The sequence below is a fragment of the Pagrus pagrus genome, assembly GCF_965226575.1.
Source record: "Pagrus pagrus genome assembly, chromosome: 1".
NCBI classification, from domain to species: Eukaryota; Metazoa; Chordata; class Actinopteri; order Spariformes; family Sparidae; genus Pagrus; species Pagrus pagrus.
In genome coordinates this window covers 25,705,700-25,849,878 of record NC_140185.1, presented here as the reverse complement: position 1 = coordinate 25,849,878, position 144,179 = coordinate 25,705,700, and the positions used below count along the sequence as shown (strand labels likewise).

Genomic DNA, 144,179 nt, shown 5'->3' with positions numbered 1-144,179 from the left:
CTCCAACATTGTTTATATCACACAGATGAATACATTTTTTACAAAATAAAACATTACAAAAAAACCCAGAGGTACTACTACATATATTGAATGGCATCAACTTAAAAGTCACTATTGTTTAGGCCATAACCTGCAAATTAAATCAATCACAAGAGAAAAGTTCTTACATCCTGCTGTAAGCCACACAGGAAGTCCTGTATCTGACTGTTAGATGAGTGGAAACCTGGTAAAAAAAAAAACATGTTGAGGTTACGTTCACGTAGAGCACTGGGGTTGTTATGTACTCTATACTGTTTTCGGATGGTCCTTTATCACTCTCTTGTTATCGTTTATATTTCATCTATTTTTTGTGGTTTGGGCGTTTTCTTTGTTTTTTGTTTCCTGCCCGTGGTTATAGGAGCTAATTGTGGCTTACTATGATTTATGTACTGGTCTCTGCATGGATTTGGAAGCTGGGGAAGTTAATAAAGGATTTTTTTTTTCAACTCTCTTTCTCTCTCTCATTAAAAGAGAGAGACAACAAACCTTAATCAAGGTTTGGTCTTAATTGGCTTAAGTGCGGGTTTATGGAAAAGTCAATGAATCTCTAGATACCAGTTTGATGTAATCATTTTGCAGCTGCAGGGTGGGTGAACTCTGACCCTAAGTCCCTACAAGATAATAGTGAGAGCAGACCCTTGGCCTCTTTCAATATCAAACCGCTGATATTGGTCACAATGGCCATGTACAATGTCCACCGTGACCAATAATTGATGGTGTATTTTAAGCCTCTCTTATTTCTTGAAATGCATCATTTTAATGAGGATGTGTGTGTCTGAGAGAGAGAGAGAGAGAGAGCGAGAGGGACAGAGAGAGAGAGAGAGAGAGAGAGAGAGAGAGAGAGAGAGAGAGAGAGAGAGAGAGAGAGAGAGAGAGAGAGAGAGAGATGCATTTTTTCTAAAAAATAAGAATGTATGAAGTATGAACAACATGTAAGCAACATGTTCAGTTGAGAACATGGGCTGGCAGTGCGCTTGTACCTGTTCCCCCTTAACCAGGAAAACAAAGAACAATCAAACTCCCTCTGCTTAGATACACCCTTAAAAACATTTTTTTTTTTCTTGCAATAGCTGTTTAATTGTAACCCTTCACTAAAGACAGAGAAATTGGACAGATTCTCTTAACAATATCCAACTACATCGAAGTTGCTCTGTAGATCTTAGGGGCGGTTCTGAAAGTCCTCGTTATGTCATATTGGAGCACAAAAGCAGCTAATGCAGCAATCTGTCTAAAAAAGCTCAGCACATTACATTCTTCTCCTATGGAGCTTCACACCCACTGCTGCCATGGGAAGGAGGGTGAGAATCTGAAGTATCTACTCTATACAATATAATGCAGGAACATTTTAATTGTGCACTATTTTTGGCAGACAGTATGGAAAGGAATGAACATTCTACTTTCTAACATTAGAAAATGAAGCCAAATAAGTAATTGGTTGTCATATTAATTTATTAATTTGTATCACTTGAAGGTAAAGAATATAGCGTGATGGAAGTGGGTGGTGAGATTAATTATCCAGTTATGGTTTGAATTTTTTTGAAAAAGGAGGAAGACTGAGTCTAACTATGAAGACGTTTTGGGACTCTGAATAAGAATCTGTGGAGTGGTGCTTGCAATCGTGAGAGTGGGTCTTGGAGAGTTATGGCTTTAGCTAGCCTGTAGTTTATGTGCACTCTGGGTAAAATGCAGAGCACTTTGAGAACATTTATCATAAAACACAGGAAGGGACCGGGATGTAAAATGGCTGCTCTGCTCAGCCTCAGTATCTGCGATCTGATATAAACTCTCCAGATAAATAATGCATGACTGCACTGTTGAAAAAATGTCAGAGTGCCTCTTATTTCTTGCTCTGACAATTATAATGCTTTGTAAGGTTTTTGTTTTCCTCTTTTTTCATTTGGGAAAACTGTACTTCTCTTTTATTGTACTTAGAGCCAGGCATTGTTTTGCCTGTCCTAACGTTAACTTTACTATACCTCAGAACCTTTTTTATTCACATTGGTGTGATGTGTTTAAGGAAATTTAAGGCGGGGGACTGAGGAGATGGACGGACTAACACTGCTCGGATAAAGCTCAGATGGGGGATAGATAAATGTTTATATCATGATAAAGTTTATTTAATATTTCATGCACTTTGTAGAGCATAAGGGTATCTGACTAAATCTATAATTAATTTTATGAAAAAATACAGACTGTAAGAAAACAACTTACAGGTGATGATAAATCAGTCAGGAAATCCCTACATACAGATGAAATGAACGCTGTAATTAATTTCCATTATCATTTAATCTGCCAATTGTCTTTAATGAACTGATTATTCATTTAAAATGTTAAATGTTACTCTTCCCCATTGCACCTCACCTTTTCTTGTGTATTTTCACAAAAGACATAAATACAAACTACATCCTCCCTCCCTCTCTCTCTCTCTCTCTCTCTACGGAACGCAGGCAGCGGGAACTCCATGCACATTGGCAGCATTTAGCAGGTGACAAATGGAGTTTCCCAGGCTGAACCAGCCCAGAAGGCTCACTCACATGGGTTGATGAATGTAGACTCGAGCCCCGACAGGCAGGTTTATTTTTATTACGTCTGTCATCGTACCTTTGCAGTGTCTCCACAGCAAACACACATACACATTATGCTATTGCAGGAGGAGGAAGTAGTCTTGAATCACACTGAAGGCTGTATAGAGTTGCCATTACAACATTTGCTTTCACAAAATGTTCCACAACATGCCTTGCACCTGAAAATGTTGCATGTGACATAGAATCATGAGCAAAGTGGTTTAATTATTAGAAATAGCCAATTTCCTTTTTGTTCCCTCAAAGACAACATTGAGGGATGAGATGGTAGGAGGCAGAGAACAATGAGAAGGAAAAATGTAAGGTTGATGTACAAATAGATGGTAAGCACTAATCAAATATATATTACAATGACAAAAAAAATCTTCTGTGTACCCAACAACTGACAGAATACCAAAACAAGACGACAAACGGACAGCATACAAGCAGTGGCAAAAGAACATCCACCATCATTTCATTCCTTTTCTCTCCCAACGAGAGAAACACATGATGGCAGGGAAAAAACACAGTTTCTTTATTTGGCTGCACACAGAGTACTTTATCTATTTGACAGAGGATGTGGAATCACAGAAAAGGAGAGTGGAGAAAGGAGGGAAATATTCTTTTTAAGAAAATGATGCATGGCCTCGAGGCTGTGCAACTCATGAGTCAACAATGTACTGTCGGTGTCTTTGGGGGTGTGTTCAGTGAGGGTGTGTATCAATAGGTAATAAATCTAAGAGCATTCCCAGGATGTGGACAGCCTCACAGGTGTCTCACTCTTAACACAGCAGCTTCAGCAGTACACACAGGTCATGGAAACACTGTGACTCAGTGAAGACCACAAGTCAGTTTGGAATATGGTGTGTGTGGTGACACCAACGTGAAACCACTAAAGATTCACTGGAAAGTTCAACCAATCAAAAGAGGAAAGAGAGAGGTACAACTATCAAAGATAATGATTCAAACACACACTTGCTTTCACCTCGTCTCACGTCAAGCTTCACCATAGAACTCAATCAAATTAAGAGCAGCTAAGCTGAGACCCACTCTTTTCCACTCGTGAGCAAGGAGAGGCACTATGACCTGCTTAATGGTGATAAAATGGTCTTTAATGGGACCGGTGTGAGAGTTTTAATGTAGTGACTTAATGCTGAGGTCTCTCACCTCTCCCCAGGGCTCCAGGGACAGCTACCATTATGTGATCAAAAACCCCTGCCACCTGATGGGCTAGCTGGAGACCTTGTATAATCAAGGTCAGCATGGGCCTCTGGATGGTGCAGTGTAGGGCTGCGACTAACAATTATTTATATTGTTTAGCCTACAGACTGTCAAAAACAGCAACACATCCCCATCAGAAGTTACCAGAGTCTATAGCGATTTCTTTTCAAATTAAAGGTTTTGTTTCGGCAGAACTCAAGAAGTGCAAATACTGTACATGCATTTACAATTACATGAAACAGACAGAACAAGGTATTTTTCAGATTTACTTTAAGTTCACATCCAGTCAAAATTGTGTTTTTCTTACTTGTACTTAATTTGGATGTTTGACCTTAATTTGGATCTGCAATTTGGATCTGTTTGACAGATGTCTGATTAGTTTGAAGAATGATGTATGTGATCATCGTAAAGGGAAAGTCACCGCAAGAGAAGTGAGCGAGAGGCTAGCTGATTAAGCTAACTGAGCAAGTAGACGTTATAGCTCAGCAGAGTCAGATGCCGTTAAGGTTTACATTCACAAGTGTAGAAGCGTAGAGTAGAAGCATGCTTCCTTCTTTGGATGATGTGATTTAGTTCAGTAGAAAAAAAGTAGTTTTTTTATGAAACTGTTTTACAACAAGGTCTGTGAATTATCCTGAGTACTCAAGTTATGATTTTTGGAAAGAGACAGGGCTGTTGAGTGCTCAGAGTGCCAAAAAAAAATTTCTGGCGCTCTGAGAGCCACAAGCAGAGTGCCATCTAGTTCCATTATATTTGAGAGAAGGCAGACATCCCTACAGCTGATACCTCCAAAGCTTGGCAACTTACACCAAAACAATCTAGATGGATAAATAGCACTACAGGTAAGAGGAAAATATGCATTTTTGATTTTGGATGAACTGTGATTAAGTCGATAGATACAAACAGGATTTTTCTTTATTTTTTCTTGTTTCATTTTTTTTTTTTTTACATCAAAACTAGTTTGGAAGCTCATCATGGACCAATATGCAACTTACATAAGTGTGATGTTGAAACTTGAAGGCTCCAGTGCACACACACGGAAAATGTACTTTCAGTGATGTGGGACTTTGGAAAATGAAAAATATTTGCATATTCACGGTGTTTGCGTTCTCTAATAAGGGAAAATGTGTAAATGCAATTTCAATATTTGTTTGGGTGGACAAACATATGAGACACAAATTATTAATCAACCATTAAAATTATTATATATCTTAAAACATGTCTATGCAAATCCAAGACACTCGGTTAAATTTGTGGCAGCAGTGTTTCTTTTGGCCGCTGTTTCTCTCAGTCATACCGTTTTTATACACAGTTTTCTAAGCTTAGCATTCTTGGCTAGTCAGCCAACGTTATTTTATGCATATGAGGCTGAACAAAGCTAAGTTACGGACATGTGGTGCGGAGACGAGGACGCTTTTAAACCTGGCACAGGCATGTATGTCAGTGGTAACGGGAGATAGTTTCATCTGCATGGTGAGACAGTTGCCGATTCATGTCAGAGCCACAGTAGGAAACAGCGGCTACAGTGGTGAGCTAATATGCAACTGCTGCCTTACAACAACACTGAGGGGACATGCTGCCTCAAATTCATAAACAACGATGTCATCGTCCATCACAATGTTTCACTGTAGACATCGTCATACGCAAGTTCGGCAGACATCGCCCAACCCTAGTATGTACATAACGTTACTTTTATGACAACCATTTTTTATTCAGTAAATAGCAAGTGTTATAATTACTGTCTCAGACATCATTCCCTTTTCGCTTTCATGTGGTGTTGTTATGGAGGCGTGGCAAAGCTGCCAACTGACAACTGACTGACGTCGCACAGGCGACACTGGATCTCCAGGAAGCAGTGAGGTCCAAAAATACACCTGCAATTGCCGCTTCCGGAAATCTTCGAGATTGGGACTTTAACAACTAATCAACTAGCCTAGAGTAATTTTCTTGGCACACCCCAGCCATTTAAACAACCAGGCCAACCTGATCAATCAGTTTTTATTCTAACAATTACCAGTATTAGCTCCAAGCAGAATACTTACTATAAAAGCACAACCATTTAGCACTGTGACTTCAGGTCAGATGTCTAACTATCTGGAGAACTAAAGACAATACGCCTGCAAAATATTGACAAGCTTTATTTCTTCCGTTTTACTCACAACAACATACAGAGTGGGTTCAGTGAGCCAATTTCTCCCAGTTCCATGTTGAAGAAGCACAGTTGTGTATCAGCTCTCTTTACCCTGAGATCAAATTATTACAAACTTGAATTTCTCTGCCTGTGACATCTCTAAACTAATCGTTCTGTTGTGTCATTTCTGTTTTGTTCAGCCAGCGGAGGTTTTAGCCTTCAGTTCATCCAGAGTTCAAATGGAGCGTCAGGGATTGTTCACCCTGTCGGTGTCTGTGAGGTGTCTTATAAGGAGCAGCCAGGGAGGAATCCTTTCAATTAGAGTGATTTATGAGAGATCTTATTGAGCTTATTACGCATGGGCTAAGACTGCGAGTGTTCGGCTCTCTACAGAGGGTCATTTACGTGTTGATTACAGGAAAAAGAATTGAAAGCTTCATAAATATTCCTTATAGTATCAAATCTGATCTTGACTGTCATCAATCTACAATAGCTTGCACTCCATTAGTCATAATGAAGCTCATCTACCAACAATTTCCTCTCCATTTTCAATTGTTTACCACTTACAATAAAACTGACAAAATAAAAATGTTTTCAAACAGATTCGTCTAAGGTTTTGTCACATAATAAAAGGGGGGAATTATTAAACTCTCTCTGCTTCTTTTAGATTTGCAAATAAAGCATATTTTTGCAGTTTCACAGACTACCTACCTTCTCCAAGGATAGTCTAATGGTGGCACTAATAATGTTATCTTAGAATGTATCTGTGCTGCAAAGTAAGCTTTTAAATCTCAAACAATTATGTCGGCCTCATTATGCAATTCAGCAAAGACGTTTAACTGTAATGCCCCAACTTTGTAAAGATAAAATAATGTATCTCCAGCACAGTTAAAAAGGTATAAACACATGTTATTTTTCCCTTGTCTTGCAAAAAATGGGACTGGGGAAAGGTTTAATGACAATTGTGTAATTTCAAAAGTCAGCAGAAAGGCATTATTAACATAAGGAGAATCGGCATGATGGTTTCACTGAAAATCAGCATGAGCCTCTTTTGGCCTAAAAGTTTGAGAAAACACAGTATCCTTAAGTATAGTTTAACTACATACCATTACTGACCGATATTGTACGAATGATTGTATAAAATACTCATACATTACCTTTACACATTTGCTATGTCAACATGATAGTGATTTGAACTTTTGATCCAGTTGTCCAATTCGTGAAAGGTTTCAATTATCTACAATAAAGCTGCTGTAAGCATTATTTCCTCATTAAAATGAGTGTCAAATAGCTCAATATACTAACATTAATCACTGTTATGGAGTGTTTGGTCAGTAACTCATTTCACTAAAAGAAGAAAGATATTTTCTGGTATCCCTGTCCACTTTATCCAATCAGGACAGAGAACTCTATAAAGAGGCGGTCCTGCCCGCTTGGTGAAAGCAAAGAGAAGGATCCTCTTGTTCTGGTACCTACAACGGCAATGGTGAATGAACCGGGTAAGCTGTCAATTCCAGCGCTCTCTGTGACGCCTTATACTACCAAACATGCCAGGTGAAGAAAAAACGCTTGAAGAAATGAAAGAGGCAAAGAGAGCTGACTCGGGGAAAAAAAGGAGTGTGCGAGTTTGGTGACGTAGAGAGGAGGGAGGGGATTGCTAACTGCCGAATGAACGGGAAGTTAGCTAAATCAACAACAGCACTTACAGCAGCTTTAACCAGCCTTATGAACTTCCAGTTACTGTTAGTTCATAAGGCTGGCTAATGTACATGTATTTTCTATGTGAGGGGTTGTCCTACACCTGCTGACCCTACTCACTGCAATCGGTGAACAATTAGATTTTCATTTTTAGTGACATGTTTTATTTTCTCAGTTCTATTTTTACTATTGCTCTTTAATAAGCAGAAGTATTTCTAACCCGATCACTCGATTCATTGTTGGAATAATTGGAAGAATACTCGATTATTAGAATAATTAATCAATGATAGCAATTTACTAAAATATTTTATGTCAGTAGTTTCTGACTGGAGAAGTAATATATCAAGTGAGAAGTGAATTCAACGCTTCACTTCAATACAAGTACAGGCTTCTCGAACAAACAGGCTCCTCAATACGATTGTTATGGGTAGACTGTGAGATGTAAAAAAAAATGTATATAAATTATCAAGGCAAGGGGGTTTATGTGTGTGTGGGCAAGGGCACATAATAGGCAACACTACTCTGATCCCTGGAGCTGTACGGAAGTCCCTCAGTCGATGCTGATGAGAAACACCAAGGGTTGAATCTCTTCTATATTTAATAGAACTTGTTAAGTAGGCATGCAATATCATTAGAGATAAAATAAATCCTATCTGACAGCTTTCATTGAGGTTGTCGTTTAGAGATATGGAATCTACGCTCTTGTTCTTTCACAATAGAAACATTGGTTCATTTCCTGTCTACACGGATGAGCTGCCCAATTTTACGCCAGCCTTTGAAGGTAATTTTACATTGCCTAGGCCTCTCTGATTTCAACTTTATATGCATTATTTACAGAGAAAAATGGGGGGCAGGGCAGGTCTATCGAAATACTCCTTGCCCCAGGTAATTATCCAGAAGTCTTAGTCCAGCCCCGTTGATGAAATGTGCTCATGTTTATGCACATGAAGGGGATTACACATTCAAACAGTCGGACCACTATTTCACTTCCTTCGCTGTGTAATTATAAACGGATTAGACTGCATTCAAAATGCAAAGACACCCCTTATTTTGAACTATATCCTGCTCCAAATAATATTGCCCGTATGAATGCATGTGCTTGTCTTATCACAGGTTATTTCTTTTGGTGGAAAAAAAAAAGCAAGGTGTTTTTGGAGTGTAGAAAGAGAAAAAAACCCAAAATGGTGAGACAATCATTTCTATTTCAAATCCATGGAGCTTCAGAGTGTTAAAGTCATAATGGGCTGCAGGCAATGAGAGGAAAGACATGGTGAATTAATTAGCCTGGCAAACAGAGAGCCGCCCTGTATTGACCCCTCAGTGGTTTTCTCCCTCCGCCTTTCTGCCAGCCACACAATCAGCAGTGTCACTAATTAAGAAATACCAGCTCAGATACTGTCCTTTGTAACTGGCATTAGACAAACTCCCCGAAAAAGAGGAAACAGCACACACTCATTAAGTGAATGAACACGAGCACAGGCTTTATAAAGACACTTCATTTAGCCTGTTTGTAGAACTAAGTTATCTTCTTTCTGTTATAATTTTGTATTTTGTGGTCTGTGTTGGGGTATAGTGCGACTATACAGGAAGCATTTTTTCAAGAAATAATACGCAACGTATAATATTATTTCATACACATGCGCACACACATCTATAATAACATCACCAGTGGAGCAGAGAGTGATAATAAAAGCTAGTAATCCATTTGGTGCTTACACATCCATATAGAGTTCAAAGGTGACATTACAGCTGGAGCTGGACCAGGCTCTGACAGTAAACAGTTTGATACTTTTGCAGACAAATGCAGAGTGTGCCTACATGCTGATTGTATTTCTATATCTATTGTAATGTTTAGGCTTAGATTTGGAAGAGAATATTAATCTTTTCAGATACCAAAATCTGATGTTTATAGCTTACAATGTATTCTGTGCCATACGATGTAATGATAGACAATGAAATTAATAGTTTTTATATTTTCATGGCTTTTCTACAGGTAATATCACATGTCTATCTGATCTAAATTGTCTAAACAACATCATGTGGTTATATCTTAGGAGGTTTATTGACTACACGTCTTGATTCCCTCATTCTACTGAACTCTTAGTGCAATGCTACCAGAACTTTAGTTGCTGTTGGTGTGCATTAGGCCAAAGCATCACTTCAACGTTGTTGTTTTTTTTTTTACTTTAATCAGGAAGAAGTCCCGCTGCACCATGCTGTAATGCTTGCAGACGGGCAATATTACAGCTAAGGGAGCACTCTGGCACATTAGAGAGGTGGAGGGTGAGAGAGCAGGCCCTAGTCATTCGTACAATAAGGAAGAGCCACACCAGAGACAGAAACAATAACTGCACTTCCTCTACAATGGTGCCCCCATGCACCCAAATGCAGAAAAATGACAGGAGGTGACGTTCCCTGCTGCATTACTTTTGAGTTACGGAGGTGATTTGCAATTCAAAGAGTCTGAGGAGTGCTGACCACAACACTAACGCCTCCACGGGCCCACTGAGGCAAATAAGACCTGGGGCAATTTGCAACCCCTTTTGCTCGGAAACACACTTTTAGGCCAAGTCATGTAAAATAAAAATATGATAAATACCAAAACTAATGAGGCCAAATTTTGTTTTCTGAACTAAAAATAGAGGCGGGTGTTAGGACTTAACGTTGTGTCAAGGCTACCTTTTCTTGCCGCAACTTTGATAGAGTTGGCCTTGACGATGTTGCAAAGTAGCTTACATGTTCCACTTGTAAATGAATGCTTTGCATATCTGCTTAAGTGGTGAAAATACTGGTAAAGTCTTACTTATGAAAATTGTATACAATGTTTTGATTTACATTTGTTTGAAGCAAGTAGGATTCAAAAAGGCGAACTTGTGATTAAGCATTTCTGTCGGAATAAAAAGCTGTTATTTGAGAAGTATTTCAATTATGACTGCCACAACCTGAAACATTCTTACCTGAACTATTAATCATAGTGTGTGACTTCTGTGCTGCCATATGGAGGAGCAGCATGTGAAGAGCATCAAACTTGCTGATCCTCTGTAACTGGGCCCAATTAATCCTGCCGGCTGCATCTTCCACATCAGGTCTGTAGTGTGCTGTGCTCCAGCCAGAGAGAAATACGAGTACTGTATTTCTCCCAGCAGCCTGTCCAGTCAGAAACAGGAGAACTCAAGCACCTGTGATTAATGATGGAGAGTTGAACTAGTATAGATGATTTAAGATGACATGGGAAAAGGAGGGGCAAGGGATTTAGACTGAGGTTTAGCACCATAGTTAGGACAGGTGAAACTGACATAAATTACTTAACGTTGATTGCTAAGGATGGGTGATAAAAAGGTAATATCAGTGTAACAAAATCTTAACTCCATTCTTAATACAATTGCATGTAAGGACATTGACATTAAAAGCAAATGACAAACCTGACAGGATGTGAACAACTTAAGTATCATTCTCATGCAAACTTCAGCAAGACATGCGACTAAAAAACTTAATTCAGCCTACATTTTAAGGAACGTTTGCCTGATTAGGAAGGTTCCTAATTTGTGCAGTGGTCAGAGGAATTCCTCTATCCTTTAGCCTATGAAATACCTGAGGATGTTTTATTATTATTAAAGGGACAAATAATAATAGTATAGCCTTTTACAAGCAGCTTGTAAAATGTACTATGCAGATAAAAAGGTTGTTGATCGTGTCTATCACTATACTCATCTTTAACAGCATGGAAACTCTTTCCATTTGTGTTTGTATTAAGGAATCACGCAGACATTATCGGGCAGCACTTATGAGGTGAAAGCAACATCAGGTGCCATTATTTGTATAATTAGTTTTTGGCTCCCTGAATTTATAGAGTACTGATTAGATTTATCCAGCAAGATGTGGATTCTTAAATATATTCATGGATAATTGTTTTTGAACTATGTTAGTAGAAAAAGTTGGTCTATTTCATGGACATTAGTACAAAGTCAATTTAACTGATGTACTGTTGTACTTGTCTACATTTTCTGATGTTGCTACCTGTACAACCAATTGATTGATAGATTGATTGACCTCTGCAATGTGAGAAGGCAAAAGCCACTTTCTCATGCAAAAGAATCAATCGGTACTACAAGGAGAATCTATGGCTTCTAATCAGTTACTGCTTGGCTCAAGGTGAAGAGCCCTGTTTTGTGAATCAAGATGCGAGCACAGGAGCTGCTGTAGGTCGACAACACCTGTGAGTTTACATATAAAACAAACATTTTGCATGATTGCACCAGAGGTGCTAGCACAGGGGTGTTTAAATAAGGTTGGATAAAAAATAAATGAACAGCAAGATTTGGTATATTAACTCCAGAGGTGCGTAACAAGTTTGGAGACACAAGCCTAGTGTAATTTTCTCCACAATGTCCCTACCATTATTATTTTTTATTTTTTGGGAAAAATCCAACACATCAAGCGAGCCTTAACGATGTAACATCCTCTTTTTGTTACTTCTGATGATGTGACTTCGGTACAGTTACAAAAGAGAACTGCACCAGTGTTTTTTAGTGTACTGGAGGACCTGGATTTTATTTGTATCAGATCTACAGAATCTATACAACACCTAAACTACATTAATAGGCAGATGGAGTTTATTTTACTCACTTTATACATTTTATAAGCTATTAAAACGTGTCCATATTATGTGTTTTCAGTCTTTTATCTTTTTTACCTCATTATCTGCATAAAATAATACAATTTTAGTTAAAGCCAAGCTTCTTTGCTTGCATAGCATTTAGTCATTGTAGTCTAAAGAGAACTATTGAGAAGTCTACAACACCAATATGGTTATGCTATCGGAGAATAGCAGCATGAGAAACTTGGAAGGTAGAAGCTGGCAATAACCAGACATATTCGAGTCATTTACAACTAATTCCCAACAAACCAGTTTGCCCTGTAACAACGTTTTTGAGATAGCACAACAGCAGCTGCATTAAAAAGAGATCCAATACTTAATCTATGTTGTTGTCCAACAGGTGCAGAATCACAAATCTACACCACCCAAACTATCCTGTCAAGGACATACTATATAATAATGTCCCGTTTCAGTCAAATTCATGTTTGTGGAGACACAGAATCATTGTACTTGTCAGCAAGATGTCAGAGGGATAGCTTGCTGTTTAATGACAGAGGGCAATTAACTGCAGATGCTGTCAAGCTGACTTTGGCAGTTGCTCTTACTTGTTTAACGTACAGTGAGTGACTTAGAGGGTTGTATTTGGTTATTCCTCGCTATGTTTATATGTACACAATAATGAATTCACTGTTAATACTGCAGATATTGTGAGGTCTCACAGAAGAACAATGTGATGGTGAGCCACAAAAGTTCGCACCACAAAGGTAATAAATGTGCTTGCACACAATGAAATCTCAACACAAGGTAAATATGTCCTACGATGGCATAAAACAGGCTGAAGTCAGAGGTCAATGTTTAGGACTTGATATCAGTGACATTTCCAAATGTAAATATTAACCCAAAACATTTTAGTGTAGATGAATGCCATCAAAATGCCTATTTTGCTTTATTTTGTATCAAGGGAGTGTGTCTGTGTGTGGTGTGAATAGTGAATGCATATATATTTTTCAAGCACATAAAGGAGTAAACAGGGTAAATGCACAGAACAGAAAAAGAAACATGTTATGAGGGTGGAAAAAGGCGCCTTGAAAGTGCCTAGAAGCTTAAACTAAGCAAGGGAACCACGTAACTGTAGATAATTATCACAACATGTATAGCATTCAGCAATTCAGCATCTCATTATAGTCCAGCACATATTTTGTTTAAAGTCACTTTGATTGTGTTTGACTTGAGCAATAACTGAGCCTGTTGGACCAGAGTCTATCTGTGTTTGCGTATAACTCAAACCAACACAGCACACGCTCAATGCAGCATCTGGCTTTCACATTACATTTGAGGCTGATTTTTGAAAAGGCTCTGAAATGTGTTGGAATTAAATTAAAACGTGCGTTCTGCCTGGGCAAACTGGACATTTTCCAAGAGTGCATTTCACACACCATAAACACTACAGATATCTTTAAACATATAACCTAAAAGGGCACTGCTGAGCCTGTAAGATTTGTCGGGCAGCATGCATTTAAAAATCTCCCAAAAATAACAAGCTGTTTTGCATTTGAAAGAAAGAAGGAGGCACTAAATTCCTCTGAATTTATGGTTCTTGAAATCAAAAGTTTTCCTTTTTTTCTCGCTTGTTTTTAACATCTATATATTTCACATTGACTCCAGAATATATCTGGTGTTGTGAGGGAGGTAACAGTGTAGGTGTATGGGAATATATTATTGTAAATAATAACTGCAAACATTACAATCAACAAGAATTAAACAAACTGTATATATTAACATGAAAGTAAGTGAGATGCAAATATAAAATGACTGCAAAAGGAATAATCTCAATCCCGTCCCTTCTATTTGAAAATTGTCATAATCTTCCCTTTTAATTAACACCACAGCTTATGTGATGTTGCACACATTTTATTACATCTTTGCGGCTTGTTTACGCTCTACAATTCATTCAAATGAATTTAAGCAAGGAGGAGAAAGAAAACAAGATCAGAATCACAGCTTCCACAATATCATTGTGGGTGTTCAAAGAGAATGCCTTCATAAAAGAAGTAAACAAGAAACAGCTTTGAACCACAAAGGAAAGGTGTTTTTCTAGCAGTGCTCTCGACACAGGACCCAGACTGCTTGGAAATCCTTTTAGCCCACCCCTAATGCAATATTTTACTAGTTATCGAATTGAGGTTCACATATGGTGTGGCCTCTGCAAAATCCTAAAAACAAACTGTTACTAAGACCCAAAATCTATGTCAAATAACCACCATCTGTACCAGGGCCGATTTACAGTAAAACCAATGTCTCGTTAGCAGCTTTAGCAAAACTACTGCACGATATGGAAAAAGATATGATTATATAACATAATACAATAACAAATCTGGTTAAAGCTAACAGGAGAGACAGAGACCCCATTCAGAATCTCAACCTCTTCTTATTATTCCTCTCCAAATCTAATCCTGTCAGACAATAAACGGCATAAATGCGTCTAATAGGATTACGGTCAGTGAAAATATGTTGGCGAGAAGAGGGTTAGAGAAACGGGGGAAGGAGAGGGAGGAGGAAAAGTGAGCGAGATAAGTGGGGTACCTTTACCACTTCCAAACACCTTCACACTGTGAAGGACTACAAGTTTCCCAAACTGTGGATCAGAGCTAATTCCCCTTTTGGCTCATGGCTGAGTGCTGGGTTGTGGCTTCAAACAGCAGTGCGTTTATTTAGTGGGTCTCTGGAACATTCCTCAAGTCTCAGCTGAAGCTGAACAATAAGATGTCTGGTGACCAAATGACCTCTGTTCACCATTTTCAATTTCAGTGTCAAAAAAATGTATAATAATTAACAATTGTGGGTGTTCCCATTGCATAACCTCTTTTCCAAATGGTTTTAAAACGTTCTTTTCCTCCATTTGTGCGTCAACTGTTGATTATGTTTCCATTTACCATTAGCACTGGTCCCACACTGGTCTGAGCATGTTTGCCTTGGCCCGAACCTGCTTCTCCCCACAAGGTTATAAGGCTCAGTGGAGGGATCTAGATCTGCTGACATCCACGAATACGGGCAGCAGTCATATTTACACAAACTGGCACAGAGGAGGAAAGAACCCTTCACAGCAGAGAGCTGAGCAGAAGAGTGAGTGAATAAAAAAAGATAGACAGGACAACCATAATTGTGTCTGACACTTTGCATTACAAAAAAATTACTTCAGTAAATGCACATATACAGACAACCGCACAGGCCTTCCCTCTAATGGACTATTGCACTGTGATAAACGGTCCTGTGTCTCCTAAGGACCACCTACCCAGCAGGAAAATCAGGTCATGCACCTGGAAATGGTCAGAGCCACAAACACTAACAAACGGTTTGTGATTAAGGTTGGCTATTACTCAAGACCTTGGCCCACACCAGAGCCAGACGGAGGTGGAGATAGGGAGCACTGTGAGCTAGGAGAGGGGGAATGGACTACATACAATATAAGGAGGGAGGAATTATTAATATAAGCAATGAACCAATCCAACACATGGACACATAGGGTACTAACATAAACACAGGTGTTAGGATACACACCCAGACTGGCACTACATATGATACATATCTGCTTATCTGAATCACTGGCTTGTAGGTGAACACAGGTAACCCCATATTTTTTTCACCAAGATATAATGTTGATATTATCATGAGACATCCATTACAGGAAAATATCTTTTTACTGTAGCTGTTGACATGTTCCAGTATGAGCTCAAGTCTCTGACACTATCAGATCCTCTGTTGATCAAGCCAGGATGTTGACTTTTACTCGCACAACGGATATTTCACACTGATCAGAATATTTTTTTATTATTATTGTTGTTGTACATGACATCACATAACAAATATCCAATGCTAAAATCAGCCAATAATTTTGAACTTAAAAAATACGAATAATTATGAAAATACAAATAAAACATGTAAATAACATTTGTTAAAATTGGATTGAATAAATAGAGATCAAATACACATAAGTAAATATCTGAGATAATACAATATTAGACATGCTTAAAAGAAGGTCTTACAATGTGCCTTCTTCAATACACAATGAAGAGAGGGACTTCAGTGGTCACTGAGGTTAATTCTATCTTCCCTACATTGCAGCAGGCCTCTGCCTGGCCTGGCTGAAATTGTTTGTGAGTGACCCCTGAATGTGTCTGCCAACAGCAGAAAAATACCAAATATGTGAAACAGCTGCTTGACTTAAGGCCATTTACACAGGACAAAGTTGATTCCTTGGACCTCCACCAGTAAAAACTGGAAAAAGAACAATTTAGGTAGCCATAATACTCCCATAATTCCTGCTACTTGCACAAAGAATCATATTATCGACATTCAAGATCCTCTGTAGTGTTTTCAGTGTGGGTTATGTTCTGCAGGACATTATTAAACTGGAAGACCTATCAGGATCTGGATTAAAAAGAAAGCACTGCCTCTCAGTATTTGGACAGCGGACAAACATCCTCCCAGTTGTTTGTACTGTAAATCAAATTATGCTCCACAACGCCCTCCAACAAACCTGCCGTCTACTAACACCTCCTACTGTGACACATTAATTATAACTTCCTGTATACAGCCTATCCCAAGCCATGAATACGTAATGCTCCAGAATGAGTCATATTCACATAGCAGACGCCCAGCAGTGAATAAATACAACCTATCCATCACACACTGCCCAGTGAAAAATTATTGAAAGCCCACAGAGGCAGGCAGGAGGCTGGGCCTAGCCAACGGAAAGAGTGGAAATTATTATACTTTATCTTCAAAAGAGTGAAATCCAACAATTTTTACTGTCTATGCCAAAGAAGACGAGGGCACCTGAGAACCGACAGACTCAGTGGAATTATGTCAGAATCAGAGCAGGTAATCAGCAGGTGCTCTTTCAAATACTGACTTCATATCATTTCAGTCCAAACAAGGTTCTTGCATGGGGTGTAACACTCCTGAAAGCCATCTCTGTCTTTGCTTAGGATTGTGAAAAATGCAGCAGAACCTGGCAGGTCATTCGTCTCTGTTGTCCCAGTGGGTGGTGTTTGCTACAGGTTGACTAATGGTCCTGTTGAAATGCTTCAGATGTCTGAGTAATGACAAGCTATAAAACCTAAGCTGACTATAAAGTCAACTAATCTGAAATCTACTGGCTGTTTTCCAGTGATGAGAGCTGCTAAGTTTTAGAATAAGCAAATGTCATAGCAATTTGGAGTAGGATTTGGCAATGTCTAGCGTATCGGCATATGGCGATGTTGACAGTGAAACATGGTGATGGACAATCACTGTTGTGTTGCTCATTGGCTCAACACTGTTGTCACCACTGTTTCCGACTGTCACTCTGACGGCAATCTCCAACTGTCTCACCCAACCAAACAAACTGTTTCCAGTCACCATCAACGTAATTTGGGTTTAAAAGGGTCCTCATCTCTGCTCCACATGTCCATAACTTAGCTGTGTTAACAACAGCACAACAGAATAATAAACAAGGAGACATAACATTAATGCAATGAGCAGCACAAGCTTCTTTTAATTTTCTCTCCCACATGCCACAAACATCGACTCTTGACTTTCAGCAACTCTGAGGGGACACACTTTTTTTGCTCTCTTGCAGAAGGCCTTTTAAATCAAGCTGTTACAATTGTACAGGGCTTACTAGTCGATGAACCTAAGTTGAGAGGGTTGGATCTTATCCATTGATAATGAGAGAATAGACCAGTGTTATCATTTACAGCCAAAAAGGCTAGCAAGCAGGGCATGAATGAACAGGGGAAAATACAGACTGAAATTAAGTTGAATGAATATGATTCATATGGGAAAAATAAACTAATTAGAGTTTGCTGATGCTATCATGCTGACCTTAATTCCACTAAAATTCACCTCGGATCCTTTCTTATTTGCTAAATTGCTTCCCCCATGATTGTTAATGACTGACAAAAAATGGTGGGGGTAGTGGACTCGAACCTTTTTCAGCTTCTGAAGGGGGGCAAAAATGTTTATAACCACTGCAATAAGGGATTTGAAAAAAGGACGATGATTTCAGAAGTGGATTTTAAACTGTATTTAGATTTGATAAAATGCTTCCAAACCACAAACCTCGTGACAGTAGCTGCCTTTCTCAAGTTCTTTTGATTACACTGGAGAAAATCTTAACATTACTGGTCCTTCCATCTGTTTCCTGACATCTTGGTACTTAAAGGAAAAGTAAAAAGGCAAAAAGAAGGAATACCAGGAGGCCAGAAATAAAGAAAGTAAAGAGAGGTAAACTGAAGATCTATCCTGAGTCCAAACATCCACTGCCCATCCCACTTTCCCTACCCACTTACCCCCCCAGCCCTGCCTCCCCTTCTGTTATTGCTCCTTCTGCTCCTCATGTCTGTTAAGTCAGCATGACATTTTATGATGCCTGAATATTAAAAAGCAGTTTCTATTATGTGTGAGAGGGAAGTGGAAACAGCCATGCTCATGCTAGGTAATTAGGGGAAGCAGGCAAGGGGATATTTATGAATGCAGGGGAAGGCTAGGGGGAGACCAGGGGAATTGGTGTGTAATGTCCTGCTGTCAGTAACAGTTTTCTGTTTAACTCTATACGGAGCACTGTTAAGGGTGGAAATCGTTTTGAATCTCATTTATGATCCATGATACCACTGAATCATTTGGTCCATTTGCCCTCGCAATGCGTCCAACTAAACAATGCCAATTGCAGGAACGATGAAAGTAGCACTGAGAATTTTTCGTAAATGAGGCCATGGCCGATAGGTAATACAGTTAAACAGACTGCTTAGGCTTATAAACATGGCCTTGACTTCTGTGCACTCCAGCTTTCCTGTTGAGGGCTCAAGGTTGCAAGATAATTCACTTCTGAAAAATACATTTTGATCAACAGGATCGTATCTTATAATTCTTAGAATTTCATTTAAACCATTGTGTTGGTCAGGATTCTGCCCTTAATTTTTCAATTTAGCTTTTACTTTATTTCATACAGATTGTTACTTTCCTGCTGATTGACTAGTTGTTGTATTCGTGTTTTCACTGCTCATACAGTAATTCTCTTTGTCCATTTGATTCTTTTTAACAGACCTTAGTTCTTTTTATGTCTTATGATCTTAGTCGTTATGCTGCTTTGTAAAGTACTTTGCAATACTGGTTTTAATAAATGCCATATAAATCTTATTATAACCAAAACAGATTGACATTTTAAAAAGAAAAAAAAATGTACTTGTAATATCCTCTCTATTAAAAGTCTCCTTTTGATTTTTCTAACAGAGATTGCATGGCGCCAGTAGCAACATTTTTCACAGATCGCCTCAGCAGATATACTATAAAACCGCTCTGTGTTCTTCCCCCCTGATGTGGTCAACATATCCGTTTCTGATACTCACTGGAGAACTTTGATCAGCTTACTGACCGCAAACCGTGAAAAGTCATTTTCATAGAAACCGGAGTTGAAATAATAAGTTCACTTAACCTGACTTGAAAGAAAATGTACTCTGTTTAACAGCTACATAGGAAAATGGTTCCTTTGAATAGAGAGTCTAAGGGAAATAATTGTTGATCGATGTTTAGTTTTTCAGTTTTGCTCAGTGGTCCATGTACGGATCAAACACACAAACACAGTGTGAATTGCATCCGTTACCTTGTACGATCAGGGTTGTGGCTTTTGGCCCTGTGCAGCTGTACTGTATCTTGCCTTTCTCTGTTCAAAAACATTAAACAATATTTCCAGCCGGCCCCTCCAGGCCCCCAGCTCAATAACAGTTTGAGGCTATGAGAGAAGTGAGTGGAGGTGGTTCAGACACCTCTGGGCCTTGGGGGCTGCTCTGGGCTCTCCCTGGAACCACAAACCAGCACAGGTCACACACAAGTTTGTTGCTTTTCGTTTTCTCCACAGCTCAGGGACAAAATGAAGCCTTAACCTCGTAATCTACCCAACGTGTCCCCCGGTAGCACTTCTGGATTTAGAGCTCGGAAATTACACTTCAGGCCTGAGAGGTGAGGTGGGAGATATGTGATTTTGAGAATAGCCGATGAGAGATGGCCATCTCGATCACTGAACCACAAGGCCAGGTTAAATTTTTCAGTTTTCATGACTTCCACACGATATTCCTCATAGCATCAATAATTGAAGCAAGCAGTTACATGTTCAAATAAAGTACATAACATCTGTGTTTATTTCTATATGATTTTATCTTTGGTGGTTTCTTTTGAGAGGTAGGGAGGGATATAATGTGACAGCGGTCTCACTGCCACCTGTCACGGTGCAGCTTCAAGGGAAACATTCTGTCCTACCTTCTCCCCAGAGCCGGCTCAGGCCATCCAGCCCACTCTGTCTGCTGCACAATCAGTCCTCTGTTCGTGACTCAGGGTGGGTCCCACTCCTTCCACCCGCATTACTGTGAAAACAACCCAATCTCAAACACACTCTCACTCTGGCATACCCATGTGTAAATAGACACACACACTCCTGGACCCACTTCTAAACCCATTGCCCACCACGGTGCTGCAGGACCTTTGGGAAACCTAACCCCATTCCTGCCACTTACCATTATACTCCTGCCTGTCTGCTTCATTGAAAACACATGTATGCGTGTGCGCTTGTGTGCTTCATGCATAGATGCATGTAAATGTGGGTCTGCCAAGGTAATCCTACTGTAACTTTGGGTGTGACTGTGCATACAGACTCGAGACCCCGACAACATTGGCAGGACACACTATTCCTGCTATTTCATGCCCTCACTCCCAGCCTTGATCTTTGCCCACCACTCAGGCTTATTTACATGTGCAACCGGTCTGAAAAATCTAACCATGCCACAGTCTGAATATTTACACCAGACTGTATTAATGTAGTGACTACACTTACAAGCTCCTTTCACACCTGTGTCTTGTTACGGGAATCTGTCAGGTCAGTCTCATGTCTGATTAAGCATCTGAGTCACTTTTAAATCAAAGCCATGATGGTTTTCTCACTAGGTCGGGTGTCTGTAATGCTTCAAACATGGGACATGCCTGAATTAATTACACTGGGTTAACCTAAAGGTTGCAGCAGCATAAGGTTGAATATGTACAAGAAATGTGTCACTCCATAAGAATCAAAATAATGATAAGGCCATATATTGTCTCACCGTCTCTTGCAATACTATTATCGATATACTGTTGCCAAATATGGCAATTAAAAAAAAACAAACAAGTGCGCTCAACAAATTCCCCTGACAATTTGACTTACCAGAGTCACCACTTCATGACTCCGTGTAATGGATCGTAAGATGATTGTCTTGCAGTGTATCGATTATTGCAGAATCGCTGTATCGTGATACTATCATTATCGTCGTCAACATATTGTAAATCATATCGGACTGTGAGTTTCTCCCTGATTCCCACCCCTACTTAAGTTTCAGTTCAATTCAGTTTGATAGCTCCCAAGACCCAGTGAATGCGCCAATTTTATGTCTTCTGTTCTTCCAATGTCAGCTCAATCTAGAAGAATAATTTCCCCCTTTTGGTGCAGGAAAGAGAGGTTAAAAAACAATTTAATAAGAACAATAATCCGACTAGTACTTCCTTTCTATAATACTTTCAAAATAGCTGGCAGAATTTCCTAATAATGTGCTAAGCTAAATGATGAAATTGCAGAGAAAATAGTCGAATGACTTTGAGAGGTGGGGGCAAGCATGCAATTCAAAATAAGTCTTAAAATCCATTACTAATGCAGCGTCAAAAAAAACAATCTTCTTCCTTAATATCATAACTTTTCATTGTAATGTTGTGACAATGTATCCTTGCACAGCTGGGGTTCAAATATTATGCAAGCACATAGCTCTTTTCATTAAAGTCCGGTAATTGTCAATGAAGCCATAAGAGACATTAACGTAATAGAGATCTATGTCTGAATTACAAAAACCAACTACTTTAACAAACAAATGAAGACAGCAATGTTATGTGTCCCCTGTCTAAAAAAGGGCAATACAACCAGAGAGCTTGTCTGCAGAATAGAAAAAAACTCTGCTGTCTCACGATCCTCTCAGGTAAGTCAAATGATTCATTGTCCTACTTGTGGACAACTTACCACCTCAGCCACGATATATGGCAACAGGGATGAATCACCTTGTGTGAAAATCGCCCTGTTCTCCCATTGTATGTAATGACACAGGGGTATCCCCTAAATGTATAATGATGAAAATGTCCTGCCACTGTGACGAGGCAAAGCCTTTGCTTCACTGTGAGAGACCCATGAGCCAACATATGGTTCAGTGTATTGCAGCCGACATTGACGTATTGCGACTCGCGTTGGAGTGGGGCTCACATCAAGAGGAGGCTCGTCCAAACCACTTACTCTATAGATCATCTGAGACAGAGAGCTCTCCCTCAGCCTGTATGCTCTCCTAAAATGGGCCCATTCAGTCAGAAATGAAAATAGAGAGAAAGCGTGCTACGTCTTTGGAGTACAAGTGCATTTACGTGTGTGGTATGAAACTCATACAGACACAGGAACATAAGGGTGGGCCAATATGTCTCACTTAGACCACACACATGCACACAAAAATAATCATGCACACATGCATATCTACATGCGCACTAACACACACACACGCTCACTCAGACACATTTGAACCCCCAAACAACACAAATGACAACCACAGGCCAAGAAACATAGGCCTACACTTTTGCCATATCCCCTTCCAGCGACACAGAGAGCAAACGAGCCTCAACACTTTCCACGGCTGGGTGCGCTAGTTAAACGCTCTCAGAAGTGATGTCTCTTTGATGAGCTGTGGTAAGTGATATAATAATCACACTGCTGCACGTTTGCCAGAACACTTGCCCATATTGCCCCGCCAGCTCAATGCCCTTAGGGGAGACTCAGCCAAATAAACAGATCCCATTTCTAAAAGCAGAGGCTGGTAATGAGGAGGCATGCTCGGCCAGATCAACCGCCACCCCATTACCACTACTACTCTCCCGCTGAAGTGTTCGTCCTGTTAGCATTCCTCACTCCCAACAGTGTTATCATTGATGCTGGAGGCAGGACTGAAGTTTATACTGCCACCGACCAAGGCCGTCCATCTCTGATGAGAACACATTGGAGGGCTTTGTGTCACTAGAGCATATCAGACAGATGGATGGATAGACAGTAGACAGACAGAGAAGTGAACATAGATTGGATAAGCTCTTAATGGCAAGCACATATGCAATACACTGATTGATCATTTCTGCCACCAATGCATCAGATGCCCCATAATTCACTATGAGACAACAACCACGAAAGGCAGTGATACACTGGCTTAATTTTGAGACAATAAAGTAGACTGGCAATTTTGTAAGAAGATAAAAGAGAAAAAAAAACTCCAACCCGTGTTTTTTTCATTACAGTTTTGTTACTTACAGGCCATTTTATCGACCCCAATTTTGTCCCAACTGACACCACCCATACCTGTTAGAAGCAATATCTACTGTCGTCTCCCAGACTGACAGATATCTCTTTTTGTCCTTACAGAGTATTAAGGACACATTCCCACAGTATGCCCTGCACATAAAAGGACCGCAATGATAGGTGATACAATGATTTCGCCAATCTTACACAAAACAGCTCAATTATCTCAACTGCATAAAGCCGGAGTAAAGAGGGTTTTATTTGTTTCTACTGCGGATGATATTGGTGGCCATGAAAACACAGAATAACTTGGTAATTTACGCTAATTAAAATCATCAAATTATTTTTGGAAAGAGGGGCCAAGAAACACCAAAGGGGAAAAAGACTTTTGCCTCTCGGACACATGAAATGTGAGATCAAACCCCTTAATATTAATGATTCTTTAGCAGGTTAATATCTATTGAAGTGTGTACCCCTGAAGCCTATTAAGCGCTCTGAACATGTTTTCTTCCTCATAGTGCATTGAGAGCAACTTGCACATTTACTTGCCTTTCGAGGCAGCTGGATTTGCGAGATCACAAGTTTGCGAGATCGATTAGGTGTTCACGTAAGAATGAATCTCGCCAGACTCAAGTTATGCAAGCAATGCTGGTTCAGACCAATCAGCTTCCTTTAAGGAACAACTGGCAGCAAGGAATGTGGTTTGCCTACCAGCATGAAGAGCAGCAGAAGAGCAAAAGGCGAATCGTAAAGAGGTTGATGTAGATTACATGGTGTAGATTTGTGCACATTTGTGAGATAAAAACATAATAGGGACCTCCTCATTAAAACATTGCCCCATGGTGCTAGTTGAGATCAAAACTCCACAGGATACCTTTACACAATACAGAGAAACCCAAAGTGTCTTTGATAAGACAGAAGACATCAATTGTGTTTTCACCAGTATCAAGGCCTCAGTAGTATGTCACAAATTGAGCTGAACAGAGTGGTACAAGGGACTAGTCCTGTCCTACTAGGGAATCGCCTTCTGCGAGGAATTAGTCAAGAATTAAATACCATAAATGACAAACAAGTGTGGGGGAAGATGATTAAGAAGAACTATGCTAAAATACTTCCATAGGCCACATTGTTACTGAAAAAAAGGAATAACTGGTCCATATTCTCTTCATCTTCCATGTTCAGACACCAAAGTGGTTGATGGAACTGTGTGCTTGTTCATAGACTCAGAGGTTAAAGTGTGTGCATATGAGATACCAAACAAATAAATATGATTTGGCCCATCAGTCTCAATATTGACATATCCACAGAATCCTCCACCCCTTAGCTTTTCTCTTTCTTTCTCACCATCCTTATTTCCTGCCTGGTAATAAGTACCTGAATACATAAAAGATGTTGCTCAAGTCCTTCCTGTTTATATTAATGTTTTATTTAGTGTTTTGTATTATCATAATCAAAGTTCCAATAAAAATAACAAAGTAGAATAAAATATACATATCAAGTGACAGCCTAGTTCCGTAACCTGTCCCGCGCGGAATCTTGATGTTATGTTAACAAACAAATTAGCATTTAAATGAGTCCTGCATTTTATCCTTCAAGGTTATGTTGTTATGGATATTAAATTAGAGTGTGTGGATTTGCCTGTGTGTGCACTTGTGTTTGTGTGAGTCTGTGAGTGTGCGCGTGTGTGTGTGCCTGTGTGTGGTCCATAAGCTGCCAACCGACAAGTCCCCCAGAGAGGTGTTAGAGCAGGTTTGTTTAGGGTTGGTTTGGGAGAGAGTGGGGTGGAAACGTGCATGTCCAGTGTGAATGTGGGTTTTAAGTCTGCACGAATTCGTAGGGAAGCAGTCCAGACTTCTGCAGAAGACTTGATAGCCATTTCTGACAGACAAAAGTTCCTCTAAACTAATGTGTCTAATTTTTCTTTTCTTTTCTTGAGGGCAAAGTCTGCAGAAAACACAGCAGAACGGTTTGTCCCTGTGCTGGCCTGCTTTGGATTGTTATAATTTTGGCTGGGCTCCTAAAGCAGCAGATGAAAGTGTGTGGACTGTTATTGCGGAGGTGCTGCACAGTGACTGTTTAAACAGCAAACAGTGCTTAGATACACAGTGCACCCGCCAGATGGTTCAACTGCCAGTTTATAAAGTAAATTCCAAAATAGAGACTTTAAACTGGGTCTACTGTGCTATCACTATAATGGAGAATCAAGACTTCACAAAATCTTGAATCTACAAGATGATCTACATTCTGCACTTGACGTGTCAGCACTTGTTGTGGATGCAGTAGCTACTTTTAAAGCCAGGTGTGACAGCTCCCTATCTGATTAAAATAATTTCTTATACTGCCAGAATAAGAAGTCCTGTAACGGTGACAATGAGCTCCATGCTACTGAACCAGCTAATCTGTCCACATACATGGTTTCTTCAGGTAGAGATATAACAATGTTTGATGAAGCAGAAACATTAGGTCGAAACTCTCCCTGCACACATTCAAATCTGCAGATGATATTGTGGTGAGTCCACACTTAATCTCTACAGCAAACTAATCTCCCCTTTAATATAGTTGATTCACGAACCTGCTCAAAAACATGTTGTTTTTAATCTACCCCTCGCCGGCTCAGCAGCCATAATAAAATGTGGATTAACTTGTAAGCTGGGTGATATGTGGAGTTTTTTTTATTTTTTCTTCTGATTCTTATGGCAGAGCGTCTCCTTCAGTCTGCAACAGTAAATATGTATGCTAATACAGTAGCTCATAAAGTCTTTAAAAACACCTCCCCATGATATTACAGGCAGAAGAGCTCAAATATTCAAACACACGCACACTCCATATGCTCATACACACAAACATACAGTACACAGTGATGACTTTGCCTAAGGCAGTTTACATCTATACGCATCAAATATATTAAGCCTATACCTATTTTTGTATTAACTCATTCATTCTTTCGGTTCTTTCACTCTTTAAGGTAAAGCCCAGTCAAGATTTATTTGGAAGTTGCTGCAGGTGTTAACGAGGAAAAAGACTTAACAACCTATTAAATAACACACTTTTTGAGAGCTGAACAGATTCATATTTTTCTGAATTTGTTTGCTCAGCATTGATTTCAATCTGACAGCTTTACTATACTATCGCTTATTTTTGATGCAGAAATATTGTATTGATGTTACAGTTTGGATGGAATTGAGCTGCTTTTGATTCATTTTTGCCTTGTTTTTGTTTCACTGTTTAATCTTTACCTGAGTCAAATTGAGATTTCAACGATGGACAGGAAGCGCTTCAAACTGGGTACACAAGAGGGAATACTGATAGGCAACAGCAAAAAGGAGACAAAGAAAGTAACCAAAGAAAATCGGGAAAGGGGAGAAAATGTATTCAAAGCACCTTATTTATTCAACATTACTATTTCTCAGATTCTGACAATCCTAAGATAACAACGCTCGGTTCACTTGTTGTTTAGTCATATGACCTCTTGGGGAGATGTGTCGTCTGCAAGGTTTCAAAGGAAGATTCCAAATAATATTAAAAGACTAATAACAGAATAATGTCATGTCCAGCATTGTGAATGTTTATACCATTTTAAAAGCATCTTTTCAAGTCTTTGGTTAAAAAGGAACACCCATTACCAAGTATGTTATCCAGCCACACCATTTAATCCATAGGTGGGGTCCAGTGATTTGATATATCATGCACAGAGCTCCAGTGATTAACGCCATGTGGGCTTGGTTACAGTTGGACCCACTCCTGCCTATTATTATTGCCGTATCTGAAACTAGAGCCACACTTCTGATCACCACTTGGACATTCCAAGACACACTGATCTATCACAGGGAACGTCAGCCTGGAAACACTCAGACCCCCAAGCAAACCATTTCCTGAAGCCCTACCTCCACCAATCGCCCAGGCCAGACATTTATTTATTTAGCAGTGCTATCCTGTGCAGTTTGGGTCATTGAAAAAACTAATTTAGGAATATATGGAGCCTAGTTTCAAACGCAGGGTCTGTAGTTGAGTGTCTGATATGTTCTTGTGGGTTTGTGACAGGAAATAAAGATTTACAAACGGAGTGGAATTTGCTTCAAGACATGCCAGTGTTAGGTGGGGTGTTGTTATTCCAAAGTCAGAAAATTCCGCCTCCACCCCAGAAACACATATCCTGTAAGTCCACATCCACAGCACATATCAGAGCGGGGGCTCTGCCTCAAAGGGTTTATAACATCATTCTATCTGAAAACATCTCAAGACTGATACAAAAACATCAATGCCAAACGCACAATAACACTTCCAATACATATGACAAACAAAAAATGAAAGCAAATTATCTGACGTATTTCATCTTGTAAAATATTTATAGGTGCACTTTTGGAAGTTCATGAAATGAGCCCATAATCAATGTCAAATGACCAATCTGTGAACAGTCAGTGTTCTTTGCGGCGAAAGTGGCTCGACTTTTGTCTGTGTTCAGTCGATGATGTATGTTATTTGTTCTACAGCACTTCTCAAACAAGAGGAGGCAATCATAGAGGGAAGAACAGATCTGAGGATGAATCACCACTTATTTTACACTACAGAAAGCTGTAGTTTATCGGCTGGTCAGCAGCTGCTCAGACCTTTCTTTCATTACTGAAATGCACAGGACCTTTGTCAATGCATTGGGAGGCAAGGAAAAAGGCAAACTAAGGGGACTTTAGCTCTTTCCCCCTCGCACTGTTTTATCTTTCACACCCCCTCTGTTTCCCACTCGCTGTCTTTCTCCCCCTCATCTCTCACACACACACACACAAAGTACAAGGGACTTGAAAGACCTGTTTCAGGTGTTTGAACTCATCATTACCAACTCAAGCCTGGGGATCTGCTCAACCTGACAGCCTTGTTGATAGATTGTAATTGTATGGTCCCAATTGATTGACTGCGCCACACTCAATGTAATATGCATTTGTTGGAGGTTACAGGTAAAGGGAAAGGCAGTAATGACTTCCCTCCTTGTCCTTTGGCAAATGACCCTGTACAAACTCTGATGGACACTTTACCATATTGAAGGGGGAAAGGATACTTTTGAATTTCTCTGTGGATATTCTGCTTACCAGGCAGAAGAAGATTCTAGTTTCCCTTTTAATCAAATTTCAATTATTCCAATGGAGGAGAGGAAACACACTCGTTTTGTGGCGGTCCCTCTCTGTGTTCTTGAAAACCAGTATTTTCCTCCAGCAGCTCCAGGTAATTAATCATCCATACATGTTTTAAAACATCAGCGACTCTCCTCGCTCAGTTCTCTCAGTCAGTACTTTGCCTCTGTTGTCCCAATGTGTGAGTGATTACCACCAAACTAAATATATTACATATTCCAAAGTGTGGAAAATACACATATGGCGTGGTCTTTGAAAGCAGAGTTTTATTTGAAGCATAAGCGGAAAAGAAAAAAGGAGGCTGAATGGAGTGTGACTTCCAATGTACAGGTGCAGCTAACGAAGTTGTAGAAAAGGAAAGGGGAAATGTACAGTAGCAGGTCAACATTTTTCACTTTTTTAACAAGCCAGGAGTGAGAGAAAAAATACTTTCTTGCCAAACTGTGTGAACCAGCCATCAAATTGCTGGCTGGGAAATATCTTGGCTGTATTCAACCACTGGTTTTTCATGGTATGGTATTTCTTGGTGGTTATTCTGACTAACTTCAAAATAAATCTTAAATCATCATTGTTTTGAACAGGAGCCATTCTATTTCTAATTTTGCACAGACTTGGCCCTCTCACAGACTCTGCATGCTCGCTTGCCCACCCACTTCTTTGGAGCAGGGCACTGAAATTTTCGCCAATCAGGATTGAACCAGCAATCCCCCACAGCTATATAAAGTCCACTGCACCCTAACCCAGATTATTAACTGTTAAAAAGTCAGGGTTGGCTCTCTCTCTCTACGAATGCTGCACTGATCCTTCCGCCCTGGCCTGACACTGCTGTTGGTCTTTTCAACACTGAATATATTAATTTGGCGGGGGACACCCAATGCTACTCCAACAAGCATTAATGCATGGTTTCTGGTGATGTTATTATAACCTTTAATTACACAAATGTAAGAGTTTTTGTATCAGAAATCTTTGAGGCTGTATCTTTTAGTAACTTGGTGAATGTCACTACAGGCAGGTTCAGTGTTTTGAAAGGGCCATCAGACTGTTACTGCAAATAAACTGATAGTTGCATACACACCATAAACATTCACCTTTTGTGTGCATTGCATGAAGGTGGACACAGAGGGCAGTAAATGTCATGGGATGAGAGGTTTACACCAGAGGTTACATTAAACCTCTTGAGGGCTCACCAGAGCTATGTTCCTTTCATAGGATAGAAACCGCTTCCACAGCAGATTGTATGACATGCACACACAGGTGCAGACACATGGCTCCCGCTCAGTGATACTCCCATACTTTGCACACAAGTTCCGGTGTCTAACAATACAGCCATAATTCTTTTGTTTCATTGAGAAAGGTTGTGAAGCAGAGTGGATCTAAATCAAGCTTCTAAAAGCTGCATATGAGTCTGAGATGTTTCCTGGGTTATCTGACAAAGACAGAGGACATAATGAGAGACAGATCGGTTTCACCTCCATCTACTCCTCCTCTTCCTCCCCTTGCTAAGTCTTCCCATCTCTCTGCTCTGCCATTCCGAGATACAGGACCTGCACCCAGGTCTATCTTAGTGCACAACCGGATCATACCAGGCCAATCTTCCCCCTAGAAATAGAGGAGGGCCGGAAAAAGACTCCCGTTTGCTGACGTCACCTTATCGAGAGCAGGGGACACAGGGGAGAGGTAGCGAGTAGATTACCGGTCTCTAAAAATAAAATTGAAATATGGCTTCTGTTCTGCAACCTCCCTTATTCTATCTCTCTCTTTCTCTGTATGTATTTTGTTGACTGCTTTTCTCCATGTGCCACATCTCTATAGTGTGAAACATACTGTTAAATGTGTGTTGGCTTTATGATAAGGTCTAGTAGTTGACCATGATACTTGCTTAATAATATACTTACATAAACATATTATATAGGTGTGGCCTGGTTGCACATTATTGTTTTAAGCCTCGGCCTCTTGCTCAGTTTAACTGGTCTCAGAGGACGGCGGGCATTGAGTACTAATTGGTTCCAGAGCGAACCATAACATGGACTCCACCAGCGACCGTCCGCCTTCATCACCACAGGACCGTAACGAGTGTTTTGCAAACAACACAGAGGGGCTGATAAGAGGCCAGGTGGATAATTGATGTGGTTACTAAGTGGCTAATTTGCATTCTTTACGCATATCAAACTAAGCAAAGGGAGAGATAGGGGTAATAAGACAGGGTTGGGGGGAATTACAGTCATAAATGACAAAATGAACTCAAAATTTTGTCTGAAGTGCCCAGAATTCTAAGAGAACACGCATTAATAAAGTGATTAAGGGCTTTAATAGAGTTGAGTGTACAGGCTGGGCAATATGGCAAATAATGTTTTCTCAATAATTTTTTCCTTGTCAGTGATAAATTAAGAGAATATCATATTTACATCCAGTTGAAATCCTGCAGTGTAAAATTTTTGCAGACAGGCAGCTAATATTGTGGGTCGATTCCTTCCATCAAAGCAAATCACCACTTTTTGACAATATATATCAGAACCATATCTTTTGCAATTAAAAAAAAAAAAAAGAATCAGGTGGATCAGTGAATCAGGGCTCACATTAGCCGAATTGGCTAGTATCCTGTGTAGTGTCCGGCAGATGAAAATATGAAGTGCCAATGGCCGGTGGCAAATACAGTATGCCAAATAAGCATATTGAATAACCTAATATTGTGAGACCTATAAGATGTTGCCAACACAACTTAAATATAAACTTAAATCATGCAAAAGTTTTGTTTTGCCTCCGCTGTTACGACATTGAGAGTTTGATTAAAGATGGTTCGAGTTGTAGGCTCTGCTGCTGCTCAGAATCTTGAAGTCTAATCCCTGAGCGGCCACAGCCCTGGCTCTGAGGTCCCAGTTGAAGTACATTTTCTCTCTCCTCACAGGCAGAGCTGAAGACTAGGGAATGACTGGAAGATGGTCTTTAATACTTCTAGTGGTGACTGTCAGTATTTAGTAAAGCCATTTTGATTCACCAATGCTCCCGCCGTCTTCCAGGAGTTAGTTTATAATGTTTTCTGTGATCTGGTCATCTGATATATGAAGGCTCTTGGAGAATCAGTTCTTTGTTAAAGCAGGAAAGTGTTAGTTCCACACCTCAGAGGTATCTTTTCTGGGTTACCAGATTGACACAGCCAAAACCAAGGCAGTTACCTTCTGGCCTACTCCTCCTCCAACACAATGCTTCAAGGCTTATTCTGCTTTACAAATTCTACAAGCAGTTCATCCACAAACCACACATCAGTGGCAGCTCCCTTCAAGGCCCTGAACTCCCAGAGTGTGCCTTTTTTCAGTGGTCCTCCATGGCTGAGGCAGCTTTTGATGAGTCACAGTCACATTTCACCTCTCTACCTATTCTCATCTTCCCAGATCCCACTCACCAGTTTATTGTGGAAGTGGATATCTGGGACACCAGTGTGGGGAAAGTTCTTTCAGTCGGCTAAGGATCGGAGGGTTCACCTGTGTGCCTTCTCTCTAGAGGACACGAATTACAATATGAAAGTAGGAGCCGGGGGTCGTTTTTCAGTGGAGCATGCACTGGGATAATAGAAACAGTGGTTGGAAGGGGCGGAACAGCCATTTATCGTCTGGACTGACCACAGAAATCTGGAATACATTCATTCAGCCAAGCAACTGAACTCTCGTCAAACAACTGGGCCTTCTTCTTTAACCATTTTAACTTCTCCCTTTCATACAGACCAGGCTCTAAGAAACGTCAAGCCTAATGCCCTTCATTGCCACTTACAGCCATAGAACTCTCCATCCCAACCTAGTTGGAAGTTATATTTATTGCATATGTCATCTGTGCTGTAACCTAAGAGGTAGAGAACAAGGTAAAGCACTCCCACACTGAATACCCTGCACAGAGCTTGTCCAGATAACCAGTTGTTTGTTCCTGCCAGTCACCATTCTCCATTGAGGCCCCTCTTTTCTACCGGCTTGCCACCCTGGGTGAGATGCACATTAGCAGTGTAACGACAACGCTTCTGGTGGTTGTCAATGGGGAGGGACACCAAAGAATTTGTCGCAGCTTGCAAAGGTCTGCCCTCAACATTAGAGAACTCACCAAGCTCCTTCTGGTTTTCATCATTCCTTGCCAGTATCTCACCACCCCTGATCCAACATCTTTACTGATGGCCGGCCTACCACCCTCTGACCATAATACGGTCATACACACTGTCATTGGTCATGTTTGTAAAGCTTCTTAACTAATTCCATGACCCACCGCCAAAGAAACACTTGAAGCTATGTTGCAACACATGTTCCGACTGCATGGTCTCCCCAGTGATGTGGATTCGCCCTCTTGCTTTTGGTTAGGTTTTACAGGCTGCTGTGGGCCACGGTCAATCCTCCATTGTTTGGTTTACACCCACAATCCAATGGCCAAGCAGAGAACATGAAACAAGGGATGAAGACGGCCTCGCCTCCCACAAGCCTTCCACCTGGTCGAAGCAGCTCTCGTGGATGAAGAATGCTCATAATTCCCCACTCAGTTCAGCTACTGATCTCTCACCTGTCCAATTTTATCAATTCTGATATAAACTGCAATTCTTACTTCTTCATTAAGAAGACAAATTAAACTATACTACAGGCAAAAACAAACTTTTAAAGCAGATTCAGACTGCTATTATTTTCACATAAACAACAAAATAACAAGGTTATTTAGGATTCTTCCTTGCTTGATGCGGAATGCATTTCTACAAGTTGTTAAGCAAATCCTTGCTAAAGCACACATATTTAAAGAGGTAAATAAACAATCTATTAAAAAAACATCTGGAGTAATTATTTTCCATGTAAGGACACACAGCAGCTGCACTACTATTGCATGATGTCTGACTGTCTGCTGGTGGCAATGATGAGCTGTTGTACAGTGACAACAGTGGGAGGAGGGATGATAACTGGTGACATTTGGAAAAGTAATGGGGAAGCAGATATGATGAAAGCATCACTAAGACTTATTCTTGTACCGCTGTTGTTGCACATTGTTTTTGTGCTAATTGGCCAAAAATATAGGGTATCTGGTGCTGTGGGAGTATCCTATAAACCTAATTTACAGATGCTATTACTATTATCTCACACAGCTCAGTGTAAACTGTGAGCAAGAACAACTCTCTCAGGAATCCTGAAGCCTCTTTCCTGACATGCGATAGGGGACCAAATTAATGGACTCTGCAAAACACTGTGGGTGATTCAACAGGCATTTAGACACATGACTGAATGGTATATGAGCGTGTGTGTGTGTGTGTGTGTGTGTGTGTGTGTGTGTGTTTGTGTGTGTGTGTGTGTGTGTGTGTGTGTGTGTGTGTGTGTGTGTGAACATGAACATGTCTATCATCTTGTTTGGGTTCTCCTGTTTCACCAAAGACAGCTAAACATGTTGTGGCATCCTATTCTATCCTACTCTCATCTTCCCTGCAGAAATAAAGTTAATTAAGTGAGAAGTTACTATTTGTAGACTGAACCATAATAATACGGTATTGATACCCAAGCTGCGCCCACCTCTTTTTATATGTGCATTCTTCTCAACCTGTTTGCTGGCATGGCTCCGAGCTGCCTTGCTCTCCCCTTAGGAGCACATCTGCCGCTTTAATGCTCCACCAGAGTTTATGGAGGTCTCAGCACAGGCCAACGCTGCACCTGCACAGCCATCCAAACAAGAAGAACAGCACTTCCATTGTAAAAGGAACTCATGGTGTATCAATCTCTTCTATCTTAACTCTTAAATCACATAATGTGGCTGGCAAACTCAATCAGTGTAATAAATTGGTAAATGGAAATGCAGAGGAGGAAGGCACTGAGATTGGGGGTAAGGGAAATGAGAAGAAAATGATGCACGAAAAAGTGACAGTAAAAAAGGAGTAAAAGAAAAGGAGAGAGAGAAAGTAGTGTCTTGCTGTCAATTCCTCTTCCAGTATAAAGAATCGCTGAGGCCACCTGCACCAGATGCTGGCTAGGATCATTAGGCGGGTGGCTAAAGGAGAGGTGCTTACCCAAAGAGGAGAATTGTGTACCAAGCCCACCTGCCCAGGGGTAAGAATCTCCCTGGGACTCTTATACTGAAAGAAAGAGAGTGCTGAGCCTCTCTTAAACAGATGAAGCTGAATAAAACCAAGGCTATTTATCAGTGTAGCACTCGACTTGTCACTCCTCACCCTTCCTCCTCTCCGTTCAACCATTCATTCACAGCGGTGCTATCACCTCACACAAAGCAAATCAGATGCATGAATCAGGACGAGCAGTATGGCTGAAGTAAGTCAAAATTACTTCTCCAGCTGGCCGAGAGGACAAATTAATACATAGAGTTGGGCACCACTTGAGAGTCATTGTCATTTGACTTTCATTGCACTTTGGATTATGTGGAACCACACAAACTTAAAAGCTATGTCTGGTTGTTGTTTTTGTTCGTAGAGGGCATTCCCATTGTGGCAAACATTTGTGTCATTGAAGTTCTGACCAAACACTTTAGAATGACCTAGCAACCGCACCATTATCCAACTACTAGTGCTTCCTGGGAAAGTCCCTTGGTTTAGCTGTAGATCAAATGGACCATCAAAAATCATGAATACTGTCTAAAAACACGCAATCGTTTGGTCAACGGAAAGCACTGGTGGTTCCCTTTCCCCTCCATGTCTATCTCCAATTCTCATCCTTGCAACAGTGAGGTGATTTCTACGCTCCATTCATCATGTGAGGAGCCAACAGCTAAATCCTTGTCAGAGCTGAAAGAGTGATTCCTGCTGCTACTGTGTATCACTGACGCTGCTCCCCTGTGGCAGATTTTCCAACACACTCACAAAGTGGGAGACAGATTATTTTCAGCAGACCTACCCTCTCCAGGGGGCAATCTGTCTGTGTTACACTGGTGTTAGTCACAGGGATAAAGGTACCATGCTCTACTAACAGTCTACAGAATTTCTCTCCTGTTCCTAAGTGCTATTAAAGCAAAAGTAATTATGCATGATATGTTAAAGTAAATGAATGATCGTGGTGTGTACAAGTAATTGCCTCCCTTCTTTACCATTACCACTGTATCGTACTGAAAAGAGAATATGGGGAAAAGTTAGAAAGCAGCATAATGGGACATTCTGAAACAGACAAAATTGTCTCATTATGATGCATTATACAGACTACTCAGAGCTGCAGCCTCAGAGGTTTGGTAATTTTGGACCCACACGTGTATTGTTTAATCAGCATTGTTATCATTACCACTCTTCCTCCTCCACGCCTCTACACTAAAGTGCTGAAGCAGGTGAATTACACCATGGAACTTCATGATACTCAGGTGTCCATTGTGCTAGTAGGCTGAATCCAAACCACTAACCCCTCAATAACCTTTAATGATCAGCTAGTGCCCTTAAAAATAGATGTACCTTGCAAAACCAGCTCTACTGTACGTGTTTGTTTTTTGAGGCATCATATAATGAGCTGTAATCCTTGATATTGATACGTCTCCTTGCTTTTGTACAGCCGTAATAAGAAACAGCGTCAGTGGTAGGCAAACCATTCAGTGCGATAGCCATGTCTAATGGGGCTATAATGCAGGGTTGAATGGCTCTATCTGCTGGGGAGAGGCAGCCCTCTCAGCAGCCCCTCAGGCCATCGCCTCAGGTCCATTTCAGAGGAAATGCTCAAGTGTTTCATAATTTCCATTTATAAATGGCTTGTTTTGATCACTGAGCTATAGCATTATGTCTTTTTAGCAGTTTGCTGGCTGTTCGACAAATCAGATCATCAGCTTTGTTCATCCTTAAAATGATTCCTGCTCATAATGGAAAAATAGACAGTTAGTTTGTAATTTATTTAATCTTGTCACTACTACAGTACAAAACAGCTTAGGAGAGACAGCCAACAAGATCAGGGTAAAGGACAGAAAACTCCCTACAGTAAAGCAATGTTGCATCCACAGTGCACTTCAAACCCAAACAGTCGAGATAAACGTGGGAAATGGCTGCTTTATTTCATTTTATTTTATTCCTTTATTCCTGTGCGCTGGTCTCTGAGGAGTGTTGGCATCGATTGCTGATTTAATGAAAGCGTCTGTTCCTCTCCCCCATTCCTCACTCCTCCACCGGGTCACTCCGCTTAAAATGCCTCCGTTAATCAGATTTCTGTTAAAAGCCGTAAATAGAATCAGAGGTCTGGTGCCAAGACACACTCTGCTTTACTCTAGTCTTCACTCTGTCTCTCCCATTTCTACGATTTTCTGATCTAGTATACTGAACTTGGTGGGCCTCTCTTCTAAGGTAACGTTACGTACAATGGGCAGGGCCTCAGATTCAAAGTGTCAAACATAGTTTTGCACAACAAAATTTAGGAATAACCAAACACAGAGAATACATTTGTCGCCTCTTCTGTTACGCAACACAACGGTGGTAATAGAAAGAATACTCGATTAACCGATTAGTTAATGATTAGAAAATTAACTGGCAACTCTTGACAAACAGATTAGTGTCTGAAGTGGTGGTGCCTGCCTATATATTCAGTCTACGTTAACACAATCTCTACATAGGGATGAGTGTCATTAAAGTTAAAGTAGCTAAATGTAAAATATTAAAACCAACAGTCAAGAAGGATTTGTCCTGAAAACACCCAAGGGGGGATTTTTAAAGTTGTTATGTGGTGCAAATTCATTTTGCCCAGTTCTTTTGTTCATTATAGTTTACATATGGAAGTAATCACCAAAGAAAACCCCCCCAGTCCCCCCTTCCCCCAAAAAAGAATGGCCTGTCAACAGCTCCATGTGGAAGAAATGAAGGTCTCAATCTTGTTGTTATCACATGATTTGTGTTGGACCTTTCCAGAGTAGAGGACCTACTGTGAAATGAAAACACAAACTGAGAAAGTAAAAAAAAACAATCTGCTTTAGTGTCCCTAGTAATGTCCCAGTGTGACAGAGCATCATTGTTGATTCTTTAAATATTTACCTATGAAAGGTAATACAAAAGGGGATCAGAGTACTGGTTGGCTAAGGATTCTGGGGGGTTGGTCCTGGGGCCTCCTTCACTAATCTGCCTTGCAGAGATATATAAAGTAGTTCTCTACCACCACCCACTCCCAGTACAAAAACATCTGGCAAATTAATGTCATATAATACATAGCCCAACAGACAATTGAACGCACTTGAGTTTGCACCTCCTCCTCAAATGAGAATGTCTACATGGAATTTACCAAAATATTATTGCAAGTTAGCGCCCTTGTCCTTTAGAGACCTTAAAAGTACAGTAGTGTGTCTTCAATATCACACTCCAGAGCGTGCTTATACATGTGTACGTACAGTATGAAGTATGTGTTAGTTGTGCACATTCTCACCATGTTATCGTTTTTATTTACACCATTTTATGTGAGGGAATAGTATATGCATGGTTTATGTGCATATGAATCATTTATACATCTGGCCCCAGGAGTTTGGAAGAGACGTATGTTCAATTTAATGTACTGTGTATGTTTTGTTTTTGATACGATTTGATAATGCAGTTTGCCCAGGAAAAAAGCACTCCTTGGGCTTACAAACCCTGATTAGTTATTGTATATGCTAAAGGATCCTTTAAGATGAGACACTTTACTTTTCTTTCCAGCAGATAAGCAGCACTTAGTCTGCCACAAGGGCTAATCATCACATTGTTCCTGATGAATAGCCAGCCAAAATGATTATGCACTCTACAAAAACTCTTAATTAGCAAAATCTCTTCCTCAATCAAGTATCTAAATTACATTTGTACAGTTCAGTGATTACTGACCAAAAGGAGGATTCTTGAGCTGTAAAGAATACGCTGGCCCATAAATGGTCCCATCGAATGGGTGACCACTCACTGAATGAATCATGTCTTAATAATTAAATTGTATGGCATACCGAGAGTGATAACTTTAGTGGATGCACATTGAGCGGTTCTGACTTCTCAATAGGCTTTTAAAGAAATTAAGTGATGGGCTTGGACAATAATTTCTCTTTTCTGGGTCATTGATTGTTCTCTTTTTGGCTCCTCCAGGCCCATTTTGCTCCTCTACTTAAGATTTGCATTCAGAGACGCTTGTCTTATCCCCATAACCTCAGACAAGCCACGAGAGTAAAGAGATACATGAGGCTGAGCTGTCACAGCTGTTACTGTTGAAATGTGGTAGTGAAAATATTTACCTTGATTTTAAATCTTTTTGGATTTCTTACTTTGTTTGATAGTTATTCACTTAACCACTATAATTGCTCCATAATTACACATTTAGACATATAGCACTTTGTATAGTAGAGATATGTAGAGTCACAAAACAAACTAAAAAAGGAGGGAGACCAACACCATATAAAGAACATAACATATGCAGACACTTGCTCACTAAAAAACATGAATATTACGTGTTCACATCAAACATCAGCGCAATGTACATTGATATAACTAGTTAATATCACACAATCTTATTAAATTTACTTGTCATTTAAAGTCACATCTATCAGGTTAACAATGTCTAACATCTATCACATTAAATCGCAATCTGAATATATTGATATGCCTATTCATCAAATTCTGGACATTTTCACTTTTAATTTCAATGATGTATCTCATGAGTAGCGCTTTTATCCTGCCAATGCCTGTGTTTAATCAGTGAAGTGATGGGCTGCTCCAAAGAATAGTCACTTAACGCTAGAAAGCTTAAAACACTGTTGCCACAGGAGTGAACAAACCGTAATAAAGCTGTTAATAGAAGAAGAAAACCAAAAGAAACAGCTGCTACGGTTATCTGAAATGTTTAATTATGTAAGCCAGTCAAAATAGCCCTGATGAATTAGCTATAAGAACATTTGTTTAACACATTGAGACTGTCAAAACAGGAAAATTAGTCACATCACAGAAAGCTGCTTTTCCCTTTTATTACGTGTTCATTTTTCTTTTCGTTTTTTGACCTCAGAGGACTAACAATTTGCTGCAATCTGTTAGCATCCAGCTATTAATCTAGTGGTTGCTGAAAAGCCTGCAGGATTGTTGTGATTTAAGGGCCATAACAGCGTCTTCGCTCTCCATTCGGGCACCTGCATCCCATTTGTTTCAGTTTTTCTAAGACGTTATAAGCAGCCTGTCAGCATGTCATAATATTAGGCCAATAATCAAAGTCAATTAGTGTCCATCTGCCCTCCCTTTTGCACCTAGTCCCTCTGCCTTCCCACTGCCACGTCTTTGACATTTAAGAACAACCATCGCTGCCTTTCTATGATTTTTTTTATTTTTCCCTTTCCAAAAGGGTCTGATATCAAGCTTCTTCCTGATCAATAAATACAACTGTAGGCTAGTGCCATTCATCACCTCCAAAACAGCCTACCTGTCTCTCCTGAAGAACGATAGATCTCCCATGCAGTCTATAATCTAAAATTACTCATAAAGACTGATTAGGACCAAATCAGAACCTCCCTCTTCTGAATCCTGTACATATCATCAAAAAAGGCTTCCTGGAGTCAAGCAGCTGTATGATGGACGAGCATTCTCAAGCACGAGGCCAGAGTATTGTGCGTGCCATGAAGCTTATTTTATAGGGTCCATGATAGATGTTGTTTAGAGCGATTTAAGCGGCCCTTATGCTGGTGTCAGCATCTGACCCCTCCGCAGTGATAAAGCTATCAGAAAGAGAGAGTAGAACCAGAAGTGAAATATGGAGGGAGGGACACGTGTGCCAGATAAACTCCTGCATACTGGGCACCCGCCCAGCTCTGGGAGGGGAAAGCCTTCAGTCTTATCTGCATAAAACTTGAGTGGGGGTGAGAGGGTGGGGGGTACAAGTGCAGAAAGAGTGGTTTCAGTGAAATTGCCTGTGAAGTCCACTAACTGTTCAACTTCCAAAACTTGAGTTCAACGCGAGCATTTTCCCAGGAAGAACAAGCGCAAACCGCCTTATCAATTTCATCAATCAGACCTAGGTTTAAGACAATGAGCAAAGTAATATAATTAATTAAATCAATCTGGGAGCAGTTACACTGTGCTCAATGCAATGGCAGTGAATGTATAGCAGCACCAGACAAGCAATATCACTGGTAACATTAAAGAAATAATAAGTGCAAAGTATGATGATTAAAAAGGGAGACCAAATGAAATTTGGCAAAAGGCTTCAAATAAAAGTGAGTTTTAAGAAGGGACTTAAAAGATGACACTTGGCAGACCGGAGATGCTTAGGCTGAAGCTGGAGGACAAGACGAGAAGGCCCTTTTCATCAGGTGTCGTAGGGCCTGGTATCAAATATAGAAAAAGTGTCACCCTGAGTGATCCAAGCCCTCAACGAGGATCTCAGATGCACTGTGATTGATAACATGCAATTTCTAAGATGTAGATTGGGCCAGTTTACTTAAATTACAAAACAAATATTTTATGAATTATTCCTAATGGTACAAAGTCATGCACATAGTCACTGTTTATTTTGCAGAGGTATCTGTTTAAAGCTCCAGTGTGTAGGATATAGTGGCATCTAGTGATGAGGTTGCAGGTTGCAACCAATTGAATACCCCTCACCTCATCCTCCCCTGTAGTGGCCGATAAAATGCAAAAACACGAAAGGCCCTCTCTAGAGTCAATGTTTAGTTTGTCCCTTCTAGGCTACTGTAGAAACATGGTGGGCTCCTTGGAAGAGGACCCACTCCCTCTTTAGATATAAAAGCATACTGAAAAGACAACAATCCTTTTTTCAGGTTATAATACACAAATAAAAAGATAATAATGAATATTATATTCCATTTCTACCAAAAGATCACTGATCAACCTAAATCCTCATTAATCACAAACTGGACCTTAAACATTTTGACAAACTGTCACCATTTAAAGCATGCCAAATCAGCATTTAGCAGTTCTTGTTTGTAGTGTACGGATGGGTGTACATCACTGAATTTCTTTGATGCTGAAGAAAACTAAAAAATGTTATGATTCTCAATAGGGCTGGGGCGACGCGTCGACGTCATCGATTACGTCGACGCAAAAAATACGTCGACGCAAAAACTGTACGTCGACGCGTCAACCGACCAAAACAAAAAATGGTGGCAGCGAGTAGCAGCAACGCCAGTAGCCCTTTTCACACAGACGCCGTATTATCGCCGCAGCGGCGGTTCGCCAATTCTCCGCCGTTGGTTGTTTACACAGAGCCGAGCAGCTCCGACGTAAAAGACGAACCAGAGTGTAATTCACACAGAAAGCCGGCGCCGCGGCTCCAAAAGAGGCGTGACGGTACACGTCATGGTGATGACGTGTGGTTTTTTTCAACGTGTTTCCCCGGTGTCCACCTGTTAATCTAAACATGTACCTGCTGACTGTTTATCATCATATGGATGCTGTTAGAATGTGCTGTGATGAGATCCTGACCCACCAAACATCCTGGAAAATGACAAAGTTACGTTTTTCTCTAAATTACATAATTAAATAATCACCATCAGTAAACAGGACGCTGTCTGACTCTTTCACTCGCGGGGAGGGAGGCTGTTTTCTGGGGGAAAGTTCACTGAAGTCTCGGTGGAGGGCTGACCGTCCCGGTGATTTTTTTCACTGTGACAAACACTTGGTGAGTTAAAAGTTTTTTGCCGGGGACAGATGCTGTTTTTCGGCCAGAAATGTGACGAAGAGTCGGTCGGACCGACAGGCTGACAGACACTTATCCATGAATAACTGCGGTATTATTGGACCTGTTTAGTTATCACACAGTGAACACCATCAGACCGACATGCCCTCACTCCGTGCCGCCGGCTTATCTGTTCACACTGGTTCGGTTCGCCATTAATGCGCCTCTGATACCTCCGGAGCAGCATCAGAGGCGGCGGAGGGAAATTTCACCCCTCGCCGCATCTGAAACTTTCACACAGAGGCGGATGCCGAGAATTGGCGCAGGATCCCCGCATGCAAATGGCAGTGTGAATGGGGCTACTGAGTCAGCTGACGCTGAACTCAGCAAAAAAAGAACACGTATTTCGAAGGTATGGGACTATTTTACAGTAAAAGGGAGCAACTCTGTTGTTTGTCAGCTTTGTAAAATGGAAATGGCCTATCATAAAAGCACGATGGCTATGCACCAGCACCTCAAAGTGCTGAAAGACATGAGGCCGCTTGCTATTCATTACTTGAATTTTATTTTGGAATTTGGTAATTAAGAGCAATAAAAATGTATTGGAATGAAGAAATTTGTGTTTTTTCATTGAGATACATAAATTAGCATATGTAAATTGCTATATAGGTCAAATTATGGGGAAATAATCGCTAATCGAATCGAATCGGAATAGAATCGAATTGAAAAATTAATCGTTAGATTAATCGATGCATCGAAAAAAAATTTGCTAGATTATCGATTACAAAAATAATCGTTTTGCCCAGCCCTAATTCTCAATTAGGTTCCAAAGGAATATTATTGAGCAGGTTTCTGGACATTTATCTGTGATGGACGTAAAAGGCAATATCCTTTAAAACTCACACACTCAAAAAATATGTGCATCATGTCTGCGTGTTCAGATTTGAGTTATGACAATGAATTATGTCTCAGAAAAGTAAAGAAAGAAAGAAAATGGAAGAAAATGGCAGCCGTGGTTATGTACCTTAATTGCCTCTATGAGCGGCATTTCATGGCCACGGCTGCTGCAGCTGGTGACTGTATTGATAAGTGGGTCAAATCAGCAGACAAACCACAATCACTACCTTCCTGTTGTTTTACCTGTCCCTTTAAACTCACACATCAACTGCACCTCTCATATCTGCCTCTGCACCATCCCTTACAGCTCTTTCACACACCCTGAGGAGGAACGTCTCATAGTTTGAAAACCACTGCTCTGGGTAATCCACAGACCTCACTGCAGAATAGCCCAAATACACATGTGGCTCTGTTATCAGTGATTGCCATCCAACATAATCCTGCTAATCTGAGCCACCATACTCAATTAACAATTATGAAGAAAGCAGTCACATCCATATTGATGTCAACAACTTGCTGGTGGGTTCCTCCCTACTTGACTACAAATCAGTGAAGAGCAGACCAGACAGGAAGGTGATTTTTAAGGCTAAAAATGGCCACAGGTGATTGCGTCACCATTTGTTCGCAAGACAGTACATCTGAAATATCATTGTTTGTTTAGCCATGATATCACTATCAGTAGCTTATAGCCTAAAGCTTGTTCACAGACACTTATTGTGGCTAACTGCTTTCCATCAGACCCAACTTTATAGCCCATTATTAGCAGCTAGACCGTTTTGTCCACTTTCTCAAACTCAATGATCCTTTGCATTGCTGATAAATTTGGCTGTTTACCACCCTCAAACCACAGGCCATGCTGTCACACTGCATCAAAAGCTCTGTCAGTCAAACTGAGTGAAAATGTGTGTTAATCTCAGTGAATGAATTTAGTCACCCTTCTTATTAATCTTACAATTATAAAATAATTAAGTATGAATTATCTACAGCAAAGACATCTGAATAAAAAAATAAAAAGACATTTCCATATCCAAATCTGTCATTTCAACCAGCTTGAAAGACGCAGAAAGAAAGACAATGTACAGATTCAGAGTTGTACAGCAGGTAAGGAAAAGTGCTGGCGCAAAAAATATTCTTCACTACAGAGGTTAGTCTTTTAGGAAGGTACTACAATCCCAATGGGACATTAACCTCACCTCCCCTCTCTCCTCCAAGCTCTATAATACAGACGCTGCCCCAAATGAGTAGTTGGTGTTGTCATGTGAAATTGAGACCTATTGGTTGTAATCAGGGAATGCGACAGGACTGTCCCCTCTAAGAGCAGGTCACCTCTACTCCCCCGCCCTCTTCCTGTTCTGGTCCGTTCAGCCTTCATGAGCCCCATGTTTTATTCCCCATTTCTGTCTATACACATTGGCCCTGTCATTTTTCACCCCGCTGACTGATTACTGGTTACACTGTTCAGCCAATCTCCACTTACAGCTCCTTGTCTTCTCTGGCTTTATGACATTATTACATGTCTTTATCACCGCCATCAATACTCTGGGCCCCATAGTGAGATGTTTCAACACACAGTACAGAATGGGCATAAACATCATAAGCTTAGCCCACAAATCTTCAACACACACTACACTGCACCATATACAGTTAGTTGGAAAGAGACCAGAAGCAATACAAGTTTAACTGAGTTAATGTATTATCAATTCAATATCATCAACATTATTACACTTCCATTAATAAAGTAGTAGTTACTTGCTCAGCCTAGGATATTTTTTTTTTCTGTCTGGCTGAACCAAATTGGCCGTGATAACAGAAGTTCAATAGTTTGACCAACCAAGCATGTGGAAAATTTGTAATGAGATTCATCATCCTCTAACTCAAAATGAAATTCATTTTGAAATCAATGGAAACAAGGCAGTAGTTCCTATATCACCAAGTCTAGTAGGTTAAACATGTGGGAGTGGTGGAATTAAGTCACACAGAAGAAGAATGGAAAAAAGAGCGTGAGATAATAAAAAGTAGCATCTCAAAAGTAAAGACATCTCTATATGTACTGTGTGTTTTCTCTTTTCTCTGTGTACTCTTCATATTCTTTTATTCAGTGTAATATGCACTTATGTTATCATTCTAATACAGTTTAATTGCTGTTAATAAAGAAAAATCACTTCTTTTTTAAAAAAAACACTTTCAATACTTAGTACAGTTTAGTACTGATATCAATGTTCAAAAGTTTTAATCATTCAAATTAATATTACTGATTACTACTGCAGCTTTCTTCAATATAAAGCAACCTGAACATGTGAGCAGTGCCAGTGTAACCCTGCAGATGATAAGTTTAGGTTAAATGTTTTTTTGGAGCTTCCTGGCATGTAATTTCAATTCATGTCAACAACAGCAGTAGCATATTTCAGACTATTCATAAACTCTGACCAGGTACCAGTTGTAAGCGAGCAGAATAGTAAACATGTGGCTATTAATAAACATTAAAAATGTTAAAACGAAAAATAAGCTACACTTATCTATATTTTTGTCATTTTTCTCAAATTTAAAAGAGAGCACTTGTGTGTGTATTCTGAGTGTGTACCTATGTGAGCATTAGTGTCGGTTATTTGAGTGCAGTCATGCATGCCTGCCCCTGGGTGGGTGTGGGGTTGTGTCTCTGTGTGTCTGAGTGTGTTCTCGCGCAAGAGCTTGAACACATACAGTAACTTGATTGAAATGGGGAATTTTAACATGAGAGAAGCGTAATCTTGGTCTCACAACAGGGCGCCTCAATGTCAGAGGAGCACTGCACTGGTGGCAATTACTATTGACATCACGCTAATTGTAGCTGAATAATTAATCCCTACTGTTCTGGAGTACAGGGAACTGAAAAAGGTGAGCTGGATGTGGCAGAGATGAACTCTTGCAAAGCAGAATGGTGACTAATTGGATTTAGGATCATTGTGTTTATTGGGCAATCACAATATTACCTATTCCAGTTTAGGTCATGTTTAAGAAGACACAGTAGCCAGAGTTAGACTCTGAAGACCACAGCATACCAATTAATAACAATTACAGTATGAATTCTAATATCTGCACACAGTGTTCTTGAAGATAAACATATATACACAATTATTGGATATGCACAGCTGAAGTCATCTTATGAAAACAATGTAGTCTGTGTGACTAAATGAGCACAGTGAAACTCTCAGTGATTACATCTGTAGCACTTGTCTGCCCTCTATTGGACACAATGTTTAAATGTGTCTTTCTTCTTCCAAGGATATAGTGCAAAATGTTATATTTTACATTTTAAGATGGGTAATTATACTGAATAAAATCATGGTGGTCCAGATGATTTAGGCCAAACAAAACAGTCTGTACTAGGTTTAATGTATGTTTGTAAAATCCCTTTGTACTGTCGTAAAAGCTGTGGGGACGATGACATTACTTTTGAAGTGTAAAAAGCAGGTTGCACTTTCCTGGAGTGTGAGACCACAGAAATAATTAATAGCAACCCATCTTTATTTTCTGACAGACATTATTCCACTTGTCAGTCATTAGAAGGTTGTTTTTTGTTGCCTAGTCCATGTAGAACTAGTTTAATACAGGAAAAGCTCATTAATGGCATTGAATTTGTTAGTCGTTCTGATTTAAGAAAAGTAATACAACATGTTAAGTAGGAGTGGGTAAAGAATCGATTTACGTAAAAACTTAGATTCTTAAAACGAAAGCAAAAAAGATTTTCTGAATGTTAATTAATAGCGTGATGACAGAAAAGGAGAAGGTGGAACTTAGGGCAAGCCCCCTTACTTTGTTGTCCACATACAGGCATGCATGCTTTCAAATTCATTAATTCATTAATCAATCAAGTAGTTTAGAGATTTCACTTCAGCATTAGAAAACTAAATTGGTACAAAATAGTCACATATTTTGTATCTTCCCATGCAGGGCTGGGCAATATACCAATAATATATCATTATCCTGACATGAGACTTTATACTGCATTCGATTTTGGACAAAAACCTTAGTCCATTCTTTGGTACACAGGAAAGACAGTCCACAAATGTGAGATTCCACTTTATGATTTTTGTGACTGATTATTATAATATGAGTTAATGTACTGTTCCGTACACTGTACAGTTTTATCAGAGTCCATAAAGCTCAAAATTGTAATAATGTTACATTCATAATTACTCTTGCCAGTCTTTTTTCTCATGTAAGAATGAGACAACTACAGCATGCAACATTGCTAATGACATTCAATCACTAGTCCTTCTAAGAAGGCACCCTTACACAGGACATGACGGTAAATGGAGTGTATTGTGGTTTGCTATGACATGACACCTCTGATCATTTACCAGGATATAGGGGAACAAAATGTACTTGTGAAAATGTTTGACGTACGACAGCGGCATAAGGAGGTGATTCATCTTGCTTAACACAGACATGTGATATAGCCCAGTTAATCTATGGTTAATGGTCCATCATTATCTTCTTATACTTATCCAATCTATTGAGGTTTCATTATTAGTGGAAAGTTGACTCATCGGAGCATTTCCTGGTGACTCACCATTGTGCATACAAGACTTTGTATGTAAGTGACAAGTACAAATCTGTTTCCTCTTACCCACTAAAGAATCACGAGCAAGATCTACCACAGTGAGGGCAACCAGACCATCTTTCAAATGAAACACAACTGGTAGACTCATGGGTTCAGTGTATAGTAAGACAATGTTGCCATCTAGTGAGCAACACGGCAAAATCCTTCATGACCCGTTAGCTCCTATCATGACAGGACCATTTCCACTGCTATAAATAGTTTTCACCACCTCACCTTTCGTGAAACTGATTTTCCAATACTTATTTAGTGATACTTTATTTTATTTTTAAATAGTTGGTTATAATGCTTTGTCTCTAACTGAATTATGTCAATAGCCTATACTTTCTACCAAGTATGTGAAACAAGCTTCTGGGCAAGAGTAGTTTATTCCTCAATGAGATATGATAATTCAATTTAATTATTTTTTTTATTTTGCTGATTGATACTGTGTACTGCTCCTTTAAAATCTATTTATTTTGAAGACAACTTCCGACAGCAAGTGTAAGATGATATCGACTGTGTATATATATCTGTTACTGGGTGAGGTCTCACCTTTACATTTAGATGTGTGACTGAGATGAGTGGCAATGATTTCTTTTTGCAAACCCGACTGTCATGAAAGTGACAGTTATCACTTATCTATCAGAAACGTCCCAAGCACATTGAAAAAGACATTAGATAATGCTGTAGTACTGTTAATCTTACCTATTTTATCATGTATGAAAATAATTATCAGATTAGATGGTGATGAGATGTTTTGACAAGCATATTTAATATGTTAAAGCAATTATGTGCTCAGCTGCCAAATTGTCACATAGCTTCTTATATTTAATATCTTCAGACACATCAGACATCTCTCCTCAGTAACACCAACAACAGTAAACTTTTTGCTGTACACACAAATAAACAAGTTATTGTAATGTTTCCACTAGAGCTTAAGCTTATCTGTGAAGCTCACCTCTTCAATGTTACACGGTAAGCACATTTTTCATCTCAATCAAAGGCTCAGGTCTATTTTTTCAAGCTTGAATTGACAGAATATACAGCTCTCTGGCTGCAGCAGACAGGTGCAGTACAACATTTATAGTCATACCAACAGGTGTATACTTTATAGTCTGAGGAGGCCATCCTGTATGTACTGTTACATATCCACGTTAATTAGAAAAATGGATCAAGCCATGATACTGTTATGTTGCAGGCTTTGCACACATAAAATCTACAGTTGTAAATCACAGTTTACAGGCAAAAGCATTTTCTAAGGGTATTACTGGAGCAGATTTTTTTCAAATGTCACTCAAAAAGCAAAATATCTGCACTGCAGCCCCTTATGACAAAATCAACAGTTGTGTTGCCAGTATCAGGGTATACCTTAATAAAACCTCATCTAAAAAGAGATTCATCTTCAAAGGACACAGGCCTAACATGGTCAAATTAAGAGTTGTTTGTGTTTACGCTCGGTTTTCAGCACCTGATATGAAATTGATACAGCTGTAGCAGCGATGGAAGAAAATAATCGACAAAGCTGACATTTGAAAGGTCGTGCTTATATCAAAAAGTATAAAAAGAATTACAGATGTTCTGCACAGAACCATGAACATGGTCTTGAGTACTGTACTGACAAATGCAAACCTGGGAATATTCCAAGTTAATTCAGCCCTGTCCGTGGTGCTGATTGTGTCATTATACAATGCACTGTGCCTCAGTAAGACTGACTTAAAATGCAACATAAATACAACTGAATCGGGTAAGACAAGAAAGATTACATTTAAACTAAACAACATCATTATTGCACACAACATACATACATACAGACCATCAATCATCCAGCTAACCTCAGCAAACCCCACAAACTAACTCATTAGATTTATTAAACTAACTGAGAGAGCCTTTTACCTCATTTCACATCCACTCAGCTTGAATTAACAATTCATATCCAAGTGCATACCAAGTACGGGTTTTGACCAAACAGAGAACAGAGACAAGTCACACCACTGAATGAATTTCCTCTGGTTCCTCACTTTTTTATAAAACTGTTTTATAGCATGCTAAACAGAACACGGGAAAGGAAAATATTTTTGTAATTGTGTTTTAAGTGCCTATCGATTTAAAACTGACATGATTTCAGTCTTACAGGCGAGCATAACAAATATGGACCGAATCACGGTGACGTTCGAATAACAACAGTCACTTCCCGGTAGAAAACCTGCAGATAATGTGCATTGCAGAGCTTTGTGAAATCAGCAAACCTGTTGAATTATGTTGTTATTTTCAGCTGTAACTATAACATTTAAAGTAACATAGCAAAACACAGTCCGACCTTTCTCACATTTCGGCTGTGCTGCTTTTCTAGAGTCTGTGATTCCTACTCAAGAGCAACATCCCGGACTAACTGCTAGTTTTGAGTTAAAAATTGGAGCTGTCATTTTTATTAGTCTGTGGCCTTACAGGTACCAATAGTTATTTCGGGAGATGTTATACTTTTAGAGTGCATATTACCAAACACATTTGCTAGTTGGGTAGTAACCAAGCCTTGAACATCAGATGTTCATAATGTGCTATCTCTGTCTGAAAAGGATGTTTGTGTAGTCTGTAGGGGATGTGTTGATGAAGGCTATTTTTTCTGCATCAGCAACAGAAATGAGTCAAATTGGGTCGTGCAAGAAGGAATACATGATACTGAATATATTATTAATAAATGCCAGTATTTCTTTTACGTTAATTATGCACTTAGTTTTTGCTGACCTGCAGCTTTGCCAGACGTCCACATACAAAATACTGCCCTTGCTTGTTTTAAGGGGTGATTAAAGCTTTAATGGTAGTGAGGCTCCAACAGCCATTTAATGCATTTGTGCCTCTTTCATGAGTTTTGTTATTCTAGTTTCTAATCAGATTCCATTATCCTTTACAGTATTTTCCAGATATATACACTATACAGTTTATATTTAATGTATTTTTTCACATTTTTTAATAATTAATACTTTTTAGAAAAATGTTTGCCTGATATGTGGCTTCAGCAAAAATAAAGTGTCAAGCAACAGAAGGAGCTGAGTTAAACGCAAAAATGTGACAGCAATGTAATGCAGCAATTACTCAGTCGCTGAAGATCTCAGTAAACAAACGTGCATAATTCAGAAAATATTACACTCAAAAACCAATACTGATGCTCACTCACAACTTAATCACGGTTATTAAAATGTCAAACTAATTCATACTCCTTCAGAGGACACACAAATGTTCTCACAGCTGATTTCAGAAGATGTAAATGTATTTCTGAGCAGCTACATTCACCACCATGCGATAATTCAGTCCACTCTTCGGGCCACTTGTCCAAACTTGGAGATGTATGCTCATGTGTTAGCTAGCAGCTATTAGCATGACGAACATTAGCAAGCGCGAACGTTAGCTCCAGAATGGCAGTTAGGAGCTCACTTTAACATTACTCCCACTGTATGTCCTCAAAATCTGCGTTTTTAGCATGACTTTGTTGCAGCTTCTGTTTCTTCAGTTATTAAAATAAACTGAAGGAGAAATAGTCTTACCTCCGTCCAGCTGCGACATCTCAACTTCTGTCTTGAACCGTGTCCCCTCCTGCGTGCAGCAGCAGCAGCGCCGCCCTGTGGCGTCATGAAGAAAAACAAAAATGGCGTGTAGTCAGAATGCACTTACAATGCACCTTCTTCTCCTGGACAGGAATAGTTAGGCCTACGCTTTCTCTCTTGGATAGCTTACTTACACTCTCACAGTAATGGGTCCCTATTAATTACTTCCACCTGTGCTTTTTCCAGGTATGACATGTCATAATGGCTGAAAAATGTCTATTCAAGAAAGAATATGAGAAAGCAAAATTTCATTTCAATTTCATTTTTGATGATGACTCAAAATATTAACTTATCAATGTGGAGAGTTAGGCTATCTGTTATATTCTCCATCATTGCTAGGGCTGCCAATATAACCGTGTTCATTTCAATTAATTATTTATGGAAAAAATAACGTACATGAGTGATGTTCTATGATGGCCTTTGACCAGCAGCTTTGTAAACATAACTGAGGCAGATGACTAAACGCTGCTGAGCACAGACCTACTGAATGGAAAAAGTCCCACTCCAGCCAGTTTATAACTGTGCTCACTACGTCGTAGGTCACTTGCATAGGTTACAGCGTCGGCTCTGCGTAGAGTCTACGTGCAACTATAGATTAGCCTTTATTATAACACTAGCAGCCAAGCTTGGTGGATGATTTAAAAGTCCCAGATTCTCCTGTAGTCTGTTCAATTTGAGCAACAGCTTACTTTTTTTTAAAAAGTTTAAGCACAAAAGTATTCAGGTTTAAAATATCTGTCAAAGTTTAGAATGTAAACCAATCATTCATTCACTCATCTAACAAAATACATTTGTACTGAAATATTTTGAAATTGCTCTGTGCAATTAATTTTGATTCATTTATCACAAAGCTTGTAATTTTTTTTAATCACTTGACAGCCCTGAATATTAAGTTCCTGTAAACTGGAAAGTGTACAGTAGCATTGGCTTTGCTGATCTGTCCTTGATTTCACAAAATCCTCCTTCTGTTCCTTTTTCTCTGATGTTGCATCACACTCCAGTACAGTCTCCTCAGCTGCCCTCCACAGCAGCAGGTGAGATGTCATCGTATAATTTGTGGCAACACGGACATGATCATAATCATCACCTTTGTTGTGATGATTATTGTTGGTTGTTGTTGTTGTTGGAGGGTCAGACGACCAATTATTGATAGAACTGTGGAGAGTGGAAGGAGTGAATGGCTGTATTCTCTTCCTAACTTCTAACTTTACGCTTACATACACCTAGTACAAAGCTTTTTTTAAATTCTATTTAAAAGTAAAGCGTTTCTAGAATCTATGTGGACATTAAATACAGTTTAGTCCCATGATCTACAAACCTTATGGTATTGTTTGGTGGCTGAAGAGGCTCGGTTGGTTGGTTGGTTGGTTGGTTTGTGTGGTGGACTGAGCATGCAGCTGATAACAGGATCATAGTGTTAGTGTTTTTCAGCTAGCATGTTGTTTGTTAGTGTTGTTAGGGCACTGTGTATGCTCTGTTTCAAAAGTGGGTCAGCTGAAGAAGATTGTTTGTTGGCTACGGTAACATGCTGTCATGCCTGCGTGCTGGTAAGCTGCAGTGTTTGTTGGTTGGTTGGTTGGTTGGTTTTATGGCTCAAGCATCATGCTGTGTAGTTTAGCAGGCTAGCATTCTAGTTAGTTTAGTATGGTAGCTGAAGATGAATGTTTCATGGGAGCAGCATGCCGTTTAGCTTGACGTGGTGTTAGCCGTTAATATTCTACAGACCTGGATACAAGGGGTCCGCTAAGCCTTGTTTTCAATTTTGCCCAGTGGCCACTCGTGGTATTGCAGCAAAAAATTCCCCCGTGACTCTAAAAGCATTTTCCCCATAGACCACCATCAATAAAAGAGCTGTCTGTAAAAACAAGGTCAATTATGACTCTTCTTATCATCACTTTCCAAAGCAATAAAAAGCTAAATATCCATAAATAAAGTCTATGGGCAGAGCGGGAACCAGGGCAGGCGGGGCCAGAGTGAGAAACTCTACTGTGCATATTCAGTGGGCTCATTGGACTGAATAGGTACCATCTTTGCATTCATAGGTCTTCTAAACAAATCTATGGGCGTAAAATGGCTGTTGTTAGCTGATGATGGTAACCTGTGATGCTGAGAGGGTTCCCAGCTGATGACTCTGACACTGTTGAATCGCCAGCACTCTTATACTCACACACAACTTCATATTGAAAAAATGTTTTTTCTTTCCTTTGATAATCCAGGTATGGTTTCTCATAGGAGGGGTTGCTACCAAGTGGCCTAGACTATAGGGGCTGGATGAGCAGGCTATGGCCCTCAAATGAAACTGCCTACAAGCTAATGGGGGTTTAGGATAAGCAGATACGATGTCGATATACAGACCCTATTCACATGGCGGCCCATTGCCCTCCGACATCAGGCTCAGGGTGGGAAGCTCGAACACTGAACATTGTTCCAGATGGCAAGTCCTTTAAACAAAAAAACATCCGACAAATCGTTATCATTTCACTGCATCCTGACTGATCAGCAACAGGAAAGACAATGGATAGTGAAAATCTGGAAGGATGTTGGGCTATATTTCAAGGTGAATAAAATATAATCCATCAGACAACATACAGTATAGGCTAACATTAGCATTTTACCACTTCCTAGCTACTGTTACTGTTTGACCATGTAAAATGATATAATAGGAAAGGCGTTAATAAATTCTAAAAATATCAAAGCACATCTTAGACATATTTATTTAAGCCTGAAAGTGAAACATACTGGGTGTAATCAAACATAAATGTTAGAGAAGTGGTTAAGTGGTAACTGGTTATCAAATATGTTATTTTAACTTGAAATATGGCCTAATGTCCCCTCCAGATTTTAACAATCCATCATCTTTTCAGTTGTTGATCAGTCAGGAAGTGGTGAATTGATAGCAACTTGTCAGATTCCCTGTGTTTATGTGACATGCAACCTGGAACAAAGCCGCATAACATTATCCCAGCATTAAAGCGTCTCACCCTGAATGTGACATCAGGGGAAAATCACTGCCATGTGAGTTCGGTCACTGGACTGGTTTTTGCATTTTGCTTGCGTGAGTGTAGGATTTAGAGGCAATTTAAAGGTACTTTTAGAGTAACAGAATGGTGTCACCTGTCAGAGGGCTGGAGTTTTATGATGGTACAGCCTGGTACCCACTACAGAACCTAATGATAGGTCAAAACAGAAATAATGGGCGTCCTTTAGCGATGCAAAATCAACCTTTGGCATGTTTTACCGTTACTTGATAACAATATTGTGTTGACTAGAATTATTGTAATAGACAGACAATTTTTAACTGCAGAGGATGTTAGTTTTGCAGTTAATCTTCTGTAATCTTCATCATCTGAATTCAAATGTTAATTGACAGAACTGTTGTCACATGACAGAAACATTTGTTAAATTGGCTTTTGATCAATGATTCACATAAAGTCGGCTCCTGCCAACTTACAGTGTTGCTTGTGGTTGGGCTAGAGGCTGACTTTGCCAGGATGATTGATAGAATCAAACATCACTGTGGTTTTGATTGACAGCAGTCTGAAAGCACATTGCAAGTCATCTTCTCTCCCATAATCATTCTTGAGGAGTTTTTCATGGGGACTGCGGTGTGTTAAAGCGTCCAGCGGGTATGCAAGTTGACATAAATGGAAAAATAGAGGGAGGTTGAGGAGAGGCTAGAAGCAGCATTTGAATGAGTCACATGAAGAAACTGTTCAGTTCATGTTTCTAAGTAGAAATGTGCAGTATAACGCTTGCACCGCGACTGGTCTTATTTGATTGTAGGGCAGTGATGATAAAATCAACATTACATGCAAACAGCTACGCGGACACACCCAAAAATTGGATTTGTGTAACTGGACGGTTTGCACAGTAAAGACAGAGAATTTTCTACCCTACCTGGAAAGAATGGTTAGCAATCAGGGAGGTAAACCACATGAGTCCAGATGTTCTCCTCGCCAACTATGGTGGCAAAAAGATTTGACAGAAGAGAACATGCGAGAGACAAGCAGCTGTAGCAGTGTGAAGCGGTGCAAGGAGCACAGAGCTTGCAATGTGGACTCTTTGAGGCCTGAATGCTGGTAGTCCGACTCTTAATCACTTTGTATTATCCTTACTGAATATTAACCTTATTTTTAGTAACTTTTTTCATTAGAGGAGCTTATAATTTCATGCCTTTGCCTGTTTGCTGAAAAATTAACAATGGGCCATGGAATAAGTTATTAGGTTTTGTTGCAGCTAGTCCCGCCCCGTGGTTATTCATGAAGCACTTCATATTTCGGCTGAAAATTCTTTAATCACAAGGTTATTTGGTCTATAATTGGATAGCCTCCCCCAAATTTTGTAAATTATTTTGGTACATTCAAGGGTACTCTGTGGAGAAGTGCTTTTTTTTTCTAAAATACAATGTTTGTTTGCTTCAGGCCTAAATGCATTCTCTTCCTCAAAGACACAGAAGCCATTTTTTTCATAATTAAAATGTGGAAGAGGGTTTGTCACATCACCACATGCTCTTGTGCGAGAATGCCAGCCACAATACCAAAATCCCAAAACTGGCAATTTATGTCAAGAAGCAAGTCCTTCTGCAGCCATTGTAATTCTGAAAATAAACTCTAAACAATTAAAAGTAAATATAATGTAAATAATGATTTGCATTTTGCAATTTGTCAATTATTCATGATGATTTTCTGTTCAGAAACGTTGTGCTTCAGAGCGTTTCTTTCACACACTATGACAAAACATCTCAACTCTTGGATGAGGCTTAGTATGAATAGTGGAATGGGGCCTACACAATAGCTAAAACATTAAGTTAATTTAAAGGTGACATATTGTGCTTATTTTCAGGTTCAAAATTTGGGTTACTAACAGAATGGATTTACATGCACAAGTGCTCAAAAAAACACATCAGTTTTCTCATACTGTTCAGTGCTGCAGCTCTGTATACTCCCTCTGTCTGCGACGGTGTGTTTTAGCTCCTGTCTCTTTAAGGCCCCCCTCCCAAATAACCAGTCTACTCTGATTGGTCAGCTCACACATGCCTGACCCAGGACCGCTAACAACAACAGAGCAGCTGTGTTAAATCAATTCTTACATGCCAAACTAGCCACTAGGCATAAATTATGCAAATGCGTGACATGGTGACTTAGTGTGATGTCACAGATTCATGGAGTTAAAGGCGAGACTACTGATGAGGCGTTTCAGGAGTCAGTGTTTTCTGTGGGAGAGAGGAGCCTCTGTTGGTGCAGACTTTGACCTTTTTAACTTTGAAGATCTTTTACATACACAAGAACATTTAAAAGACTGAAGTAAATGAAAAAATGAAAAAGCATCACAGGTTTCTTTTAAAATCGCAATGATAGTTAAAAAAGTAAAACTGAAAGCATGGCTGCAGCAAATATTCCTCTTCAGTAAATGTCGAATGCAAGCTGAACATTCAAAGTTAAGTATTAAGGCACATGTTACTGTTGCAATAGCTGAAGATATGGGATATTAAAGCCAAATTCTTAAAGCAACAGTATGTAGAAATTTGGTGCACCCCAGTTTCTGAGTGCAACACCACCCCAATAAATACAAATCCCAGGTCTGTAACAACTTGTCAGACTGGTGCTAAATATAAACAAAACTCATTACATCATAACAACGTTATGTGTTGAAACCTGTAAGTAAACATGTATGTGACGCTGTGATCCTACCCTCTCACTGGAGTGTGGCTGAGAAAGAGACACCATTCACCCTATTACAGGACACCCTGCCATCAACATGATTTGAAGCTGTTATTTTAAGGTAAAAAGTTACAATATGTTGCTTTAATGTCCCTTCACTGTACCATTAGTGGACTGATCAGCTGCCAAACAACAGTTAAGAGCCAATCCCACCTGCTACAACAGAAAATGGCAACAGATTCAACACTAAAGACAGAGGAAATAACATCTCTATGACTATAGGACAAGAAAGCATTCATTTCCTCTTTTCACAGATGACTGTACCTGCACCGTTTGAGATATGGTGCAGTGCTGCCAACAGCAGATACTGGTGTCACTTAGAGACATACAGCATGCAGGGTGAAACATGATCTGGAGAACTTAGATCCAGACTGTTGGGTTCTTTTATGATAAATATTTTATTTTTCCCAATGGAGAAAGTCTATAGCAAACTGCCTCCTGACCAAACACTTCCTGTTTTGCCATTTCCTCATCCTTCCCACATATTGACAGTTTAAGCTGATTTTCATTTACAAAACAGGAAAAAGGCAGTGTGTACTCTGTAGTAAAAACACAATAGTTATCATTTGAAATTGCCTGAAACTGCATGCTCTCGCCTGCTGCAACTGTTTTAAAAACATTTCTGAGTTTTGTCAGCGTGACACCATTAAGGAAAGTCCTATGATCCCTTTTCCTCCCATTCAACATCATTTCCCTCTTTAGCTTAATAAAACATAACTCTACAGTGGCTTTCAAAGAACGACTACATGGAGTGCACTGTAACAGATGCCTCAGCAGCCACAATAAATTGTGTCACAGGATCCCAGGAAAGCTTTTTACATTCACACACACACGTTTTGACTGATATATTTGTGAGAACCTTGAGTCACATAATGCCTTCCCTATTTCTAACCTTAATCCTAACTTTAACCAAACAGTTTTGTTCATCAAATTGTACAATATATACTGTATATTCTTCAGTCTAAAAGACTCAGGTAAACTATGTGATATAATAAAATATAGGTAAATGATGATAAATAAATTGTGCATCCTGAAGTGGATGATCATCATGACAATCAGAGGAAGCGGGCAGTTATTTTTTAGCATCACAGACGAGGCCGCTCATTTCTTGTTGGTAATGTTAATATATTCTAACACATGTCATTGGATTCAGCAAGTCCACCAACTTCCTCAGTCACATAAAATGAACCTTGAACTTCCAACATTTTTGAAAATGGAAATCGAGATAACATCTGTTGCTTGCTGAAAGCCATTCTGTGTAGTATTTCAATTCGCTCCAACCAAGCACAATGCACGTCCATATTAAAGGAGACATATTGTGCTCATTTTCAGGTTCATCATTTTTTGGGAGGTTACTACTAGAATAGGTCTACACGCTTTAATGCCCAAAAAGACACATCATTTTTCTCATACTATCCAGTGCTAGTAATTTAAAGGTGACATACTGTGCTTATTTTCAGGTTAAAAATTTGTATTCCTCCTCTGTCTGAAATGCTCTGATATGGCTCCTGTCTCTTTAAGGCCCCCCTCCCGTGTACCCAGTCTGCTCTGATTGATCATCTCACACACACCTGAGCCAGCACCACTAACAACAACAGAGCAGCCGTTCCAAATCAATTCTTATGTGCCAAACTAACAGCTAGGCATAAATTATCGAAAAGTGTGACATGGTGATGAAGTGTGATGTCACAAAGTGACAGAATTAAAGGCGGGACTACTGACGAGGCGTTTCAGGAGCAGTGTTTTCTGTTGAAGAGAGGAGCTACGGTTGGTGAGACTTCGACCTTTTTTACTTTCAGGATCTTTTTCATATACAAGAACCTATTTAAAACACTGATGGAATGGAAAAAAACGAAAAAGCATAATAGGTCTCCTTCAAACGAAAGTGCAAAATAAGGCAACAGAGTACAGCCCTGCTGTAACAGAAGCATGGCCTGTTCAGTCTTCTCAACAAAAATGAGGTGCTCAATTTTCTTCAGCAAATGTTTCTAAAAAGTGATGGTATTTTTTTTATCGAAACAACATGGTGAGATATTTTTAAGCTGTATCACACACACAGGAACAGTTATGCTCCAAATATAGTGTGGCCTGGAGAACAGTTGCACATCATCTGCACTGAGCTCCTTCCCCCAGACCCTGGTACCAATAATGTGAAACAGGCCAAATTTGTTTTCGAACACATGCTCCTAGGCATTGTAGAATATTCAAATACTTTGTTATGTTGCACAGTTTCTCAGAAATGTGTTTTTCAACTACATTTTCAGTTAAAATGTAAATGAAAGGTGGTGACTAAGGGTTCCTTATAATGTTATTGAGGGTGATTATCAATGACTTTCCACACTTTGTGCATATTTCAGTCGATCTTTGTCAATTGTTATTCCATTATTGTGGATGGTATAAAAAACACTGAATATTGTTATAATAAACTTAAAGGCATCTCCAGTGGGAACTATATGGAGAACAGCAAAGGAAAAAGACAAAGACTTAACCATCCTTTAATGATCTAAAGCAGGGGTGCCCAAACTCTTTCTCTTGGAGGGTCAAAACTGAAAATTAATGGTGAGCCACAGCCCAAAAGCAGGATCCCAAGTTCTCTTAATACACCTTTTCACAGCAGCCATTTTGACATGAAAAGGAAAGTAAACACAGGTGTTACTATTCACGTTAATTAAGGCTCTGTAACTAAGAGAACAGAACTTTAATTTATGCGATTAGTAACCCCCGTTTAATGGCTGCTGTGAAAGGTAGTGACTGACTTCCTGCGCAGTGTCGCTCACACGCAAAATAATAATAATTAGGGAGCCTACACAGTTAAAGAGCCTTATACCTTTATATAAATCTTTTTTAATAAATCTTTATTTTTGTTCAATCAATCAAAGCCCCACTTTGGACAACCCTGATCGAAAGTACAGTGTATGCATGTTCATTACACTGTGACTACATCTTCAGTGTGGGCCACATCATTTCAAAGTCTCCAGTAATCAATAAGTCATGAGGACATGCTAAGTCATGTGGTCCAACAACAATAATGTCACGATCACCCGGCCAGTGGTGTCCTTGTTGAATGAGATCATTTCATTGGGTCTAACAGGGGCGATTGTAAAATGAAAAGGAGCCATGCATTGTTTACATGCCTGCACAATCTTTATAATAATAATTAACACACTTTAACAAGGCCTATATGTTGTTGAATTGATGGAGATTTGTTGTAAGGTAGTGAACTGAACAAAAGCACAGCTCTGCAGCCTCCAGTAAGTCACCATTCATTACAGATAGCTTCACTTCATTTGTTCTTGATGTCTCCTAATGACTCTAAATGAGGGTAAAAATGAGCTCAGGTAGAGGACAGGTAGAGTTGGTCACACAACAGTAAGTACCTCAGCTGGTGTCTCTGAACACATCTACCATATCACCTCCCGTTGAGTAGTTGGATTGCAACAGAGCTCAGAGGAGCAGGGCGCATGCAGACCATCAGCTTGTGCATTTTTCTTTTTTTTCCTCTTTCTTTTTTTTTTTTCTTTCTTTGCCGGGGACTAATTTTCAGTCCTCCACTTGGGTCTGGGTAAACAGCACCGCCCCGATGGTTGTTTGTTTTAAGTGTGGAGCGATCCATCGCAGAGCGCCGGGCTCGATTGACACTGTCTGCTGATCTGCTACTGCGGATTGCTCAGAATAACAAGGCTGCTCGCTAATTCCCGTCTATCGGGGCTTTCGCCGAAACACCGAGAGAGTAGGGTCCAAAAAAGAGCCAACAAGGCAGGCAAGAACGCCGCGCCGCCGGAGTCCGCACCCCAGAATGGCTTCAGGAGACCTTTACGAGGTAGGATAAGAGCACGTCCAGGGGAAATGCTCTGTAATATTGACGAATAATGGAATTAGGAAGTAAAGGGGAGGGCGTCGCGTATGTAAAAAAGCGGTGTACTAAGCCCTTTAACAGGCGAAACTAACCCTTCTCAAAGCTTCGCGAAGACGAGGCTGGTTAATGTACGCGTGTACTTTGCGTCGCTTCTGATATACTTTGACATAATTCTTCACGGCTGTAGTAAATAGACGAGATGTCATGTACGGGCTCAACTCCTCAGGCTGTCGCCGAGTTGAAAGTCGTGGTAAAGTGACAGCAGCAGCGCGGAGCGGACGGACATGGTGAATAGCTACAGACAGGAGTGATGGTCCTGAAGGTGCGCGTACATGCCAGAACATATTTTGTCATCACAGCCCTGTCCTCGCACCAAAAAAAAAACAACGCCGTGACTTGTTTTCTGCACAGAAGATGAGACGCCGGTTTATTTTCGTCCGAGCCGTGCGAACAGGTCCTGCGTGAGCCTCTTCTTCGCGGTCCATGTGTGAAATGCGTGAATGTGGGGACTCCCGACAGTGTAAAAGTTGCTCAAATGGGTGCCACGAAGGTCACGCCGCCCTCGTGCGCAACATCACTCTCGGAACCGGTGCCAGAATTCGCGTGAAGCCCGGTTTCCACATCAAGCCGGACCGAATCAAGCCACTTGCTGTCATTTGCTGGCTTTGTTATGGTGATTTGGTGTCATGTGTTTCAGTGCATGGTGGTGACACAGAGAGGTGTGGAGGGGGTTCAGTGTCTGATGACCTCAAAGGATGAATAAATAAGTTTTTCCTCTTCTTAAAAGTACAACAATCTACTCAGAATTAGTTCGAGGTGTTTGGGTATTTTATTGTGTCACCTGATGGTTTATCTGAATTTCTGTTTTGTGTTCTGTGAGTATTTGTATGTTGATGCACCCATCTCCCAACATCCCTAACTTATTTTTGAGCAGTGTGTCTTTTTAACCAAACGTCCATCTGCAAAGAAAGTCGGGGATCCTCTCATGAGTGTTCGAGCAGATAACATTATCTGCTCGCAGCACGATGAGTCAAGAAGACATCAGTTGGAAGACAATAGAATAAATTAGTGAGAAACAGTTGGTAATTGCCTTTTAGGCCCAATGGCTAATATATTTTTTAATTATTGCTCTTTATCCTGGAAACACTTTTAATTTAGAATATGATGACACAGTGCTGCCAAAAAAAGGATCTGTGGAGTCCATATTAGTACACACCCCCCTCCCACCTCCACCCCCAGCCCGCCATATCAATGGTTTTGGGCTATTGTCAGTTTTATTTATTTACTTTTTCTGCCGTATACAATATATTACAATGTGGATTTCAACCTGCTTCATTAATAATGTTTCTTTCATGTGGGTAAACCCTCCGAGCAACAAAACTTGCCTGTTTCATACCACGTTCATGTCATAAGGTATCTGAGTGGGAAATAACATACACGTCAGTGCGGAGACGTGTGAATGTAGCGTTACATAAATGATTTAGCAGTGAGCGATATTCTACTTTTGTTTTGAAGTTGGACTACCTGATTGAGAATGCTGTTTATTCCACACAAACTTTTGGTTTGATGTGAAATCTGCCTCATGTGGCAGCCTGTACCAACAGGTTGCTGGTTTATAACGAACAAAACATGATTTATTTTTGCTGGTAGCGATGAGTTGGCAGTCATGGCTCATCGAGAGTCAGCTGAGTCTTAGGGCTGTTTCCCTACGATCATGACAACAGCGCCATGGGTGACAGCTCTGTTGAGAGTGGCCAAATTGTGAAGCTGACAAGAGCTCGCTTGTGCTGCACCGCTTTTATTAAAAAAAAGAAAGAAAAAAAAAGATTAAAATAAACATTTCAAGAAGGAGAACGGTGACATATTGTTGGTGTTTATGGTAATAAGCGGGTTGGGGTTAGGAGTCTTTACATTGTGCCAGCACCAATAAACCAGCTAATAAATGTGACGTAGAAGTGCTTTGTTTTGTGGTTGGTAGGGCCGGTCAGTTCCCTGTCATTCTGTCTTGTTTAGCTGTGTCCTGAAAGAGAATAACTCAAGAGATGTAGTATAAGTATTGATAGACTCTTGTATGTTCATTAACACATTTATACAGGAGGGATTCACTCATTTCAAATGAACTGGGCCAACCTCACGAGCTGATAATAAGCCTGGAAATTTTCAATGAGGACGGACATCTTGACACCACTCATAGGTTTCTAAAAAAAAACATTGTGAAGCCTGGGTTTTTGGTCATTAGCCGTCTTTAGAGCTCCAGAGATAGAAAATCCATATTTTGGAAAGAAGACGTTGGGGAGTGAGGGAGATGGAGCTCAGGCTGAAAGGCTGTGGGATGAGCCAGCAGTGACCTCCAGGGCTACGTGAGACAGCCTGAGGAACATGGTGGGATATTGAAATGTAGTACTTTGTGGAAAGTGAAAAAGAATTCACTATTTGACCTATAATGATCTGTCCAGATTCAATATTCAGTCTTAAAGCACAACAGGCTGTGCCTCGTGCTCCAGTGGGGATGTTCCTAAAATACAGTGTCACTCTGAACTATTGCATGCTTTATTGACCTATCAGTAAACAAGGCCAGTGTTCTTTCTCTTTCTAAGTGGAAAATGGAATAAACAAGTGAGTTGTGTTGAACATACGATGATATCAAACCATCTGTAATTAATGTTTGAAAGCATTATTTTTGCAAAATCAGGTATCAAAAGTCAGTTCTTGCAAGGAGTTCTCGCCTAGGAGTGATTTAGGAAACTTTTATCTTAGTGAGGAGGCGTGGTTGACCCTGTTGCTAGGTGTGATGCATTCTTTTAAAAGCTTTGATTGGTTGTCAAAAAAAAACTAATAAAAAGGCACTCAGATCATCCTAATCATAGGATTTTTAGACTCTATTAACCCAAATGCATGGAGGCTTCTACCGTCGCCACGGTAACCGACGTCAGTGTTTTGATTTTTATTTATGTATTACATTAAAAACACAAAATAACCCAGTAGTAGTAGTGCAATATTATTCATTATGCATAATATTAATTGTCATTAGTAATTCTTTTATAGACAAGGACATTTAAGCTCGATAATTTTGTCCGTCGCAGTTCTGATCTAAAGTCACCAGCACCGCACTGAACCAGTGACATGTGGCTGCGCGACAGCCAGGCTCACACGTTAGAAAGCTAGCAAGGTGTCAGAGAAGTCAAGTGTTTGATTTAACTTCAAAATTTGCAGAGATGACCCCAAAAAGTTGAGTACCAGATACACCAAAGGAAACTTGCATATCAGAAATCTTCTACAAGTTTGGTTTATCATCTGAAAACCGTAGGTAACAGATTAGCTGTCTTGTAATTGCTAGAAATTTCTTCTTCGTCATGGCTTACATATTATACCAAAAGACAAAAGGCCTCCCCGGCTGCCTCTGAAGCTTCAAATATTAACCTCTCACTCAAGTTTCGAAGCCCCAAAAAGGCTTTTCGGCACAGCCCTACCATTAAGATATAGTGTAATTATGAATATTATTTTATGTAACGAATATCTCTATTAACTGTTTGATATCGCAGGCCTATTAGCCTATTCAAATGTTAATAGTTGTTACATTTATATGCTCACAATCATATATCATGCTAGTCATTAATAGGCTTCCTTAATGTAAACATTTCTAAAGGACAATTTCATCCCGGTTTAGAGCGCAAACCAAGAGGCAGGCCCTGGAGAATATAGTGCAGCAGATAAATGCCTCATTCCCTGCGGTGGTGTGCACCAGTGAGGAGTGCGATGTGTTGCAGTCTAAAGCGACAGGAGGGGGGGATGTGAGAGCGCTGTAATTGGAAGGTTGCTGATGGAAGGTTGTGACAGACCCAAGTCATCACAGCTGCACTGCTGCATTTTTACACTTGCCAAATATCTTAGTGTTGTGATCACTAATATCCCTGCACGATCTAAACTGTAGTGTTTCATTAACTCATTGTCATTCAGCATTTGGAGCATATTTCTCCTACGTCTCTGTCTTTCCACCATTTTCTTCTCTGCTGAAGAAACTCTCAAAGTTTTTGGAAGTTTTCCTCCCTCCTCCAAACAGTTTTTCACAGTATGAGCTCTCTTTAAGGGCTAAGGTAGTTTGTGAATAACTTTTATCTTTACCGGGATCGACTTCTAACTGTAAGGGAAAGTTCTGAGAAAAAGTCATAATTCTAAGAATATTCTTTGAATTTCATCACTAGGAGACACTCTCTGTAGTAGGAGGCTTAATGAATATGGCCCCAGAAGTGTTAACGTGCGGCATAAATTGCTGTGGAGTTTGATTTCGTTACATGGGTCAGGTTGCACTAATGATGCAGGAGGAAAATCGGCAATCGACGAGTTCTTCATGTTCACTCCTGTGACATTTTTTCCACTTAGTACGGACCAGATGAAACGAGCAACACGATTCTTAGTTTCAGGTCTTTGTATTTGATTTGAAACATAATTATGAATATTATTTTCCATTTCTGTCCCTAAAACTGACACACTCAAGCAAAGAAAGCTGCACGGCTCTTACACACCGCGTCATGAACACACACAATGCTTTGTTGCTAGGCAACACAATAGTTGTTGATAGAGATACTGTACTCACCTGTGTGGACAACATTTTGTGGCAAATCCTCCTAAAGCCACTCTTGGTTAAACGTTTTTGTTTGACCATTCTCAGTGCATTTCATAACCGGTCCACTCAGCCTCTCTGTCCCACTGCGCTCCTCAAACTTGTCAAACATTTTGAGCATGATGAGGCTTACTGTCCTAAATTAAGTTAAAGTTTATTTTATTTGCAAAGCACTTTCAAAAACAGCTGCAGCTGACCAAAGTGCTGCACAAAGCCAAACTCTATAAATAAGAACAAAAAAAAAAAATCCCAAAGAATCATGTCAACACAAGAAATATACAAACATGGATAAACACAGTGTAAAAGCAGCCTATACGGGTCAGGAGAGCTGGACCACTGATGCGTAAAAGTATGTTTTGCTGAGACAGAGGGAGCAGAACCGACCCACAAAGGCAGCCTGTAAATGTGAAAGTAAATGCAGCAAATGTAGAAATAACTGCTGGGTCTTCCACCGTGAGCATTTTAGCATTCAGCCTCCTGCCAAAACCAGCACGCACCTGTTGGTCAGGCAACATCTTTGGTATGTTTGATTTGGGACACATAGTGTGCTCGACAGGTGGTGCATTGAATCAGTGATTGATTTAGGTAGATGTGATCTTTTTTTTAACTATGCTGAGGTACAGTGTTGCAAACCCTAACCAGCAAAGACATGAGACGGATCATCACTTCTTCTCTGGACATGGAGCTCTGCAGCTGCAGACCCATCAGCAGTGTCCTCTCTGCCACAGCTGCCGATTTATCACTTTTCTTTTGTTACATTCTCACCCATTAATCATGCCTTTTCATGTCACTTTTATTTTTACAAAAAATATCTTAACATCTGCTTGATAGATGGAAAACAAAAGCACAGACATTCATGGTACCCAGATGAAGTATAGTGAGCTCTGTGTTGCAATCATCAGCCAGACAGAAATATGACGTATGACATGAAATGTAAGTGTGTGTTCCTAATGACCAATTAGTGATCTCGGTCTGGGGAACCTTACCTTTGATTATTTTCTAATGATTTAACTTTAGCATAAAAGTTTGTTGTTGTTTTTTTGCACAGTTGCATAGTGACTTTATTCCAGGGTCTAGATCCTCGTTATTCATGATTTCCACATACAAAAAACGGACTCCATATAAAGTAGTTTATTAAATTAGATGTAGATGAAAATAAAATGATAGCAGCGTGAAAAGTGATAATAGCTCGTTAGAGTTGCATAATGGCACACAGATATGCAAATTGGCAGCTTATGTCATCTGCTGACATACGGCCTTTTCAATCATGCTTAAGCAACACTGGGTCATCCCTGATCACCATCAGGTTGACAACATTATTATAAGTTGCTTGTTCAAATATGTAAATCAATAAACTAGCAGGCCATAAATGTTACAGCAGCAACACATGACACACATTGAAGGCACACTAAGGGACAGGCATGAATAGCCACAAAAGTACATGACAAATAAAGAGGTGATGAAATTAAATACATTTTTCCCAAAGATGGTTTATGTAGTTCTAGTTTTTGTTTTCACTGCCCGAGTTCATCTTTATATATGTCATTGCAGTGCTCTAAGTTGGCTGGTACTCTTACATTTTACTCATTGGTGTATAGTGACTTTTTCTTATGTACTAGCACTTCTCCCAAGCTGCCAGTACTCTTTTCCACCCTCTTCATATCACACCGGAGACACGCCCTGCACGGACCTCCGAGCGGGCTCGCATTCTGCAGCAATCCTTTAAGCATTTGTTTCATTTCTGCGTGTGCTGCAAGCGAATCTGGCAAGAAAACACACTGATAATGGTATAATTAGAAATAGTGTCACTGCTCTGGCCCTTTTAACTTTAACAGTATTGCAGAAAAAGCAAAGTTCTGCTAATATATGAAAACATTTTGCTTTACCTTATAAAGGTTATTGTAAAGATCTCTGTGTCCTAATTAGAAAAGAGCAAAGGAGCAGAATTGACCAGTGCCGGAGAAATGCGCTTCAGAAGAGCCAGACCACCGAGCTGAAAGCACAGCTGTGACTCTTGGGGCCAGATTTATTGAGAGAAAATGGCTTTGTGTGAATGTGCAGTGTAGTGTCTGATTAACTAAGACAGCAGTTTATTATGCAGTCAGTTGCTGGAATGATTCTCTGTGAGTGAATGAGAGCTCCTAGGTTTCAGTTCAGCAGTGAGATTTCTGTGCGATCAAGGTCAGAACAGACATGATAATGTAGGGAGGGGTGTGGACTGTTGTCTGTCGGGGATGACAGGACAGTTGTGTAAGGCACACCCTTACATCACTGTTTTGTGTGGTTACAGGTGAAACAGAGCACACTTCTGACCACACCCAAATATGATGTCAGTGGACATTACACGCCTGTCTTGACATCCCGGACAGACATTTGTAGCCTATGTTGTTCTCACTATGTTTTGGGCTGGAGGATGCTGAGAAAGGAATTTGGCAGCTGAGGGGAGGATATGCCCTCCTCCACTCTTCCAGCTCATACTTAATCGCTAAGTGTTACTAAAGCTCTCTGATGTTTGTAAGCAACTTGGCCCTTCTCTCTTCCTCCTCCACTTTTCCTCTCCTTTTCTTTGCATGTGTCTCTGCTATGCTGTTACATGGTTAAGTGTGACCTCAGCTGGGATTGTAAGCATTTGAATCTCCGTTCATTTCAGTGACACCCCTTCAGCTCTCCCATCCAAAGCTCAGATTTCAAAGAATCTGAGAAGATGATTAGCGGTTGCAGCCACATCTCCATTTAAACCGTCAGTTTAAACTTTCCAACCATCCTACATTTCTGACTTAAGCAACAATAGGCGATGTCAGGTCCCCTCTATTTTTAAATGAAGTGAATGGGCAAAGAGACACACGATGCTCCATCTGGTGAATTTTCACAATTGTGTACCTTTGAATGAACAAAGCAGGCATCTTTTCGAATCTAGCACAGCAGTAGGAAATATTGAAGATTTTGATCGGCTTCAACCGAAAGCTGGATTTCCAGCCGAGACAAGGGGCTAACGGTCTTGTCACTGTATATACCTATGGTGCAGTTTCCATGTATTGTACAGTGATAGCGTCATGATGAGTCACTACCAATTGTCTCTCCATTAATAACTGTAGGAGTGAGGCAGTTAAAAAAGCAAAGAATAATGTAATGTGTTCAGTGTCAAAGTTTTGAAAAGATATGGAATTTTGTTGTGACATTTTTGGATTAGGAAATAAATTATACACCCAAATAAGGAGAAAGAAAACAAACAATTTAGCAACAAGGTAGAGTTTTTCCACTAACAAACAGTTGGATGCTTTTTATTTTTTGTCTGTTTATTGTTATTATTGCATGGAAAATTCAACCTAAGAAGAAATGGTGTTGGCAGTGGCAAAAGTATATGAGTGAATTTTCCAGTTATAAATAGATGTCTGACCTTGGGCGTGTTAATACGCCTTAACACCACTTACTTCCTCCTACTATTTTGTTATCGATCATCAAGCATGACATAGCACATGGTCTTAGAGTGGAAACGCTAAATACAAGAAAAAAATTATATTTAGCATAAATACATGCACAAATGTTCATGGGCATAATGTGTTAGTTTTATTCGTGTTACATTAAGTGTCATTGCTGGTCGTCCTTTCTCTGACTCTCTCCTAGCAGTTAGAGCAACAGGCGACCAAATGAAACCCGCCGTTACCTTGAATAAACTTGTGGCTTTCTCTGGCTTTGAACAGTGTTGGGAACATTTGGGATAATGTCAGTAGACAACTCAACAAAGTATATAACAAAGGTCTGGTTGGTTGAAGACATTTTAATGCAGAATTCTTTAAAACCACTGTAATTTGACTGGATAGTAGTTGTAATACATGAAATGTTCAGGGCTTGCCATCAAGTGTTTTCTGGTAAGGACAAGTAAGTGAAAACGGATCAAGAATAACAACATTTTTCTTGTGCAGATATATTAATAAATAAACTTGCAGGCTATAAACGATACAGCAGCAACACGTGATATGCATTTAGACACATTGGGGAACGGGTCTGAAATCTTAACACAGTTTTCCCCAATAGGTTTCATTCAAACAAGAGGGCAATTTATGATCACGAACTCCAGCTTACACATTAACCCACCCAACGGTAGCCTAGAGGCCAAGCTTCATTATTCATTATTCATTATTTTGCGACTGCAAACTGTTTTTGCAGGAAAAACTAGCAGCCAGGCTAAGCAAATTTTCCAAAGTTGGCATAGCCGACTGCCCAGTTACACTGACTTACCATTAACCAATTTATATGTTAAGAATAGAACATCAACATTAGTTAGGCACAGGGCGTCTCTCCATCTCTCTTGGCTGCATCATGTTTTCCTTTCTGCCAAATTAGAAATAAAGTGTGTCAATGGATCCATTATTGTTTTCTGACCAAGCGCTTTTGGCGTTGAAGCCATAACAATGTCAGTATAATCTCATCCATGAAACTAATTGGAAAATGTAACTCTCGAGGCTTGAGTACCACACTGTGACTTCTTCACAAACAGACCCCAGACTGTTCGGATTTGGCAATCACACCTCTTCTACTTTGGTGCTCAACACCGAGGCCCCCAGGGCTGTGTGCTCAGCCCCCTCCTGTTTACGCTGTGCAGCCATGACTGCACTCCCATACATCAAGAGAACCCTACTGTGAAGTGCGTGGATGACACCATGATCAAGAAGGAAATCAACAATCTCTGCCGGAGAACAATCAATGGCACAACAGTCAAACCAAGAAGCTACTTGTTGATTTTAGAAAAAAGGAGGCAAAGAGCCACCCCCCTGTCTACATCAGTGGAGCAGAGGTGGAGCAGATGAACAGTTATAGGTTCACACCCAAAAGTCAAAATCAAATCGAATTGTGAGATTGCAAAAGATTCACACCCCTATTTATGATATTAAGAAACATGTAATTGTGATGATCCTTCACCTTAAACATCACTGTGTCCTAAAAACTATGGGCTAACTCCGACAGATTGTGCCCACAAGGACATTTTGCTACCATGCACACGGCCAAAAATAAAGCAGTAATTATTGATAGGGCCACATGTAAAAAATTTCCTCTTAACAGCAGTTACAGTGGTGATCTTGGGCAGGAAAGACAAGAGGCTTTGATCATAATAGCATTGGGCACCAGGAAATTCAGTATGAACATAAGAGGGAAGAGAAAATGGATGTGTCAGAAAACATCATACCTAAACCTCCTTTCGCTGATATATTGTTTTCCCACTTGAAGTCACCTCAACAAGCTTAAAACATTAACATATTATATTATGAAATTCTAATGGTTACAAACAGTTTCAGTTTGCACATCCAGCACACATGGAGCGACATTACCATTAATTTGGAGCTGTGTTTCTTGCCACCTGATGAATTTAAGTTCAGTATTCACTCTCACTAACGCTTCATTTGGTATTCACTGACTCCTGAGGGAAATATCTGGCTCTTGATTTGCTAAACGCTCCACTGTTTTTACAATCTGGTCACTAACATTGTCTGCCTGTGATGTGGTGCTGGACAGATAGTGTGCAGTCAGTTTATCTGAGCATTTTCACTGAAAACGGCTCCCTGCGGCGGTCAAAAAACTGTGCTGAGAGAGCAATGAGACTGAACCAAAACGATAACGTTTCTGGCAGTGGGTTCGGCATAATGAGTGACCCATTTCACTTTACACCTAACCAAACAGGTTTTTTTTTTTTCCTAAGCTAAATTCAGTCCTTTAAAAGTGAAAGCAAAATTTAACTCAGCCAAAATGTCTATGCCAGCGTGACCATTCTTTGCATTGTGAAACTGTGTGTGTCAGCAACCTCTGGTATTTACACTTGGTCAATTAAACAGGATGTAGCAATGCAATATGGAACACACTTTTACACTGAGCACTTAAAAAAAGACAATTGTTTTTTACTTAAAAAACAGTGGTTTTGATGATCAACTAAACTGGAGGTGGTTTTAAATTCTATGTTTAACCGAACACACTGATGTGAAGGCTACAGTAGCTGAATGGTCTAGGGCCTGTTGTAAACATACAGATTTCACTGAAAGTAATAATTTTGCAGTATGTTAAAGCATTATGAATCGAGTATATTAAGTAGGAGTCGGACATCACACTGTGATGCCGTTGGTCATTGCATAGAGCTGAATGTTTTCAGGGGTTTTGGTTATACTGTGGTGTTAGTACAGTGTAGCTGGTTATTATTTAACTGGACTAGACTGGTACAATTTTCTAGACCTATTTGGTTGTTCTTGCTAATTTTTTAATTTTTAATTTTAATCAGTTTGGTCAATTTATCAGCACCATTAAGACATTTTACAAACTACTGTTATCCGTGGATCTTTGCTCCAATAGCAGCCAATGGCTGGCTTTTAAACTGGCAGCCCCTGGCTTTTAACTGGCAGTTGAATACAATGTAACTTTATAAGACAGCTTTATTTAGAAATTATGGGCAGAACGTTGTGTTTTATGTCCCACTTACCTGTTGTAAGCTGTGATTCACAGTGCTATTGTTTGCCAACTGCAAAGAGGGAGAAGGCGATTAGGAGTGGAATGGCTCACAAAAGTGACGGTTTGGATCCTATCACAGTTTGAGTCAAGGGTTGAGTCATTTTTTAGATCAGAAAAAAAAATCAAAGTGCTAAATTCATTTTAAAATGTGCTCCTTTGGCTCTGATGTAGCAGCTTCTCTCAGTCTGCAGTCAACCCTCTGTAGTCTCACTTAATGTCCCGCCCACAGCACCATCTGATTGGTTACGTGTCACAAGTAGTAGCCTATCAACATTGAAAGTCACTGTCATTATCACTGTCATGGAAATCATTACTTTAAAAAGTAACAGTGGCAGTAAAACTGTATTTCATAATATGATGGTAAGATTTTACAATTAATCTATGGTTCAGACGCGTGCTGAGTGGAGTGGGGTGGGCGGTGGGGGTAGAAGTGGGGGCTCCTTACGGTCTTTACGTAGGCAGAGGTCTCCACAAAAAGCGCTGAAAACGTTGAAAAACTAGACCACTTCATGTAAACGTAGTCTTACTGTTTGCTCCTCATGTCAACATTTGTACTGACGGTTTGTCAGGATTTATACACAGCATGTGATGAACACAGTACCGTTACTGGTTCGTGTTAGAGGAGAGTATTGCCCTCGCTCTCTGCCAGCTCATACTTTCTAAACCTCTCCAGTCTGTGTACACAAGTTTACCTCACACTATTTCTTCCCTTCTCCACTCTTCTCAGCCTGTGTCTCTTTCTGCAATGCTGTTAAGTGTGACATTGTTTGGGACTGTAAGCAACCTAATCGTCTGTTCATTTCTGTGACACCCCTGCGGCTCACCCTTCAAAGGCTGTTTACTCCTCTTAATGTGCGCAGCACATCTGAGAACTTGATGAGCACTTACTAGCACAGCTGCACTAAAGCCTCTGATGAAACCTTCAAACAATTTTCAATGCTACTTCTAAATGTCTTGTGAATATTGTTTAACATACTCCTATTAAAACTTTTCTTAAAGTCTTCAAGACCAAACATTTGCATCCAGCATTTGTAATGCAGTCAATAACTGCTGTAAAATCAGAAGAGCCTCATATGATGCCTGAGGATGTTATTGGTGTGATTTTTATCACGCGTCATGTGTTTGGCCACATAAATGTACTCCTTATGTCAGCCAGTGATACGAACTTTAAGTCTCCAACAGAAAACCTGCATGTTATACAAGTGAGATGTCTTATGCCTTATGTTTTGTGGTGGTGTGTATGCATGACTGTTAATGATGCGACATGTCCTGTGTGTTATATATTCTTTGTAATGAGATGATGTGTCATTGTCTTAAGTAATTTTATGGACCAGTGGTCTAAAGTAAAGCAAGGCCTCCTGTTTTCTTCCCCTTAAAGGATAAGTACCGTTTTTTACAACCTGGACCTTATTTCTGGCAAAACATATGGTCATTTACTCACCCAGATAACTTTGGTGTCATTCGGCGTCGTTCGGACGAAATTAGATCCAGTGTAGCGGCGATATATCCATATAATGGGAGAGACGGGGCAGCGACACACAGCCTCTATATAACGCATTATCTGCCACGAAACTAGTTCATTTCATCAATATTTTGTTATGAAATGCTAGCGCTATTAGCCTCTGAGTCCGGGCTCGTCTATTGTCAACATCCGGGGTCTGTAGGCTGATCTACTACCTCTGACCTGGAAGATGTCGTCTCTGAGCTGCGCGCGCACCCGCGACAGCGCGGCTTGTTTACCTGTAGCTGCTACTGCTAGTTTGACCCCGGATGTTGATAACGGACGAGCCCGGACTCAGAGGGGAATAGCGCTAGCATTTCATAACAAAATATTGATGAAATGAACTAGTTTCGTGGCAGATAATGCGTTATATAGAGGCTGTGTGTCGCTGCCCCGTCTCTCCCATTATATGGATATATCGCCGCTACACTGGATCTAATTTCGTCCGAACGACGCCGAATGACACCAAAGTTATCTGGGTGAGTAAATGACCATATGTTTTGCCAGAAATAAGGTCCAGGTTGTAAAAAACGGTACTTATTCTTTAAGAAGGCTTCGGTCAGTGTTTTTATGCCTCTGAATGGCCATTATGTTTTGGGCTGTCCGTCCGTCTGTCCCCTTCTTTTAAATGTGATATCTCAGGGACACCTTGAGGGAATGTCTTCACATTTGCCACAAACATCAACTGTGAATCAAGGATGAACCGATTTTGGTGGTCCGAGTTCAAGGTCACTGTGACCTCAGTTACGTCCAATTCTCTTCAGCACAATATCTCTGGAATGCTTCGAGAGAATATCTTAAAATTTGGACTCGAGGATCGACTGATCACATTATGATTTTTTGACATGATTCTCACAGTATAGTGTACAGTAAGTACAGTCAGTATTTTCTGCCAATGTATTCGTCTCTTTTAAAAAAGAGATGTCTGTACCAGAGCAGCTTACAGCCCAGACATTTCAGCTCGAGTCTAAGCAGCACCTTCTGAATTGCAAATCAAGTTGAATGCAATCAAATTGAATTGCAAAGTGATTCACACTCTTATTATTTGAGTGATTAGTCACATTGTGTGAAAATGGTAGGCGACACTATCATAGTTATTTTTTTTGGCAAATGATGGAATATTTTAGCTGCTCTATCATATTCAGACCCCTTCACTTTTTTCCACATTTTGTTATGTTGCAGCCTAATGCTAAAATCGTTTCAATTCATTTTCCCCCTCATCAATTGACACTAAGTACACCATAATGACAAAGCAGAACCAGAATTTTAGACATTTTTGCAAAAGTATTAAAAAGGCAAAACTGATATATCACATTGACATAATATTCAGACCCTTTGCTATGACACTTGAAATTTAGCCTCCCATTTCTCTTGATCATCTTTGAGATGTTTCTTCACCTTGACTTTCCACCTGTGGTTAATTCAATTGATTGGACATGGTTTTGAAAGGCACACACCTGTCTATATAGGGTCTCACAGCTGACAATGCATGTAAGAGCAAAAACCAAGCCATGAGGTCGAAGGAACTGCCTGCAGAGCTCAGAGACGGGATTGTGTCGAGGCACAGGTCTGGGGAAGGCTACAAAAACATTTCTGCTGCATTGAAGGTCCCCAAGAGCACAGTGGCCTCCATAATTCTCAAATGGAAGAAGGTTGCTCCAAACTTCCGGCCAAACTGAGCAATCAGGGAGAAGAGCCTTGGTCGGAGAGGTGAACAAGAACCCGATGGTCACTTTGGCTGAGCTCCAGAGATCCTGTGTGGGATGGGAGACACTTCCAGAAGGACAACCTTGCAACCACTGCAACACTCCACCGACCTGGGCTTTATGGCAGAGTGGCCAGATGGAAGCCTCTCCTCAGTGAAAATTTGCAAAAAAAAAAAGCACCTAAAGGCCACTCAGACTGTGAGAAACAAAATTATCTGGTCTGATGAACCAAGATTGAACCGTTTGGCCTCAGTTCTAAGCGTCACGTCTGGAGGAAACCAGGCATGTCCTTGAGTGGCCCAGCCAGAGCCCCGAACCCAATCGAACATCTGTAAATGCCTGTTGACGGATGGTAAACAGGCATTTCCAGGTGTGCAATGCTTGTCTCGTCATACCCAAGAAGATTCGATGCAGTAATCGCTACCAAAGCTGCTTCAACTAAGTACTGAGTAAAGGGTCTGAATACTGTAATAATATTTCAGTTTTTCCTTTTTAATAAATGTGCAAGGGATTATGCAAGATTGATGAGATTTTAGCATAAGGCTGCAACACAACAAAATGTGAAAACAGTGAAGGGGTCCGATTACTTTCTGCATGCACTGAATAACCTATAATTTTCACTAGATATGATGACAGAGGAGAAAGACAGACACAATCTTGAGTATGACAACACTTGTACTATAATGGCTATTTTCTTCAATTGAACTGGAGACTTCAGGTTGATTGTCTTCTGTTTTTTCTTATTTCATTCCTTACTACTAGTAAGTAGGATTGTGTAGGATAGTGTCAGTTTTTACACTGGGTTTATACAGTAACTTTACTTAATTGTCTTTGTCAAATAGTAACATCTGCCAAAGTTTTGTGGCCTCAGCTGGCCTAGTATATCTGTAAAATGCACGTGCTTTTCTAGTTTTGGTTTGACCTCGAGAAGCTGATGTTTAAGGCTTCTTCATGATTGCAGCCTGCAGCTCATCTCAGCTCCTCTCTGGTCTCTTATCTTTCCTGTGCAGGGAATTATCCCTTATCTTAAACTCGGCATATGTCAAAAAATGTACCTTTTTTAAGATTTGACACTCCCTGGCAACATCTCAAAATGTAATTCGACATGAAAACATACATCATTATACGCAAAGAAGGGCACCGGAAGGGCACCCTAGAGGGCAGAGAGTCCGTTCGAGTCACCTTCATGGATTTAATTCAGTATAAGTATGGGCTGTCTGTGCCATCACAGCAAAAACAAGAGAATTCATCCTCAAGAATACTCTTTCTTGAGAGTTTTTCGTGACACCAAAATACATTACCTCAGTTATACATGCATTCTGACCATAGTAATTTATTTATTCTGCCAAAAATGTAAACGTTAAAGGAAACAAGAAAGCTCAGCATCACTTTTTTGTTTTTTATTAATAGATTTGCAGCAATCGATTAGCCAGGGACCAGAGCTGTTTTTCAGCATGAACAATCATGACAGGCTACCAGCTGATCAGTGTCAGAGAAGTCCGATTCTGTGCCGGTCACATTTTATTCAGAATCGGCAGGTCAGACTTTTAAAAAAAATCAAAATCAGAATCAGCCAAGAAAATTGCAATTGTGCATCTCTATTTTCTAAAGATACAGATTTTATAGCCTGTGTTAAATCCTATAGATAAAGAGTGGGAATGCATTCAGTGTTTTTTTTTATTTTTAGAGATTATTTAACATAATATAAATCTCTTCTAATGCACTGTGTTATTTATCATAACAGGACAAACTGTTTATTTTTCTTAATTTCTTAAAGACTTAAAAACGTCTTAAAAACTTAAATGTGTACTTTACATTGATTTTAATGATTAAAATACTTTCTAATTGCCTCTCTCCCTCTGTGTGCTGCCTTCAGGTGGAGCGGATTGTGGACAAAAGGCGGAACAAGAAGGGTAAGTGGGAGTACCTGATCAGGTGGAAAGGTTATGGAAGTAAGGAGGACACATGGGAGCCAGAGCACCATCTACTGCACTGCGAGGAATTTATTGACCAGTTCAACAGCTTGACACTGCACACACACAAACGTCCCAAAGTTGCAAAAAGCCGCCAAGAGCCTCGCGTCACCAGCCACCCATCGGCTGCTGAAAACTCCAGAGCTCGTTCTGAGGCCAGAAAGAAGAAAAGGACTTGTGGTCCAGCTGTTGGCGTTAGAGTAGGAAGTGTTCTAGGGATTGGAAGTGGAGCATCAGGACACGCTCAGAAGCAGAGGAAGGTGGGTGTGGCGCCTGGGAAACATGCTTTAGGAATCAATAAAGCCATGACGTACAAGGCTCCTCCACCGGGGGGGCCTCACTTTGTTCCTCCAGCGAGGGTTCCTCATAATGGACTCCAAAATGGAGAGATGGAGCCTCTCATGTACAGGACAGCACCAAGGCCACATAGACTGCCTTTGGACAGAGAGGATGGAGAACTAGGAGACACGGATACCACTGGACAGCAGTTCATCACTGAACTAGGTAAGATGTTAAGAAATTGCTGACTTTTAGACAGATGTTGATATTGTAAGGTGATATTTAAAAAACTGAGTGAGACATTTTAGGACAGTTGTGAGATAAACTTGTCAGTGCTCTCTTAACGTAGTTTCAGTGGAACAAAATGGCAATTCAGTTTGATCGACAGGATGGTGCTGTCTGATGAATAATCTATATACAGGTGACACTGTTTCCCCCTCAAATATATCTTTGGCCTGTCTGTACTGCAATGTCTTGTTACTTTTTGGCTGTCATACTGATATATCCTATAAAGCCAATCAAGCTGATATCAGCCATGCAGATGCATTGGTTCCGTTCTAATGAAAAATGTACTGTAGAGTGGACTTTTATACAGGTTTATGAATAAAACAGGTAATGAAATGTTCATAACTTACCAGGCAGGTAGGCAAACTATACATACTGATTCATTGTAGATTGCATACTGTTATCTTGTATTAAAATCTTTTTTATTAGGTTACAATGATGAGATTTCCTGTTACAAGATAAGATAAGATGATTCTTTATTAGTACCACAATGGGGAAAGTTTGAATATTACAGCAGCAAAGGGGGATAGCACAAATAGAACAATTAGAAACAATTAAAACAGCAATAAATAAGTCAAGTTTCTCAGTCATCCAGGTCATGGCAATTCTGAGTGCTATATCGTAGGCAATTGGACTTGAAGATGTTTCACCTCTCATCCGAGAGGCTTCTTCAGTTTTAATTAACTTGTTGCAGGCTTTGTGTCCTTGCAGAGCTCTTAAAGTCACGTGTGAGCTCTGAGTTTCAGAGTCTCTATGGCCACTTGTGAGTCGTTGACCCAACCGGCCTTCATGTGAGTTGCTAGGGCTATGTGAGCCCAGGTGTGAATGGTTGTTAAGCTGTCTGGGGAGGGAACTCAGTGCTGCATTGTAGGTGGGTGATAAGTAATGTCATAGGCCAACTCCTCTGTTGAAAGACGGCCGTTCCAGTTTGACATAGATGGATTATTTTACTCCTCTTTCAAACCATCTGTCTTGTCTGGCCAAGATGTGTGAATTGTTGTCCTCAAATGAATGATTTTTGTCCTTTAAATGTAAGTGGACAGCAGAAGTCAGGAGCTCTCCAGTGCTCTCAGAGTGTCCTGCATAGGGTGGGAGCCGTTCTCCATCAGGGATAATAGCTTAGCTACCGTCCTCCTTTCTCCCACCACCTGCACTGGGTCAAGGTGACATCCCAAGACAGAGCTGGCCTTCTTGATCAGTTTGTCTAGTCTCTTCCTGTCAGCAGTCGTGATGCTGCTGCCCCAGCGGACCACTGAAAATGGCTGATGCCACAACAGAGTAAAAAAAGAGTCTCCTCAGCTGGTAAAGTCTTCTTTGACCTTTCCTGTAAAGTGCATTTATGTTGTCTGTCCAGTCCAGTTTATTGTTCAGGTGAACACACAGGTACTTGTAAGAGTTCGCTATCTCAATGTCCATTCCCTGGATGTTCACTGGTGTCGACCAGCTCTTTGGTCTTCCCTGCATTAATCTGGAGGCGGATCGCTGGCACCGTTATACGACAGATTGCATTGCTTCTAAAGATATATACAGTATAGGCTCACTTTTACACCGTAGCAACTTTTGCTGACACACTACTCGTACTGTGGTTCTTTATTACAGCAGCAGCTGATAACACCTTTGAATTTCACTTGTGGGTCACAGTCCAGGGCTGCAACACAATAGTTAATCATTACATCAGTTTTAAAAAAGGCATCCTGGCTTGTTGAACAGAATATCTCAATCAAAATGTTTGGCTTTTTAATTTTTTTTTACCATATTTGAAATACCAAATATACAGATAAATGGTAGAATTAATATAGAGTTTGAGCATTCTCACTGTCCGTAACACCTGTTAAAGGAAAGTTTTGTCCTCCGTTGCCTTCAGTGTGCATAATATGTGCATATTGATATGATTGTTATGTGCTTGTGCTCTCTCCATGATTGTTGGTTTCACTTTGTGTTATTGCTCATCTCCCATCTACTTCAGTCATGTTACCGAATGTATTTAACAGATGGGTGCAGTGAGGCCACATCACAAATTCAAGGTCAGCACACCATAATGTGAACTCGAAAGCAGAACATTTCCATAAAAGTGCCATATGTTATCTGTCGGTTTTCACTCATTTCAAAACGCTGCAACTTAATGAGCGATTGTGAGATCTCATCTGAGAGCGGCTCTGTATGACAACATTAGGTCCACCAACCTAACCGGTGTAGGAGCTATTATGGATCCTAATCTCCTAATCCTCAAAAGACTACTCCGCTCACCTCATCCAGCACCCTCGGCTCCGCCCGTTAACATGCTACTCTGACAGAGTGTCTCTCTGACTGTGGACTGGTGACAAAATGTGCACACGTGGCCAGACAAACCCGATGAAGGTCTAGTACGAAGCATCGCAAGTAACTGTGTGCAGGATTTTGCTTGCAACTCTTAGTCCGCGCGTCCCTCTTCTGTGCAACTGGCTCATGAAATAGATGTGTGAAATGTTTTTCTGTTTCGAAAAATAGAAATTTGTAAAACACATTCCCACCAGGTTTGTTTGTCACCACAGAAAAATAATTGTCTGTTGCGGTATCTGTACAGTCATTGTTGCATCTTTTTTTTTTGAGCATATGACCAAATTAAAACCTGCAACGGCATGAAAGAAAGTCTTACAGTACATTTTTGGAATGAGGAAAAGAGGCTGCAAATATCTCCATGACAATCAGCTTGGTAACGGTCGCACCAGTCGCAGACGGCATGTGTTGATTGTCCAGAAATTTATAGCATCGTGTCATCACGTCTCTGGGGTACTCTCAGTGTGACCAGAAAAAACATTTTGAAGCAGTTAGATAGCCCATCTAATCAGGCTGATCACTTTTTATGGTCTTCCTCTGCTGAATTGAATTGACACAGACTCAGAGTCACAGACAAAATCCGTGTTAATTAAATTTTTTATGGCAGAGTCAAACTCCAGATGATTCTGTTTGTTAGAGGAATTGACCCCAATTTATTAAGTCTAACTTTCATTTGAAACATTTTATGTTGAGTCTGCATTTAAGAAATGATTTAATCTTATAAGTGATTGAACTATTTAATACCAATTTCTCTTGTCTTCAGGCTAAATTAATAGTACCTAAATTTGTTGTTATAATACCCAGCTCAATCTATTTGCTGTTGCTGTTTCTGTCTATGACCACTGGCTGGTTCTACTGCCTCACTGCATTATTAATCTTGAAATCACTCATGGTTAAAAGCACACACTGAGGATCTCATTGAGGGCTTTTCCGCAGTCTCCACTGAGAGCAAAAGGCTTTTTTGTTTTGAAAGATCAGACCCAGCTTTTGTATTGCATTTTGTAATGCTCAAAAAAGCACTATACTACTTGCTATGGTGAGAAAAATGGTGCTTGAGTACTCAGTTCCTGAGTGATGTCTGGCCCATTGGTGCGTCATTGTTTCCTACCGCTGCATCATTGGATCTAAGATAAAGGACTCTTGCATCGCTTAACTTGTGTTTTTTCATCTTTCATCCATTCGGCTGATGAAAGTGCACAACTGAGATTGTGTTACTCAGCGTTTACAGAAACCTCTTTATCAACGTAGGTGATTCAGAACAGTTCTCGGATTAATGTTGGTCCTCCGGAGACTGCACTGCCCCCATAAGTCAAGGTTTCTTCGTGTGAAGTGAAAAAGGGCCTGAAAATTATTGAAAGTATTGTTGACTTCTTTCCTAATGTGATGTGAAAATTCTGCTCTGTGTGTGTTTTTTGAGTTAGAAATATTAATGCAATCAAGAAAAGTTCAAATTCAGTGAATCCTGCAGTGACAGCTCAGATGCCATGCAGAGAAAAAACTGTCATAGAGTGACATGCCTGAAAGTGTCCACACAAAACCAAATGTCATATGAACAGTAGACTTTTAACAAACAGCAGTCTAAACTGTAAATTTACATCTTTCACCAGTCAGTGCCCTTTTTAATGATAAAGAAGTGTGGTTGTCAACAAAAAGTCAAAACTGGATTATGTTTTAGTATACCTGTGTAACCTGCATGCATTTAATGCTGCAATAATATATATAAATGTTGAAAGTGCAGTGAGGTGGCAGAAGTACACACATTCTTTACTCAAGTAGAAGTACATTGTACATGTAGAAAAACTTAATCCACTTTATGGTAGGTAAGAAAACTAGACTTGTATACCAAGTCAAGTCAAGCTTTAAATACTCCAGTATCAAAAGCCGGTCTCAGAGTAAAACAAGTTACCCAGTCACAGAGCTATTATAAAGTCTTCAGTTCAACTACATTATCTAAACCAGTGGTTTGGATAATAATTTCACTGTCTGAAGAGAAAATGAAGGTCAGCGTTTAAATGTTTTTCTCAAAATGTTCCTTGTGAACATCTCTTTTCAAGGCAATAGATCCTTCTTAATGATCTGTGGAATTTTTTTTCGAGCAGTGTCGCTGCATCCCCAGATCTCAGCAATAAAATTGATGTTAACAAAGTTTTTACTAATATTGTAGACTCTATCATGGAGGTGTTTTAATCATCTTATCAGTAGGCGTCTAATGTCTTCGATCTTGGAAGTCATATCGAACTGTTTTGTCATCCCTCCTCTGTGTCAGGCTCCCCGCTGGCCAACGGCAAGATGCATTTCCACAGCTCAGTAAAGCGGAAGTTGGCTGAGGAGAAAGGCTACGTGTTTGACAAGCGGCTCAGGTACAACGTGCGGCAGAGTGAGAGCAACTGTCGATTCCGAGACATCGTGGTCAGGAAGGAGGAAGGCTTCACGCACGTCCTGCTGTCCAGCCAAACGACAGACAACAACGCTCTGACACCAGAGGTGAGAATGGGAATGTACACACTGTTCTATACATTTGTTTTCTTTCGTGCATGTCCATTGTTCCCTTGTGTTTCTCTGGTTTGTATCAATGTATCAAGACCATTTAAGTATGTACATTTTTTGATTGTATCCCAGTTGACATGGAGCTCTGTTTGGGGAAAAATACATGAGAAAAGTTTCCTCATTAACTGCTGTAGAGAGGCCCTAGAGCTGTGCAACAATTCCCCAGCTGCTCCAGGGGAGCTTTTCAGGAGACATCTTTAAAAAACTGTGCGTTTATTTGACAGCTGCCAGGTATGAATATGTTTAGCTGCATGAATCTTAGAAAGGGCCACTGCTGAAAGATAGCATCTACACTCAGCAAAAAAAAAAGGTCAGGAAATAGGTCTCTGGCTCTGTCCTAGGTACTGACGGAGAGTTTCCTCAAAACTGCCTCCTGCCAAGCAAGGTCTCCACAAGTAGAGCAATTACTGGTACATATAATCCAGCGTTATGCCATCTGTTGTTATTGCAGCAAAATGTCAGTTAGAGGAAGTAGTGAGGAAATTATGCAGCAAGTTCATAGAGGAGAGCATTATGTAATTATTCTTCAAGAGAACCCGAGACCCCAGAGATGGCCAGATACCCAGCGATTTCCACCACTTGCATTGTAGAGACAACACCGACATCTCTGCTAGAGACTGCACAGTTGAGGCTTTCCTGTTATGTTGAGGTCGTGTCAGATCTTGTGGTTCAAACAGGCTGTTTAGCAGATGGCGTAGTGATCGCTAACATCAAGTTTTGATGATGTGAAGACGTGAGAGCCCAATGATCAAATACTTTATTGTAATTGTTTCTTAGTTATGAAAATGTTGTTTGTCTATCTTTACATTTCTTGATGTTTAAAATAGGGCTGGGCAGTATATTTATATTATATCGTTACCATGATATGAGACTGTATATCTTATTAGAATTTGGATATTTATTATGTTTATTATGTCATGTTATATGGCATAAATGTTCTTTTCCTGGTTTTTAAAGGCTGCGTTACAGTAAATTGATTTGTACTTGGTCTGATACTTTACCCACTTACTCATTTTATCCACTTTATTGATGATTGTTTATCAAAAATCTCATTGTGTCAGTATTTAGTCATCCCTAAAATATAGATATCAAGGTTGATCAAAAAAATCAATATTCAAGGGCACACCAGGACTTTACTGACACTATTTCATTAACGATTACATTAAAAACGACAAGGAGTGAACTACACCTTTTCCATGTTGCTTCATCAATTTCGTTCTGTGCTTAATTGCCAACAGGTATTTCTTTAAAAAAAAACAAGGTAACAGTCCTCTATACAAATACACTTCAAAGAATCAGCAACAGAATGTATACAATTACATAGGATATCATCAATATACATCAGTACGAAGGACATACATTTCCTCATTAAGTACATATCAAACAGGTAGAAAAAAGTTTAAACACAGTTCACTCCATAACAATTGTCAGAATTTATACAATGCCAGCAAATATGTAAAATATCTCAAATATCAGGGTACATAAATATCCTACTATTGTATTTTATACTAGATAACAACATAGATAAAAACTAGGGGAAAGAGGTTATCATACAAAATTCATGATATATTACAAAAAATATGGAGATCATACTGTAAATATACCTATTTAATAAGGGAGGAGAGGTCAAGGCTTTGTGCCAGGAGGGCTTTAGTGGCTCAACTTTACCTACATACATCACCTGTAGGCACAAAGAGACAGTGTAGGTTAGACAAACAAGTACACATTACAAAAATGGACCAAAGTCTGATGTCTCATTTGTTGAGAGTATGTATCCAATACGCTTCCCTTTTCAATAACTGATTTATGATGTTGCCACCCCGAGGGTTAGGACTGACTTTCCCAATCCGTGTGAATAGAAGCAGCAGAACAATGATTTCTCTCCTTGAAGTGTATCACAATATAGCCTAAAAATATCACCATCACCAGTGTTAGAAAGGAAAACCCAGAGAATGGATGACTTTTACAGTTTTATTCGGATACTTTGATACAAAAGCAGCTTTTAAAATAAAATGCCAGAGTTTCGTGGTGACTGAAAACCCAGATGATGTTACTTGATGGTATTTACAACAAAAAGTTTTAGTAAATTATCAATAAATTGCTGATTCACTAAACACGATCTTGCTATTTTTAGGAGCTCTTCTGATTACATCTGATAATACACCAGCTGAGTCTTCTCTGCAGGCTCTTTGGGTGCATAATCTATGTCAAGCTGTGTTTGCTGGCTTTTGACATGTTTTCTCAGTCTCCTCAGCAATTTGTTGATCACCTGCTAACTACACGTCAGTCAAATTCCCCACGTAAAGTCAACATCTATCTACATCTTGAATCAGGAGTTGCACTGTCATTCATAATGATCTGTCAGAATGATGAATAGGGATGCGCAGGTTCTATCAAAGCCTATGATTTTAACATAGGATGTAACATGCTACCTTTTGTATTTTGGAGTAGTGTTTGTTTAACTGCTTTACACGAGCCATCCTCAATTAAAGTCATGAAAACTAGTTTAATAACGCTGGGACGTGTCTATCAGCAGCACTGAATGCAGTTTAATGGCTCTCTGATGCTGTAGCTTCTTGCACGGCGGTGATCCACTTGCAATAAATGAACTGCCTGCAGGAGAGTACCAGCCTGTGATTGGTTCAATCAACAACAAGCTGCTCCGTTTAATTTTCTCCCAGACGTAATCGGTAACTGGCTTTCACGTTTCGGTAAAGCCTTTCCCCAACTGCCCTTTGTAATGACTACTGTGACATTTTGTAACTTTCTGTGTGATTTTGTGAGGATAAAATGAATGAGTGTTTTACAAAAAAAATGTTATTTGTCAAAAATGAAAAATGTTTTTTGGAATTATCCAGAAAAGTTTTGATAAATCGTGAAAACTGCAGACCACGAGTCATTCAGGTCTACATTTCTTTTGCTGATATACTAACTGAGGATATCATGAAGAAATTTATAGTTTATTAACATTTTCAAACATTTTCAATCTTGATCTACTGTGAGATGAAACTTTGGACACATTTTAAACACATGGACATAGAGATTTGAATGTTTTTTTTTGGTTTGTTTTTTTGGTTGTTTGTTTTTTGCTGATACCTGAGAAGTCCATTAGAATAGTGAGTTTAGCCGCAGATAATGTCATGTATCACAATCCTCCACCTCTGCCTCGTAAATCAAAGCAAACAGGATTTGCGTCTCCTCAGGCTGTAGGATGCGTCTCAGATCTGCCACAGAGGGCGGTTCTGGCTTTGATACAGCCTCGTGTGCACGGCAGCCTGCACTTCACAGGCACTGAAGTGGCCTAAACTGAGCACTGAGCGTGCACGTGTGTGTGTGTGTGTGTGTGTGTACTTTCATGTGTGACAGTAAGCCCGTAAGCTGTGGGCTTATCAAACAGCTCTGATAGCTCCTTCTCTGTCTCTCAGTCTTTGAAGCTACAGGAACAAGAGAGTCTGCGGATGTGCCCACTGAATGGATTTCACTGGGAAAATCATCCAAAATATCCTTGTGCATTTCTCATCCGAACACTCAACGCTCGCTTTCAGTGACAGAGTACCCCGAGTTGTTAACTGGTACTCTTTCTGTCACATCTTTGGCCCAACACCCAGGAGCGCTCTGCATCTGTGTACTGCTATTCAGATATATTTGAAGATCCCGCTTTTTATCACCTTTTTTCAAGCAGCACACACATAATCCTGAAATTATATTAAGACATATGAGTAAACAAACATTGACTTTTTCCTTTATGGGGACATGATCTGAATCCATTTGGCCATTTGCCCACATTTGGCCATTTTGATCACTCTCATCAGGCATCCGTAGCATATCTGTAATTAAATACTGTAGACATTATTGCTGCACACCTGCTTTTAATAAAGCTTCAATTAAGAGGGAGAAAAGAGTCATGATAGGCCTTTTCACAGGAGACATTTTGACTTGTCATCCTTGGAAAAGCACAGGTGTAACAACATTAACAATGGCTCTGTTAAGTGAAGTCAAAGTTTATTATAGCGCAATATAACAGAGCTTCCTCATTGGGCTGTACATGTGATAAAAACAGCAAATAAACAACATTAGCAAAACACTCGAAAACATTAAAAACATAGGTAGGTATTTGTTACCTACAGCACGTAAAATATAAAAGTAATAAGAAAGTCAAGACAGAAAGTCATACAGCACATATACAAGAACACATATATACTGTATAAACTGTAACATATACGTAACCTTTCCAACATCGACTAAGTAAAAGTTGGATAGTCCCAGTTGAGTATTTAGGGCAGACTAAGGCCTACTCCGCACACACACTGGTATTTTTGGAAACAGGGTTTAAAAACAAAGTTTTTAGCGTTTTAATGCTGTTTCAGAACTAATGTCCGTACATACTAACGCACCTGAATACACAGATCTCATGGCCATTCACTTACACTGAGCATTCACGTGTCGTCAACAGGAAGCAGATGGTATTCTCTGTAGGTAGTTGCTTAGCTACAGAAAATGCTATGAACGAGGCGGGGAAACATGACTGCTCTCCACAGAGTCCTCCTGGATAATGCTATTTTGTCAGCAAAACATTGTAAGCAGCCGTTTTTCGCTCTCTTTTCCATCATTGTGTCATCAAAGTCTGTTTGTTGAAACTACATAGCTGGGCCTCTAAAATCTTTGGTAGGAAGACGGTTCAAAAGAAGAGGGGGTCGGATAGGTCAGATATCCCTGCCCACTACTGTTGTTTTATTTCTTTTTGGAACAGTTAAGGGACAAGCAGGTCTATGAGGTGTAACTAGAGATGATACGATGGTCTGTAGTAAGTAAGTCAAATGTTGAAGTCAGATCTAGCATGTGCAAGGACATGTTCTCTTCTTCTCTTCTCCTAGGAAGCCACGAGAGTGTGACGTGAGTGACGTCTGTGAAGAGGGCCTGTTAGAATCTTAGAAAATGGACGTCAAACATTTAGGATGTTGGTAGAGCACTGCGAGACAGCTGAGCTGTGTCTGCAGGCCACAAAATCTCAACGGCACATACACTATTTTATATTAAACATCTCACAATGCAGTGCGTTGTATTTTATAGACGCGTGTACACCTGTGATGATGCAAAAGACCTCCCCACAGCCTGTTCTGTTGAAAGCAGTGAATGAGGTGGCAGTAAAAAGGCCGGCTATTTCTTTTTTGGAAAAATCAAATACCGTCCTCCAGAAAAAGACAAAACAAAAAAACAAATAAAAAAAGAGTCATAGGACATAAAACATTTGATCGATCGACTTACAAAAAACCCTTGAGGTAGTGAATTCAATTCCAGGGAGCTGATGCATGATGTTACAAGTCTTATTGTTGTAGATAGCACCTTTTGTTTGTCTACAAATGTCCTCGAGGCCTCTGCTCACGGCTCATGAATGTCACTTTGACGTCTCCATTCCTCCTCTCTGTTTCACAGACTGGAACCAGCATCTGGCCGTGTCTGCCTCGTCTATCTGCGCAGGATATTTTAATTCACCTTTTTTCGAATCACGTCACTCAGAGTCACACACAGACGCCACATCCAGTTGAAAGTGAGGACAGATTATGTGCTTGGTGAGACAGAGAATTAAGTTCACTTTGAGGGTGAATGGTTAATGTGGGTCAGGGGTGGTAATCTGATTAAAAATTGTGCAGAGCGTCGGCAGACAGTGATGTGCTGTGGGGGTGTTTGGGTTTCCAGGCGACTTCTTATCAGTTCGGCTTTCTGACAAAGGCCAAACCCTGTCTGTTGATGCTGAATGATGAACCGCTGATATTAGCTGACAGCTAAACTTGTCTCTTTTCACACACACTGCTACATTGGTCGCATTTGTTGAGGTAGCATACTACAGGTGTACTTAACTGAACGCTGACCACTGATTGATTTTTTATTCATTATTTACTTTGAACTAATTAGGAGATAAACATATTCTAGTTTATAACATATCTAGAAGCTGTTGGTCTCACACTTCAGGCAGCAGGAGAAGCTGCTGTTGACGCATGGTTAAGTCAGCTGCCGGTGTCAGGCAGGCTGCCCAACAAGTTGTCATGTAGACCTCTCAACTGCAGCCTGCCACTGCTCAGAAAGTAACGTTAACTAGCTAGAAAGCAACTCACACTTTAATATTTTTATACTTTATATTCTATACTGTTTAAAACCAACCAAACATTTACGACTTGATGCTGAAGAGATGACATCTGCTGAGGACATTTTTCTTGATGTCTCCGAGAAGCGTGCAATGACCAAAAAATCAGCAGAATCATTAATTGTGTGAAATGATGATGAAGTTAAAACTTGAGCTAACTCACATTTAGTCAGCAGAGGACCTCAAACAGTTCTGGATCTAAAAAACAAACCATTGAGCATCACTAACAAATCACATTATAAAATGCATCGTGCTTTCAATCAGTGTAACCTTTTCGTCATAAACTCTTTTATAATCCCTTTATGCTCGATAATTCATGTTGTGTGAAATTGCTAATCTAGTAGTGTTGTCATATTACTGGAATTTCTAACTTTGATACGATACCTCAAAGAATATCAAACGTATCGTGTTTGATATTGCAGGGGAACATTGTAGGCGTAAAATTTTGGATTTTCATTGAAAGATTAATATAAGAAAGCTTGTGACTGTGTGCACGACAGCGTCTAAGTGAATTTTTCCTATCAACTGAAACTCTGAAACTGTCTAAGACTCCTCAGGCCTGACAGCTCTGAGGGGGATTAGTTTAGCTTTGAGATTTACAGATGGCTGTTGGGCCAACAGCAAGACATGACACTTACCAACAACGGTTTACTGGGTCATCTTTAATACTTCTGTGATGGTGGAATGGGAGCTGTCACAATTGTTTACAGAGGTTGACGTGCCACTCCTCCAAGTGCTTGGCTAAACTTGCTGTGTAAGCACCTTGTGTTAAAGCCATGCTTGTGTCCTTTGCCTTTTCTTGTTCATTTGCCTCAAAGACAAAGTATTCACAAACAGAACTCCTGCTGTTTTCTTTGTCAACCAAAATCAGTTGCAGAGGTGCTGCACTTTACTATCTCGAACGAGCAAACACTGTAACAAAACAGAGCGAATGAGAAGAAAGACGAGAGACAGTATTGTAAGTGACTGAGAGGAGGCAGGGCTGTGATGGCACTGTAGCGATTCGCGTGTCAAGCGCAGCTGGTTGAAGCCATTTCACATATTCTGAATTGATTTGTTTATTTGTAAATCTGATGATTTACGATGGTTATTCACTTATTTGTAGTTTGTTGACGTCATGGTAAAAAAGGATATATTGAAACAGTAAGAAAAACAACTGAAAGAAAGTAATACTTTCATGTACAAGAGACCAAAGGTGTGCATTATCATTTCTCATTTAATCTAACTTCAATAATCTGATAGTATTTTTATGAAAAAGGCAAATAAAATCACTGGACCTACTTAACTTAAACACCAGCACATATAAAACCCTGAAAATCTGTGGCCCCTTGAAAATATGTTGATCACATGGTGCCTAGTTACACTAGATGAGTAACACCATTGTAAGGGCACATTTCCAGAAGCTGTCAGCATTGTAGCGATGGAAAAATTGCATTCTGGCATTGGCAGTGTCATTATTTCTTTGGCCTGTCTGTCTGCCAACGCTTTTTGAGCCTTCCTCTAAAGACAGAATATCTATATTTTATCTGTACCTTTCTTCATGTGTCAGATGAGTGAAGAAAATAATACACTCTTCTCCTTTTCTCTCTCTAGATCATGAAGGAAGTGTGTCGCGCTCTGGGTAATGCAGCTGCTGATGACAGCAAATTATTATTGCTCAGCTCCGTGGGGACTGTTTTCTGCAGTGGCCTGGAGCCATCGTACCTGATAGGGCGTCTGTCCACTGACCGCCGAAAAGAAAGCAGCCGCATCGCAGATGCCGTACGGTAATAAGAAACCTGACCCCTATAAACACTGATTCATTTGTCATTAGACTTGACAGAGTTGGAACTGATTGTTCTGTGACCCCTCTAGGGACTTTGTGTTGGCATTCATCCGCTTCAAGAAACCCATCGTGGTGGCAATAAACGGGCCCGCTTTGGGCTTAGGAGCCTCCATCCTGCCCCTGTGTGATGTGGTGTGGGCCAGTGAGAGGGCCTGGTTCCAAACTCCTTGTGCAGCCCTCCACCTCACACCCTCCGGATGCTCCTCTTACACCTTCCCCCAGATCCTCGGTGTAGCTCTGGTGAGTCCTCAGGATTTTGGCTGATTGCACTTGACCTAATTTTGCTGCGTTCCCGTCAGAGTCGGAGGTTGGAATTTTCAAGTTGAAATTTCCAACTTCCAACCTTCAAGTCTTCTAGATGCATGATGGCAAAAGTGAGCAAAACATTTGGCTGACCGTGACAAAATGATGTCTCTTTGGCAGGTGGAGGACTGAAAATGCCGGAAATCAAAATAAATAAATGACTCAATAAATAGATTAACATGCCATTAAATGCACCAAAAAACAATATTGAAAATAGATGTAGGCATTTATTTATTCTAGACTCATAAGGGATGCAAAAGGAAAATACATAAATGAGTTTGGGGAAATAAAAACAAAGCGAATATAATCGGCTCCAGAAATAAATGCATTAATAATTTAATACACATAAAAAATGAATCAAGAATTGAATAAATCCATTGTAATTTTTCTAATAGGAGGTCAGAAGTCGCTGGTGGTCTTGAAAGCAGCATTGACTCCTCTTATAACCACCTGATTACCCTGTGTTTACCCAAAGTGGATTGCATGATATCTTGAAAATACTTTGTAATCCCCTCCACATACTTTCTGTGACCAATGGCAGGCCAACGAGATGCTGTTCTGTGGAAGAAAACTCACAGCACAAGAGGCATGCAGTCGAGGTCTGGTGTCGCAGGTCTTCTGGCCGACCACATTTAATCAGGAAGTGATGCTGCGCGTGAAGGAAATGGCATCGTGCAATGCAGTGGTAGGTCCTGATCCAGACAACCCGGCGGGCAAAGTGTTCTCTTGATTATAACCAAATGACCGTCTCTCTTCTTCCTGTGTGTGTTTGTCTAAAAAAGGTTTTAGAAGAATCCAAATGCCTGGTGAGGAGTATCCTCATGTCAGTCCTGGAGGAGGTCAATGAGAAAGAGTGTCAGATGCTGAAGCAGCTGTGGTGTTCAACCAAAGGACTCGAGGCGCTCTTCAGTTACCTGCACAACAAGTCGTATGAGAAGTGATCAAAGGTTATCCACGGTGGGACATCCGAACTGAAGGAAAAGTTGCTTTGTTTCCATCCATCAGTGGAGGGGATTCTCTGGAGTTCTGTTTGCTCAAATGTCTACAGTTCCTTCATGATCTTCTTTCGTGAAGCAGCTTTTTTTTTTTTTTTAACTGGACCCATAACTGTCCAGATGTTTGTTCTGTAGGAGTCAAAGCGCAAAGGGCCAAATGTGCATTGCTTAAATCAACACTGAAGGAGGTTCTTCAGGGAGGCACAGAGTGTTTCTGTGCATATGCGAGATTTATTTGTTTATGAAATCATCAGGATGTATGAAATCAATGTCTGTCTGATAGCACATATTAAATTGACAATAATATATATTCATTTATATTTATTTCAAGTGTGTTAAAGAGTTGCTGATTATATAAGAGATGCTTTTTTTCTGGATTTTTCTCATTGTGTTGAGTTGAAGTGTAAACCAAAGTTTGCATGAGGACACTGTATCTTGCTCCTTACATGCACATTCCTTCCTCTCTGTATGGACAGAAGAAAAATGGCCACAAATGCTCATACGGGCTCATACACGTCAGTGGATCAGATTCAGTGTCATCTTATTGGTAGCTGGAAAAGATCATTAAAAAAAATGGGGCTAATTTTTCATACTGTAGAAGTCTTTATTACACAGGGTAGACATCTTGCTTTCTAGTAGCTTTGTCATCGTTATCATAATCACCAAAAATCTACTTCCGTTAGCGGGAATTGAGATTAATGCTCACGTGCTAATGAGAAGTTCGAGTAGATGAAATGGCACCCTGTTACTGTCAGCATCCATCTGTCTTCAGTTACTTTCGCCCGCAACAAAACAAATACGGAAAGAGTTTAATTTAACTCTTATTGTATACAAATCTCATTAAGATCAGGATTTTTCTTTCAAGGGAGACCTAGATTTTTTTTCTTTTGTTTTTTTCGCAAGTTGAAATGGAGAACACTGGAGTATGCAAATGTGTCTGTTCTAAATCAAATGGCATTTTGGCTCGAGCACAAAATGACTCCAGATGATTAAATGAATTGGTGGCACATATCACATGGAAGGATTAGCAATGGACTGTGTCCTACTTCGTTTGAGCTAAGTAGCCTTTACACGCAGTACTGCGGTGATTCATATGTAAAACATGACTTCCAGATAGTTATTGTGTGAAATGTGTTTTTTTCTTTTTTCTTTTTCTTTTCAGATGATCAGTCTGATATTACCTGACAGTTATTTCTTAGTTGTGTATCTTTTGGAGCACTCAAAAGTACTCACATTGTGACTTACACTAATTGTCAGTGATCAATATCGTGGAAATGCAGTTTTCAGTCGTGTAGCTGGAGTCGACTTCGTCCGTATCTGCATGTGTGGATTTATGAGTTCAAGAAATTTTATATTGCAATGTGTATCATATTTAGGGATCTATTTTGTTTTACCAAAAAAAAAAGAAAAGAAATGTAGGTCTGTGAAAATTGTTTTGTAAAACTGAAGATATATGTCCATTTTTGCAGTGGTACACATGCAGTACAGAATAATATATAGATAATGTCGACTGTTTTGTGTGACTAATTGCATGTAACATACTGTACATATAAATGTGTTGCCTGTCTGAGTACCTTGTATTGCAGGGTATGTTTTGTACCAACATTGTAAGTATTGTTAGAAATGGTGCAGTTTATTTTTGTATTTATTTGAGATAACTGTTTGGATGTGCAGTGCCATGTGGTCTCCTTTGCTCCAGAAGCACCCTGACTCTCCTAATCACCTTTTCTAAAGTATCCCAGAAAAACGTTGATGGTTTAAAACAGTGGGTCAGGAAGGCAGAGAATTTATACATATGTGATTTCAAAACCAAAAGGTGTAAACACTATTTTCCCTTGAATGTTCACCTTTTTCAGTTGACATTATCAGATTAAGTATTTTGTTGTAAATTATCAAACGCATGTCAGATAGTTTAATATATGAATATTGTGTTTAACTGAGCTTTATGAGTGTGAACAGTTGACCGATAAAATGACCCCTCATTGTATTTCAGATTTGTCATTTTTCAAGCTTATAGAAGACTCTTGTTAATGCTCTATGACATTGTTTCATGATTTTTAGTCATAAGATTTATTTGTGGCTATTGCAGATGGATGACGAGGTATAACTGGTGGTTTGATGAAGCGTCGTTTCACTAAGATTTACAAAAACAACAACTGAAGGGGGCACTATGTAGTTTTGGAGAAGAAATTCAAACTTGAGGTGATAATACAAATATTTATTATTTCTATAACTGAATAAACAAGCTGTTCTCAGAGGAAAATAAGGTCCCCAGAACTGTTTGAATCTTGAAAGGTGGCAGGGTCCGCCAAATATAAACCAAGTAAAACAGTATTGAACTATTTTTGTCCTTTAAGGTCAGTTTGTTTATTCAGTCATGAAAACGAAGAGAGGTTGTTTATTTAGTTTGTTTCGGCATAAAAAAATATCAGTCAATAAAGATCTTCCTCTCCTGATTAAAGTTTGTTCCCCAAAACTACATAATGCACCTTTAAACTGAAAAATTAAATCTAAGTTGCATCATAGTGCATTTAAAAATGTATCCCTTTGTCCCAACTTGTCAAATATCAGAATCAGAGACAGCTCATAAAATCTAAATTGTTCTGTTTTCACAGCAGTTTGGCAGGTTTGTGACCCAAAACACCTTTGGCTTAAATAAACAAAAGTTGTTAGGATTTTTTTTTTTATAAAAGGGTTCCCTACATTAACTTCTTTTCCCCATCTGTTGTTAAAGATAGTTAATATTTCCACTTCTTGCTTGGCTAAAGGGTCCCAAGAAGAGGTTAGAAGGACCTGTGTGATACACAAAGCATCGGGTCCACTGAGCGTAAATCACTCTGACCCTTCAAGACGGGGGTCTTTATGTATTTATTCATTATTTATTTTAATTTGTAAAATATTTCCAATTCGTTTCAGTGTGTCACCTGACATAGAAAATGCCTTCCTTTACGTTTAACTATTGGTTTCTCTTTTAGGCATATGATCCAAATCCTCGACTTTGTGTTTGAAGTGTGCTTGATAAAAAAATTTAAAGTAAATCAGAACTAAACAAAAAAAAACCTCACAGTCAGTCCATTATTCATCATGAATGACTGTTTTTGACTGTTTAACTGTGTTTTCCTGTGTTTTATAATCACAGTATCATGCACAATCCCATGTATGTGTATTTCATCATTCATTCATTTCTCCCCGCATTGTTTCAAAGCACACCTTGGGGTGCCTTAAATATCTGTCAGAGATTGATCCATAAGTTGTGATGGGTAGAGTTGCTTCAAATAAAGAAACAGTACTTTCCCAATGTGTTTTATGTTTGTTCATTTCTCAAACTACCAACGAGGCTTTTATAGATATATTTCTAGTCGGGCAACCTCACCCCAAACGCTCTTTGTCCCTTAACACGGCTATTGTCTTTCAACTCAGACTCGTGTACTTGGCATTTCCTGTATTGGTTGTAAGGAAATGAGAGTCCTCCTTATTGATGCCACAGGCCTGCTACAACCGATATCTGGAGTTGTATGTGGTGACTCACCGCTGGTTCTGAGCCCTCATCTCATGGTGTTCACTCAGCAAATAGAGAGGGCTCAGGTGTCGTCTCATGACCTAAATGTGAACCGTCAGTCATGTGACCACAAGGTCGTCAGCCAAAGAAAGATCAAGAAGGCAAACCACATCCAACACCAGAGACCATCCTCAGACAAAGACGGAGGGGTTTTATGACCAGTCGCCAATATGTGACTGAAGGGTCCCTTTTAGGTCACGTGTTGACGCCTTCACCAGCTGAATGAAGACCATGAGAGCCAGCTGATAGCTCAAAACAATTCATAAGTGAACATTGAGCTAAGATTTTCTTTACATCTTGTTTTCCAGGTGTCACCTGATTAAATCTGAGATTTTTTTCTGAAGGGGCACCATGCAAAAATGTTTTAGCAATTTACATGTATTCACTTTTTTATTAGCCTCACCTGAGTGGATTGTAACATGACGGGAAAGATAAGACCTTCCACGTCTCCCTTGGTTGCCTATAAAACCCTGTGGATGATTTGTTTTAGTTGTTTAATGCTGCCAGACTGTGGATTTCTTTGCGAAGAACTTGGGTTGGATTTTCTGCAACAGCCTGCACGTTTCTCGAGCGCCTCATCTCAGTGCCTCTTCCCGCTCTGCTAACAGAGTAAGCAGTAGTTACGGTTAGTTTTAAAAAGGAGTCTGTGCTAAATTCCACAGAGCCCCTTTAAAACCTTTTTAATACTAAATGATTCAATTAAATATCTGTTGAAAGGTCATACCAGCAAAAGTATGATGGAAATCCAGTTCAGACCATGTGGCCTACGATTATTTACAAGTATACTCAATTTTCTGCCAAGACTTGCCCATTATTTAAAGACATGAACATTCTATCCATTTAAGCAGTAGCGACAGTGCTTTCTATACACAGGTTCTCGGATAAAACCACTTTTTTGTGCATAATCCACTGTCACAACAATCAAACTTGTAGTTTACAAATGTACATCTCCCAACAGCCCACAGTGGGACACAAACACTTCCAAAACTAACATTAGTGCCTGTGGCAGGTAAGCGAAAACAGGTCAGTCATTTGTAAATTAAATTTGAGACTTTTTACTTACTTATAGGGCCTCTACTGACAAAACTAATTTCAATGATTGTAGGTCTTTTCAAGATGTGATGTGTGTTTTACAGAGGTAACACACTGCATCAAAGCAATAATGGATCTTTAAATTAACAGTCACTTTCATTTTATTTGAAAGAAATCAAACATGTAACAAATCAATATGATTCCTCACTCAAACTTTCAAATAACAATGACTTTGTTCATTAAATATTGTATGTTCATGGGTTTACACACAGAGTTACACAGCCGCTGGTCATTCTGTTCAGGGTCTTCTCAGATAGAAATGGACTCCCCCTGTTTTAATGAATAAATCAGGTACCAGAATATTCCAGAGGTGTCCTGCCGACTAAAATGGTGATCTGATAAAAGGGTTCTGTCTGCCACCAGCTTCACTAATCTCTTTGATTGAGCTGTAGCTGTGCTGCTAACACAGGGAAAATAAATGATGATCCCCAACAGCAACCTTTAATCCAAAGTACTAGATGCTGCTGTCTTTGTGTTGACCTAAAATGTCCTGGTACCACTGCAAGTTTTAGTCTGTGCAGGTGATAAAAAGTCAAAAGTGTGTCAGACATTAAAACCCTTTCCTTTGTCTTGACATAAAAGAGCAGCGGGGGCCTGTTACACAGTGTCAAGCTAAATTCAATGTCCCGATATCCGAATGTTTTTAACTCGCAGTTCCAGTGGCGACGCTGCGGTGAAATGTCCTTTAGAGCTGCTCCTTTGGTCCTTGTTTCAGTCTATTTTTCATCATTTGTGCATGCTGCTTACTGCGCTCCCGCTTTTCCAGCCTCTGTTGCATGGGAAGGAAACAACATCGATCAAAAACATATACCAAAGGTCAGTAAGCAGATATCTTTTTGTATGTTAACCACAAAGTCCGAAAAAAATAAATGACAGACCTCTTTCTTCAAGCAATGACGCATAGCGCGGTCCATTTCATTACACGTGCCAAAGAATTTCAAGACATTGTGCTGAGAGGGAACATGAAACAACATTTAGATTGTTTTGTTTTGTGTGTTTATGAAGAATGCAACAATACAAAAAACTGAGAGAGGGCCGTACCTCTGCGTGGCACTGTCTCAGCTGAGTTATCAGGTCATTACACTCATCTGTGTGGAGGTGAGGTGACAGGTCGGGGTGCATGCTGAGTTAAGGGCTTACTGTACCACTGCGGCAATACTGAAAAGCCACAAACAAGAGGAGCACTGATTGACAATTACGGGTGAATGTTACCATAAAGAGAGTTTCATTATTGATTTGTGTATTTAGTCTACAAAATGTCTAAAATTAGAGTCATCATGGTTTTCCAGAGCCCAAGGTGACATCTTCAATTGTTTTTACTGGCTAGCAGTCCACGAGAGAGACACAGGATATCCTTGTGTCTGAGAATCTGAATCAGGTGTATTAACTTGCATTTTAACTTGATAAAATAATGTATTGAATTCTAACTAAATTGTTGTTGATTACTGCTGAATGCCAAGGACTTTTCTTCTAAAGGATACTACAGCCTCCCCACCCCTCTCCATCCTGATCTGTCATTGTGATGATGGGAGTTTGTTTTTCCAGTGGACACTTACCTGCAGACACACACAGAGAGAGGGAGAGCATACAACACTGTGACACATGTAATATCAGGGCGTGGTAAACTACCTGCAGTCACCCTGTATCCTCTGGAAACATGATAACAATACAGTCCTGACTAGAAGACTCTGGATCAGGCTTACAGGATCGCTTGAATAGACGTTTTAAGTTGAGTTTTTGACATACGGTTTTGACATAGGATTGTTACAGAATAGCTGGGATTGCTCAACAAATACATACACAGCAGTATATTAAAGGCTATTTGGTAATAGTGATATTCTTACCAGTTGAGCGGTTGTGTCATATGACAGGTTCTCCAGCAAACCTCGGTTAAGCTAGCTGCTAACTGCTAGGCCTTAGCTTACGTTAACTGTTTGTAACACGGCATAAATCCATGCAGCCTATAAAGAAGTGCTGAAGGTTCGTCTTTCTCCACGTAGAATAACGATGCCCGGTTCCTAAAACGTCTCTACAGTTTTGGTTTGCTTAATGGTCTTGGACTGACATCGACGTAACCTACAGAAACAGCACGGACTTGTAGGACATGCTGCCTGCTACAACACTTTCGTAACTGTTTGACAGTAGCGAATTGAGTGACAATAGGCAACAGCCAATGGGCGTCCGCTTTCTTTTACAATCCACCAATGACATGCGTTCTTCTCACAAAAAGGCGGGACTCCTGATGACGGAAGTTTACAGGAGATACAAGAGATTTCCCCGTACCGCACTTCCGTTTTCGCTTGTGGATGTGTTTAACGTTTGGTCAGATGTCCTTTTAAAGAGGTGGTTACAGTTTTTGCTACTGGTGAGGTTGTGACAACTGTCTTATTTTAGTCAAAGACTATGTAGTGATGGATGTCAGTGATGGACATTAATTCTTGAGTTGCATGATTCTGCCAAATAATCTGCTTTTGCTTTTTCAAAGCAAGGCCGTAGCCATGGAGTCAACATTGTGGTGGCCAAATCTTCCAACAGGTGTGCCCCCAGAAAAAAAGATACCCCAAAACCTTTGTTTCCCTTCATGCAATTGCTTTTTAGCTTTAAAATTATTTATTTCCACAATTAGGATACAGTTCCAGTTCAAAATGATGTATTGCATCACCTTAACATGTATGTCCCGGCTGAAGTAAATTGTCATTATTGGTACAGTGTTACAATAATATGTGTCCCTTCAACAAATGATGCGATTGTTACTTTACGTAAATTGGCTGTTAACTAGCTAATGCATGGAATGTGTGCTAGCGAGCTAACATTCTGACAGGGATTTAACATAACATTGCAAGACGATGACTTTAATACAATTATTTGACATTTATTGTACCCACATACAGCTGTACAACTGTGGGCCTCTGCCCTGATGTGTCCCCACTATTATATATCATAATTACAGCCCTGCCCCAAAGCATTTCAGAAATGATGAACCTGTCCTGTTCCAGTCTGTGGACAAAGTGTCCAGTGTGTCCTTAAGTTACTTAACTAATGGGTTTCATGGTGACTGGAGTGGAGTGGGATGTGAACCATCTTGACAGTTAACATACTGTATATCTTATGAGCACCAGAGAAAAAGAGGAACAGCAGAGTAAAAGAAATATTTTAAATGTACCTTGAAAATGGTACAGTGGGCAGTCTGGATTGAAGAGGAGGATGAAGGACATGATCATCCATTACTACATTTCACCTTATACTATATCCCACATGATATTATAATGAACTAAATTCCATGTTGATATGTTATATAGTCTTATTAAATTAAATACGATATTTGTATTAAATGTATATATTAATACAGACAAACACTGATTTTTATGACTTAATCATATTATATATATATATATATATATTAGTCTGATGTAGTCTAACTGCCGCTATAAATCACAATACTGTCACTTTACCTAATAATTTTGTTTTTAATTTTGTATAGTTCCTTTTTTTTTTAGCCTACTCATATATAATGAGGTGTTTCAGATTGTTGCACTGGCACTTTTACTAATGAATACCTCTTCTAGCACTGTGCAGTAGCTCCTAACAGCAGCGGCGTTATTACGACTCCAACACAACAGAGGGCGCTACAGGGAGCGCGTTAGATTTCCGGTGGCATCTGATTGGTCGATTCATGCGCTCTGTTGTCGGCGGTTTGTTTGTAATGTTTTTAGACTGCACTCCCGTCACCGTGGACACTTCACGGATCTTACATTTTAATACAGAAGCAAAGGTTAGATATCGACAACTATCTGAGGAAGAATGGACGATTCTTCGAAACGCTTACTGCAGCGACTCGTTCGGCGGATACCGGCCCAAACGCTCAGAACAATCCTGGAGAAGTGGGGCCGTTTGACCGCGGCCCAGCAGAGATCCATGGACTTCACTGAGCCAAAATGGGCGTTAACGGAAAAGTTATTGGCGATCTGCGAGGTATGTGGTGTTTTTTTTTCTGAAATACACGCAGTTGTGTTTAGTATACAGTGTAAGAACTGGTTGTTAACCGAACTAACAACATGCTCATACTCAAAATGCTGGCTCAAGTGGGCTGTGAAGTCGTTTTACACACATTTGCCACATTTGCTTCACAGTAGTTTCTACTTAGTTTGGATTTAGCTTGTGTTTGTGTGCATAACCTCACTTGTTTTCGTTACAGGAAAATGGGTTCACAGCTAAACACATCACAGAACTCGAGATGACAAGTGAGTCCAATGAAAATGTTTCTTATTCAGACTTACTTAGCCTTGCCATCAGTCTAACAGTGCTTCTTGTGTTGCTTTGGTTTCATTGTTTCTCAGATGTGATTGACAATCCAAACCAGGGAATGTGGTATGCCTTCCAGCTCATGGACCCAGAGGGTATGTTAAAACTGAAAGTCTGCAGCTTTTCATTCCACCCCAGAGGCTTGTTCTGGTTGAAAGAGTCTGGGTTTCATGTTTTCTGCAGTTAAAAAGCACCGTTTTGTCACATTTTCTGTAAATCTCACTCATATATCCTTCGCCTGTTTGTTCCAGGGAATTAAAAAGCAACTTCATGATTAAGTCGAGTTTGCTATTCAAACCCATATTGGCATTTCTATGGCTGCACCATTACATTGAAATCTGGATTTGGATGAAATAGATTTAACCTGTGTTAAATGTATGTTTATATTTTCTCTGTTTTCCAGATGATGCCAACTCTGTAGAGCTGACACAGTTCAAGGAACAATTTAAATCTCACCTCAGGGAGCTCGTGAGACCTGTAAGCAAGATGTTCCTCCTCATATAAGTTGCAGAATATTTCTAATTATACAGCTGCATCTTTCTATGTGCTTCGACGTGTTATATGTCATATATTAAAAGTTCACATTGCTTTCAAGGTGTCCGTCAAAATTAAGAAGCACACAGACGAAGCTGTATGGATTCGGATCGCATGGGGAGACAGCTTCTCTCGGCCCAACCACCTGAAACCAACATATGTTGTTCACCACCTTCAAACCCCATATGTCTTTGTGACCAGCCTGACTTCCAAGCAAAAGCCCCTGTTGTCACAGGTGAGGAATGATTTTTATATTCAATCCCTGACATTGTTTGCACAGTTACCAGGTAGCTGTTCTTGTTTTGTGTTTTTTTTTCTCTGTCTTCTCCCCTCTAATAGTGATGCACCTTTTCAGGCTTTGGTTCTGTCAGCCAGATATCGAGCTATCAAGGATGCCAACCTCAGTGGACGGAAACTCACTGCCATCAGGGACCTACTGATGAGGAAATATCAACAGGTAGGACAGCTCTGATTACAAACAGATACTAAATTAATTCCATTTCTAACTTTAAAACAACAACAACAACAAAGCTCTGTATTTCCTGTTTTTTATCTCCCCACTTGCTGTACCATTGTCCTTGAAGGGAAATTCTGTCAGAGGTCTAACATTATATCATTGTAAATGTCAATTTTGTGGCAGAATTACTTCCTGATTCAAGTTTGACCTTTGCACTTAGATGTTTTGTAGATGTATGCCATGTTCTTAACTTTCAAATGACTCGTTTAGACAAAGACGTTTAAGTGGAGGTTATCTGTAACAAACTAGTTCTTTAACTTGTCGAATATGATCAGAATTATCACGTCATTACAAAACCACCAGTTGATATGGTCTGATAACATCAAGCAAACTTTGAATACACCAAGTCACAGTTTATGTGACTCTTAATCAAGTGTTACCTTATTATAACCCTTAATGAAAAAAGCCCATGTATCTTCTCCAAGATAATTGTTCATATAAACAAAAATGTTGAACTGGTGTATTTTGTGAATTTTGTTTTTGGGTGTATTTTGATCTTGATTCCTTGTCTCTAGGTGTTCCCCACTATGTACCCCAGCCCTCTTGGAGAAAGGAACCAAGTTGACTCAAGTATGTTTATCAAATAATTGAATCTGACCAAAGCTGCATACATTTTTTTTATTTGACTGGTTGTTGAACTTAATGTATATGGCCTTAATGTTTACCTCTGGTAGAATTCTGCACTGGGATTTCATTTCTTTGGCTTTGTTTGTATTTACAGACCCACACATAGAAAAAGAACAAGCTGAGCCTGCAGCAAACAGACTTCAGATGGCCTGTGAGGCCTTTGGTGATGGGACGTTACCTCAGCTTCAGTCTGTAGTTTACAAGGTACCCTGAGGCATGCTTGTGTTTTTAAAATATCAATAGCTGAACATCAGAGTCATAGAAAAACAGAGCATAATGCTGTTTCATTGTATCAGTTCAAAGATGCAAAAGTCCAGCTCTGGTATTCTGAATTATATTTTGTGTTCCTCTTTCCTCAGCTGGAAACAAAGTTCAGAGACCACACCAACAAGACAATGACAGAGCGGGAGGAGTCTTTCAGCTGTGTTGTCAAATTTGCAAGCACCAACCTCCTGGAGTCACTCAGACACTGTGCATCTTCAGGTACTAAGAATTTCTGAAATAATTCAGTAAAACAGTTAATACTTTTGAATGCTGCATGCTCCTTGCAATTCCATAAATGACCACAGGAGGGCACAATCACACTCTAGAGGTTAGATCATGAATATGTCATGGTGGGTGCACTGGAGGTGTGAGTTTCTAATGAGGTGTTTTTCTGAGACATAGATAATTGTGATTACAGGTTGGATTTTTTAAAAGTTGGTTTAACTAATTAACTAATCTAAGTAACTAATTGAATGTATTTTTATATTTTACAGGAATTGCCTCCACCCCTGTCACACCTCTGCTCTCATCTATTCTCCAAAAAGGAAGGAATTATTTTGTCATCACAGACAATGGCTCTGGTCCCTCCACACAAACACAGCAACCACAGAACTGATGGGCAACAGACTTGATTTAAAGGACTCAGTGTGGCCCACTTTTATTTCACTTCATCCAGTCCACACATCTCTTGCTTTTACCATTCTATCATTGATATCCTTAATAACATGTCTTCAGAAGAGTCATGGCTTCCTGGCTTCTGATTCTGATTTATGATTCCAGTCATGTCCTCTTCTGTCTTAATGTGCTTCTAGTTGCACACATGTCGGTAGTTTTCAATAGATTGTCATTTTATCCTCTTCTGTTTGTAAATATTATACTGTCATCAGTCCAAATTGAATATAAAAGCATGTTTTTTTAATATTCTTGAATTTTTGTATCTTGTCTCATGAGATCCCTTCTTAACACAACTGTAACTGTAACTACCTTCCTAACAGTAACTGTAAGAGACTGGGTACAAAAGTCCAAAGTCTAGACAAAGCTAATATGAGGCTTCAGCAGTTTGTGTTAGCCCAATGAAGTTGGTATCTTCACACTGACTATGGCCCATTATTATTATTATTATTATTATTATTATTATTATTATTATTATCATCCTTTAGATCTGTGATGCCACCCAAAAGCTACGGCAAAAAGCAAAACAGATCTTTTTGACTGAAGCATTTCTTACATAAAATTGCCTATGTAAGAATAAACCATGAGTGGGACATTTCATGGTGCTTTGTAATGGGGACACTTTCTAAATTACAGAAAGGCCAATGTTTAGATGAAGCTCTTCTAAGAACACTCTCTGTTTTAATATCTGCTACAACCCACAATAGCCTGTGTATGGTTTGAACAATTAATACCTCAAAAGCTTTCTGTGTGAGACAAATTTATACTGTTTTAACTCAACACTTTGGGTTGCAGCAAGAAAAAGTTCACCTAAAGATGACAATTCAGTCATCTACTCACCCCCATGCCTATACAAAGTTGGGTGAAGTTTGGTCATTAACAAAATATTTCTGGAGCGTCACTGCAAAACAGTGTTGTAGCATTCTCTCAAAAACTGAAATAAATAAGGCCTTTTCAAATCAATTTAGGATCTCGGAACTTCCTGAGACTAGCTGTATGAAGCCATTTCATGTTTTTTCTTCTGGTTAGAAGTCCCCATATAGTTTAGTTGTTTTGGAAAATGGTGCAATGCTGTTTTGCTGTGAAGTTTTTTGGGAGAACTTTTTCTATAACGTATTTATAAGGTACAGCAAAGCCTTTTAAAAATACTATCACCGCACCCAGACACAGGCATATACATGTTTACTATTATTTTAAAAAGTTAGTAACCCTTATTTTGCTAAACGGAAGTAGTATAGTACTACCGGATGTGACGTAGGGCTAAACTGCCCTAAACGTCTTGGTGGAAGGTGGCACAGCAGCCTTTCAGGCAAAGCTGAGGGACGTTATGTCACTGCTCATTCAATGCTGCTTCTGGGGCTCTCTGCCAAACACAGAATGGACTGTCAACACAGAAACATGGCTGCCTCTGCAACGGGTAAGGTGAATAACAGAGATAACGCTGCTGCGGACAGTCAGAAATGTCACGGAGAGTCTCTGTCGCAGTCACGGGAAATAATCAAACCCACCATCACGGAGCTGACCAAAGAAGTGAGGACGAACATCCTCTGCACCGTGGAAGGATGTGGCAAGATTCTCCCCAACACACCTGCATTGAACATGCATCTCGTTAAGTCACACAGAATAAAGGTAAATAAAGGTCTTAAGGTCTGTTTAATGCTCATATGGTTTAGGGGTGTAACCTAGGTAACTGCAATGCTAACTCGGCTAACTCAGGATCGTGAAAACACTGTCGTGGAAAACGCAAGTCATCCGTAACAACTTCGTTTTTAGCAATAGTAGTGATGCTTCGCGAACACGACGTTGGGTAAAAGTTCACCTAGTTTTTCTTTTTTAAAAAATGTGTTTGAAGCTCGCTAACATTTATCTAACTAGTAACGTTAACCGGTAAGTTAGGCGAGCTAGCTACCTTGTAATTAGCCGCTGATGTCATCAATGAATGACTTTGATCGCACGTGATGACGGATTCTAACTGCAATTTATAATCATACACATCCTTAGATTTCCTCTACTGGACTATTTGTAGTTGTTAGCAGAGATAAGAGGAATATCTCATCTTAGGGATACTTCTGTTTTTATCATCGTGACGTTATGATCTTTTTACCACAAGTGATATTCATTGTCTCATATTCATTCAGTCTATTTCAAGGACCGAACAGTCAGCAAAGTGGAGGCAGTAACAGCATTTGGACTAAAGACTACTGTGGACCCTGGTTCTGGTGTTGTCACCGCGTTGGGCTCTTTCGTGGGAGGCAGCAATTCACTGTTTCCCCCCCATGAATGAAGTTCTTTGCTGGGAAAGGCTGCCTTTTGTCCTGCAGTAGACTAAGCTCTTTGTTAGGAATAGGTGAATGTTAGAATTTGAATGAGCTCTTAGACGTAGTCCATGTGGCCCTGCCAGAAGAGTGTTTAAAGGCCCCACCATATGCATTTGACAGTTTAAGTCTTATTTAGTCAGTCATGATTTAATATAGACCTGTTTTACTTCTATGCTCTATCGTTACAGGTGTAAACAAACAAAGATACGGGAAACTAAATAGTTTATGTTTGTCATTGCCCATTTTTAATCCTTCTTGAGAGTAACGGCAGATTCAAATTGAAGGGGGGTCCGTATCTACATGACACTGGGTGCAGGCAGGACAGGGGAGATCACAGTAGATTAGAACAAAAATCAATATTCCAGCGCACGCTAGGATACGATTGACAAAATTTTATATATAATATGAATAGTGTCAGTGATATATTTCTAGTTGGTATGATGACAAAGGTTTTTAAAGGTCTTTAAAGGTGCATTATGTAAGAATTGGCCACCTGTCGAATTCATATTCAAAACAAATAGGGGGCAGTGTACTGTATCACCAGAGTAACCACTAACTGTAGCTGCCAGTAGCGAGTTAGCTCAGTTAGCCATGCAGCTAGTGGTCCGGACCAGAACTCAGAGAATAGGGGAGTGTTGGTGTTTACACTGTTAGCACAGGAGCTCTGGACCAGGGGGGGCTGGGGCTAGCTAGTTTAACCTTACTTTAAAACTATTATTTTGTTCAAATTCTGTTGCTAATCTTTGTACATTTTTCAATTTTTTCCTCTAAAATCTGTACATATTGCATCTTTAAATGCTGTAAGAGCTCACACTATGCTTTGTCATCTGCATTATTCATGAAGTTGGACTGTAAGACTGAGGCATGATGTTGGACGCCATATCTGTTTCTATTACATCCACTTTAACGCTGCTGTAGCTCAACTGCATCATCGCACAGGAGTAATGTATTTGCTGATGACTCTCTCTACCTGATCATGAAGACCGATGCATTTAATTTGAGCGCGTTCAGTCGGCCCAGTTCAGACTCCTTTCATATGTTTAATGTGACTGTTACGGCTTGGCTCGTGGCCGTCTTCCTGTCCACATCACTTACCTCAGCCCGGCAGTAAGAAGGAGCAGAATTGGACAATTAGTCTGACTTATCACGATAAAAATTGCCACTTAAAATGCTGTGGATTGACCCTGGTGTTGCAACGACGATGAGTCTGTGCTTGCTCCCTCATTTTGCTCTCAGCCAGAACACTGACTGATGGCAAAAAACGTCTTGACATGACTCAGACTTCAGCCAAGGAACAGATAATGTAGCTGAAGCCAACTGCCAGAGCGTTCATTGTTAGCAAAATGTCTGTTAATGCTAACTCCTCATGATGAGCCAGAGGGTGTTTGTCAGCTCTGGCTGTTGTGCTCCCTCCAGTGTTACAGCAGATGGAGGTGACCTTGACCACTAGAAGGCTGCAGTATTTATGACCGTTATGGAGCATGATGGTTTTGTCTGTTTTCAGTATGCAGGGTACATTCACTCTAGTTGCTGTTATCTGCGATAAGTACGCTATTCATCGACTTTGAATATACAACGTGCCGACAGCTGCTTTAGCAAGTCCGCCTGGGGACCTAATGAGGAGGAGGAGGAGGAGTGGTACATCACTGTTAAATCCTGTGTACTACCAGGCTCATTATTTCTCTGTTATGTAAAGCAAGCTCTACTGTATGAGGTTATATAATATTTACCTATACTGATTAAGAAAAGCAAGGAAATGCACAGCCATCACCTCTATTTTCTGTAGGCATAATAATGATGCCTTTGAAATATGAGTAAAACATTTGCACAAAAGATACCTTTTTGTATTTTTTAGGTGTACAGAGTAGTTGACACTTAGTGCCACTTAAGCAGTTTCTCTAAGATAAATTGTAGGTCAAGTAAAACGTCAGATCATCAGTTAAAATCTTGATAGTCAGTCACAAGGTAAACCTGTTAGACTGCTAACTTTAAACTTTGCTCTATCTCTTAAAAGGCTTGAAAGCACTACAGGCCCTTCTGTTGGTGGCTTATATTTGTGGCGATTTAGGAATTTACAATAGTCAATATCACTCACTGTACGATATAACGATATGATATATAATCTACAATGCAAATATCCCTCTGCTTTGTCCTCTCTTTTTGTCTCTTTTCACTGGCATCGTCACCCTCAGGATGGTATGGTCAATCCCACGGTCAGAAAGGACATGAAGGGCTCTCAGAAGCTCTACTGCTGTCCAATTGAGGGTTGTCCCAGGGGACCAAACAGACCTTTCTCCCAGTTCTCCCTGGTTAAACAAGTAAGCCTTTTCCCAATACCCTGTAACCTTTCTGTGCAATCAGTGGGATAAATTTATGTGGTGTCAGTTTTGTGGAGTAGCTCGTAATGTATTATTCAGCACCAATTATCTTACAAAAATCAATTTTACAGGAGCGATGTAACACTGAGTTTATCTACTTTTCTATGGCCTAGTGTCGAGCAATACAGAATATGTTTGCAGGATTTGTTAGCCTTCTGCTCAATAAAATCCTCTCACATTGCTAGCCTCTAACCTCTTTCCTATATGGTGACATGGATTTAAGTTTTACTGCCACCCTACAGTTTCTGGATGATTTAAATTCTCTTCACTTGCAAGATGTTAAAGAAGTTTACTTACTTAAAACCAAACAGAACCTGTGCATAACTATAAAACATTCAGTTACAAAAAAACTCTTTGTGTTTCTTTCCACCCACCATTAGCATTAACATTTGTTCTCTTATTATCAAGATCTGCAAAACACTGGGAAAAATGCCCTAATTTCCCTTTTTTTCCTAAATGATACAGTGGACTGTGGCTATTTTTGGATCACTAGACAAGAAAGATTCCTGTCGCTTTGATTATGTTTCTTAGTTTCCTGTGAGGTTTTTAATGTTGTATTTTTATTTTAAACCTCTACATTCTTTAAGTTGGTAATGATGTTAAAAAACTTGTGTTTAAAGCAATCGTATTCTAATGATCTGTTTCATTCTAGCACTTCATGAAGATGCATGCAGAGAAGAAACACAAGTGCTTCAAGTGCAACAATGGCTACAGCACGGAGTGGGACCTTAAGAGGCACATAGAAGACTGTGGGAAGACTTACCACTGTACATGTAGATGCCCCTATGCTAGCAGGGCCGCACTACTCTCACATATCTACAGGACAGGTCACGAGATTCCTACAGAACACAGGCATGTACATGTTTGACCTAGAGTGATTTTTATTGTTTCTTTCATTTGGCTAAAAAATAATTCTTACTGATTTGTTTTGTTTCAGAATTCCTCCAGTAAAAAAGCGAAAGATGGAGAAACTGTTGAGTGGTTCTGAAAAGGTTAGGATCAATGAGCCGACCTGTCAGGTCATGTCTGCCAGTAAAGAGCTGACAGAGACTGCTCTCCCTTGTGACACAACAGTTCACAGCCCAGACTCAGTCAATCAGAACTCAAACCCCCGTAGGAGCCTCCAGAAGTTACTCCTACCGAAACCCAAGATGGCTTTGGTCAGCGTTCCTGTGATGCAGCTTGCCCACCTGCCTGTCCTTCTTCCGTCTACAGAAAGTGGAGCTCTGAGGTCTGTAGTGCTGGCAGTGGACAGCCAAGGCTCCGTCAGCACCCTTCAACTCCTGCCACAGGCCACGGGAGCTGTGGTACCCCAACTTGATGCTAAGAGTTTGGTTTTCAAGGACAGCATGCCATCTTCCCGCTCTAGCCTGGGGCTCATTAGCACAGGAGTGCAGGTTAGTCTGGACCCTGCAAGCACAGAAGATACAGCCAGCAGCCCGGCAGGACAGCGAGGAAGAAGCACCTCCACCACCATTCAGACGGACAAATCGTACTTGTCAAAAATGCCCGCAGGAGTGGGGGTTGGGGAGGGAATAGGCTTGTGCTCTGTAGGTGAGTCCTCAGTATCGTCCTGCTCCCAAACAGACATCAGCGTGAGTGCCCAGGTCCTCCTGCCGGTCAGTGTTGAAACCCAGACATTCTCCTCCCGGGCCAAAGTCACATCCTCTATAGGAGCTCAGACAGACAGCCAGTGCATGAGCCAAACTCCCTGCTCCTCCTCATCTGTGCCCCCCTACAGAACCAGGCAGACACAGACATACTTTGCCATGCCACAGTCAGAGGAGAAGGCTCAGGACCAGGCTATCATGTGCGCTGAACTATTTGGCAGCGACTCCCTTAGTGTCTCCACCCAGACAGCTCTGGACATGGATGACACCCTCACTGCAGCAGGAAGCAGTATATATGGGGACTCGAAGTCAGCGGGTGGTATGTGTTTTGGGGCGCAGACAGATGACCTCAACTCAAACAATATGGCAGACAACCAGACCCAAACAATGACGTTGTTGAATGACCTAGAAAACATTCTGTCTGACAGCATGTCGGGCCACCAGGTGCTCACAGAGGCCTCCGCAGGCTGTGGGTCAGGTCTGGGCTCTGTTCAGGAGCAACCCAACGGCATCGACTTTGACTTTGAAGAGTTTCTCAATGCTGTGCACATCCAAACACAGACAGAGGAGAGCGAGCTGGGAGGACTGGGTGGTGACACGCCACTGGAGTCTCTGGACATCCAGACCCAGACGGACTTTCTCCTGATGGATGAAGTGGACCAAGGACGAACCCAAGCTAGCGACTTGGAGCTATTTGATATTCAAACTCAGACGGACCTCAATTTCCTGCTGAGCGCCGGAAGCCACATGCCCCTGAGCAGCATCCTACGACACTCAAGCTTTTCCATGAGCACAGAGTCCTCAGATACTGAAACCCAGACTGATCTCCCTTCATTTGCCACAGGCCTCTCTGCTCAGACCCCCGTCACTCAGGGTGAGCACGGAAGGCTGCTGAACAGCACGGAGACCCAGACTGTGCCCAGCCAGGCAGAAGGCCTGGGACACCTCTTCCTGACGAGCAACGAAACACAAACTGTCATGGATGACTTCTTGTCAGCAGACATGGCGTGGAACATGGAGTCCCATTTCAGCTCTGTGGAAACCCAGACGTGTGAGGAGCTCTGTGCTCTCTTTCAGCAGCCTGAGAAACCCAACAGTTGAAGCCCTCTCAGCGTAAGATTTTGCAGTACCAGTTTCTCATGTCTGCTTCCTGTGAGAGGAATCAGTCTACGCTGTCCTCCAGCGGACCACAGTCTTGGCAGTAAGAAGTCTGCGAAAAATGTCTTTGAACATTCCACTGGAGACGTCATGTCCAGAGCCTTTCCAGGTATACTGCATATCCTGACAGCTCAGCTGCACTTTATTAGCTCAATGGGCATGAATTATAAGCTCCTGTGACGGTTTACATATTTATTTGCACATAAAGTAACATATTGTATGTGTCTTGTCTGAAATGCCAGTTTACTTCTTATACATTTCAGTGTACAACCACCATGACTGGTTTTCACTGTTTGGTCTTACTTGCAGTTTAAAAATGACTCGAAACATTTCATCACTGTTAGATCTGCACTTAAAAGGGATGACATCTTTAGATGTGTGCGGCTGTCATGAAAAGGCTTTAAAAAAATGGTTACCAATATATAACAGCTTTCTGATGTGCATATACTGCATGAAACAATCTCATCTAAGCTGTACAGCAAACAACACTGTGCGTATAGTGTACGTATCTTTGGAAATGTGCATGAAGCCTTCACTTGGTCAGCAGTACAGAAGCATTAAAATATCTATTCTCAGCTTGTGTATCCGATGGCTGCCTTTTTTGATGTCGCCTTGTCAGTGGCAGCAAAACTATAAACTCTCAATTACATCCTGTAAGCTTTGCAGCCAGTGGAAACTTGTGCAGTGAGAAACCGCTTTATGAATCAGCTTTATGTTTTCAAACATAAAAACCCACAAAGCCTTTCAACAGTGAACAAGGCTTTGCTCAATGCCGTTGAGATGCATCTCTGACACATACCGTTACTCTTACAGACGTGTCACAAATAAAAAATGAAATGTTTGTCTTGTCAGTCGTTGCACATTTTTCATTGAAATGTGATTGTGAAGTTTGATGTCGTGTAAACAGTTTTTTTTTGTGTCTGGGTCTCTATAGCTAAGCAGTCAGGTTAAGTCAGTAAGCAGACTAGGCTGTCGTCGTCTTTGACTTATTCATTAGCTGGGTGTAAGTGTATACAGTAGCAGCAGTACTCAGTGCTGTAGTGATCCAGTGATGTTACTGTACAGAAACACATAGTGGATTAGAGCAAGGATTAGCATAGAGTTGTTGTATGTATTCGCCACCTGATTTTGACTGAAAGGAGTCCTGTTTTATATCTTCTGTTTATAATCGGCAGATTTCCACGCTTTAAAAATTGGCCAGTATTTTAATTTGTTCAGTTTCTTTCTCTTTTCCCAGCTACTTAACTTTTGATTATATTGTTCACTTCACTGTTGCACTGAGTTACCTCATGAAGCACAGGCACCACATGCAGTATGTTCTACTAAGGAACCCTAGAGCTATCGGCCTTGATTATTTGTGAATTTTGTTACGTTGGTGCCTTAACCCAAGTATTAGCTTTAGTTCTGTTAAAAACAATTTGCTGCTTCTTTATCTTCGTTAACAGAATCACACTCGAATATGTTTTGGAAAACGAACAAACACTGAAAATTGTCAGAATCCTTTCGGTCTTTGCTTTGCATGTTTAATCCATCCTGTATTTGTATTTCTATCATGACTGCATGAACTACTGGAATGTCCCTAATGGTTCTCCATAGTTTCTATGTAAAAGATTTCTGTTCTGTCACTTGAAATTAATGCTATGCAGCATTTTATCGTAGAGGATTTCTTTCACTATTTTTATGGACGGATGGTTAATTCTGTTACAGTTAGTACTGTAGATGAAGAATGTACAGAACATGACACTGTGCCCAAGTATAACATGCTCTATATTTTGCACCACATCTAATCAGTTAAAGGATAATTTCCCTCTGTTGATAAAGATTTTGACACTCATGTTAAATTTCAACATTTCTTGTATTGAGATTAGTACTTCTAGTTTGTGGTTCTTGAATTCAAATAGAGCACAGCTGCTCTCTGCTTGTTTAGTGGCACAGGGAAACGTGTTGCTTCAAACAGAACTATGTGTAGAAGCCTCGTCAGTCTCAAGTTTCAGTTACAGTTACAGTGCTTTATTTTTCTCTCTGTTGGGAGTGCATGCTGATACTTTCCCAGCACAAAAAAATATGTTTTAGCAGAATTTGAGTTTCTGTTGCCTCTATGTGTAGAGTTAATGGCTGCCTTGATTAATTGTTAAAGCTACACTACAGATGTTCCTAATAAACTGCTGGAAAGTGTTGATTGTGTTCCTTGTCATTTATTACATATCATCAAATTACAAACGGGATTCCTCTTTTCACTTTGATGCTGTTTCCTCTAATGCTGATTTCTGGCTTGTGCTCCATATAGCAACAAAACAAATCAGTTTTAAGTAACCATTTTATTTTACATGCACATTCAGGTAAGACAAAAGATAGTGTCAAATTAGGTTAACACCACTGCCCTCATGACGACAGAACAATCCCACTAAGCGGATTATTTTTGTATGATACAGGGCAGCTAAACAACAAAGAGGTAGTATAACAAAGCAAAGTAACAAGATCCTCCCAGTTGTGAATAATGTTACAGCACTAATTGGCTGGCCTTTAAAGGCCAACATGACACAGTATGTTCAGGGATCTCCACACAATGCTGCACTGATGACCATTAAACATAAGCCAGACCCCATCCACAATCACAAGGAATCACCTACTGACTGATAAAAAACTTTTTATACAATTAAAATTGACAGAGCAGGTGCAGTAGTTTGGCAACAGTTTGTATCATTATCATTTATAGTCACAGGCTACAGTGCAATACTTAAGGGGAGACACTACAGGGGAAAACACCACTTTTTCATGCAGTGGTTACTTTAGTTACTTTTGAGACTAAAGAAAGAAAAGGGGCAAAATAGGTGCTTATTTTAGTTCATATTTTGGTTCTTTAAAACTTGAGAATTAGCACATATATAATGCAGTAGCTTAGTTTGCATATTTAAACAGACAATCTAAGAGTTCTTGGAATAAAAAATAATAATTTTCTTAATGCAAGTAATTAACTAGGGAGGTTTCATGGTGATATTTGTTAAACTTTTTACCTTATTGAACATTTAGAACTTTAAATGATATGTACATTTACAATACATATCTTTGAAGGCCACTTTCTAAAAAATTGATTTTTGTCACACTCCGAGCCGTAAATCTCCACTTCAGAAGCACATGTAAACACCACACTTCCAAGTTTTATTCCATTCTATATTCTGAAGGTTTTTACGGAGGGCTTTATTCATATACATGTGTACATGTGTCATTCATAGCCTGATTTGTATAATATCCTGTCCTGTAAACATGGCAATTTTGACTTTATCTTATGTTCCAAGTTCCGTTCTGGAAATGTTTGTAAACCAGTGCATTTTAAATACTTAATGCACATTTGCGTATTTGAAATATACAATTTCAGAAAACTTGTAAAACAAAAGCAGGTGTCTTAATGTACGTAATCATCTGGGGAAGTTTCATGGTGATATCTTTTTACCCTATTCACCTGTAGTGTCTCCCCTGAAATTGTGACACAATTGAAGTTAAAATAGGGTTGAAGTTAAAATAGCAGAAAGTGCGAGGCAGGCACACGGCCATGCTTCTTATGAGGTAGTTGAACCACTGCTAGGTAACTAGAGCAACAAGAACTCATCAGAATGAAATAAAGGCCCAAATGACATACAGAGCTTAACATTTCAATGGTTATGGTTAACTAACTATTTTGATGGAAACATTGTATGATGCAAGATAAAAACAGGTTGTTTTTACTTGGATGAACCTGAGAGTTAATAATTATTGCATACATCATCAGCAGCCAAGTTAAACATTTATTTCACAGCCCTCATACAGCTTGACAGTACACACAGTCTTACTTGGGCGCAGACGGACTTGTGCACCTGCTGCAGTGCCTGAGTGTTTGAGATTCCTGCCCATCGAGAAGCTTGTGCGGTGCGCTGTGTCACGTTTGGAAGACACAGGTACTTGATACCTCTTGGGGAGTGAAACACTTAGATCAGAGAACAAGTGGGGGTTATGCTGACATGTCCGGTACTTGGAGGTCAGGTTAGCAACAGGGTCCACTCTTGTTCCTCTTGTCCCGCCCTTCTGATCAAACATGAAACAGTTTTCCTCTATGGTTTCTCCTTCTGGAGCCCTCTTGCCACTGACTCTCTGAGGACTCAGATGTGGTGATTTAATCGGTGGTAAGAATGTGAAGTTTTTAATAGGGACCACTGCATTATTAGGCCTATGGTTGTGCTTCTGTAGCTTAGTGGGCCTGTTCGGCAAAGGACTCTCTGTGAGCATCCCTTCCTCCTCTATCTTCTCTTCCAGTAAGAGATCTGACATGGCCTTCTGCATTGCATCGAGGACAGGCCACTCTGAGGCATCTTTCCCCAGACCTGCCTCAGCAGTGTTACTCAACAATCCCGTGTGCTGGTTTACTGGCATGGATTTCTTAAAGCTGTTGCGTGGGCCCACATGAGACTCACAGTGGTGCTCTGCAGTGCTAAATGAGCTGTCTGCATTAGGGACTTGTGGGTCAACAGACAAGGGGGCCGGGCTGTCAACCTCCTCATGCTTTGGTTTCTTGTATCTCTTCTGAGTCACGAGTATGCAGCTCAGTGGGGCAACTCTGGCCCAACCTTTGACCTGTTTTAAATGAAATATGATATCAGTATAAAAACAATAAATGAAAGAATTAGAGTGCCAAGTCAATATATATTCAAATCAAAGTAACGTAATGGAAATTATGCCAATTGTGTTACTAGGGCTGCACAGTTAATTGAAATATTCTCAAAATCGCAACATGGCCAAGTGCAATATCCAAATCACATAAGCTGCAGTTTTTTGATAAATGTAAAATGTGTAACAAAACATCATTACAATGAAGTACTGTAGTGCCGCAATGTGTTGTTCTGGCCTACTAATCTTGCCCTCCAGATGTTAAGAAAACATGTTTGTTTGGTACAGAGACAACAACGATCATCACGATTGTAATAGTTTTTTCAGTGAAAATGAAAATTTGGTTCCAAAAACGATGATTCCCACTAATCATAATTCACACTGCAGTCGTTATATCTGTCAAAATAGCCCCAAGATGATTGTTTTTATCATGTCGTGCAGCCCTATTTGGTACCAATATCAAAAAAATACTATACAGATCAACAGGTGACGATATAATTAATCAAAAATTCATGCACAGATCTTTTGTACAGTTGTTCCTCTCATTTGAGAAAGTAGATTAAATCATGCGGCCACTTCATTACAACCCAACCTATGATGACGATTCACAATTATTTTGATGTTTCTATTATTTTCAATGTTGTCATTATTATTACTTTATTCATTATTACTCAAAATTTTGATTTATGATTATGCATGTATCTTCCTGTTGTAACATTTGGATATGTAAGACCTCATAAATATTGTAACATCTTGTAAAGGACGACGTTAATCTATGTCTGATGTAAAAGGGGACTCAAAACAAAATAAAATTAAAAAAAACAAGTTAATGAAAATCATGTTGGTGCTGTGACAGAGGACACTTATCAACATGTGCCACTGGTACAACCTACTTCAGCTAAATCAGATAAAAGCAGGCAGTAAACAGCTTTGCAGTAAGAAGATATTCATTCACTTACAGCTTCTTGCCAAACAGAGTAACAGTGATACTCATGTGGCTCCAGCTCTTTCAAGAAGTCCTCCTCACTGATGTCAAGGAGGGCATCAACTTGTGTCCTATCTGGTGTCTGGCAAGGAGGCTGCTCCCCTGCTGCGTCCTCCTCCTGTGCTGGAAGCTGCTGGTCTGACCCACTCACAGCTGTGTGGTCCACTTCTTCTGAGGTCGCCATTATGAAGTTATCTCTTTCACTTCATGGTGATATCTGGGGGAAAAAAAGAGTTAACTAAGAAGAAGCTAGGCTAGCTACATTGTTGAGTCACACAAACTCAACACACAATGGACTCACTTCACTCACCAAAAGGAACTAACACGAGTCCCTGCAGCATTTTAAACGTGTTGGTGTTTTCATTCCCATACCCGCTGCTGCCTTTCGTGCTACTTTCCTCTCTGGTCGACACAGTCTTTTTTCCCAAACACAAGTGCTGGAGGGGCGAATGCCTTCGGAGACGAGCTGCAACGCCGTCGTCGTAGCAACCCGTAGAGGCTGCAGCGGAAGCCGTGACGTAGCGGAAAGGGGCGGGCCGACGCGTCTGATCCATTATGAATTATTACATCTCTGTTATGCAATCCTATAATTCTTAATTTACACGCTAAACCCGCGGTAATCCGGTGATTTACACACCGTGGGAGAGAGTAGGCTACAGTGAAGTTGAATAGAGGCTTGTGATAAGAAACGGTAAAAAAAAATAAAATAAAATAAAATAAAAAATGACAGAAAATTGAATTAAAGTGTGGTGAAAATGTGTTTCATGCTTGTCTATCAGGGTCGCAGTAATGCTACGACGCGGAGAAACAAAAGGGGAAGTTAACCGGTTCACACAAGTGAAGAAGGAAACCATTTTGGTCAGCTGGAACGTTGTGTTCTGCACGTAGACGTCAAACTGCGCGCTCACATCAGCTGTGTGTGCGCGTGTGCGTGCGTGTGTGTGTGTATGAGAGAGAGAGAGAGAGCAGCATGTTCCTCACATGAACACGGAGATGTGATGGTCGCTGCTCAGAGGGAGGTGTTCGGTTTTTTATCCCTTTTCTAACAAGCGGTCGGAGGGTCACTGTATGTTCTTCAAAAGCCGGTACATCACACTTCGCTGGCGCACATCAACATCACAGCTCGGGTTTATTGGTCCAGAGTCGGCTTGTGACGCGGCCGGTGCACCTATCCGCGAGGGGGACCGCTGACACCTGACGGCTCCATCTCCGGACACGCGCCGGTCTTTCCCATCACGACCACTTCGGCTCTGCAGTGCGGGATCTGCTGCGTTTTATGGAAGCGGAGTCTTCTTCGCGCACTGTCGTGGTCATGCTGCCGCCAAAGAACTGCCTGCCGAGGAACTACAGCTGCATAGCTGGACTGTTCGGGAGCCTGGCAGCGGCGAACCCGCGGCTCGAAGATGGGGAAGATTTGGAAATAATGAATGGCACCTGTGAGCCCGTTGAGAACACCGTCGTGGACGAGAGACCGCGGGGCAGGGAGCTCTTCCTGAAGCCTCCACAGAGTCCCAGCCTGCGTCGGAGATGCAAGTCGCTGCCCACGCCCACGGAGAGAGCAAAGTTAGAGATCTCCCGCAGCAGGAGTCCTACCAGTGAGAAAAAGGTCCGGTTCGCCGACTCCCTGGGTCTGGAGCTCATCTCAGTGAAGCACTTTGATGACACAGATGAGCCAGAGGTGCCGGAGCGCATACTGGCAAAACTCCCCAAAGGACCCCTCCACCTTAATCACATGGAAACTAAATTCCCCCGGGGTCCATCACATTCTGTGTTCATGGAGTTGCAGTTCACCAACCCAGGCACACTCCCCGGCTTTGAGCAGAAAGTGAGGGAGGTGAAAGTCATGCTGGAGAGCGTGCAGGCAGACGAGTTCAGCCTCTCCGGGTTCGTGCGCGTGTTGAATCTGGCCTTTGAAAAGAGCGTCCATTTGCGCTATTCTCTAAACAACTGGATAACATTCATGGACAGTTTGGCGTCCTATGTCCCCAGCTCCAGCGACGGTGTCACTGATCAGTTCCGCTTCAAGGTCGTCATGCCCACCTACCTCGACAACGGAGGCACACTGCAGTTCGCAATTAAGTACTGTGTCGGCGGGCAGGAGTTCTGGGACAATAACAATGGGAACAACTACAAAGTGCGGCGTCACCGGTTCAAGATGTCCCCACCGCGGGAGTGGGAGAATGGATGGATTCACTTTATCTGAGCCCTGTCGTATGCAGTGGGCACACTGCGTGCGTAATTTGCGCGTAATTGATCCCCGGGTACCTTAATTCTGACTGTAGCCTGTTAAAGATTATTTTGTTCAGCCATTGTCAGCTACACACTGAAAACGACTTCCCACAGTAAATCAAATATTTGGTAACAGATTGAGTGTATAAGCCCTTGGATACAGGTGCCTGATGTGGGATGCTGTTAGATAATTTGCCTTGATGTCAGGGCGCTGTACAGCTTGGTGCCCTTTGGGAGGGCATGTTCACGTTATGTAATGTTGAGACACGTGCCACGGAAAACGTGCCGGGCAATGCCGACCTCAGGCATCACTGTCCCTTTCGGGAGATGCGGTCAATTTGTACATTGGTGTGGGAGAATATTTAAATTATCGGTTTGGTTTTGCATGTGCGCAAAAATGTCGGCTTAACGGGAAGAACGAAGCGTCACATCTTGGCTGGTGTGAACCTATAGGCTGGGGGGGGGACACAACGTGTTGCTGAGACGACAGACAGACAAATGCGGCAGGTTTCATTCAAGAAAATTCAGTGTTTAATTTCCCACTATCATGGTAGTGAAAATGCCTTATTTTAAGCCATGATGTGGGACTTTGAATGTTGTACAGTATTTTCTTCAGTAGGCTTGAATAGATTATTAGATGGTCATCATCATTACACTTCTGTTTTAAAATAAGGCACTGGGAGTGAGTTAGTGTCCATTACCTGTGGCCTTCCAATCCAGGGACATTATACTTAGTCATGAATCTACCTTTCAGCCATACATTTGCACCAATTGTACAATTTGTACTAATTGTAAAAATGATTAATGAAAGTATTTTTGACTGATTCCAAAATCAAGTAGGGCCTCACTAAAATCAGAAGACGATGAACGCCAGAAGTTTACTTTTCGAAAAGTGTCCCCAAATTAAAACTGCATCATTCATATTCCATCAAATCACGAAAGCTATACTGTGCTGAGATAGGAAGTTTTTCTGAATGGACCCCTTGAACGTGGTTGTTGTCCCCCCACCCCAAGGAAAAGCAATCTGGTAGCTTTTTGCAAGGTTAAATTTACCTCAGATGACTGGACTCTTCTTCAGGTCGATCGTTATTTTCAAAGCATTTTTTTATTCCAACGCAGAGAAGTGTTTCTGTACGTTTACAGATTGAAAACACAGCGCTCATTCATTTCTGAGGGCCCGATTGCACTGTGTAACTCGAGTTTTTCAGAGCAGTAGACAAAGTAGCATTACTATCACACCACACGACTGTGTTTAACCGGCACCTCTCCTCAGTCACCACTGTGCAAGACTAGTGCTGCTCCTGACACCCCAAGTGTATTGAACCACATGACCGGCTGACATCTCCATCCTTAGATGGCAAACTGTTGCTGACTACTTCATTTCCGTACCACAAGCCTTGATGTATGTTACACTCACAGTCCTCTCCAGTCATCAGCTAACATTAAAATCTATGTTCTTTTATTAATTCATTCATCCAGACACGCTCTCAATCATTTCTTATCATTAACGCTGTGTTTATGGCAAACCGGCTTGCATGTTGTAGGCAAATGAGTTTTCCTAAATGCAGGCGCTTTTTTAAAATTACTTGTATGATATTATCAATGTAGAAAGTTGAGGACTCCAGTTGAGCAAGCAGAGGAGAGACCGGCAGGGTGCTTTTAATTCCAGCACTCTGCCTGTAATCTGAACATCACTCTGTCCTTTGTTTACATCATCGGGGCCTCAGAGGGAGGCTCTCCATTTAATGAGGCCATCAGGTGGGGATGTGGATAAAGACTATTCCTGTAACCACTTAGTTTTTGGAGCAGCTCCACTGTGAATCCATCAGTGATGTTTATCTCTAAATCTGACACAGGTGTCGAGCATGACAAAATAGCTTTGCTGAAGTGAGTTGAGACCGGCACTGAATTGATATTTGCTTTCACCACATGTATCATGAACAGAGCTGCGTTTCTCTCACGTCTTTATTTAAATGCACTGTGGATGTAAAAGGTCCGGCCATCGCAGAGCTTATATTGTGTGTTATGTTGTTAGATCGGTGGCATATTGTCCGCTTTGGTCTGTGTACAATTTGTTCAAGCTGTCCATGCCATGTAATACCAGAAAGCATTCATTATCCAGGCTGAGACTACTGATTTGGGTACAAAGAGATGCATCAATAGCAATCAGTCGCTGCCAACACAGACTTTACTTTTACCATTTTTGTTTTAACATTTAACAGGATTTGCTGAAATAAGAACTGAGTGTACATTTGGGATTGCCTGACACAAATAACAACATGAACATGATGCTTTTTCCATCACATGTGACTCCACACCGCTGCTGTTATTGGTGCATCCCTCCCATGATGAAAATGAAGGGCTTCTGGTCTGATCTTCACCTCAATGTAAACATAGCATTTTGCATCAGAACTCACTGATATATAGATGTGTATGTAAATGTGTAAATGTTTCATATTGAATGTCTTCCTATTACTGTTCTATGGTGTGTGTATTTTGAAGCATCTTTAAAGCAGAACTGAGAGACGTGAAAGGGACAAGTTTGCTATGTGATGTGAAAGTTGGAAGATGAATTACGAGCCCAAACTAAAGCACACTTATTGCTAAATTAAATAATCGCGCTTTTCTTCAAGATCATTTAAAATAAGGCTGCTTGTCAAATTGGTAACACTGCTAACTGTGAGCATTTGTCTCAAAGTGACGTTGCAGACTTTTCCCTGAAATATGAACTATGTACCAACATGTGAGCTGTGTTTCTGAAATGAATATATTGGAAACCCCCTGTGCACAACTGTATATGTAAACTGCCTTACTCAAATATGAGATATAATAATAAGAGACGTGAAGCACAGATGGAAAAAGGCAAGTGCTCGTTGGTTAAGAAATAAAGTGATTTCAGATGGATGAAAACATGCGGACTGTAGAAGATGATGAAGGCTCATATCTGGGCAAGAGAGATCATGTAAAATGCACTTTGGCATTTGATAACTTTTATCAAGAGCGACTTATGATTGTAGCGAACAGACTGAGTCAAAGCAGGTCTAATGCACTTTGAGTGAGAACAAGGAAAGGGGCGGGGTTGCAAGTCACTATAAATATGAAAGCTTCTCCTGTGAATAGCTACTAATTGAAGATGTTTTCAATTCTTTGTTCTGTTGACTTCTCTTTTCTCTCACTGTGGAAAGCCTAATTCACTTCTGTCTTATTTATAACCATTGTAAGGCTGAATTTATTTCAGTGAGTTTTTTTTGGTTTTGTAAATCCTATGCAACCTCTTTTGTGTTGTAACATCTGCAGTCACCTGACTGTGTTCATCTCTACTGTGTGTTTTTTTTCTCTCTTTGCAGTGAATGTTAACCATGTTTGCATGTACAGCTCTAACATACCATTACATACGTTTAGTTTTTAATGTAACCAATATTTTTGTTAAAACAACGGTTAATAAAGGCATTTGTGATGGAAACCAAACACTCTGTCAGTGCCATGATCAAAAGTGACCATTTCTCCCTAATCATTGAACACAATCTGTTGCACTATTACAGTGTAATCACACCTATCGTTCCTAAATCTCTTATACTCGGGTAAAGCTTCACCGTTTCTGCTATGATAACTGACAACATAACTGTGATACACGTGCCTGCAGAGCTGTTCACATGTGTGTCCCCAAGGTGTCAAACCATTAGGTCAGCTGAACATCTCATTATCAAAGGGCTGCAGCCGGTCCCCATTCATGAAGCAGCACACTGCAGTGGGCTGAAGTCATCGCCATTATAGACACGGCTGCAGACATGTCCTTGAATCGATTGCAGTCTGACACCACGCCCCCTTTCCTGTTTATGAAAGGGAGGGGAGGGAGCTTGAAGCAGGAAGAAGTGCAGCAGAGCTGAGCAAAGGCTCAGCAACCAGAATATAAAGGAAATTACATATAAAGCTAATGAGATATAGTATGTTTGACCTTTTTTTCTACTTTTGGTTATGACCCCCAGTGTAAAAATGAGTATCATCAGTGGCAACTTAACAATAAACAGTTGCTTAAAGGTCATATTGATAACATGTTTATGTAGACAATTCTCTCTTTTTTTTAATAATACATCTACATAGCTTGTAGAAATGTGCAGAAAAAAGTATCTCTTTTCCTTAAAAACATTATTGTGATTTTGAAGTAATAATTTGGAAAATGTTTGTTGGGTCAAAATAGATTTTTTTGTTTACTTCTGTTTAAGAATGCTGACGGCTGGCGCCAGCTTCTAACAAGATTTGTGAGCCAAAAGTGTAACGCCGTTGGAAGCATGCGGTATCTGTCTTTTTACATTAGCGTTACCTAGCTAACATTAGCAATGTTAGCTACAACACACTAGCGGTGGTGCGACGTGAATGCAGTGGTAGGTGGAGATGGAATGCCACATTTAGTGGCTGAATATTATCATTATACCTTTATGTTATTTTCTGTTTGAACAGCAAAGACTTATTGTGTAGAGGATTTTTTTTTTTTTTTTAAGGGGCTCTATGTTACAATTTGTAGCAATTTACATGTATTAATCAGTTCTTTATTGGCTATATGTGCGCAGACGGTAAAAAAGAGACCTTCCCTGTCCCTCCCAGTTGCCTATACAAACCTGTGGAGTTGTTTAATGCTGCTGGACTGTGGATTTCTTTGTGAAGGACTCAGTCGGAGTTTCCGTGATAGTCCAAAGAATGAGACTTTAAAATGTTGGTTTAAAAATGGAGTCCGCTAACATGAGCTAACAACCAGCTTCCAGCACAACAACAGGAGTTCCACGGAGCCCCTTTAAGATGTGCCAACCACAATAGATCTTGACACTATAAAGCATCCTCATGCCTCGGCATCACATATGGCCATGCATACTCATGCTTACAATATGCATTGGTTCATAACTTATCAGTGGTGTAGTTCAATCACACACTTTCTGTTGTCATGAGAGTCTTTGGTTAGCAAATAGCAAAACACAATTGATTTAAAACCTCTTTATTTGTAAGAATAAATCACAATCGATCTCTTAATAGCATGAGTAATTCTTAGACAGGAAATAATAAGCCAGCTAGCATGCAATTAATCAAAGCCACAGTCTCCAGAGTCCATCAACAAAGCCTCCAACTCTTTCATTAACAGAATTAAATGGCTGATAATGGCGCTCTAACTCAATATGTTCTTGAACCTGGAGGTTTTTTGTTTGGAAAGGTGACACAATGACGTGTGCTGCATTTAAAGCTTTGTCCGTGCTCCTGTAGCAAGTGTACGTTTTTCATGGTGTGCATTGAGGGGGCATCTCTGTCAGATTAGGAACATGATCCTGCTTAATCTCCATGTAAACCTGAGGCGATGTTGACTGAGCGGTGTCAGCCCACAGTCAGAGGAAGTTGAGTTCAACTTTGTTTACTTTAGGTTGTGTTGAAGGCATCCAGACAGTTTGTAGCTGCTCTGCAGTCAGCATTTCAGCAACCATGTCAGTATGAATCCATATGGCCAGTAAATGAAAACCTGCTGGGAGATTCCAATTTAATTCTATAATTAGAGCAACCCAGCAGCTCGCTTGAAGTGGAAAAGCAGTTAATTCTCCTGATTTAAGATAAAGAGATTAAAAACGTCTAACGTCAGTAAGTGGTGAAGCAGGAAATTAAGATATGCACAGTTTGATTTGACTGCAGCGGGGCACATTTGTCTTTGACTATGGAAAGATACATTTGATATATATACATAAATATCAACCACAGCAAAATGTACTTTTTAGCATGAGTATTTCATCAATAATACCATCATATATGTCAGAAAAGTGCATGTGTCGTCATTGTCTATGTGATTACCAAGCGGCGGTAATCAGGAAGCACTGTCATGCTGGGCTTATATAACTGCTGTGTGCATGTGATGATGACGCTGTGATTGTTCTCTCCCTCCAGCACCTGACATCATGAGACTGCAACCACAGAGCCATTTCCATCCCACCTGCGCAGCATCTTCCCACCTCATCCAAACTGTGGCCTCAGGCTCTAATAAAGCGGGCAAGACAATGCACACACAGGTGTCATGATTTCAAGTTTAAATCATTCATGGGAGGCACTCGGGGATACGGTGTGCCATGAGATTAACTCTGACTCAGCAGCAGCTGGGGCTGCCATGTAGGGTACAGCCATAACCTCGTCTCAGTGAGCAGCACTGGACCTGAATAATGAATTGCCTAAATGATCTTTTGCAGCTTTGGAAAATTCATTGTGTTGTTTCTTCTCACACAAACGAGATGGCTTCCATGTTCCTTTGATCACAGCGGTTACTCTTGCATTATTCCTCTTTATATTCACTAAATCACACATCATGTTGCTATCTCCGAAACCTCTTGTTTAAAGATGAAATTTCTCCCACGTCTCTCAACACATTCTCCCTCATACGCACTTATATCCACTGACTCACAGAGAGGAAAAAATCAGGTGTGGCAGGAGTCAGACTGAATCTTTGTCAAACGGTCTGCTCGCCTTCTTTTCTCATCCCCCTTATCACACATATTATTTTTTCCTTCTCACAAAAGTCTCTCTTTCTTGGTTATTTTATCATTTTCTTTCACTCTTTGTTATCACTGTATCACCTTATGTAGATGCAGTTGTGTTCAATTTTTATGAAAGCACATGTGAACCCAAACAAATCACACAATGCATGTGTTTATCATGTGAATATGCCACAAAATGTCTGAAAACCACATGTTTTCCGCATGTGCATTTATATCACGTGAAGTGCAGTTTCACATGTTGAAGTCACATGTGCGTTTTAATAGTTCACAAAGACTTAGATAGACATCATGAAGTATTGATGGAGGAGGAAGCCCAAGATGCTGCGGGAAGTGCAGCAGAGTAAAGAAATGGCAGATTTGCTTTTGTCCCATTCATGTGAAGTACTTTTAGGAGGTCAGCTATACTCCTGTACACAGACAGCTCTACTATACAATAAGTTAGACAAAAAGACTGACATATACACGTACACAAAGAGCCCAAATAGGATTACATAATACAGTGGGTTCATCTGTATCTGTGGGAAGCTTTATTTTTGTGTAGTGCTCTCAGAGTTAGTTTCCACTATCTTGAGTATGTCTGTTTAAAGAGAAAGACTGATGACATGTTTCCCCACACACCATATTTAGACATGGTGAAGGAACTCAGTGAGAGAGGCTAAAAAGGAAATACTTTCCTTACAAAACAATGGCCTTGTGCCATAACCGCATACCCTAGAAGCTTCTGTGTGAGAAGCTTCCACAGAGACAAAGAATTGACCCCTACATAACTACTGCTGTACTTCAGTAACACGGAGCTTAAATGATGTTGTTATTTGCTTAATGTTGTTGCAGTGCTTGGAAATGGCACAGAATACATAGATATTTGTATAATAACAACACAAAAAAAACTGGCGATGCAGTCGCAGCCGGTGTTCACATTCCAACCCAGTGCTACATTATTGCATAAGGACTCATTAGTCGTGGGCAGGACCACACCCATCTTCTCTGCCTTCATTTTTTTAATCTCAACTACACACTCAAGCTGCACTAGAGTAGACAGCAATGATTGGAACTGGGTTACAGTGATCCGTGACTTAAAACAAATGCTGGCCAGTGGTGTAAAGTGTTGTTCCAATGGCCCAATTTCCTACCCCCCCTAGTTCTGACACCCTTGCTCTGACCACGCCCCCTCTTGCATGGTTATGACACTATGGTGCTGACAATAAACTGTCCACAGACAGAGACAGACATAAAAACAACTGCCAAGATACTGAACAACTCTTCTTGTGTCTCCAGGAACCACACACACAAACTCACAAGTTGAAAATATTGCCAGCAGACACCATCACATGCGAAAACAATCTCAAAATGTGAACAGGGTCATTCAAAGCGATGAAGCTATCGAGTATTATCACACTAATCTGCAACTCCCCTAATCTTTACAAAGGCTTATAATGAGTTTGAGCTAAATTGCTGCCCGGCTACAACTTTAGTGTTTTGATTCAATCTCACAGAGTCAGTTTAGTATCTGAAAAGCTAAAAAATTTCCTTCAGGAGTTGGTTGAAAAAAAAACAGAGCTAAAAGAGTGCAACGGTTGAATTTACAAGGTGGCCAGAGACACGACTCCAAATGAATGGTAATGCTTGTTCATAATGGCGGGATGTGTAAATAAACATATGATTGTTTGCCATCAAACAATCATAAACTTAAAAGATGGTGGTATGTCACTGGTGTGTTTACATCTTGTTTCTGCACCAAGGAGGGCCAAACAATATCCTGAAATTTTACTCAGGAATACAAAATATCCACCTTTTAGTTTGTTGACTATCGAAACTGTATTAATGTTGACTTATTTAAAACAACAAAGTGTAACTTCCTGGAGAAAGATAGGTGACTGCTGAGTCTCATCTCCAGATCATCAAATACTGATGTCAGGTCAGAGAGGACATCAGCTTGTCCCCTAAGGAGATCTCTCCCTCACAGGGAATAGAGTTCAGGTGTGAGGAGTGTGTTGTATACACACTAATGATTTATCATGCTAGCTGACAGACTGTGCTTTCTCATGTTTGGGTTCAGAATTGTTTTATCTTACTGAAAAGCTGTGTGGTCTGACTATGACCCGAACGTTGCTGATGGAGGAAGACAGAACACCAAAGTGTTATTTTATGTTGTTACGGGATTGTGAAATTCATGTCATCAGTCATCTTCATTGGAAACATTAAGGCTGATTCAGTTGTTCTGCATTCACTGTTCGGTTGCTATTAGCGCTCAGGCTAGCAGGCAAGGCAGTTTCACAAGTTGAATGATAACTAAGTAAATGACATTCAGTAACACCTTAGTTGTATGGTTGAATACTGTTTCATGCAGCTACCATGGATTAAAATGCTAACATTAAATAGCACATTATATTTGCAGTATATTTAAATATAATTTCCCCAAATGCTTGCACAGATCTGGTCATGCTATACAATGGGTAGGCTACTCTGTTACAGATGTTATGTCATATGCAGCAAATGGAAAATGTCAAACATAAGTATCCTGAGAAGTAATAGTCTGGTCCTTTGTGCGTGAGATGTGAATCCAAAGAGCTGTATGGGCGGGCCTCTCTACCATCAATAACTGATTAGTATGCTGCTGATCTCCTTCTAGACCTCCCAGGTCTACCAGACCTTGCTTATGTAATAAAACAGCAAAGTTGTGTTTCATATGAGCACAGCTTGAGTCATTGCACCAGAGAATATTGCTCTGAATAAAACAAAAGGTACATTTCCTTCCTCATTTTAAAGTGTTTGCCCCTTTTTTTTCTTTCATTCTCCACTGTTTTCATTTTCTCTTATCGCCACACTCAAGTTATTTTATGTAATTTAGCTTCCAACCTGCTCCTCATCCCATGCATTTGCTGGTGCCCTCCAGTAGATCAAATGTCTCCTTCTCCATTCTGTTCATTAGTTTCCCCTCCTTCTTCCTCCGTCTACACTTTCTTCACTGTCCTTCCTCTCTCTCTTTATCTGGTATTCAAATAACGCAATGAGCTTTCAGACCACTGCAGACACAGTAAATTTCCTGCACTGGCACCAGGGAACAACTCTGGGTCTGAGGCAAACTCATAAATAATCTACTGATCGAGACTGTTTCCACTCTTTCATCAGCTCTGCGTCGTATCAGTCTGACCTTAGATGGATAAACAGCAAGCATCAGGATGACAAACAGTTTGAAAGACCAACTTGGTAGGCACTTATATAAAAGCACACATCAGCGCACACACACACACACACACACACACACACACTGAAGGACCATGTGGTGAGAGGAGATAATCAGCGGAACATTAAGCATCATCGCTTCCCCACTGACAGGTCTGACACTCTAAAAATGGCCTGTCAGTCAGGTCAAGCTGGGTAACTTATTAAGGGTTTTGGAAGGATTTACTCCTCGCAGCTAGAATTGGTGGCAAATGCAAGTTTGACACAGTGCCCATAAGACTTTTAAAAAAACATATGTAAGCCACAGGGGTATAAAGAGAAATCAGTTTAATTATATAACTAATTAATAGTAACGGAATGTAACTAAGTACATTTACTCAAGAACTGTTACTATGTACAAGTTTGAGATACTTTTACTATACTGATACTTCTCAGATTACAAGCTGCATCAGAGCCCAAGTAATGGATTTTTATATCAATTTATTATTTTGGCAAATCAGATTAAAACAAAATGATTCTGATAATCTGAAAAATATTGATTCAATAATCATCCAGGGTAATAATCAGTCAACCTGTATAGCATACAGTACATACATGCATGCACTGTAAATTTAATTTTTGATACTTAAACTACTATATTATCAGATTATTTTAAGACTTTTACTCAAGTACTATTTGTTTGGGTTAAAGTAATAATTTAACATGATATCTTCACTTTTACTCAAGACTTTAGGATACTTTTTACTACACTGTGCATCAAAAAGTATGTGGACTAAATTAGGTGGGCACCAAAAAAATATTTCCCATATAAAATTGCTCAAAACCATATTAATATGCTGCTGTAAGAACATCTTGGGAAGCTCTTCCACAATCTGGCTGCACGAGTTTGCTCCCGCTCACAGCACTGATCTCAAACAATGAAGCATTCAATTCATTCCAAAGGTGTCGGGTGGGGTTCTGTGCAAACTATTTCTTTATGTATCCTGTTTTTCTCACAGTGGCATTTTCATGTTAAAACAGGACAGGACCTGGAATCTAAGGGGCAAAACCATGAGAAAAATCCCCCTGACTAAAAATACACAAAAGTATGTAAATTGGGGACTGGCTGTGTTTGGATTTTTATTAGATAACGTAAACAAGGAGGAAGATGCTTCTTAGATTTAAGAAGCCGGAAAATATAAGTGGAAAGGAGCCAAGAGGCGTGGCTGAGACGAGGTGGAGAGTGATCGCAGTGGTCTTGAGTGAAATTTTAGTTGAGCTGTATCCTGGTTTGTCAGGCATGACATTTTTAAGGCAGTAGTAGCTGCTCCCAATGAATGCTGGGACACTCTGTACCCTGGGACTGTGGGTGAAACCTTTTAGTTAGATGAGCAAGCTGTTTCACAAGTCATAAAAATATGTGTGTGTTTGTGTGTGTGTCTTTGTAAGTCAATAAGGGTGCGCCACCCTTATTGATACTCAACAGTACAAGGCAAGGCAAGGCAAGTTTATTTGTATAGCAGAATTCAGACACAAGGCAACTCAAAGTGCTTTGAATTGCATTTAAAATACATTAAAAACAAGTAGGAAGACATCAAGAAACAAAACATTAAAACAAGTTAAGAAAATAAGCTAAAATAGAATAGGTTTAAAAGAGACAAGACTAAAGAATAAAAGTCACAGTGCAGTTCAAAGCCTTGAAATTGCTTCAGTGAAAGGCAGTAGCAAACAAAAAGGTCTTCAGCCTTGATTTAAAAGAGGTGAGGGTTGGAGCAGACCTGTAGTTTCTGGGAGTTTGTTCCAGATATGTGGCGCATAATAACTGAATGCTGCATCTCCATGTTTAGTTTTGACTCTAGGGACTGAAAGCAGATCAGCACCTGACAACCTCAGAGGTCTGGACGGTTCATAACGTAGCAGCAGATCAGAAATGTATTTTGGCCTGAAACCATTCAGGTTACATACAGGTTACATACAGGTTACACTGGCCTCCAGACAGGAGGCCAGTAAAGATCTGAGAATTGGAGTGATGTGATCTACTTTTTTGGTTCTTGTTAGGACTCGAGAAGCAGCGCTCTGAATCAGCTGCAGCTGTCTGATGGATTTTTTAGAGAGTCCTGTAAAGACACCATTAAAGTAGTTCAGTCTGCTGAAGATAAATGCATTGACAAGTTTTTCCAAATCCTGCCGAGACATTAGTCCTTTTATCTTGGATATATTCTTAAAGTGATAGTAGGCTGACTTTGTAATCTTATTCTTAGTGTGGCTGCTGAAATTCAGGTTTGAGTCCATGATTATACCGAGGTTTCTGGCTTGGTTTGTAGTTTTCAACATTACATATTAAAGCTGAGCAGAAACTGTTGGTCGTTCCTCCTTGGCTCCAAAACAATTATTTCAGTCTTATCTTTGTTTTACTGAAGAAAACTCTGACACATCCAATCATTGATTTGTTCAACGCATCTACTCACTGTTTGTATGGTATTATAGTCCCCTGGTGATATGGTTATGTAAATGTGTGCATAGTCTGCATATTTTGTTGTTTTCCATTATCTGAGCTAGAGGAAGCATGTAAATGTTGAATTGTAGAGGCCCCCGAATGGAGCCCTGGGGTACTCAGCTTGTCATTTTCATCTGCTCAGACGTGTAATTACCCATAGACACAAAGTAGTCTTTATCATTTAGATAGGATTTAAACCAATGTAGTCCTGTACCAGAGAGTCCCATCCAGTTTTCCAGTCGGTCCAGTGGTATATTGTGGTCGACCGTGTCAAATGCAGCACTGAGATCCAGTAATACTAAGGCTGAAATGTTGCCACTGTCTGTGTTTAAATGAATGTCATTGAGGACCTTGACAAGAGCGGTCTCAGGGCTGTGATGTGGTCAAAATCCTGATTGGAAGACATCAAAACAGCCATTTATTATTAGGTAATTGTTTAGCTGTTGAAAACAGCTTTTTCAATGATTTAACTTAAAATTGGGAGGTTTGATATGGGCCTATAATTATTCATTACTGATGTGTCTGGATTGTTCTTCTTCAGGAGTGGTTTAATGACTGCGGTTTTCATGGCTTGGGGGAAGACGCCTGAGAGAAGAGACATGTTTGACGATCTGCAGCAGATCTGGAGTCATGCAGTCTGAAACTTTTTTGAAGAACCCTGCTGGTAATATATCAAGGCAGCACGAGGAAGATTTCAAACGCCGTATTATGTCTTGCAGGTTTTTGTCATTGATTGGATCAAATTGTGTCATGGTATTAGAGTTGGTTTTAGGTGGACACATGGACAACACACCTCCTGGACCTGGTATGGTGGCACTGACCCCTTGTCTAATTTTCTGCATTTTGGCAGTGAAGAAGGATGCAAATTCATTACAGGCCCTGGTAGATAGCTGTTCAGGGGCTACTGGCACATGAGGGTTTGTTAGCCTGCTGACAGTAGCAAACAGGGCAATATTATTGTTTTTGGTGATAATGTCATCATGTGATAATAACTAAGAAAGGATGTATGAGTGTCTCTCCAATGTGTCTGTAACAGGAGCCACAGATGCCAGCCTGTCACTGTGCCTGTACATGCACAGTGGGGCGACTTCACACCCCATCTCTCCATCCTCACCATTTTCATCCCTGCAGGGGTGTCATGCCACTTTGTCACAGGAAATGACATCACTGACTCGCACCCACCCTCATTTCCAAATAAAACCCCTGTCTGGTCTTTAGGAGCAGGAGCAGGCGCGTGAGTGATTCAGCAAAACGTGACTGCTGTCAGAACAAATATTTGTTAGCTTGTTAGGGGACAACTCTCACCGCAGATGGGGGCTGGAGATTTCAGGCATAAAGCAGCAGCCATGCAAGAGGATGAAAACACTGCGAGTTTATGCACACACATCTGTTTGCATGAGAGAATGTTGAGTGTATATTTAGTTTGTCCTCTCTCTATGTGTGTCCCTTATGGTAACCTGAAACGTATCCTTTTCAACCCGGTGGCTGCATCTCTGTCAGGCCTGTTGCCTTGAGGTGCAGAACACTCACAACAGGTCTCATGAAATAATTATGTTGCTGCACTCTCACACACCTCTCCGTGTGTCTGGCTTCTACCCCAAAGCACTCTCTCCTGTCTCTCAGACCGTCTCTTACAGACCGTGGCAGGTCACATGGACCGAATGTGTGACTGGATGTGCTGTAGTTTTCCTTTGCCAGTGACCCTTAGCTCAGCTGCTGATACACACCATGAGCACCCACCCATTCACTCATGTACACATATGAGTGTACTTTGCTGTAGTTCCTATGTATATGTAAATTTCCAGTATTAGTGTGTTTTAAATCTGGTCCATTAGCTTAATAACATCCAATAAAATCACTTTTTCAGTTTTAATAAAAAAACATTTTGCTTTACATATTTTTGTGTCTTACAATCATTGAACCATTAATATAAATATGTTTGTTTATTGCACTTTATTTTATTTTTTATTTTCGCACCATTGCTGTCTTTGTAATAAGTCCTGACGCAGCCTCATTAGATTCTTAAAAAGTCATAGAAATAACATTATTATGACGATGTTGCTGATCATTTTACTCTCCAGAGGGCCAGTCTGTCTTTAACTTGAACAGCTGAACTAGAAATGACACTGTAGTTCTGGGTACGCTTCACTAGTCTTGCGTGTGCTGCAGATGGGGTAAGCACATGTACCACGTGTAGGAGAAAGTGTATCTGTGAGATGATGCACTGATGCACTTCATGCATGTGTGCACTGAGACTCTGCATATGGTGATTTTACTCCTGAGGTTCAGAACTCACTCTCTGCTGCCCTCTTGTGTGCAAACATGTTAAAATAATATTATCCTTCTACAGTATAACTGGCATTACCTCCAAGTGTTGCAGAGGAACATCCAGGCTCAGAATTCATCAGCACACTCTAAGACTGTGGGAGACATTCATGTAAATCCTTGAGTATTGACGACTGACAACCTTATTGCTACCAACAGTCTTTAATCCTACATTGCTGTTGATATTACAAGAGCCACAATTGCTGCCCAAAACAACATACCCATCACACACACACACATATACACTGACACGTATACACTCACACGGTCAAATCCTTTTAAAATGCTGTAAATCCTTGGTCCAAGTCAGGTTAATGAATGAGGCTTTGTCGGTACTCCATCTGAAGGCCTGTGTTCTTGCTCACAGTCCTCTAAATGTGGCTCATCTGCCCGGACGCTCCACAGGTTAGCAGATTACAGAGAACAAAGCCCAGAATATGAGCCTGCTGGCAGCAGAGCGACTGGCCCTGTCTCTGGGGTCCAGTCATCAGAAACAGCATCACTGCCTCCATCTGTCTGGAGGAGAGCACCCTCCCTCCCCTCTCACCACCTCATCCTCATCCTCATCCTCCTCTTCTTTTCTCTTCTCTACTCTGTGTGTGTGTGTGTGTGTGTGTGTGCTGTGTGTGTCACAATGACCATTATCACCATCAATTGCAGGCAAATCAGACTAATACTCGCAGAACTTTGCTCTTGTGTATGGCTTTTACTTAGATTATTTCTTTTTCATGTTCCTGTATGTTAAATTTACACGCACACAGATGAACAGGATACATTAACACATCAATCTCCTGTGCTAATCTCTCTCCTGCTCTCCCTCTCTCTCATTTGCTTCATCTCGACTGTTGCCATGGTGACCTACTTCATTGTAGGTGAGACCCCCAGTCTTTCCAATCTTGTGTCAGGTGAACATATAGGCCACGGTCGCACCAGCAGATGGACCGCGCTCTTCTGATTTCAAAGAGCGGCATAGCTGTTAATAGAAACAGCAAAGTTGGAAAATCTCTGCTAATTCATCGCAGCAGCTGTTAAACACAACTGACACTTCCGTGCCATGAGGAAGAGGTTTTGGCAGGAGATGAGTGGAGGGCTTATGATTTTGGCGGCGCTGTGTGAGTGTGTGAGAGAGGATAGAGCGGGGCTCTTAAGTGTCCTCCTCTCGGTGTTGTTTCAGCTGGGCAGCCTCAGGGACAGCAGGGAGAGATCCAGAGGGAAGGATTTCAACAGTGCACACAACTGAAAGACAGACAGACAGACAGATAGACAGACAGACCAAATGAGCTTTTTTGTGAATATTTTATTTCCATTTCCATTTCCATTTTTTGTTTAGAGCAACATTAAGTCACTTTTTTATCTTAAAATAACAGTTCTTAAATCATGTTGATGCTACAGTGTCTTGCAATAGGGTGAATGGTGTCTCTGTCTCAGCCCTTGTGCCCCCCATCACTTGTTACACGAAATACACACTGACTGTAAACTCATAAACTCTATATCCAGTACAAACTAAAACAAGAACTAGTAGTAGATAGTCAATTAAAAATGCAACTTGAATGAATATCTAAATAAATACAAAATAATGAGTGTGAATGATTTTTTTATACATCTTTTCTACTGGAATTCAGCCATTCATTTCCAAAAAAACATCTATCTATGAGGAGTTGAGAAACAGACCTTCATGTCATTGATATACACTTCCTGGCAAAACATGAAGCTATCTCTAAAACCCCTTCTGAAAGTCTCTTTAATGTGCACTTATATTCTCCAGATACAGACCCTTTGTAAAAGTGTGGATATTAAACCATAAATTACTGTATGTTTTAAATGCCAAGATATATCCCTCCTTCATCATAATCACCATCAGACACTGACCTCATTCAAATTTGACTGACTGAGAAAAGGGTAACGTCTGCGTGTCCTGTCTCTGTATCAGCAGTCTTCAGAAGTAGCACAGTGCATACATGTTTGTGTGGATAACAATCCCCAGAGGTCTTCATGTGAGCATATTGTATTTGATACACACCAACGAGAAAGAAACAGCTGCTGTGACTTGGTGTTATTATGACTTAGGTCATACAGTTGCAGCATGCCAATAGCAGTTGTTGCTGTTCATATTTAATGGCTATGACTGGGCTGCTTATTATTGATGCATTTATTCAATGGAAACAAAATGATGATGAGAGTTTATAACATTCGTGTAATTTTACAATTTGTAGGCTGTCTAGTTGAAATGATTTGTTTCCAGTTTCCATGGCAGTAGAGCTTATTTAGTCATTTCAACAGAGCAAAATGATGTTTCACTTTCTTGCTGTGACACATCAGTTGAGTGTATTTGTAAAAAACTGATGTGTAATTTGCGCTTGCTGAGGGCAAAAAGTGCTCCACACTTACGAAAGATTGATTACAACACAGCGTAAACTATATAATGCATATTTATCTACAGTGGGCGACTGCATATACCATCAGCCTTTGGATTACAACAGCTGTAGTGTCTGTGTGTGTGTATCTGTTTGTACTATTACCTGCAGATAGGGTCAGAAATATTGATTCCTCTCCTGAAAACCTACCGAGGCATAAGAATGGCACAGGTCTGTTTCCAAGGCATGTCATTCATCAGAAAAACAATGAGTAGTGCTATATGTCTAAAACCAATTTGTGAAAATGAGTGCAAGTAAACAAGAGTTGCTTCCCGCCTCTATAGCTGCTGAGAGGCCAAATAAAGGGCGCAATTTTCCACTGTGACTGAGTTAAACTGAAGCATCTTTAATGTTATTGGTAACGCCTGTGATTTTCCTGCGATGACAAGTCAAAATAGTGTCTGTGAAAAGGGACTACCTCATATCCTGCCATCTGACCGCAGCCTGCACCATGGCTGTGTTCCTCTGACTGCTGTGGAGCTCATTTTATTTATAAAATGTATTTGTCAGGAGCCACGTTCAAAAGACATTAATCTCCTGGAACAAGATTGGCTGAAGTCTCTCTGTCCTGATGTTGGAAGCTGACAAAGGGCCTGAGGTCCGGTTCTTATCAGCCTTACGCTGTCTGCTCTGTGATTTGTTAAATGTTATACAGATGGAGAGAAAGAACAAAAAGAATATAATCCCTTTTGGCATGATTTTGACTTTTGAAAGTGCATGTTTCATAGCAGCTGTTCAGGTCTTTGTTTCATTCCTTGCTAATGTTGACTATGTATATTTTACATTATATCATAATATTCTGGTCAGTATAGGTCGTCAATGCTGAGAAGAATGAAAGAGGGAAACAATATAAATGGTATTGAGTTTCACAAAAATGAAACACATGCTACCCGTGCATGATAATACATGCAATAAAAAGGTGACATTGTTGAAAAGGATGTCATATGCCTTTGTGTTCAATTAATTTATGTCTTTTGAATAGCATGTAGCACAAAGTACAAAGTTGCAACAAACACATCAGTGATAAAACTATTTCGAAATCTGCATATACAAAATTGCAGTGCGAATGTGCACAGCGGAATGTTTCAAGCTGTCTTTTCATTTGCAGTGATGATATTAGCTACAATTAAATGCAAATGTATCACTTTGGGAAAACCATCAATAATATATATATATATATATATATATATATATATATATAATTACAAATAGGTAAACCTATAGTAGAGTAAAAACTGTGGATTAAAAGTGTTTTGCTATAAGAGTTGAAACACAATCCCACAACATCCATGAATCCAGCTACACTGAGCTGATCACACTGTTTGATGTTTTGATATTTGTACTGGAAAATTCCTTAAAAAACAAAACCTTCCCTTCATTACATTGTGTAACTGTGAACTGGTAAGAATAGTTAGCAGTTGATTTTTTTCGGCCTCAGGATGGCAGCAGAGTGACGTGGTTAGGCGGCGAGCGTGGGGAGACTTAACAAGGAAATAAATTGTAACCTCATCCTCCGAGCCTTTGAGGAGTCTGGTAAAATTGCTGTATAAAAACACTGGCGTTGGCTTCCCCTACCCTCTCTCTCCGGCTCTCTTTCTCTCTCTGTCTTGAGGGGAGGGATTGTAAGGACTGCTCCCTATTAACAAGAGTCTGTGAGAGAAATGTGTTGAAGCGAGGCCAGCGCAGCTCTCAATCTGAAGAATGTGTTGGCATATACAAGGGGCGCCACTCAAATGGAACTTTAATTCATTTACACAAAAGCCAGAACAATCGTAAAAACAGACCTCACCGCCGAGAGCTAACGATTTAGGTAATAAAGGCTGGAACATAACTTCCTTTAACCTGAGAATTAGCCCTTTTATAGCACTTTTCTTGTAATATCTTTTTCACATTGAATGAGAGGATAGCACGTCTTTCTGTGAGTGTGTGTGTGTGTGTGTCTGTTGTGTGTGTCAGATGGCAGAGGTGGGCTGTGAATGAGCCTTTGATGTAGCCTGCCAAGTTTCCCCTGTGGACAGCAGCTGTTATGATAAACACACTGTCTAGTAGCAACAGATCCTCCCAAGATGGTTCCCCACCCCTCCTCTTCACTCTCCTCTCCTACTTTCCCTCTCTTTTCTCCCAAGGCGGTGTTTAATGGAAGGGAAATGAAAACAATAGGCTCTGCCAGTCTGCAGGCCAGCAACAGCTCTGCCAACTTGACAGTAAGTCAGAGAGACTTGAGAGAAAGACTGCGATGTACCGAACACAGTCCAGACAGCGTTTTTTTCTAAAGGTGTTTCCACATGGAGCTGACTTAAGGAGATTGATTGTGCATGACCATCTATATTATCTATCCATCCAACCTGGAGAGCAGAGAGATGAGGCCTTACCGTGCTGGATGTGCCGTTGATGGAAAACGACTTTTATCTTTTGCGTTGGCTGCCCTTTAATGCGAGCCAGCGTTTCACCGCAGAGGTCACGAAACTCAGTGGAAACGATTAAATTTCCATTAGCCGGTCTATTTTTGTGTGGTTTTCCAGTCTAAAATACATTTTTCTTTCTGGCTCACTCTGACCTGTGACCACTCTGACACAAAGGGAAATACTAGATGCTGGTGACCAAAAAAAGATTTCAGAACTAGTGCTGGGATTTCGCTCACGCCAAATAGGGACTTTTTACCCCAAAAAAAGTCTTGGATGCTTTTATTTAGTTTGGGAAATGCATTAAGTATGACAGTATGGGCTGCAGTTAATGGATTTGCTTATAAGATATTATAAGATATTCAATTCTATTATTTTTTTACTTTAGTGCTGAAAAAAATCTTTAGTCTCTTTAAGAACGGCCTCCTCAGTACAAAGTCTGCTCTGATTGGTCAGCTTACACACGCCTGAGCCAGCACCGCTAACAACAACAGAGCAGCTGTGCGAAGCATAATAGGTCTCCTTTAAATTGCATTTCACATTTTGATGACTTTCCATGATTTAAAAAGGTATTGAAAAAAGGTTTGTCAAAAATAGCATCTGTGCCAAAAGCAACTACATAAACCATAAAAAAATGTAAAGAGTATCACAATTAAAACTTGTTTTAGAGTTTCAAGTGTTTATTTTCTCCTCCAGAGTTTAGGGTTGATGACACGTTCAGGTGGTACACCCAGAGTACACCCACACAAGGAACGCTAAGAAATTAGTCAATGCTGTATTTTACTAATTCTCAGCCGCCCAGGTTTACTCATCAAAGTCCTGTCAGTTCTTGTTAAATGATGTCATTCAGCTTTTGGTTTCCATGATCTTTGGCTCTCCACAGTCATGCCCACGTTGTTAAGTGATGGTAGAGGAAGGGTTAGTGGACACACACACACACACACACACACACTGTGGTCACGACAGGCCCAGACCACAGGCACCCATGTGGAACCAGTCAGTGAACAGACCTTTATTCCTGCACTGAGCTGCTCTATGAGTAAACTAACTCACTCAAACTTTGTGTGTCAATTCTCTGTTCCTGCTCATCTGTACTGGCAGCTGTATAACCACAAAAAGCCATTCACATACAATAAACATGTCTCACTAGGATGCTTTTGTCCTGTTTGCATGCTCTTACCTGGAGGGCTTATGTTTGTCTGCTCTGTGACCTCAGGGTGAACTCTGTCAGGTTGGCCTGTTGCCCAGCGAGGGACGTGGAGCCCATTTGGCCCTTCAGTACCTGTCCGACACACTGATTGGGTTACTGAGTGTGTGTCGGAGTAAACAGGTACTTCCCCCGGAGCCCTAGCACAGCAGGCGTGTGCAGAGGTGCACAAAGATCCTTTTACATTTTCCACTCTCCTGGAAGCACAAGCCCCAGGCGCCCCGTGCGCACTTATGCATGCATGCATACATGCGTGTGTTACTTTGAGTGTGTGTTGTGTATCTTGGTTGTTGGAGGGGAACTGGAAGAGGACTCATCCAGCTGATTTTTTCCAGAACGAACACCTCTCAGCCTCAATCCCGATCACTCCGTGTGTGTTTAAGAATGTATGAGGTGTGATTAGAGTGGTTAACTCGATAAAGACTTATCTTTCCCCTGCTAAGCTATCCCACGCAAGCTAAATGTATCTTAGCTGGATATCGTGTTGCTTCCCCACTCCAGCTCTCTCTCCTCTGTCCAATACCCCTCAACACACACTCCAATGCACACACAACATTAAATCCCCCCTCCAGGCATCAGTCAGCGAGCCAATCCATCATGGGAAGTTTGTGCTGATGAGAAGACTAGGAAAAAAAGAGCGGTAGGTTGGAGAAAGAGAGGGACAGGAATGGGGTTAGTTAGAGAGGGAGAAGAAGGGAAAGGGGGAAGATGTGGAGCACCGAATCATGGTGATGGATGAGGGAGGGGATGCTGGGTGAAGGCTACTCTCCCCTCTGAATCCCACGTGAATGTGAACTCAAACAGGAAGAACTTGGGATGCCATGGCTGGTGTGAAGGGACACGGGAGACCTGATGCCCATGCGGGATGTGTGGAATTTGTTTTGTTTTTTTCCAATAAATAAGTCCTGTCTTGGTCATTGCCCAAATGCGTGAGAACCCCTGTACAGCGATAACTCACCACGTCAGTATTTTGCAGACAAAAGGCTGCAGGATTTATACTGGTCAGAAATCAGGGAGAAACCACAACACTGTCATGATCTCAGTCCAACAATGGGAGATTGGATAAACGCAGACGCTGGACTGCTTGGATATTCAACAATGTATGACAGGCTTTACCACAACTAGACTATTATGTTACAAGAGGATGCATATCAAAGAGCTGGAGAGAAAAAGTCTATGTGTGCACGTAGAGTATGTGTGTGCTTTAAGTGCTGAGTGAGGGGCTGATTATGGCCACTAATGCAAGTAGCAGCAATTGCATCCCTAAACAAACAAAGAAACCACTGACTAAACAAACCAAACAATTTCCGACTTATTGATTATCAGCTTAGGACTTCTGGAACATCCTGGAAAGGTTGCATCTGACTGGAGGGTAGTAAAAATTGGAGAAAGTGGGCAAAGGCTGGCGAGAAGCAAGAGAGGCGATGGAGCCAAAGGAGTTTAAAGGAGTGGAAAAAGAGAGAGAGAGAGGCAGAGAGCTGGGCTGTGTGGCTGGCTGTGTGCTCCTGTTCTGCTAGGCGGCCGTGGCTGGCTAAATAAACAATCCTAATTGGCTGTGGAGCCCCGCTAGTCTGGGGTTTCACTCGCTTTCATCCTCGGGAAGTTGCCGGGAAGCTGTGGGAGAGCTGAGGTGAGGCATCATGATAAACACACATGTGCTCAACCACTCACACACACACACACACACACACGCCAGAGAGAACTTGCACATACATGCACGTAAAAGGTGATTAAGTGCATAGAGGCTGCTTTTTTGATTCTGTTCTCCTTCTGTCGTCAGGTAAACGGCGATATATGAGAGTTTGTATATGAGCTGTTGAGAGTGGCCTCCCCTGCCTGCAGTGTGGCTCAGAGGAGAGTAATGCGGCCACCTGCCTGGCACATCTGGGGGTGAGCAATGCACCACAAACACATGCATTCACACACTCAATTCCTCGTGCAAACAGGAATAGATGCAGACTCAGACATGTGCACAATCACACGTATGATTCATACCGCATACACACTCACAGAGGCGAACACAACTGGATGTGACAAACGCAGCCGGAGCCAGAATGACTCAGTTACACTAACAGAATTACAACACCGGCTCTGGAACGTAGACAAAACAGCAGATTTTATCCATCATGGACCGTTGAGATTCATCTGCTGAGGTTTGGTAAAGAAATTAATGATTTCTTCTTTTAGCAAAACAAGCACAGTCCAGCACACAGTACAGCACTTTTCAATATCGGAGACATTTAGTGGTGTAAACGAGAGCTGTCTCCAAGTCTGGCAGCTTGTTTTATCAATCAAACGAAACAATCGTGCCTGTTTCTGTTTGCTGATATCACAAGAGACAAGAGCACTGTTGTACAAGGAGATGGTCCGATCGGGACAGAATAATTAGTGAAATGGATTTAATATAGCGATGTCTCGAAGAAATTCAAGATTAAGCCCAGAAGGATTCTGTGAGTTCCTCTCATCTCTCTGAAAATGGTTATCATTTAACACAAGTGAGGAATGACAAGCTTTATTCTTGTTTCTGCTGCCAAAGCGAACCCTTGACACCCTATCTTATGCATGCCGTGTGATCCTGCCTGCAAAGACCTTCTTAGGAAAAGACAAAGCCTGTAAGTACTGAAGACTGCGGTTTCAATGTGATGGAATTGTGTTGTCTGAGAGAAAGAAAGAAGAAGAAAGAGGGGCTCTTTCGCTCTCAAGCACGACTCTGGCCCTTAGCCCGGCATGGCTCGGGAGGGGGAATTGAGAAAGCGGTTGTCATGGAGGAGAGCAGGAGAACAGAGAGAAGGAGAGGAGGATAGGAGAGGAAAGGACTTGCTCTCTGGAGATGGTTACTTGATTCCTACACTTTGAGTTTCATTGGCAACAAAAAAGGGAAAGGTGAACAAAAATCTGAAAGCAGTAAAATGTCATCCTCGAACAAACAAATGTCTATTTTTGCACCCGTTTTGCACCCCTGTATCTAGGTGATGCACTTCACAGCAGCGGCAACAACGGGCTGTGTGATCATATAGTGCACATGAGCAGCAGCGATCATGATGCCTTGTAAAAAAAATGAATCAAGAAACAAGAGTCTAGTGAGTTAAATGCATGCTATGATGCTAACAGTGACGATGCTAACATGCTGATGTTTAGAAGGTGTAATGTTTACCATGCCATCTCATTTTGGCATGTAAACATGCTAATATTTGCTAATTAGCACTAAATACAAAGGCTGCATCCAAATGTCGGGACTTCATCGGTCTTGCAGACTTTCACAGGAAGTCTGCAAGTGGTGGTTGCTGTCCAAGACACAATTTATCCAGTCCACAAGGGCCCTCAAGCACACTTTCTGCAGACTTCAATGGACTTCACTGATTTAATTACCCACAATTCATTGCAATATGGATGTGACATAAAAGAACATATTATGGTTGATGTTAAAAAAGTACTTTAATAAAACATTACTTGAATCATGTAGGCCAGATATAATATCCAACCACATTGTGATACAGAAATATGGAGACACATAGTCTGTAGAGGTAATAAAAATGCATTTTATTATTGTAGTCTTTAGGCCTTTCAATCTGAAATCTACTGTATGTGCAACTGAAGTCCAAGAGGGCTCAGTCGGCAAGTTCTGAGAGTGGATTTTTGGATTCAGCCAAAGCAGAGCTGAGGCTGATGGGAATGCCATTTTTCAGTTGCTATTCTACCCAACAGCTGCTGAGATATTTCACTCAAAACCACAAATGTCAACCTCATTGTGACGTTAGAGGAAACATCAAGGCATCACTGACGCAATTCATCATCTGGGAACCATGAATATCCTTACAAAATGTCGCCATATTTCACTGGATAAGAGCAAACTTTGATCGTCTCAATCCTTAGGAGACAATGAATGTCTGTGCAGAATGTTATGGGAATTCATCCAGTAGTGGTTGACATATTTCAGTCTGAACAAAAGTGGTCGGCTGACCAACCAAACGACTGACAATGCCATTCATAGAGCCACTAGAAGTACAAAGTGAAACACCAGAAATTGGGGAATTACACACTGAAAGTAAAGATATCATGACATTTACCTAATTTAAGAGTCTGCACATCATCCACCAAAAAATAGAAAACGTCTTTTATCACTACCACAATTATTAACAGATCCACAACATCCAGCAAATCCAACACACAATTTATTCCTCGCTGTCTTCCAAGACATCCTTTGGAAATTCAGAGTTCATAGCGGTTTAATGGTTCTGGCAACAGGGCCCAAGCTGTGAGTCAAAAGGCTGAATGTAAAGATGGCCTCGACCCAAACGCTGCAGCCCAGGCTGCCTCCATCCTTCCTCCTCTTCTAACTGCTGGCTCACACTCAGCACTCACACTGCTCCTCGCGTGACCAACACACCCCAGGAATCCAGACAAGCCATGAGAAGAGATTGTGTGTGTGTGTGTGTGTGTGTGTGTGTGTGTGTGTGTGTGTGCAGGGAATTAAAGGCTCCTTATGAAAGTTGTGTGAATGTCAGGCACCTCATGTATCAGACAGCACCTCTGTTCACTGGGGCAAAATGAACAGGAGACAAGGGGCTTTCCTACCTCACTTGAATACACTGCTCACACACACACACACACACACACACACACACACACACACACACACACACACACTCACACACATTTAAGATTACACGGGCTAAAGGGCACAACCTGAGGAGAAAATGCAACTCTTGACAGCTGCGACTGCATGTGGAAATGCGTTTGTCAGGGATTGAGAATAAAGCCATTTACTCCTCTCTGGGGCAAAGGACAGGTGATCCGGCTGCTAATACCAAGAAATACACTCATGCACACGCATGAAGACACGCACAGCCACA

The 144,179-nt window shown here is 40.5% G+C and overlaps 6 protein-coding genes across 8 annotated transcripts; 4 read left to right on the top strand and 2 right to left on the bottom strand.

Annotated features, from left to right (window-relative positions):
- The first annotated feature begins 60,667 nt into the window (after window positions 1-60,667).
- On the top strand, window positions 60,668-93,585 carry LOC311262289 (chromodomain Y-like protein 2). Its single transcript, XM_084361571.1, has 7 exons — window positions 60,668-60,897; window positions 77,130-77,730; window positions 82,373-82,590; window positions 90,389-90,561; window positions 90,650-90,860; window positions 91,465-91,608; window positions 91,706-93,585. Exons 1-7 carry the CDS (start codon window positions 60,874-60,876, stop codon window positions 91,862-91,864), a joined length of 1,530 nt encoding a protein of 509 aa, XP_084217697.1. The 5' UTR covers window positions 60,668-60,873; the 3' UTR covers window positions 91,865-93,585.
- Window positions 93,586-96,652: 3,067 nt separating this feature from the next.
- cmc2 (C-x(9)-C motif containing 2) lies at window positions 96,653-98,718 on the bottom strand. The gene is made up of 4 exons (XM_084347941.1): window positions 98,414-98,718; window positions 97,611-97,727; window positions 97,448-97,519; window positions 96,653-97,338 (listed from the first exon to the last, which is right to left on the bottom strand). Exons 2-4 carry the CDS (start codon window positions 97,689-97,691, stop codon window positions 97,255-97,257), a joined length of 237 nt encoding a protein of 78 aa, XP_084204067.1. The 5' UTR covers window positions 97,692-97,727; window positions 98,414-98,718; the 3' UTR covers window positions 96,653-97,254.
- Window positions 98,719-100,256: 1,538 nt separating this feature from the next.
- cenpn (centromere protein N) lies at window positions 100,257-103,732 on the top strand. Its single transcript, XM_084375167.1, has 10 exons — window positions 100,257-100,541; window positions 100,765-100,810; window positions 100,907-100,966; window positions 101,275-101,348; window positions 101,467-101,640; window positions 101,761-101,862; window positions 102,438-102,492; window positions 102,644-102,753; window positions 102,909-103,032; window positions 103,308-103,732. The coding sequence occupies exons 1-10, from the start codon at window positions 100,371-100,373 to the stop codon at window positions 103,427-103,429; spliced, it is 1,038 nt and encodes a 345-aa protein (XP_084231293.1). The 5' UTR covers window positions 100,257-100,370; the 3' UTR covers window positions 103,430-103,732.
- Window positions 103,733-104,751: 1,019 nt separating this feature from the next.
- On the top strand, window positions 104,752-113,124 carry atmin (ATM interactor). Its single transcript, XM_084358792.1, has 4 exons — window positions 104,752-105,114; window positions 107,996-108,121; window positions 108,834-109,033; window positions 109,119-113,124. Exons 1-4 carry the CDS (start codon window positions 104,830-104,832, stop codon window positions 110,890-110,892), a joined length of 2,385 nt encoding a protein of 794 aa, XP_084214918.1. The 5' UTR covers window positions 104,752-104,829; the 3' UTR covers window positions 110,893-113,124.
- Window positions 113,125-114,711: 1,587 nt separating this feature from the next.
- Window positions 114,712-117,069, bottom strand: cUnh16orf46 (chromosome Un C16orf46 homolog). 3 transcript variants are annotated; one of them, XM_084375982.1, is made up of 3 exons: window positions 116,874-117,069; window positions 116,547-116,789; window positions 114,712-115,554 (listed from the first exon to the last, which is right to left on the bottom strand). In XM_084375982.1, the coding sequence occupies exons 2-3, from the start codon at window positions 116,754-116,756 to the stop codon at window positions 114,724-114,726; spliced, it is 1,041 nt and encodes a 346-aa protein (XP_084232108.1). In that variant the 5' UTR covers window positions 116,757-116,789; window positions 116,874-117,069; the 3' UTR covers window positions 114,712-114,723. The 3 variants fall into 3 exon arrangements, with proteins under 3 accessions (XP_084232108.1, XP_084232109.1, XP_084232107.1); XM_084375983.1 differs by having other exon boundaries at window positions 116,945-117,068; XM_084375981.1 differs by having other exon boundaries at window positions 116,883-117,067.
- Window positions 117,070-117,564: 495 nt separating this feature from the next.
- On the top strand, window positions 117,565-122,279 carry LOC311259222 (protein phosphatase 1 regulatory subunit 3E). The gene has a single exon (XM_084356212.1). It carries the CDS (start codon window positions 117,849-117,851, stop codon window positions 118,773-118,775), a length of 927 nt encoding a protein of 308 aa, XP_084212338.1. The 5' UTR covers window positions 117,565-117,848; the 3' UTR covers window positions 118,776-122,279.
- The last annotated feature ends 21,900 nt before the right edge of the window (window positions 122,280-144,179 follow it).

Excerpts from the sequence above, each read along its gene's own strand:
- LOC311262289 (XM_084361571.1), top strand. The coding sequence starts at position 60,874 with ATGGCTTCAGGAGACCTTTACGAG. Across the intron at positions 60,898-77,129 it reads CTTCAGGAGACCTTTACGAG|GTGGAGCGGATTGTGGACAA; the intron begins GTAGGATAAGAG and ends TGCTGCCTTCAG. Across the intron at positions 82,591-90,388 it reads ACAACGCTCTGACACCAGAG|ATCATGAAGGAAGTGTGTCG; the intron begins GTGAGAATGGGA and ends TTCTCTCTCTAG.
- cmc2 (XM_084347941.1), bottom strand. The coding sequence starts at position 97,691 with ATGCACCCCGACCTGTCACCTCACCTCCACACAGATGAGTGTAATGAC. Across the intron at positions 97,520-97,610 it reads TGAGACAGTGCCACGCAGAG|CACAATGTCTTGAAATTCTT; the intron begins GTACGGCCCTCT and ends GTTCCCTCTCAG. Across the intron at positions 97,339-97,447 it reads GTCATTGCTTGAAGAAAGAG|AGGCTGGAAAAGCGGGAGCG; the intron begins GTCTGTCATTTA and ends CCCATGCAACAG.
- cenpn (XM_084375167.1), top strand. The coding sequence starts at position 100,371 with ATGGACGATTCTTCGAAACGCTTACTGCAGCGACTCGTTCGGCGGATA. Across the intron at positions 100,811-100,906 it reads CACAGAACTCGAGATGACAA|ATGTGATTGACAATCCAAAC; the intron begins GTGAGTCCAATG and ends ATTGTTTCTCAG. Across the intron at positions 103,033-103,307 it reads CAGACACTGTGCATCTTCAG|GAATTGCCTCCACCCCTGTC; the intron begins GTACTAAGAATT and ends TATATTTTACAG.
- atmin (XM_084358792.1), top strand. The coding sequence starts at position 104,830 with ATGCTGCTTCTGGGGCTCTCTGCCAAACACAGAATGGACTGTCAACAC. Across the intron at positions 105,115-107,995 it reads TTAAGTCACACAGAATAAAG|GATGGTATGGTCAATCCCAC; the intron begins GTAAATAAAGGT and ends CGTCACCCTCAG. Across the intron at positions 109,034-109,118 it reads GAGATTCCTACAGAACACAG|AATTCCTCCAGTAAAAAAGC; the intron begins GCATGTACATGT and ends GTTTTGTTTCAG.
- cUnh16orf46 (XM_084375982.1), bottom strand. The coding sequence starts at position 116,756 with ATGGCGACCTCAGAAGAAGTGGACCACACAGCTGTGAGTGGGTCAGAC. Across the intron at positions 115,555-116,546 it reads ACTCTGTTTGGCAAGAAGCT|GTCAAAGGTTGGGCCAGAGT; the intron begins GTAAGTGAATGA and ends CATTTAAAACAG.
- LOC311259222 (XM_084356212.1), top strand. The coding sequence starts at position 117,849 with ATGGAAGCGGAGTCTTCTTCGCGCACTGTCGTGGTCATGCTGCCGCCA.